The 144179-nt window shown below is 40.0% G+C and overlaps 1 protein-coding gene across 1 annotated transcript; it reads left to right on the top strand.

Annotated features, from left to right (window-relative positions):
- Positions 1–41621: 41621 nt before the first annotated feature.
- FSHR (follicle stimulating hormone receptor) lies at positions 41622–127170 on the top strand. Its single transcript, XM_074926560.1, has 10 exons — positions 41622–41806; positions 73483–73554; positions 100632–100706; positions 101098–101172; positions 108959–109030; positions 111239–111316; positions 114708–114776; positions 114892–114966; positions 119864–120049; positions 125943–127170. The coding sequence occupies exons 1-10, from the start codon at positions 41622–41624 to the stop codon at positions 127168–127170; spliced, it is 2115 nt and encodes a 704-aa protein (XP_074782661.1).
- The last annotated feature ends 17009 nt before the right edge of the window (positions 127171–144179 follow it).

Below are 144179 nucleotides of genomic sequence, written 5' to 3'. Positions count from 1 at the left end.
TGCATTTGTCTTGGGGCATGGAGTGGTGTGGCATAGCCAATATGTCTCAAATAATTCGCTGCCAAAGTCCTAGAGAGTACAAGCCACTATCATTTTTAACGAGGAGACAGCTGGATAAGATGAGCCACAAGTATACTTCACTTCATCTTTTGATCTCCAAGTAAGATCCACAAGATACTCCATTACCATTAGGATTTTATGGATGTAGCTAAGATGCACTTGTGTTGGTGAGAGCAATCTGCCTCTTTTGCAGTGAAGCTCAAAGCATCACTGTCTCTCTGCTAAGGGAGCATTGCATGCAACTTAGTTTTGCCCTTCAGATCTGGTCTCTCACATCCAAGATCAGATGGCTGCTCCTGTTCTTCCAGTAAGATGGTACTGTCTGCTTGGAATGCCATGACAGAGCAGCACAAATCTACAGCTACACTCCCAAAGGGAAGGAGGAGAAGCAGTATGACACTCACACTTCTGCACCAGTTCTGCTAAATGGGGAGACAAAGTCAAAGTCTCAATTTTGTATCTTCCTTATTCTGGGAGACTGACCCCAATCCAGTGAGTACTGCAAGTCTCCTTCTTGGGGGCAGCTGGGGGGTCTTGGGGGATGAAGGGACTCACCAGACCTGGGGAAGGAGAGATGAGAGAGTCTGACCTTCGTTTGCATGCTGAGTCCAGGCTCCCTCTCCCAGTGTTAGCTTACCCAGTGTTTGTCCCCCAGTTCACAAGTTCCTCCCCTTGGGAGGATTTCTATGTCCATCTCTGCACACTGATAGCAAGTTGAAACTCAGCTGACAGACACCCAGGGAAGGCATGTCTTACAGATTACTTGCAATTTAATAAACCACCAAGTGTGTTTGCCTCTCCATAGGAGCAAGATAGAGTCATTTAAATGGGTAAAGACCTTTGCCTGGAGATGTTCTTTCTCTTCAAGAGCATCTGACTCTGAGAACAGACTGAATTTAATTAACAATAGAGAAGGGTTGCCCACGAATGTAGGTTTGTTCATGTTTTTTCTGTTTCTTGGCGACTTCACCAAATATCCATGCAGGGCTTGCACGCTACTTCTGCTCTATGCATGCATGAATGCCTTCTGAAACGCTTACAACAATTGTTTTTCAGTTCCTTAGCCCAACATTTCCTGATGTTTCCTCAGCTCCTTCCTGTGCTGGCATGTTTGGAAAGATCTTCCAACCCTGACTGTGCATTGGTTGATTCAGCCACCATATCTAGCAAGCTTCCTACTTCTAGCTGCTTCCACTTACTGGAGAACCTTCCTGTGAGCCAGAGATCTTGTGGAGATGTAGCAAAGTAACAGGTTTTCTCTTCTCTTGGCTAGCAACCTTCTCTTTCTTTACTTGCTGAAAGTCAGTACTTATAATACCTAATATGGAAGATTGGTTTGTACCTTGAGTGTAGTGATGTGTGCTATGGCTTTAGCAGGGAATTTGGGAGACAATTTCCACCAATGTTGCTATGTTTCATTCACATGTGGACAGAAGCCCATGATACATTGTGTATAAGAGATCTACCCAAAGAGCCAGTTAAGACTGATCAAAAATGCAGATCTGATGCTTCAAAGCAAAGACCAGGAAAGGATGGATCTTTTTGTCTGGTTTTGTGACAAAATTGTGTATGTCCACCAAATGAACTGAATTTTGTCCTACCAACATACATCATACCCTTCTCTGGTGAGAGGTACACACCTTTAACCAATATGAGTGTTAATTCAGGCCTGTGAAAACCAAGGCTCCTTCATTCTATGGACAAAGATTTCTGCCCAGTAATATTATATCAAGCTGGTATTTTTTCAATAGTTTTGCCTTTTCCTACTGAGGTCTCTGTCGAGTGGTACAGGAAGGATATGCATTGTTTCTGCTGCTGCTGCCAAGTAAAGCACTGAATAAATGTCATAATATTTGCATGCTAAACAAGCTGTCCATTCTTATTTTTTTCCTGTAGGGCATAATCATCTTTATTCCAGACAGGTTCTCTCACTCCATCAAGATCAACCTGGCCTACTTTATATGTAAACTTTCATTTGGTGAACTAGATTCTAATATCTTTTTATTTTAAAACCAAATTGGAAAACCTGCGAACATCTAGGCAGAGTGAATATTGCAGAGTCTGATTCCCCTCTTCTCTCTTGTGTAGTCGGCCCTGTACAAAGTAGGCTTGAGTTTTGCCAGTCTGATCCGAGAGCGTTTACAGCCACACAGGTGAATGATCACACAAGTTATGGGCAAAACAAGCTGTCTTTTTAGCTAGAAAATGCCAATGAGCTTTAATCTCCTAAGAATGTTCCCCAGATAAGATCAGTCCACCCTCTGTTAATTGATAAATGCAACCATGGCTGTTATTGTGCTCTATTTTAATTATTTCGTTGTTTGTACTAATGCAGATTAACTGGATCCGGTGGAATTGCTTTTGGTTTCTATGCAAATACCTGTCATCTTTATGTCTCAATCAATCTCACTGGAAGCTCTAGCTTAAAAAAATAAAATAAAACTGTACTTTTTTTGACAAGCAGATGTTATGTTTCAGCTAATGTTCTTTGGTAACTCAATGTTGTTAAAATGATCAAAGAGATGGTGAAATAATAAGTAGTTACTTTCATTGCATCAAGGACAAACCCAAGGAAGCTTTAGTGAGCCACTAGAGTGAGTTATGCTACTTGATCTGCACTTTAGTGTTTACCAGTTACTATTCAATCAAATATCTTTGAGATGTAGCCTGCAAACCTTAAAAGGACTGGGTCAAAATGAATGCTAGCATGACCATCATGCGATAATTTTCACTGGACTCTTTGCCAGAGGAGGAGAAAAACAAAACAAGACCAACCAACGAAATAAACTAAGAGTGGGGATTTAGATTTATAGTAAAGAAAATGAGGTGCAGGTGGGATGTGATGTATTCTGCAATTCTTCAGCATTAAGAGAAGGAATCAGAAGGATCTCCTTTGAGAGGATGTACATGATGTTTATTTGTGCAAAATGACCTTGTGATCTAAAAGCCATTAATTTGATAGCACAGAACGTGATCGCCACCCTGTGGTTGCTAGTAGAATTAGGTTAATATAACACGTTCCCTAATTAAAAAGTAATTAATCCTTCCTACTGTCTGCAGCAAAGGTTTTTGCATGCGCTTTTTGGATGCAGCTGGGAGCAGAGGGGGTGGAACAACGCTGGTTACTGCCTTGGGAATGGGCTTGAGAGCTAAGGTTCTAGCCTAACTGGGGAGAGAGGATTTATTTTGGAGATGTTTAGCTTCCAAATCTTACCTCTCTGTGTGAGCTATATATTTTACAGGTTCATGAGTTGCTGGAATTTGACTCCATTCTCGCAGGATGATGAAAGACACATCCCGAAAAAAGCCATATGGGAAAAGTGTATTTTTCTATAATTCTACATTAGACATTCCCCAAATATTTTTCTTGAAGTTTCCCATAAAAAAAATCAGCATGCAGTAAATGCCTGTAGGGAACTGTCCACAATGTTAGTCATAGTTTAATAAGAAAATAGCCTTACATTTCCTTAGCAGTTTTCTGAGAGAAAGCTCTGCCTCCCAAGGGCAATTTTATGCAGGGGACTATCTGTATGTAGGCTACTTTAGCTAAGACTTTCTCCTTTTGCAGAGGAAGACTGAGAAGATTAAGACCCCTACTCTTAAAACATCTTATATAAGTGTCTTCTTATCTTAAAACCTCAGCTCAGTTTAACAAAATTTTAAGCAACATAAAATAAAAGCCTCAAGTGGTAAGTGTCAGGTGATGTTTTTAATAAGCCTGGCTTCCAATACTATCTGTATTTTTGTGAATGCTTAGTGTTCATGTAAGATGTCCACTGTTATAGGGAATAAAGCCAGGTACAGTGCAGCCAGGTACAGAAGAAACCTTCCACAGAGCAGGGATGCTGTAGCCGTCTGCATGGGTAGCTTGAGCTGCACATGGGATAGTCTGGGGCTGGGAACAGCCTCCAGGTTTTGCAGTCCTAATGTGCAGGAAATTTCTGTAGTGTGGACTGCAGCTTCAATGAAGAAGAATGTTTTGTAGAGCATAAAGCAAGATCTGGTCGATGGTGCTTGGTTGGTTTTCTGCATCTTTTTGTTGGATAATAACTATCTCAGAGGAGCTGGAGTTGGTCTCTTCTCAGAATACCTCTCTAGTGCCATACTATTTCTAAGCTATTCAGAGAGACAATCCAAGGGTGACCAGTGCAAACTTTACTCATCTATAATTTAATTTAATTTAGAACTTAAAGATCTGAAAAGTTAAGTGAATACATTGAAACCTCAGCACACTTAACCTTCAGCACAAATTAGCCAGTGTGGTCTGCCCACCTTGCGGTGGGAGCTTATGCCAACATTTTTCTTCTACCAAATGCTTTTCCATCACACTGAGATCCTGTAAAGGACAGGAATAAATATAACCAGTCACCTCAAAATCAAGATTGGAGGTGAAGAAATATAACAGCAGTGCAGTGTTACCATGGTAACAAAAGCTCTAAAGTGATCTAATCTACTGTTAAATTCCAGCTCAGAGAGGAACAAAATCAACATAACAGAATAAATGTTACACTGAAAAGGGAACGAGGATATTTTGAGAGTGCTATTATGTTTGTGTCCTAAAATACATCATAAAAACCATATTTGAAAAGAGAGGGAATTTGAGGGCATTTGAGTTGCACATTTATCATATTTGTTTCTAATTTGGACTCTAATTAATATCCTGTGAGGTTAACTGCTAGGTGACTTTTTAACATACTGCCTGAGTTTACTCACACAGATGTATTGCTTTTCAGAGTATTCCCCTCCTGTCACTCCGGTTGTGCAGATGGAGAATGGTAGCCCGTACTCTATATGTCCCAGATTTTTCAAGCCATTAAAGCCTCGCACCCCTCGCTGTTGCAGGACCTAAATGAGTTCAAATATTGAATCTCTTCTAAAAATTGGGTTAAACCATGAGGAGTCTCTGGAGGGGCTTGTATTGCTAGGCAGAGCTGTTTTCAGTGATGAATGTTGATATGTCAATAACTATTTTCATTCTGTTTCAAAAAAGCAGCAAATCTTTAAAACTTCCCATGAAGTTCATTCCCCAAAAAATGTTAGTTTTGAGAAAAATTGAAGTCCTGAGATGTGGAAGGTTCTTACATAATTTCATGGCATATCATTCTGAGAATGGACACCATGCATTACCTGAACAGGCAGAAAGCACCAATTTTCTTTCAAGCTTTGTTTTAATATCATTAAAGACTCTGGAGCTTGAGCTATCATTGAAGATTAGCTGTGATTTTGGAAGTTGTGCTTTTTTAGGTTAAGCAGTCTCTGCTTGTGCTGTAAGTTTGAGATTGTAAATAGCTATTTAAGCTTTACTAAAGTAGATAAGATGAGAAAAACATATTAGTAGTCTAGCTGTTTGATATAATTTTGACATATGCCTAATAATGTACAAGCAAAAAGAAAATATCTGAACTAGCACCAACACAGTTGAAATAATTTCCAAAGGAATTTGATAACAGACATTTTAAAATGTTAGATATAAAGAAAACAGATTTTAGTGACAGTTTGACCCAGTCCCTCTGAATCTAAGCATCTGGCATGTATTTCATAACAAGATATGTCTACATGATTAAAGACACCCCAGAATTTCTCTCTGCTTCATACTGAAGAATAAATTAACTTTGTGTGTGTTTTAAAAGTAGGTCTTCAGCTGTATTTCATCAGCAAGAAACAGGTGAAAATAAAATTTGCAGAGCATGTCTTTTGGTTTATGTTAATAGCTTATAAACAGCATGTGAACAGCATGCTTTAGTCAAGTTTTCCTTTTCCAATGCTCTTAGAAAATGACAACTCATTTGCATGCAATTTACACACTGCATTTTTGCAGGAATACATTTGACTTTTTGCACTATTCTCTGGTAGTTGCATTTAATTTTCTCAGTGCAGAATAGAAACATTAAGATCAGATTTTAAAAGGCAGATCCTACATCCTTTGCATACATAGACAAAAGCACTATCTGCAAAGAAGAGAGGCCTCTCTTTCTAGTTCTCTCTTGCACACTGTGTAAAATCTAATCATTTTTTTTCTGGTATCAAATCATGTATGTGTTTCTTTCTCTGTTATACCATGCTGATCACTGTGGTATCTTCCATAAAGTTCTTGCCTCATTATTGAAAGGTAGGGAAAGTAAAGCTATTTCTGAGGCAATAATCCTTGCTTTTATGGTCTATTCTCCTTCACATTGATTGCTTGAATTTGAAACTCTCATGACATTTTGCAGGCAATAAAAAACGGAGGAATAATGTGTTTCTTTTCGCCAGTATATTCTTATTAAGCCAGACAGAACTGCTTACAAACTTGGTGCAGTCACTGTCACCAGATTCAGGTAAATGAGCAAAAAGAGCAATTTCCATGAAGGATGGAGCTGGAGCTTCTTTCAGCTGTTTTACAGGTATCTCTTGCTTTTTGAGCTCAATTTGTCCTCATTCTGTTTGAGCCTTCACTGAACTTTCATGGATAAAGTTCTCTAGGGAGGAAAAAATACCAACATTATCTTCTCAAACTAGGCACTAAACCAGTATTCTAAGTTCAGTGCAGTTTCCAGAGGGAGTGGGATAAATAAAGGCTCTGCCCCTCCATGTATTTGAGGATGTGTTACACGTTTTTGGGGTCCTGCTGGACCTATGTGGGTTCTTCATATTAATGTACTCAAAAATGCAAGACAATGTCTATTGATGAAGAGGAACAAAGTTGAACTAGTGATTCAATTTTCAGGCATATCTCATCAACAGAGTTAAGATCCTTGTGTGTGGAAGACACCAATGGATGCAAAAGAATATTTATTCTGGGGTTGGGGTTTTTTATATTTTATATACATAGCAAGTAAATATAGCAACATGCAGAGAATCTTGTAGGTGAGTACCACTTCAACATCTTCTTTTGGTCAAACCTGAATTATTATTTTAGTTACCTTTAGAGCTTCCAGTGAGGGTTTCAATCCCTACACTTCTTGCACTGTGCGATCATACTTTAAGTAGACTGGGCAGCTTATAATTCAGTCTGATAATTGGGAAAGGGAAGATCTAAGTGAGAGGAAAGTGATTTAGGCTTATTACATGGGGAGCAGGTGGTTTCCAATGCCATGATAGGATGGGAATGTGAGAAATTCTTGATCCCAAGTCTTCACCAAACTCTGAGCAATTTTGAGTAGATTTTTTTTAATCCTGAAAGATGGCCCACTAAAAACTCTGGGTTACTAGGGAACCCTTATCCTCAAGACTGTATTCAGCTGCCTAGAGCATACTCAGCCAAATTCAGACTTAGCATAAGAAGGTGCATCTTCTCGGGAGTATGAGGTCTAAATACAATGGGGAAGCCATCACAACATGGTTGAAAGTGGCAAAGCAGTACAGCTTTATATTTTATAAATCCAAAGTACAAAATGAGTGAGATATAAATGTCTAAATAGGCAGGGAAAAAAAACAAGCAGAATTAGTAAAAAGAAAATAAAGATCCAAAACCCAGGACCTGATTACCCTTTCAATAAGTCAATGTCTATTCTTTTGATGTTTCTCATTGCCAACCACTTTGCAGACAGGGAACAAAATAATGTCTTACTGGGAATGACCAGCGGTCCATGTAGCCCTGTGTCTTGTTTCTGATACTGGCCAGGAGCAGATATTTGTGAAAAGAACATAAGAGCAGAGCAAGTATACGGTTGCACTTCTTCTAGCACTTCCCCAATTTCTGATGGTCTGTGGTTGTTGACTTAGAGATCAGGTCTGCTGTTGTAGTCACATCTTTCTGGCTGTTATGGGTCATTCCTTCCATGAATTTGTCAATTATTTATGTGTCTCGGGTTTGTTTGTTGTTTTTTTTTTTCCTAGACCTGTTTATACAGCTGGCTCCCACAGTGTCCTTGGCAATGAGTTTTGACATTTTAGTTACAGATTGGGTCAAAATGATAAACCTGTTTTCTTTTCCTAGTTTTAAAACTGCTGCCTGATATTACAGAAATTAATAAGCATCAAATCAAACTGGGGAATAATGAAAAACTTGTTCTCTACACTACTTTGCAATGACATTCCCTATTTTTTTATTATTACATCTTATCTTCCCTTGGTCATTGTTTTCCAAGTTTAGAAAGCCTTAGTCTGTATGATCTTTCTTTTTATGGATGATGTATTGTTTCTTGAATCACTTTGTTGTCTTTATCTGTTTTCTTCTGCTGCTCTATCCTTTAGAGGTGGGGTGCCTAGAAAGGCATGCAGTATTCAAGCTGTGGGAACACCATGGGTTTTTAAAGAGGCATAATGATGTTTTTGCTGTTGTTTTTCATTCTTCTTTAATGATTCTTACCATTCTGCTTTCCTTGCTCACTGCCCCTGAGCCGTGAACTGACATTTTCAAAGAACTATCCATAATGACTCCAAGATCTTTCCTGAATGTTGAGAGATAATTTAGAGTACATTAATAAATCTATATATATTTAGACCTTTTTCCCCAAAATGCTATGCTTTAAATTTCATCTGACATTGATTGATTGTCTCGTCACTCAGTATTGTGAGATCATTCTGCTACTTGTCGCAGTCAGTTTTCATTTTTAGTACCCTGAATAATTTTGAAGCATGAAGAAACTTTGTCACCTCACTATTCATTCCTTTCCTGAGCTTTAAATACATTGAAGAGGATTCGTATGGGCCCACAGTTTAACTTCCCTATGTTATGAAAGATGGCTATTTATTCTTATGCTTTACATTCTACCTTTTAATAGGTCATTTATCCTGTAAAGGACATTCCTTGTAGCTTCATAGTTTAATTTTTTCCAGAGCCTTTGGTGAGAAAACTTGTCAAAACCCTATTGGAAATCCAAGTATAGAAGATCAATTGAAACAGCCTCATCCCCATTTATCATCTCTTTCACAGAGCCTGGATCCCATCATGAGACGTGACTTTGTGTCTTGGCTTTTCTATGCTATATTTATTTGGTATAAATAGTCAGATTTGCTGCTCTGAACTTTCCCCGGTTTTTGATTAATCCCTTAAAAAACAACTCAAAAATCTGTGTCTCTACTGAAACTTGTTTAAGTGAGGAGTACTGCATGTGTGATTTCTTTCAGGACTCTTACTGGAATATTAATACTCTTTTCTGATCTTAAACCTTCCTTGTTTACATTTTGGTTTGAGACAGTCACTGACTTTTCTCCTATAAAGAAATTATGTGCTACTCATATTAATTATTTCCTAACAAATACTGAACTAATTGATTTCAATTCTCTAATAAAGCACAATCCTTTTGATCAATTGTTGCTTGTATAAACTCTTTGGCAGACACACTACTATTGATATAATATTTTAAAAAAAAAATCTTTGCTTTCTGTAAATTGATCCTTAAAATCTCTTTTTCCTGCCCATATCATGGTTTTCAGATTTGACTTCCTAACATACCCTTTCCAATATTCTTCAGATCAATCTATCTTCCAGTTCTTGATTTGTTGAGTTTGCTGGAAGCTTGAACATAGCTCCCAATGTGATTTGTTATCCTCCTTCCCTTCCTTCACAAGAAAAAATGAAATGGTTAACAATATTGACGTGTGAATTATCTCCGCAAGGCACTCAAATCAATCCCATGCTGAGGGATTTCATCTCCCCCACAGCTCTCTGGAGACTTGGTGAAATGTGAGGATAAATGAAGACACAGCAACGTGGGCTTCAGTATGTTGCTAATGCATTGCTGGCTGAAGTCAGTGCTGCTGTATCTTCGGTGCCAGCACTACTGGAGATGGGTAGATTGAAGTTCAGTCGCTTTGCTGCCTCCTCTCCTGACTGCAGTGCAGGCATCACTCAAACATTGTCTACAACAGAGCTTTTTGCCACCTCAGGTGTCTGAGGTATGTCACCTTAGATGGACATTAATTTCAAATCCAAATGTAGTATTCATAGTTCACTTTGTGTGCCTGTACATGGTTTCTATCAGATATCCGTGCATGTTCTGAAATCAGTATGCCATAAAAGCAACTCCATGAATGCACTTGTTATTAATGTGCCTCATTTGTTTTGCTATTAATATGCCCAGTGCTGCTACTGACATCAGTAAAACATCTGCTAAGAAAATGCCTCTTTAAAAGGAGACTCCACACAATGCTTCACCATCTTGGAAATAACAAGAAGAAAAGCTGTAGGTACACACTATCTGACTGTACAGCTTGTTCTTCAATTTTGAGAAAGGCAGCCTTTAAGAATATCTTGGTCAGAGTGTATAAGTGTAATGACAGGTGCTTGCAGGAAAGAAAGATAGAGTTTCTATAGCAAAAGGTTTTGTTGGCAGGAAGCAGATTTGAGTTTGGACCTACAGCCAGTTTATGAAAAAAACCTAAAACAAAAGAACCTCCTCACAAAGCCAGGTTTCATCAAGAAAATATTTAAGACAGACCAATATTGAGCTTCTCTGAGTGGAATACTATTTCAGGTTTGCTTCATCTACTGTAAGAGCTAGCAGCTGTTTTTTAGATAGGATATTCTGGTGATGTTATAACATCTTTCTGATGAGGTACCCTGCTGCCTGCCAAGTCAGTCCAAACCTGGACCTCACAGCAGTTAAACTTCAGGTTTAAACATCAGTGTTATATGCTAAATACAGGGACTATATTTGTATAGTTAAATATGCCTCAGGATCAGTAAACACAGGAGTTGTTAAGTTCGTGAAGAAACATATAGGTTGTTATTCATGCAAAATAAACATTGTGAAAAAATTCTTTCCTTAAGACATCTAGTTTCAGAATCTTGCAGTGTTGTAGAAGGTATTTAGGCAACAATTTATAAAACTTTTAAGAACGTGAGGTCTGACTGAGTTAGGACTTTCTGCTAATGAAATCGTACATAACTGCCATGATGCTAATATGTGTAGTATCTCAGATTTCAAGATCTTTTTCTGTGAAAATACCCAATGTTTAATTACTGTGAATTTGGAGTTTTCCAAAGCTTTTTAGGGGTTTAAATTTTATTTTCTGTCTGACATTAGTATAAATTTTTAAATGGTTAAACAATCCATACTAAATAATTATGGTTTCTTTAGTCTTGGTTTTGCATTGGCATTGATACCCTTCCATTTTATAGTAATGACAATTGTTAGGCTATATATCAATCTTTATCAGTTCTTCCTATTCAGTATCACTTTTACATATGAAATACTATTAGAGTGGAAGAAATCTCTAATAGGTTATTTAATCTCCTTTTAACTGTAATAAAAGTAATTTCCCTACTGTAGACCATCTCTAATCCATGGATATCCCAGTCTAGGATATTGCCAGGTTATTACTAATAAGCATGATACCTCATTCCTAATGCTATGTGCTCTGTCATTATTTCACTCTATTTTTTCATGAATTTGATGACAAACTGAGCATGGGTGCTTTACAACTGGTCTTATATTTTCTCCTGAACAAGCAGCGTGTAATTGAATATTTTCTTTGGCATTTTAAACATTTTTTTTTTTTTTCAAATCTGCTACTTCTAGTTCAGTCTTTCTACTGGAACACTGTTTTGTGTTTGCCATTGACCCTGAAGATAACTTTTATTCCTTACAAGCTACTGTATCACACTTGCACCTTCAAAATTTGGTCCATCTATTTGCAAAATGCATTGATTTCTCATAGTTTTTATATTTGTAGGTCAAACATTGAGTATGGAGTAAGGGAGGGGGGATTATTCTTACTTTGAATATTCTTTCCTTTAAACTCCATTTCTGCAGGTCTCTTACATTTTTATATGAAATAATCAGATATATTTTTGAAATGTAAAAGATTCTTCCAAAACTGAAATTATTTCTTTTTACATTAAAGTATCCAGAACAGTCACCACTTGTGTTTTACTCAGCCAGGGTCTTTCTCAGGTCTGAAAGGCAGAACTTTGATACTCTTCTTTCACTACATTTTAAGGAGCTCTCTGTCCGTGCACCAGTAGATCAGAAGAAAAATATCAATGTTGAGATCTGTGGTGCAAATGTCAGAGAAAAATTTGCACTAAAAGCTAGTACAAAAGCTACTGGAGTGGTAGAAAGTTTCCGTCCATTTGTATTAATAATCTACCTTTGTGGGTAATTAAGCTGTTAACCTGTCATCTTAATATGAAACATTTTTAGAAATTTGCATCTTTTCCCTTACTCATAAAAGACATAATACAAGTAATAATTTAAAATCTTGTCTTAAGATGATACCACAATATTTAAAGAACTGTACCCTTTTTGATAAAGTTAATAGGCACTTCTTATGAACCTGGAGTTCTTCACAACTAATTTAATCACAATACAATTAAGTGTAGGAATCACCCCATTTAGGAAGGGAAGATCAGACAGGTTATGCTTACACTTGTTCCTCTATTGGGAATACAGAGCAGATGGGTTGCACTTCTTTTTTAAAAAAAAAGTAAGCCAAAATTTCTGTTTAACGTTAAATTCAAAGGTTCTTCAGAGCTTTCACATACAACAGAAACATTGTGTATTTCAGAAAGCTGTAAATCTTAGTGCTGGACAGAAAGCAGCCCATGGGAATGCAGCCTTGACTGGTAGGGCCTCTTCAGGCTGACAGTACCTCTTCTCAGAGAGAAAGAACAAGCAACTTCCAGTGTTTCTCCTCTGGTTGCAAACTGTGGGGTTAGTTAGTATGCTGCAGCTGTGCAGATTTTCATTTCTGATAGAACTTAGCCTGAGAGGTATTTGTTGATGATTGTCAACAATCAAATGAATTATAGATGATGTTGGTAAACAAAATGCCGCCTTGATGAATGATGAGTTGGCTATACTATGACATGACTGCTAAGTCATTCAAAGCACTGATTAAACCCATTACAGTAAAATAATCACCATCCATTACCTTTAATGTCGTGAACTGACAACCTAGTTAAGGCAGCTGATGGTGTCAGCAAAATGATTTGTTGGTCCTCTTGTCCAATGACAATAAATCACTTCGATAAATCAATGAACAGTAGCAATAAAACAATATATTTTCATTTTTCTTGACATTCAATTACAGAGTGTGTATATGGACTTATTCTTAAACACAGTGATATGGCAAGATTCAGCATCCACCAGCAACTAATACATATAGTTGTTGAGATCTTGTTTTGTCCAATCATGTTTTTTCCTTGGTTTTGTTTTCTGCTGCATCTGCTGTTGTGATACATCACTTGTCTTACAGAGCCATATTCATTCTCAGGTATAAAAGGTAGAATTTTTATATTCTTTCTCACTACACCTGAAGAAGTTTCTTCTTCTAAGTTAGTTTCTATAGTAGTTGTGTTTTTTTCAAAACTTCAAGTATCATGGAAGCATTCCTGGTTTCTCTCCTTGTTAGTAATGCCTCTAGTCTAATAAAGTCTATAATTTAGCTTGTAGGTTAAAAAAAAAAAAAAGTGAACTTAAGCACTTTGTCAGCCAGAACTGAGTTTAGGCTCCTGTGCTGCTCATGAATGAGCAGTTGATGACATTGCTAAAAACCCAACTCAGCTGGCAGTCATTGTCTTTTTTCTGTTCTGCCATCATTGAAGGTGTGCTGAACACCAGTCCTCGCAGGCATACAACAAGTTTTGGGAGCATAGGATTTTATTTTAGAAGTATGTATCTGTATCCACCTATTTTTCTCTCTTGTCATACATACTTCTGTGTGTGTGTTGTTATTAAATTTGGGGCATGCATTGAATTACCAATACCTGGAAGTTAATTATACTCTCCTTGGAAATTATGAAAGGCAAGACAACTCCCAGAGACTTGGAATTAACATGTATTTTTATTAGGTAAATCCATATGTTTTTTGTCAAAAGATGGACAAGGCCAAAATCTTTTTTTTTTTTTTTTTTTTTTTTCCCCTAAAGAATCTAGTACTAAAACATTTCTCTCTTGATTCCTTCCTCTGCCCCACCCATGATCACACACTCCACCAGACTCCTAAAATACCCCAAGGAATTCACAGGGCATAATATTTAAACATAATTCAGGTAACATATTACCCAGGTAGGAAATAAGAAGACAGGTCTGGGAAACCAGATGGCTGCGGAGCCTCTGTACTTTACTGTTCATGTGCCCCAAATCTCTGCTTGGTTGGACTTTGTGTCACACTTGTGTTGTAGTGAGTTTGCTATCAGCAGGAACAGGTCTTTTCCACATATTTGCAAAGAGAAGGAGGAGTATAGTGCAAAGGTTGAAAGGAAGATCTCTGGCTGAGGAAGCAGGTAACACATCTCACATCTACATCAACTAATGTTTAGAGGTACAGCTTAAGTTACTTCAACATACAGGGCCTTCCCTTTAATGGTTCTATTAAACAAAATAGGAAGTTATAAAGATATACATCAACTGTTACATTGATAATCTTTCTTTCACTGATATAAGTATGCAAATCATGGCCAGCTTTTCTGCACCACTAACCTGGAGAGGTCACGTGGCTGGGCACAGAGGGTTGCAGGGGTTCCCAGTTCTACACTCCTGTGTAGTATACGAAGTGTCCTCGGAAAATAAGATTGTTTTGATTTACTTCTGGACTCAGTCTCATCCCAGATAGCAATTTAACATGGGATCCATTTCTTTGAGCACTTGCCTGCTGAAAACAGAAAGATCATTGTGGAGATGAAACTTTTTCAATGTGGCTATATCCCATGTCATTTTTTTCTAAAAATGGATCTGTCAGTAGAAAATGATTGGTCTCACTGGACATATGGGCAGTTAGAACTAGAAAAGCTGAATGTCACTAAAGGATGGTAAAAATGAAATATTTGACTATATATTATTTTTTATGTCATATTTAGATTAGAATATAGAAAATGCAAGTAGTCAATATGAGTTACGTAGCAGACACCAGAACATGTCAAGAATTGCTCCAGTTTTTGATGGAAGTGAACTAAGATGGAGACCCTTCACTGACTTAGTGGGAGGCATTAGTTGTTGATACTTATTCCAAAAGCACTATCTGCAGCAAATGCTTCTAAAATGACAATTTACAGAACATTGTGGGATATTTGCTGTATAAAGGTTATTAAGAGATCATTTGAGATAACCATCTTCAATTTGGTTCTGGAAAACCTCAGCAATTGCTCAGAAAACAGGCGGTAAAGCAGACTACTGTCCTGTATCAAATTGTCTGCCTCTGAAATCTGTACAAGCAGTTAAATGTTGTAAAAAGTAAAATTCACAGAGCTTTTGTGAAAAAGTTGAGTGTTCTCAGAGTTTGTATTAAATGCAAGGGATTATTTGTGTTATCATCAGTGCTCTAACAGCGATTCATTTAGCTGATTATATCCCGCCCTCCAAACGCTGCATGTCTGTATGTTCAAACTCATGGCCTTTTCCAGGAACTTCTTGACACACTGGTGCCTTGCCTTGCAAAGCAGAGTGTGTGCTTTTTATCACCAGGTGTGCTGTCACCTAGAAATTTACATCTTTGGGCCCTATTTTGGCTGGTTTGTACTTCATCTTAGTTTACAGAATCAGCTTCAAAATGGTCAGAATGGGGCTGGGAGCATGGTCTGAAGAGTTTTCTTCCCTGCTGGCAGTGGGGTACTTGAGCATCATGGATGTTGGTTCTCCCTTCCCATGTCACACTGCTGTCACTCCTGCTCTTGAAAGAAGAGGAGGGGAACAGACTCTCCACCAGCCCTCTCTTCTGTTGCCTAAAACTTGAACCAAAACCTGCAGGAGAGCAGGCTCAGGTGTTCCCTCATCCCAGCCTCACCTGAAATGCAATGCCAATGGCCTCTGGCAAGGTAGTTCATTTTTAAGTCAGGACTGAAATCAAACAATTCTGTGAGTTTTGAAGTGAGCACAGTGCGTTAGAGTCCTCACCAGAGACTGACAAATGCAGTTTAGTTTCCTCAGCTCCAGAGCAAAGTTAAGATGGAATTTCATTTTAATCTGAATCAGCTTGGCCATCTCTAAGTTTGACTAGGCTATGTGGTATTTCAGTTGGTAAAGGCACCGACTATTTAATAGGCAGTGTGCCTTTGTGGAACAGGAGCATCTGCAGAGCATTTTTTCAAGACAAACTGTTCCATACCTTGCTAAACCTACGAAGAACAGTAAGAAAATGCGTAATGCAGAGTAGATAAATTTTTAAAATAACATTCAGCTGCTAGTACTTTGTAAGGTCCTAACTCCGTCTGAAGAGTTGTGTAATGCTTTTTTTAAAAGTAAAGCAATCACTTTTTGTACTTTCAACAACTAAATTATGAGTTCATTGTACTATAGTAATACTTACGTAGTGTATCTTTGGAAAGTATTCATCGCTGTGTACTGTCTGTGTCTGAAAACATCTACTTGAAAGGATTGCTTGCATGAGGCAAAGAGTCAAGTTGTTATGAAATTTGTTTTCCTATTCTTCATTTGAAAATTTCTAGAGATCACACTTCAATATTCCTGTTATCATCATCTTAAGGTTAACAAGAATATGACACAATGTATTGATCTAAAATGTGTATTTTTACATAGGTATTAACATTTTAAGTAGTTCTAAAGTTGTCTATCAAAATTACTTTCATTCAACATACACGAGGAGACCCTGTTACGTGATAATCTCTGGTCCTCCTTAAGAAGGATGAATGTATTAAACTTTAAAAAATGTTATCTATAAAATCCATGCAATGAAATAGTTAAGCACATAAGCTCCATCACAATCAATATTTATTTCTTGGTAAAACTGGTTCTGCAGCATATCTTTGCCATCTCTATAAACATTTCTATGGCAACCCTAACAATTGTGTCTGTTTCCTTTCAAAGCTGCTGTAGAATTGTTGAAAGTGTCCTAATTTGTTAATAGCACAAATATTGGAATTTGACCCCGAAGTTTATTTCCCAAATTCCTTCTGGTCTTGCTTATGTCTGCAGAAAATGAAAAATGAAAGAGTGATACCTCACAATTCCTGTCATCCAGGTTTAAAGCTGTAACAAACCCTGGTGATCCCTGCAATGCATCATTCAGTATCACTGCATGTGGCTCAGAGAAGACTGGACAAATATGGCTTATTAAGGCAAGTACTATTTGAAGGCATGCTCTAAAACGGGGAAAAAAAAAGAAAAAAATGCAAGCATCAGCAGCAGATGGACAGAGGATTAAAAAAAGAAAAAAAAAAAAAAGCAGTGGACAGCATCTGAAATTTAGCTAGAATTAGTTTTTTGGTCACTTGTTATCTCCTCACAGGCCACCACCACCACCATCAGAGCAGCAGTGTGTGGAGTGACTTGTGGCACAGCTGGCAGTCAGCAATGCCTCGGGGCTTGGGCCAGCAGGGATGCTGGCTACTGGAGATGAACTTTCAGTACTGCACTGCCCCTCAGAGAAAGTTCATATCCACGGTCTAGGACAAAGATCAGTACAAGGGCAGTGAGGGGAGAGGAAGGTGGGAGAGGAGGAGTACTAGTACATCCAATTTTTATAACTCTCGCAAGTGCTTTTCCTTTGTCTCTGACACCTGCCCTAGACTACATGCAGCACACTGCTAAATAACATCTTGTCATAAAGACCAAAGCAATGATTACACTCTGACTAGGTTATTAAGGCAATTTTATTTCACACTTGTCTATTAAGGTATAGTAAGTAACCGCACAGCAAAGACGATCTTTCAGGAAGAGAATGACAGGTTCTTTAAATTGTCATGGTTTTTTTAAATCTTGCTATTGAAATCACCAGAGTGCTATACTGCAGACATATAATAAAAAAAAACCAAAAAACAAACCAAAACAAACCAACCCACAAACTAAAAAACAAAAATACTTTCTCTTTGTTAGAAATGCATTCTGTGTCACTCCTCACCAGCAGTTTATTAAACAGATTTTCCATTTTGTCAGGTCAGCATATGGTATTCAAAGTCTGATTTTTAAATATTTTTTTTTTTTTGGTTAGGGGTTGGCTAGGGGGACATAAACAGCCATTAAAAGCACGCTTCCCATGACTTGCTGGAAAACAAAAAAAAAAAAAAAAATTGCATTTCATCATTAAGTTTGCTGTTTTGTTAAAAAGGTAAAAGTCCTTCACTTTATTTTCTTGTAAGGCTCCCCCACTTGCCAATAATCTCAATTTATGCCATCATTTCTCCCATGAGAAGAATGTATTCAGGACTGGATATTTGGTAAATATTGAGAATATATTTTTATTCCAATTTTGAATTGGTAAATCAGAAAGATTGACCAAAATATCAGCAAGATTCAGAGCAAATTAATTATCAAGTGAAAATACCAGGATAAGAAAAGTAATACATGTATATATCCATCCTGCAGAATGTTCTCCAGAGTAGCTTTTATATTAGATCTGTATTGGAATATCTCTGTTAATGGAGCTTAAGAGCACATTTACCTTTCTCACAGCTGTAGCCAATTGGTCACCCATACTCTCTGCAAAGTCTATTGCATTCTCGTTATTTGCGCTAGCCCTGGCAGCTAGACACCATTTACTTTAAAGGAAGAAGGAGCAAGGAGAATTGTTTCAGCGTATATGTCAAGTGAGCTCTCTGAAAAAATCCTCCAGCAAATCTATCTGTATCTGTGTAAGATGCTCCTGGCATACTGCTGATTCTCTGTAGTTGTGGTGCTAGGGCAATGTGACTTGGAGATCTCAAACTTGCATTTCTTGCACCACTTGATCTTTGTTGTTGGAAACTTAAATTCATCAGTAAATTAATAAACCAGTGCTGCTGTGGCATGGACATATGTGCCACTGAGTCATCCCTGCTTCTGGTAGATCAGTTCTAGTAGAGGGACACTTGTGTGACATCTTCAGTGAGTGAGGTTCATTTATCAGAGCCTGCAGTTTGTCTTTGCTGTGGCTCAGTCCTCAGAAAAATTATTTCTGTGACAGAACCTGATGAACAACTGTTGCCAGCGTGGGTGCACCACGAGGCTCTGCTTACAAAAAGCATTATGGCTACTTTAAACAAATTGCCAAAAGAAACAGACTGACATCTATTTTGTTGTCCCCAGGAAGGGATCTGACTTCTTTTGTCCAAAGTTGGAAGTGGTAAAAGATTCTCTAATATCAGGATATCAAGAATATCAAGAAATGCATCGGTATATTCTCTGTCTTTATATTAACCAGAAAAAAATAAATATTTGTTTTCTTTTTTTTTCTGACATCTGTGTTTTTTCCTAAATAATCAGCATGAATTACAGTATTTGTTTTATTATGTCATTCCTCACATAGCTTTGTCCAGTTGAAACATTTACAAATCTTATAAAACACAGGGGCTCTCATAACAAAACTTTATTTATGCAGGGAGCCCCATTATCTGTCTCAATTTGCACAGGTTATGTTTTTTTTCTCCTGGTGGCCATTCTGTCATACCACTCCAACAGCAGGGAGTAGCAGTCAAAGCAAAATGTTCACAGATCAAGCACAAGTCCTCTTCTAATGTATTTTCTTCCAAGATACCTGACAAATATTTGCAAACACACTCAAGGAAAATCAGGCTTGATTAGGAAAACTATTTGCATCTGGACTCTGACATGTGGGTGGGAAATCCAGTACAGATGTGGCCCAGATATCCAGCAGGTTTGTTTGATAACCAAAAAATTTTGTGGGTTTTTTTTTTTTTTGGGGGGGGGGGTGTTTAACGATCATTAATTGAATTAGCACAGAGGAATGTTATTGTAACCCCTTCACTCCATTGGAACCTGTTCCTTTTCTATAATAAGAGAAATTTTCAGGTAAGCAATTACATGCATTCATGGAAGGAAAGAAGCATAATGGTTGAGGAAAGTCGAAGAGTTTGATTTTTTTTTTTTGTTTTAATGGATAACATGGATTATTCTTTATCTGCTTTGCTCTGATAGTTAATATTGAGCTCCAAGGAACAGTTCAAGAGCAAATAGATTTGTCAATTGCATCCTCAGTACTGATGACTCAGGAGAAGTCCATAGGTCTCTATGCAGAACACCTCCATGTGTAATAGGGGCTTTTTCATATACGTTTATTTCATATTGTTGTTTCACATATATTTGAATTCTGCACCGTGTTGATGCTCAGTTATTGGGGGTTGCTATGTTTGGCTAGGAAGGATAGCTCTTGGGAACTGAATTTTTAAAATGTTTCTGCTGTAACCACTAGAAACAAGTTACTGCATGGTAATGAGAACCACATGTTATACCATGAGGAGGAGTTCAAAGTTAGTGCAGAGTGAAGCAGATTTCTGAAAGACTCTCAGCGTTACATGTTCTCCGAAGCCTCTCCTGTCACCAAAAGAGATGGCATGATACACATCCAGCATTGCTTTGTTGTGATGATGTAATGATTAAGTACAGGAGTCTGCGATTTGGTAAGATTGTTAAAGAAAATCTGTAGTGTGCAAACATAAAATGTGATGTAAAGCCAAAGTAAAAAGGTTTTTAATTCAAACACATATTCACGAAGAAAACTCATGAGCATTCTGGTTGAAGGTGCTTGTCTGGCTATCTTGAAATATGCCTGCAAGTTTATGAACTATCCCAGTAGTGACACCAGAATGGGCTGAATCCTGCTTCAGAAGTTGAGAAGAGGCTGTAGCAAACTGGTATCATTATTTATGCTTGTACTTACTAGATTATGGTTACACATACTGTCTTTATCATTACTTTTAAGGTCTGCAGCATTTTAACCTAAGTAAATCAGTGGAGTACTTTGACCATCCTCCTTCTATGCCTCCATACTAGGTCCCATATGCATTTGTGATTTAATTAATAGTTCCCTTAATTAATCATTCTGTGGAAGGCCTGAAGTTTATTTGTTTTTAATGTATGCAGTCCCTGTGGTTATTAATCAACTAAGAAATAAATCTGAAAATAAATAAATAAATAAAATGAAAAAGAGCAAAAAAAAAATCTGCAATTATAATGTAAAAGTGAGGTGGTCAAAAAGCCAATGAATGCTAGAAGACACTTTGTGATGAACTGTCAACAAATATCACAATAAAATTTCTAAATCCCTGGAATTCTACTAAGATTACATCCTCTTCCATTATAAAAAGGGTTTAGTACCAGTGAAAGATGAACTGCAAAATGGTGCTGCCTTCATGCAAGATGGATGTACAGTATCTGCAACAAACACTCCCACACTATTTAGGTGTCAAATGGTCTGTAGGCTTGTAAAACTACAGGGGTTGTTTGTGAAGAAATCTGTTTGTAAAGGTGCCACAACTGTAGTAAGTCAGCCTAGGAATGGCTCTGAAGCCTTTCCTGATGCCTCCAGGAAACTGTTCTGTAGAAAACAGTTGTAACACTTTCCTTACTGTGCTACCTCTTTTTTCCCCATAGAAATCTTTGTAAATTCTGACTGAGTTGTTCCATGCCTTTCCCTAATTGTTGTGATGAAGATTATTCATTCCTAGGCTGCACCATGGACACAGCCCTTTTTTGGCACACTACCACATCCCACTATCTCTTAAGCCTGTGATGGCAGTAGGTACTTCTATTCAATAAGGGGTAGGGACACTGCCTAGTCCTTTAGCAGTGTCTTGTTGGTCCTCTGGATTGTTCACATCCTTTTGTAGTAATTCCTATATCCAAGCTAAAATTCTTCCATGTTTTCTTGCCACTGGTGACATTCAAGTAAATATTCAGCTAAGGGATACTAGAGTCCTAAAGCCTCCACTGCTGCCCAGAGTCCATAGCTGCCTCATATGGACTAGTCCCATTGTAGTTTACCTTTTGCCATTGTTTCAAGCAGTTGTTTGGACCAGAGCTGATCTCTGCGCACAGTGTCACCCAGTCACTGACACTTCTGCAGCAAGCTGCTTGCTTTATACAATACTTCTGTAAACTAATGTAAATTCTAAACAAGATCGTATTTTATTTTGTGCAGCTTTTAGCCACAGCGTGTTCCTGCCAGCTGGCCTGAGAAGATTTATTTTCCATCACCTGCAGTTGGTCACACTTGCCCAGTCTAAGATTGCTGCTTATCATTGTTGTTTTAATGATATTGCATCTGGCACCACAATCCAGCTGGAATCAAAACAGTCATTCATTTAATAGTATAGCTGCAAATATGGCAGCTGAATGATAGGTGACTGACTTTGGCTGTGCATACACTTTGAGAGTCCTTGCTTTTACTGAAATTGCACTGTAGACATCATCCTCTGAACTAAAGCCCTCTGCATCCTTGGTCTGTGTATATGCTGCTCACTCCTTTCTTCCTGAAATAGCAGCAGCATTGGGGATTACAGATGGCTCTATTTCCCATCCTCCTTGTGCCTCTCTTGTTCTTCACGGTTGTCTTTAGCTGAAACCTATTCCTTTGTGTGGGGGTTGGTTTTAGTGGGGTGTCCCCCCCCAACTGTGGTTTTGCTGTTTTCTCTAATTTCTTCTGGAGGTCCCTCTCTGGAGAGAAAGCATTGCTCTCTCAGCAAACATTCCTGCAGCTGAGATCCTAGGTTGCTAGGGAGTCATCTCCCAACTACAGGTAAATGAGAAAATTTTCACTTCTGAAGTTTAAAATTCTTGCTACTTATTTTCATGTAAGTACATGGTAGGTGTCTTCTGGCTTAATTTGTTTGGGATCACAATGTTTATTCAACACTTCTATTGGATCTCTCTTGTTTCAGTTATTGTTTTTGGCAATAACGTTAATCTTACTTTTCCTTTTTTTCTTCACAGCGTGATGGCTAGCCCCACCCCACCCCTTCAGTTCTTTATCTTTTAGCAGGCATCACTAGCTCTGTGTACAGACTTTGTTTTCCCCAAATTTATGTTTGTGCCAGATTCTTTGTTAGAAATTCAGCATAGCCAATGGTCTGAGTCACTCTATGCTAATCACCTTCTCTGACTTGTTGTGTATCTCACTAGGCTGCCTCCACCACATTTCACATACCACATGTTGGCTCATAAAACAAGAGGGTTTCATGCTGGTAAATCTAAGTTGCTCTTTATTTAGTGGCTTACTTCAGAGGTGCTGCAAATGCAGCATAGACTCCACCTACGATATATAGGTTGATGTCATAGTTCTTCCCTCAAATTCTTCCTCCTTTTTGCATTTTATGCACTTCAGGTCTTAACAGGGAGAATATCTCTAGGGCAGAGACAGTAGTTTAAGATCTATTTTCCATGAATATTTAGTACTTTTGCAAACAGAATGCTTACTCTTTCTAGGAAATGCTGTTCACTATCCACCCGGACAACAGTCTGAGTCTATGCCAGACAGGCAGTCATCCTGATGAATATCACATCAGTGTAAGTGTGCTCCTAGAATTGTATGACTGTTGTGTATCGTTTTTCTGTTCTGGGAAATTTTCCCATCTCTTTTCCTACCCACTGAAAAAAAATTCCACCTTTTAAAAATTAATAGGATTTTAGAGTCTGTGTGGTGAGGGGGAGTCTGGATGCTGGACTGAGATGTAGGAAGCCTGGGTTCAGTCCCTAGAGCTGCTGCAGAGCTTCAGTGACCTCATCTAAGACATGTATGTATACCCACCACTTACTAGATCTCCTCTGTTAAGGTGATTCCTAGACATTATTGTCTCCCTTACATATTGTAAGTGGCTTGGATTAGGTGGTGGTATTCTTTTTGGCTGCTAGAGTAGCAAGGTCTCAATACTGGCCCCTCCAGTTTTGTATAAAATGTGCCCAGACAGAAAAAAAGTCAGCCCAGACTGAGAACGGAACATGTTTTTCAGATGGCATTGGAGCTTGGTAGAGCTCAGGGGACTGAGCTTGCCCCACAGAGAAATCTTGCTGTATGCACCAGTTGTACAAAAAACGATGACTGCTCATTTGACCTTGTTTCCTTTGTGTGCTGCTCTCCTCAGCTTCAAAGTTGAATGCTGAAAGTCTAAACCAGTGCTTTTTAATAGCACCTTTGATATACCAGATAATATAACAAAGCTTGTGAGATCCACAAGCCCAGAAATATTTGAAGAATTTTTACATATTGAACTTTTAAACCACAAGTTTCGAGGAAGCAGCTAATATCCAACTATAATATTTATCTTATGTATGCAATGCAATATTCACTGATCTCAGGGCATCAGTAAATGAGGGCTACACAGAAAAAAAATGGGGTTTGCACTAATTCTGTAAATGAGAAGCACTTTTCTCCCCATTCTAAGTCATGGAAGTTAAGATGCACATGGGTATGGGGGTTATGCAGAAGGTCTGTGACTGATTTATTATTTTGCATCTTACTCAGAAACGTAAGCCAAACAGGAGGGAAAGGAAGAAGCAAAACCACAGTATGATGGCTTGAGCACTGTTAATAGCAAATAAATAGTTAAGAATTTCAAACATTTTTTTAACTAAATGGTGAATTTGGATATACTGCATGTGTATTTTTTCAATTGCAGTTATAGAGTTTTTGTATATCTTAAAATGAGAACTTTAAAAGAAGATCAACAAAAATGGCAGAGTTCATGTTGACTTTTTGGCTTTACTTATATGTATTTTGTGTTAAGTTGCCTGTGTTTAGTTATTCACAACTTTTCCTTGATTGCCTGAAGAAATTCTCATGTCCTATGCAACCTTTTACTCTGTTGTTTTGATTTTGACTAATAAAAAACTTTTGATACTGCTATCACTGAAATAGATGTAATAGAGCAACCTATAAAAATATAAGTCTTTGTGCCAAAGTAGCACAAATTGTCAGACCTGGGAACAGGTCTGACAAAAAGCAGGGGGCTGGATGTAGCCGTATGTAGACAGCTGCTTGGGATTTATCATCTTCAGCAATTCAAATCATTATTCCTCATTGTGGATAATCAACGGGTGGAAAAATTAAATATGCAGTTTTATTTAACAGAAATGTTTTGAAGATGTATGGAATTCTTTGTGAATAATTCATGCTTTTTAAGATCAGAAGCACTGAAACAAAAAAAAAGGTGGGGAATTCTGCTGGGATGTGCCAGTTTAGAAACAAAGCAACATTCTTGCTACATGTAAATGCAGCTGAAACAGGATGGCTATAACATCAGGGGAAAAAAAATCTTTGCTAAAAAGTCTGTAGCAATATAGATGATCTCTTCTTCAGATAGTAAATTATTCATTTTGTCCTTGATCAATTCCAGTTAACATGTATTTGTGGCTCACAACTGTTTCTCTAAAACATAAAAGTGACTCACGGGGGAAAAAAGTCATGCCTGGGGAAAAGAGCATCAAGAAATCCCTGCCACGATGTAGCTTTCTCCATCTTATGCCCCTACCAGGCATCCCTGATTAAATAACCCTTTCAATGACTTTGGCACTAACAAGTTATTTAAATTTTCCTTGTCTCTCTCAGTACATTGCTCTACTTATTCTTCTACCAGATTAGACACAAAACTGAAATGAAAAAGGAAAAGAAATATTGTGATGTGCTTTCAGTTTGGGGCAGTTGAACAGCAATGGGTATAATGTGGACTGTAGGGTGAAGCCTGTGCGGAATGGGTGACAGCTCTGTCACATTATGCAAACTTCTGTATATGCCCTTCTCTGAGCTTGCACCAGCAGAGTATTGTAAGGGTTTTTTGGGGTTTGGTGTTTTTGGGGTTTTTTTTTGCTATATCTGCAGATAGAGTCCCTACTCTTGCAGTCCAAACTGAAGTCAATGGGAATCTACTGGGGCTTAAAAACTGATTCTTCTGATTTGAAGAACTGACTTTGTGGCACACTCAAATTGTCCCCTGGCTGCTTACTGCAGGGTACGCTGAGCAGCTTGTTACCACTGGGGAGCCCTCAGCAATGGACAGCCTTACAGCTTTCTTCCATTTGTCACATTCTAGCAATACTTTCTATTCTCCCCATTATATGGAACACATGAAGCAAAGTGTTTGTCAGAATTGAGATTTCTGTTCTTCATGGTACTTTGGTGACTTCTGGATCTGCTGATCCCTTTCATCTAACACTTAACTTTTCTGAAAACTGGATGCAAACCGTTTATGTTCAGCATCCAGAAGCTGAAATACTTCCGTAAATGTTCCTATATACAAGCGGAGTCCTTCTCCCCATATGTGTGCTGGCTATTAACATATCTCCTCTTGTTGTCAGGGATGAACAGTTTTGAACACTCAGGACAGGACACCTTTGACTACATAGATGACTCATAGACACAGGGTAGAAGCATGAGGTGTCCAGTTACACCCTAATGCCAGTACATTTTCACTACCTAAGTTATAAAATGACACTTGGCTGAGAAGGCAAATGGAACAGAAATGTGTCAGTCTTTTAAAAATATTGCTCTACCACCTGTTTGTTATTTTTTCCAAAACATGTATAAATAAAACTATAGTTTGGTGGTGAGGTTAATCCAAATCAAACTGTCTGAACACTAAGACATTTTTGGAACTGCCGCAGCGTGCCCTGCACCACTTCTCTTCCATTTTACATGCATGCAGAGAAGGTCAAGCAGTGAATTAGCAGACAGCTTTGATGGTGCCAAAGACAACAACCTGCTTCAATATATTATCAAATAATAGACTATAAATTATGTAAGCACTGAAATGCCAAGCAGCAAACAGCATTTCCACTGCTAAATAGAATCACCGAATTCATTAGAAACTGCTAACCCTGATGATGTATTTATTTTGAGGAGTCTGAACATTAACACTTTGCCACCATCCTTCCTTTTCTTTCTGACTGTTTATCAAATGCAGTAATTCTTCGATCATAGTCCCTTATTATATGATTCTCCATCAAACCCTGCCTCCAACAGGGCTTCAATTCATGTTCAGACCAACTCAATAAGTTGACAGATATCTAAGGCAGTTCTGGACGGGCACCACATAGGAGCAAAATGTTGAGTATGCAAACCTCAGGAGTAAAGTGCCCCAAAGTGGAGCTGACAACTTGGAGCTCTGATCCTTTTTGTGCCGCTTAGCTCCAGACTTTCCATAGGCAGATGACAAGAGAGGTGACAAAGCCAGAGGCTGTGCATGCGTCAGTGTATTATCTCCTGACACAGAGATCTTGCTGCCTCTGGGAGATGAGAACTCCAACTGGCCAGGATTTTGAGTATCTGTGATAGTGAGAAGGTCTCAAAGGAGATTGAAACAACAAAAAAAAATTTTTAATGTAAAAGGCAGATTTTATTAGAAAATAAACTATGTGGTTTTTTTTCTTAAATAGAGAAATATCAAAGTAAATAGAATAGACAGAAAATAATTTTTTTAAGTTTTATACACAGTTCTTCCACATGCTATGCCCTTACAAATTGATCTGTATTTCTAGGCTTGGTTTCTGTCACTTTATAAATGGCAGCAAACTCTGCCCAGCCTCTTCTCTTTCCTGGGGGTCTTTCTGTCCCCTCTGGAGCTGGACTGGTTGCTTCCCATCTCCTGCTGCAGCCCCTGCCTGTGTTGCAGGCCTCTAGCCCTGGGCTGTGCTGTTTCTCTGCTGCTGCTGCCACCATACCCTGCATGGCTGCAGCCTTCTCTCCTGGAGCATACCCAGACCTTCCCCAGGGAAGACATCACCTCCTCTCCCTTCAAAGGTCTCTTCAAGTCCCGTCTCCTTACAAGATCATAAAACATAACCGAAAACAACAAGACAGATTTTGCTGCTATCTCCCACCAGAAGTGTCATTGCTTGTGGCATCTGGCATGCTTTAATGTAAGTTAACCTGGTTGTGGCAGTGGGCATTACAGTCCTAGGAAAAATAAGTGTAATCCTATGAAAAATAATTTAATGCAGTACTCTTAAGAGGATGGACAGCTTCACTCAGCTGAAAATTTTCATTCCCAACGGCAAGTTTTGAACCCCTTGGTTTCAGAGAACAAAACCACCTTATTAGTAAGAGCTTGTGATGTATCCAAGTCAAGGGAGTCTTCTAGAAGTTGAAGCAGCCTTAGAAAGGGTAGGATTTTATATGTAAACTTATTTTTAGTTTCCCAGAGGCTGTGGCCAGGTAGTGTTCTGCTAATATAGTTGTTAGACACACAAGGGCAAGGAGTGCCACATATGCAAAATACCATCATCATTTATTGACAAAATGTCTCATAGACTCAATGGACTAAGTAAAAATTAGGCTAAAACAAAACCAAAAAACACAGGGTAAATATTAATGAACAAAAAATCCATAGTCTAGCACCATAGTTGGTCCCTGTTTAGGCTTGGCAAATAGCATGAACATCAGGTACATAGCAGGGCTCAGAGATAATTGCAGAGCTCTAAATGGAAATGTAGTAGTTCATGTACTGTTTCTATACAAACTGCTAGCAGTGCATTATTTTGTGGAACCACTAAATTCAGTGAATCTTTATCAAAGAATAAAAAACATAAAGTTAAAAGACATCATAAATACTGAATCGAAGCATTTGCCTCTGAACATTTTATTTGCTAAGCCTTTTTCTTTCAGGGAACTCCACAGTTCCTAAAAACATCTCTCTCCCTTTCATGACATAGCTTTTAGGATAAACTAGTCCTGAAAAAAAGGGTGTCTTTTTTGCATTTTATCTTGATATTTCACTGAACGGAGAAATTTTGTTACAGTCTCCAAAGCAAAGACAATTTTCAAATTAATTTCTCTACCAGTCTGAAAAAAAGAAAACATCAAAAGAGCATGTAATGTCCTATGGCACAGTGTTTCTGTAAGAAAACCTAGGGCAGGGGACATACAATGATGTGTTTCATAGCTGAATTTTGCTCTGACAATTTCTATGCTTGTGACAATTTGGTATTAATATTGCTTAAGGCAGGGCTGTGGTTGTTGCACATCTTAGATCAGATGGGCTTACTTCTTCTGCAAACAAACTTGAAGTGAACGATCAGAGAAACATCTTTTTTCCCTTGTTTACTCGGTGCACCAAGAGACCAGAGGTGGTATTTCAGTTATAGGTGCTCAGAAGTAGATTAGCTTAACAAAGGAGAAGGAAAAGGAAAATCCTTTGATCCATTTCTTCAAAACAGGGGAAGCTGTCCCCTGCCAGTGCAAGCCCTAATGAAGGAATATTCTCAAGCAAGTATCCAAGTTTAAGCATGAGTTGTCATTTTGGTATGCATGAAACAGTTAAAATGCATAAAATTAGACATGTACTTGGCAAGCAATGATTTCAACTCTTAGTAATGAACCGCTGTCCTTACATGAATCTGGAGGCAGTAGGGATATATGACTCAAGAGCTAACTACCAGAAAGTTTCTCCCATTTCTAGAATTATCAGTACTTGCATATTTCAGTGCTATAACTTCTATACAGGACAGTGAGTATTTCAGGGAGAACATTTAGGAGATTAAAGTATTCTGATTAACATAGTAGAAGGTCCTCCCCTACTGTAGAAAGCTAATTCTCTTTAAGTCAGGGTTGGCCATTGTAGAGTCTCACGTGCCTAAAACTGGTGACAGTGTTCACACCAGGGATTCACTATTCTGTCTCCAGGAGTGGTCATAAAGGGACACCTAAAAAAGAGGAAGAGCAGACAAACTTAGATACCTTCCCCTAATATTCTCTCAGCCTCCAACTTCATACAGCTCTGGGGATTTCCTAAGTCTCTTGTTCCTTGTTCATTTAGCAATCCTAAATCATCTCTCTTCCAGGTAATCATCCAATCTTTCCTTGAATCAGTGTCCTCTCTTGCACCCACAATATACTTTATGAAGAAATTACACAGGCCTGCTATCCTGTTGTGTTAAAAAACACAAGGGGCTTCATGTGACGCCCCTTAGTTCTTGGAATGCAAGAGATGGTGAAAAAGTTGATTCTCATCCATCACTTCCATGCCACTCTTTATTTTGTAGTCTTGTACCAAATTCTTCTAAACCAGTGCCTTTTTCCAACCTCTTCACTTTGACCTCTGTGTCCTAGTTAGGTTTTTGTCCAGATCAGAATTGTCTCATTTCTCCCAGAGCTATTTTGCTTCCTTAAAAGCCTTTTGGAAATACAAATAGACTATATCAACTAGATCTCCCTTCAAGGATCTGTAAGGCAGGATTTCCCTTTGCAGTTCCTCACAACTCTGGCATTTTTCCGTGCTCTGTAGCTGCATCCTTTATTACAGTTTCTGCTAATTTACCCAAGGTTGCCATCATGATTACAGACCTGTGATTCCCCAGGTCTCCTCTGGACCTTTTCTCAAGGATTGTCACTGCACCCATTCTTTAGATTGGAGGGCATTTTAAGTGGTTAATATGCTTACATAATTGCCATTTGTAACTCAATTACTTGACTCTTGAGTTCTCTTAGGGCTCCTGGGTGACTGCCATTTGGTTTTTGCAATAGGTTACTGCTCATCTGGAGCTGAGGTTAACCAGTGCAATTGTATTATCTGCCCTCACTGCCCCTCTGATCCCTCTCAGCACAGAGCAGTCACTGTCACCAGCCTTGTAGGGCAGTCAATAAAAGATTTCTAAGGGATATCTTTATCACTAGAAGGTCTGTGGATGTGGCCCGGTATGATCATTTCTCCCTCTGCCTGTTCTAATGATGTTTCTGGAGCTAACCATCTTCTACAAGCCTCTACCCATCCTCTTCCTGGGAAGAAGCATTTAAAAATAAATGGAAGAAAAGTTGAATGCTGGACCTTTCTCTGCATCAGGCCTGGTCCTCTCCCATGCTGTGCCATAGTCAGATCCCTTTGCAGGTGGCATCTGACTTCAGAATTAGGTTTTGCTGAGAAGCCAAATACAGCTGGGGCTGTGGGATCTATTGTTTCAGGCTTTTTGCAGTATGGGGTGGATTCAGCATTTTGTATTTGAGAAATGTTTGAATTTTTTTAAAATTAATCTGGCACTCTAATCTCGTCACGGGATCTGAAGACTAAGCAGGAGCAAACAGTATTTACTCTTGTGCCTTGTCCTGATGCCAGAAATGTGCCACATTGCCCTCTGACAGATCAGTCGGAGACAAAGAAGAAGAAAAAGAATGAAACAGGAGCTATTTACAGATGCAAGTCTTAACTTTGGTGCTGTCACCTTCATACATGGCAGAAATGTCACCTTCTCCTACACACATTGGAGAATGCTCCCTACAACAGCTGTGGTCTGTCAGTGACGAAAGCCAGAGTTTGCAGTAGGATGTGAAAGTGTGAACATCGGCCATGATCAGCCTTGGGAACTTTTTGCTGCTGGAGCTGGCATGCTTTCTGCCCAGAAGCTGGATGACTTTCTGGTGCTCTGTCAGCTGATGCTAGCTTTAGATTTGGCCAAGTATCTTATCTGAGGGGTACGTTTGGGCTGGGTTTCTGTTTCCCCAAAAATTTTATAAACCTTTATAGTGGCTCATGCACCTTGACTGTTATTCATCCTGTTTGCTTTAGGCACAGGTGTGCCTTCTGTTACGCTGGGACAGAAGGGTTGCATAACAGCCATGCAGAGGCTAAAGATTTTAATTTCTTAAAGTGTCATTTTTTTCCCCCAGAGAGTCTTTTTTAGTCATTTTCTTCCTCTTTCAAAATTCAATCCTCTTCCCACAGTTCAGTGTCACTGCTAGCATTTGGTAAAATCACTCCTATAATGAATTTGAATTGAGATATATTAGGGTGACCAGTGGCTTAATGGCTCAACTGTAACTACTCCTTGAATCAGCTCCTGGGTAATAAGCGAGGTAAGAATAGCTCCTCATCTTGTGTGCTACACTACCTGAGGTTCCTGCGGGCAATCATTATTACGTGCTACTTCATACACTGTTTGGCCAGATAATGCCTTGCAATTAGGCCTTAAGAGCAAGCAATGGAAAGCTCTCCATAAAACCTGATTATATTAGAGCCTAGCAGTGCATCCGTACCACCATTCTCTGAGATTTGTTGCCTTTTTAATGTCTCACTGTTGCTGCTCTGATCCAGAGGCAAGCTGTTTATCCAGGTTGCTGCAGGCCAAATCTTCAGCAGTGGTGCTCTGGCACAGCTGCGCTGAAGTCAAGGGAAATATGACCTGGCTCCTTCTCATTTATATCCCTTCATATTCCATAATGTTAGTTGCATGCTGTTGGTACTTTTCCATTTCTTTTATTGTCACATTCATCTTCAGCTGGTATAAATAGCGTGTCAACACCAACTCGATGGATCCGTTGTTGGAATCAGGTTTGCTTCATGTTTTTTGCATAGACGATGAAGTGTTTATAGGTGCTGTGGGAGATAGCACAAAAGTAGAAAACCTTGAGAGTTTGGTGAATGTCAATACAGTTTGGTAATAAATCTTCACTAACCCTTATGGTTACACTGCCATGCATGGAAGGGATGGAAAGCTTAAATTGGTCCAAAGAGCAGCCCCATATCCTAAGTAGATAGAAGCTGCTTTGCTCATGCAGAGCAGCAAACAAGCATAACTGGCTCCTGAGGACAGCACTGCAAGCCCAGGTTTAACAGTTTACGCTGGGGTGGGGAATTTATAAGGAAATTTTCAGTCATTCTGTGTGATATGTGGCCAGGAGCCTTCTTTCTACTTCCCAAAGCTGCTGTGGTTTGGGAGGGTGCAAAGCAATTTTCTTTTGTTTTGTACTTAGGCAAGCAACCATCCCCGAGGCTGGCAATGTGGCGCTCTTCCTCCAAGGGCACACCACACGTTATTTTACAAGCAGAGGCAAGGTCACTTTTCCCACATGCCAGGTGAGTCAGGAGCTATATGAGTAAGATTGGTTAGCACTAAGTGTGAACTAATGAGTCCTAATGAGATTTCTGTCCAGCTTGGAGCACATGCAGAAACAGGCTTGTAAAAATGCATGTAGGTACTTTTTTTAAGAGACATGGTACAAAACCTCAACTGTGAGCAATCTGGCCTCCAGGCATTTTGAATTTCTCCTAAAATAGCAATAATTAGCCAGGGTGTGGTCTTCACCACTTGATTTGGCAGTGTTTAACAGATTGTGCTTTGCTTTTGAGGTCCATCTTATAAACGACAAAGGAAGGTGATCATGAAACGTAAAATAGTCTTCCAGCTTTCCACAGGCAGTTTGGATTTGGATTGTTGTGCCTAAATTGTTGTCAGCTTAATCCAAGAGTTACTTGTTTTGTTTCATCTCAGAGAGATGTAACACAACAGGGTGTGTCATTTGTTGATATATTATATCATGCTAAACCATGTCACGTGAGACAAAAGGATAAGGAAAATTGTAGCAAAGGTAAGAAAAATGAAATATCTTGGTGGAGTATGGCTTTTCTTTCTGCTTTGCGTTTACAGTGTTCAATAGATTTAAATCATTTCTGGATATCTAACACTTGTCTCCTCCAACCCATCAGTGACCCATATCCCAGCACTGTCATAAGGGTGGTAGCAGCCAGAAGAGCCTTTCTGAGTGAAGACATGTAATCTGTCAGGGTATACAGGTGGTCTCAAATCTGTTAACACTTTTTTTTCCTACAAAGGTCAGGACCTTCTGGTACACTGGCCAGGTTTCAGTCTGGGTAACTATACATCTGTTGGGACTTCAACAGTGATTTTTATAGACAAGGGGAAGTTGAGGTGTTGACTGGGATGTTTGGGGGTACCTCAGTGCATCTCTATCTTTCCCCAGGATTCCCTCAGTGGATGCCAGGGAGTCCCTAGGGCACAGGCAGCAGCACTGATTCTCACAGCTGGATGTGCAGAGAATCACAGTGCAGATGCCAAAAGTGGCTGTGGGTGGGCCAGGGAGAGGTCAGGAGTCTTCTGTGTGCCCTGAAGTACAGCTTCCTGGCTTGGGCATATCACTGTGGGGATATACTTGTTGTGCACAGACCTGCGCCTCCCTGGGCTCAGCCTCCGGGGACCTCTGCTCTGCACCCTGGGGGAGCCACCCACCACCAAGCTGTGGATGTGCCATTTGTTCCCCTGACATTTAACCAGAATCATTTGTAAAATGATGCTAGAGGTCTTTCTGTGCTACAGAACTGGGGACAAAAATAGGCATTAGAATTGTGAGGCACTTTGATAGCATGGTAATGAGGACTATAAAGTACCTGAGAGAGATGGAGAAGCTTCTCTTTCATCATCTGCAGAATCTCATTAGTCTACCTGCCATTTCTTTCTTTGCCTTAAGAGCAATGGCAGGACCTTATTCTTCGCCTCCTTTTGCAGAGAGCCATGACCTGCTCCCTGCGTGCCGAGAGCACTTACACGCAGATCAAGAATAGGAGGCTCTTCTTTGTCACCTTCCATGCAATAGCCTGCTCCCTGGCAGAAAAAGTGTCAATGGAAAACTATTCCAAGGAGGAATATATCACTGGACAGTCTTATAGCACCAATTCAGGCTTGCTGAAGCAACTGGAACCTGCTTCTTTTCAATTTTGCCAAGGACTCCAGTTGCATAAAGACATAGACATGCCCAGCTTTCCTTTCATTTGTTTACATTTAAGTGCATGTGTCATTTTTCATTATTTTATACACTAAGGGGTAGATTCTGAATTTTTCATGTCATGTTTGGCAGAACCTTATTCCATGAATAATCTTATTAACTTCAGTGAATCTGTTTGTGGAAGATAGTACTGTTCAGCAGCAGCTGAGGAGTCCCAGTGGGAAAAGCAGGGAAGAGTGGAAGAGGAAAATGGCTGCCAAAGATCAGATCAACATTTAGGTTTTAATGTAGTTTCACATCAGTCACCAAATGCAGTAAAATAATTTTTTTAATTTGCCGTAAGAGCTTCAGTAAAAGTAGGAGAAACCTTGGATGCCCTTCCAGGGATTCTTTAAAACAAAGTTTCAATATTCATTCTCACTGTATAGTGTTAAAAAACACTAGGTGACTCTTTGGCTCCTAATTATCACCTCAGGCAGCTTATTTAGCCTACCTGTCATGAAGGTAAGAAGTATACAACACACTGTAACACTTGCAAAGTAATTGAGCCACATTTTTAGCCTTCCTCTATCAATATTAATAACCTATACTAATTGCACAATGCTTTCATTTTTTCTTTTCTTTTTCTTCAATCTGCTACAGGGATCAGTTAGTCATTTGCATCTTCTTTAGAGGCCTTAACAAATGTTAATTTGTCATTCTTACCTCTCCTTTTTCTTTTCTTCTTCTTTTTTTCTATTTTTTTTTTTTCTTTTTGTGTTGTGTCAGAATGGAATTATTTTCCCGGAAGGATATTTAGTGTCTTTCATGTATCAATCAGGGCTGAGCTCTTCCTTTTCTCATGCACAGACAGTTTCTCCTAAGCTGTATGAGGTCAGGAAAAGAAGTTTTACACATTGCAGTGTACCTTGAAAATAAAGACATAAGAAGTGTATAGTTAAGAGACCTATGGTATGCTGTAAAGATATTTCCATTTCAGGCTTCTTTAATGCATTTCAGTGCCTGAAATTCTCATCCATTCTGAATGGATTTCAGCAAACTTCATTGCTCTCTGGTCAAACAACAGGTTAACACTGTCTATGGGCAGGTTATAATACTAGAGGAGTTAAGCAAGTTTTCTCTTTACAGATATCTCTGTACTTCAATTCTTGGAACTCCTCATGTATGCTCTGCCAAGATGCTCTCTTTCTTTAATAGGACATGCTAATTGTGACATGTTGTGGAGGCATCATTAGGGTAAAGTTTCTTTAATTCATTTTATTTCATAATAAAATGTACTTGAAAGTATTAATAGCCTCTTGAATTTCAGTGAGTAAGAAGTTTAGGTTTGATGCTAAACTCCATAGCTTCCTAGATGGCAGCTCATAACTTGGAAATAGTGGTCAGGAAGCATTGCCAGCCTATTTTTATATGCTGACAACATCTTTCCTTTATATATGGATTAAAGGCTAATAGCTGGGTATTGTAACCATGCTCAAAAGCAACTGACAGTGTAGGTTTGAGGAAACGCATGAATAGTCAGTCTCTATTTTAAACACCCTAGGGAGATTTTTTTTTCTGATCCATAAGTAGAATCACAAAAGAATTCAGGTGGAAAAGGGACCCTAGGATGTCTCTGGTCCCACCTCCTGCTCAAAGCGAGGTCAGCTGTGAGGTCAGACTGGGTTGCTCGGGGACTTATTCAGTCTGGTCTTTTAAACCTCCATGGAAGGAGACAGCACAACCTCTCTAGCAACCTGTGCCACTGCTTGACTGTCCTCAAGGTGAAAATAGGCAGGTCTACTTGACACTACAGTTACACAAGGTTTTTCTTGCCTCACATCTCTGGCCTTCAGATATTCTTTGCTGGCTGGGAAAGGTGTCAGGGAAGAATATATGATGCAAAGTGCAATTCTAAGCAGGCTTCGGTGTCTCTAGTGCATTATTTTGGTCTAGTCAAACCCACTCACGGACAGTGCAAAGAAAAAGTACTTCTATAACTGTGCTTCTACAGACATGTGATAGAAACCTAGCAGATGGGCTGCATCTTTTATTATCGACTGGGGATGAACAGACCCGAACCTAGGGAGCAGTACTAGATGGGGTGGCAAAGATTATTCACTGACTTTAGTGTTGTCTCTTGCATATATCTCCCGTGGTCTGAAAATACATGAGGTGGTTATATCCTCAGATTGCCTCTGAAAAAATCACATAGGTAAAGGGCTGGGTGGGAGCTCATCAGCCATCAAAGCCATAAAAGTATGGGGGCAGAATGAAATTAAGTTGTAATTCCCCTCCTCCTCCAGATCATAACACGAGCACATGCTCACCGCTGAGAAGCATCCAAAAAAAACATTAGAAGTGTCCAAGGCCCTTCCGCACTGGGTAGTGTCCTTCTCTAGTCAAAGAGATGGGCAGGGCCTTTTACATCAGATGTTAATTAGGTTTTAGGGAGAGGGGTGGTCAATAACAGTAAGGAAGCAAGAGATACAATGAGGTCGGTTATTGCTGCATTAAGCACGATGCCGTGCAGCGTGCTGCTCTGCAGTCTGCAGAGGTGTTATTTAATAAGGCCAAGTTTTGAAGTCAAAAGCCAGACAGTCACAGGAAATCTGCTTGAGCATAATTCCATACAGTTTTTAATCCTTTCCTCATACTAGTGTGTTTTCTCGAGTGAATGCACTCCCTCTGGTGGCTAATTTACTATCTCAATTTCACTCTGTTTTTAGAGAAGGTTGCATGCAAGCAGCTGGCTAAAAGAACTGAGGAGAGATAAGCTACTGCTTTTATTAGGCTAGTTTAATGTTTCGTGTTCTCAACACGGAGGGCACAGATAAAGTCTGGTCATTCAAATGTGTTTAAAAATAATCCCTATTCATGGAAAAAGACAAAGCTAAAACAAAAAAAAATCTGTTCAGAAATACTATTTCTGGAAAGAAGCCTAAACCACATTTTTGTCAGATAAATGGTCTGTTGGCCACAGTGATCTGCTGTTTTAAAACCCAAGATGGTCATCCACAAGAAGTAAATTAATGATGTGTCAAACTCCTTATTAATTTCCTCTTAGGTGTCTGTTATGTCTCACACTGCAAGCTTTTACGGATAGAAAACACCTTTTTCTGATCATAACACGGTAGTCAGGACAATAGATGCTATTGCTGCCTGTAAACCTATAGGGAGAACCTATGTGCTGGAAATAATAATCAAAAGAGCAAGAAATCTCTATTCTTTCAAGAATAAACTTTTTTTGGATGTGGTTTGTACGTCATCTGCTCATACAGGCAATTTATTTGCCTACACGTTTTTACAGAATGCTCATGGTTAAGTAAAGGCAGTGTTGCAGTGGCATTCAGTAATTAAACACTATTCTGAGGCTGGGAAACATCACCAGAAAGAGTATTTACTTAATTAGCTGTCATGTTGTGTTTCAAAGGAGAGAAACACAAGCAGAAACTGCTGCAAACTTGCTTGCCTGTTGGTTGATACACTCCAACACCCAGTAAGCTTCCTGCCTTATGAAAAAGAATTGTTCCCACACCTCTGACAGCTGGATTTAGATGCTGAGCCAACCACATCTGCACCGTGGTGGAAGGACTTAGAGTCATTTCAGTATATTTGGAACAAGTTTACTGAGAGGAAGAAAGCTGGTGTGGTTCATTTTATTTCCCGCTGTATCCTCATCAGCCCAGACAACAGTGTGACCCAGGACAGGAACCGCTGCTTCATCAGATCTGCAAAATCCCTTGGTCCCTCTGGCTCAGTGCTTGCAGAATTAGAACAACACTAATTTTAGAGGCCAGTGCTGATGTTAGAAGCCAATCCTATCAACCAGTCTCCCTTACTAGTGTCTTAAAAATGATCCCTTGGTGACCATATAACTTTGAATTAACTGTTTATCCCAGAAGCCATCTAATTTCATAATCTATAATATCATCGTTGAGTTGCTGTCATAATTCACTTAATTGCATGTCTGTTGCTACAGTGCTTCAATTTGGGGAAATTTCTGTTTCCTTACTCAGGAAAACAGTTTACACTCTTAAGGCCAATTTGCCAGCTGGAGCATAGTTCTTCTGCAAATGGATGCAAAGATAAGGCTCTTATAAATATCTGAAAGCACCATCATCTCTGCATTTGTACTTTCAACAGTATGTATCTCAATGACAGTGCATCGCAGTCGGCCATCTCCACGAGATAGGTCCTTGCTGCTAGCACATCTGATGATCTGAAGGTGGTAGAGTGCGTAGCTGGGGCAGGTCATACTTTTATGCAGTATGTACTTCAGCATTGCTTTTAACAAGCTACTGAGGAAAAAGTATGAAACTCTGTGGTGGCACAAAGATGCGGGGTGTATTTATGACTAGCTTTAAGTAGCTCTCCTGAATCCCCTGATACAGGTCCTTTGGCATAGTTGTAGCTCTAACCTCGTATTCAAGGAGGACTTGTGAATGCAACCTCCAAGAGACCAGGAGGTATCTTGGCATTTTTTTCCCTTCCTTTACATGTATTTTATTCCTGATAGGAGACAGTTGTACTTCTGAACTGGTAGAGAGAGATTCATCAGCTGATTAATCCATCCAGGGGACTGTAGTCATATGTGGCTGTGTGTCATGTGACAGTCATGAACAGAAATCAGGAGAGAAATTGGCAGTTGAAAAAATTAATAGTCAGCAGAGTCTATTCTTCAAGACCTTGGATCGTATGTATAAAACAACTCAGAAATCCTTCTGAATTTTAGTTTGGTTCTGAATTAATATTTGCTCTAATTATGAATGAAATGTCAGTTCCATTTTGCATACTATTCTGATTTTATTGAATTTAATGATAACTGTTTATTTCCCTCAGTCTCATCTCCATGGTATTTCAAAAGAATCTTGGGGTTTGGGGTTTTTTTAAATTATTTAATAATCTCAGTCTTAACTGTTTTAAATAAAAGTGGAGCAATGTGTATTTTACTGACAAAATGGCCTCACGGAACAAAATCAGGAAGGAGTCAACCTCCCTCCAATTTTTCTTCATTATGCTCATGATGTGCTTCTGGACCTGACCTGATGTTTCAAAAATCTATGTTTTACTAGTTGTGTTAAAATAAAGCACACTTGGTATAGTTTTGAAAATAAGTAATAATTGGAAAGATCTCTTGTAAGCCCTACTGGTTTTTCTTTTAATCTCCTGACTTTTGCATATAGAAGAATCATTACTATAATCTGAAACAAATTTTGTAGTTTGAAATATGAAACCCAAAGTTAATCAAATTGCAATGTCTTCATATTGGTGCAAATTATTTTGACATTCAGAGAATGTTACCACTTTTTAAACTATGTCATAAATATTACTTTCCATTTCATCAGTATAACATGACCATTTATATTGATGTATTTCAGGATGAAAGAATATGGCTTATGTTCATTTGTAACCAAATGTTCTTGTGCTCTATATATTCATCAAGCTTCACCTTTTATTTTGTTGGGTTGTTGTTTTTTTTTTCCAGACTACTTTCAGTCTACAGCTGTAGAAACTAGAGACTTGTTATTGAAAAGACAGGAACAGAAAAGCCTCAAATCAATTGTCTTCCTGCCATCTGCTTAAATCTTGATGTGTCTAGCAAGTCCAACCTGTAGTGGGCTACAGCGAATTTTTACTAAATGGGAGGGGTTTTGACCATAGGGTGGTCTTCTGCAGTTTTGATCCCATGGAGCATGAACGAAACGAAAGGTAGTACTCATTTCATAAGGTCTTGTAGATCTAAGATTTTAAAGGAAAGGAGAGAGAAAGACAGACACATACATGAGGAAAATGGCGCTAATGTTTTTGAATTTTTTTTTCCGGCAGTCACTATCATTCTTGTGAAACTGTTTCAAGTACCTTAGCAAAATGGACTGTTTTACACACGCAGCTAAATGAATACTCTTACAATTCATTACAAGCCTACCATTGTTAGGATGAGTTGGTCATGATTATTTTTACCTTTTTTGTGTAAATATTACTGTTTTCATCTTGAGTAGGCTTAAATGAGTAGGGAAAAATAACAAATTTTTGGTGATATTTGTTAAAATTAGGGTAACTCTTAGGGCAACTTAAAGAATTAGTTGAATTAGTTTTTAAAATTATATTTAGCTCCTCTCAGAAACATCTACATTTTGTGGCTTATTTTAAAGGTGAGAATGGTGGAATATTTCAGCCAGCATGCTTCAGAGAAGAGGTGGTGCTGTTTTATGTCTCATTACATTTGCTTATACTTTTTGATTATGGAAGAAGAAAAACAACAAACAATTAAAAAAAAAAAAAAAACACCAAAAAAAACCCCAAGAAAAGCAACATAACAGCTGCTTTTAACAAGATTAAAATCTTTCCAAGCAATGTGAAGGATTGAACATGAGTCAAGTTCAGCAGAATTACCCATGGCAATCCAGCTCCAGCACTCACTTAAAATGCACGTTATTTAAAAGCTCTGTGTATCTGAAACAGCTATTTACAGTTTAGAAGAAAAACAAACAAACCCAAAACCCACCAAAAAAAAACCCCAAACAAAGTGAAAACAAACCAAAAAAAAAAACCACAAAGCCACCAAAAAACCCCACCTTTCTATCTCACAATTCTCATGTCAGATGTCTTGTAGACAGACCCTGGTTCCAGGTGATAACCTTGGTGCAGCATGATTGAGTGACACAAAAGAGTTTGCAAGAACCCTTCCTCAAAGATTAACATTTGTATCAAGAAAGATATTTCAGCTCAGTCAAAAAGTTAACAAAAGAAACAAGGACTCAAAGACAGGATTCATTATGCAGGCCTTTTGATGATATTCTTGAAGTTGTTTTCCTCTTGCTGTTTTTACAAATAGTCATTCTGTATATTTCTGGAGGTTTTTTTTCCAGATGATGAAATTAGTTTGCCAGTCCACCAGGACTATTAGAATCGTGCATTTTCTCCTGTTTGGGTTCCTATAAAGGTGCCAAGGAAAAGAGGAGATGAATCAGCAAGTGCATGAAGAATAATCACAGTTGAAAATAAAGGCGTGTTATTTAGCTCTGGCTTTAGGACTGTATAGCTTTTAATCTATCAAATAGATTATATAACCTATAAAAAAATAACACATTTCTTTTGCCTAGGAGCAACACAAAAGCAGGAGCTCTTGGATCCATGATGGGGAGCATAAATAGTGCCTCTCCTTCAGGGACAAATGTGCCTGGGCTGTAGAAAGTAAAAATGCTTTGTTGTCCCTTGGTCTTACCAATCAAGACATGCAAAATAGCATAGCTGAGAAGGAAGAACCTCTTCCCAGTGCAGATAGCCAGTGCATCAGAAGCACCCTGCTTAATTCAGCTGGGGCCCATGATTTCAACACCACTTTAAATATAAAATACTTTTGTCATGGAAAATAAGCATTGTTCATCTCCATCCCTACTCTAAGGCCGTAAAGCATCTGGGGCCATGAACCCAAATTTGCTGCGAAGTCATCCCCCAAGAGCCACGTGGTTCGTCCCAGCTTTTGGGGCGGATCTTCCATTCAGGGAGTTGGTCTGGGAGGTCTCTGCATTCCTCCCTTTGAGATGAAGGAGACGGGCACAGATGTGAAGGCAGAGATGTCTCCAGCCCTCATCTGTTTGCTGGTTTTCCTGGTGGGCTGCTCAGGATGTCAGCACCACGCCTGCTGCTGCACGGGCAGGGTCTTCATTTGTCAGGAGAGCAAGGTGGTCCAGGTTCCCCGGGACATCCCTGCCAACACCACCGAACTGTAAGTAGGGAGAGGGAACGTTTGCAAGCCACAGCCTTGTTGCTGGCTCCCAAACCAAACTGCTGCTTGGCAAGCCAAGGGTTGGGTTTGTAGGGAGTCACTCAGGAGACTTAACACCAGCTGTTTGGAAAGCACAGCCCTTCCTCTGACGCTTGCTTAATTACATCTTGAAGGTCCTCTCCGTTACTCTGATCGTGCTCGTTTTAAGATCTCTGTTAAGAAAAGATATGGTACGTTATAATGCAAAGCGCAGACTAAATTTTAAACAAGCTTCCTTGGTGCTGTGACAGTAATTTGAAGCATAAAGTCTTAGATTTCTTTACAGCTTGCTTTAGCATTGTCGAAACGTGTAGTGCAACTTGTCTGCCCCACACAACTTGATGATGAGCATTTGTGTTTGTACTGCGGGAGCTTTCCAAAGGTTTGTGCTTGTTTGCCAAGAAGCAACTTATTGTTTTCTTTTTGAAATCACAAAGGCATTACAGAAAGGACTCTGATAAACATTCAGAGAGTGATCCTCCTCTATCAGAGGAGCAGCATGGCTGCAGTTGGAGAGTGAACAATGTAAAGATACCATACTATGTTACTCGAGGAAGGGTTTTATCTATCTTAAAGCTTCTCTTTCTTTTCCATAAAGTAACATGAGCAACACTGTATGACACTGTATGGCACAGGCGAACAAAAGAGCTTACACAATGGCAAGTATGTAACTGTGCAAGCAATTTTTTTCATTTTAATTTTTTTAAAGCAAATTATATCACCTTTTGCCTACACCCACAGCTGTCTGGCATGGTTACAACCTAAAGCAAAAGTGAAAGGAGTAGTCCTGGAGAAAACCCTCTGATTAATAAGTGAAATGGCAAGTTTGGAGGGAGGATACAGCAAAGAATGATATGCCACTAGGTGGAAAAACATACCCCTATCCCGATTTAACACACCACAGTATATCCATGGTTACTATCACACAGTTTTTCTAGGGCGGAAGTTTTGTTTCATTCAGGAGGAGTTTTTATGCTCACAGAATAAGTAGACTGTGGTGAAAACTTGAGAAAAATGTCCGAATTAACCTCAGAAGGTCAGTAAAAGTTTAAATCATTCTTGCAACTAGAGGGAAAAATAATCCATCTGTGGTTTAGGTCATCTAAATCCTGACTGAACTGTGCTCCGGGCATATACTGCTAATTTTGTTTAATTTTGCTTTGATTGTTTCTTTAGATTAAACAGTTAAGGTCTGCCTTCTAGGGATTAAGCAAAAACATTTTATAATTATTTCTGCAAAGAAGTAGAGTTTTATATTGCCAAAAAGCACCTGTTAGTAAAATGGGATTTGTTCACAGCAGATCCTCGTTAACTTCTCGAGGGTTTGTTGAGGATGCTAATCTGCCAGCTCCTCAGCATGAGTGTATATTCTCTGAAACAGGAAGACTACAGTGTTAGTGTGGCTGAAAACGGTGAACAAATCCTTTCTTCTGGCAGCACTGTGCAAATATTGGAGTTAGAATCTCTCGACTTTACTCCATTCTCACTTACACAGACTTTTATTTCCTTGGGAGGCAATTCTGGTCAGTTCAATTAGTGTAGCCCTGGGATTGATTTCAACATGGCTTAGAAAATTTTCATGGAAACTATGCAGAGCTGCTTTGAATATACTAAATGTTAGTGTTACTAAAGCCAGATACATTAGCTGAAGATCTGTTAAGTGACAGGTAAACCCTAGATTTTTCCTTCAAGGTCAAAGGGGGACTCTAGAAAGGTGCCTTCTTATGCATCTCTCCACTGAATGCTCACTGGGGTGATTCAGGTGACTAAAATAGACTTTACTGCTCCAGGTGCCGTTGCAAATGGACTCTTGGTAACAGAAAAATCTTGCTTTATGTTTCTTCAAAAAGCCTCCGTGAGTCAAAGGGTTTTAAAATCAGTGTAGCAACTTGAGCGTAGATGGCCACAGTGTCTAAGGACCCTGTACGGGACACAACCAGAGACTTCTTGCTAAGTACAGCTCCTGCAAGGTACATTTTTCACTTAAGAGCTCATTCTGGGAGTGCTGGATGCAGTCTATTTTCATTAGATGTAAAGGACGGGGGTATCTTCGGTACACTTCACCTTCCCTTATGTGGTCTTGATAGCTTTCCAAAGCTATCCTAGAGTCCTTTCCTAGTGCCTTTTAGATGTTGAATAACATGCCAGTGAAAGCTCTGGAGAGAGGACAGAAGCCTCATAAGCCTCAAGCACTTCTGTTGCTGTGTGTTTCTGTTCCTCTACAGCTGTTTCATAAGTCGGGACACTGACATGTGGCAGCCAGTTCTGTTATTTCATAAGAAAACTCAGGATTAAAGTAAAACTATTGCCCTTATCATTATCTTTGCTCTTTGCCATGGTTGGTTTTAATTTTTTTTTTTTTTTTTTGAGGGTTGACCACTGACATATGCTGCTGTGATGGGTTTCTTTGCGGTTGGTTTCCTGACAGTGAGAGCTCATGCTCCACAGCAAACATGAGCTCTGTGGCATGGTACAAGAGCTGGGATTTTACTTCTGGTTGGATTGGCATCTGCTTTAGCAAGGGTATTGCAAAGGAGAGGGCTGGCAGCCTCTTACAGTGAGGGATTTCAGTTTGTACTTAGCACGTGGAAACAGCAGGAATCAAAACCCATGGGTTTTCATTACTCTTCTTGCCGTCACATCTACTTTTTCACTTACAGGCCAAAATCTCATGAGAGGGTAGTTACAACTTGGTTTGTATGTTGCTTCTTGCAGATTTGCAGACAACCTGTAGTTGGCATGCTCCAAGTGTTTGCAGGGAAGACTGTGGTTATTAGCTGTTTTGCTTTACAATCTTTGCCTGGAAGAGGAGTTGGATAGAAGAATTCTTGGCATTTTTTTATAGATACTAAAATGCCTGTGAGAAATATAGAAGGCTCTGATTTACAAATCTGGAGGTAATCCATGAGAAACAAGAGGCCAAAAGTTCAGATGGGAAACATAGCTTCATCTGTGTCAAAGTATTAACTATTAACTGCCTTGCAGAGTGAGAGAGAGTGAGCAACTCAGTAGTTGCCTAAGGCATTTTCCTCCTTGAAAATTTAAAACAGATTTAAAATCCAGTGTTGAGCTTTGTAATGCATCCTTAGTATTCATTAAGATTTTGTTTAGTCATTAGAGGTCTTGCTTTGAGAAAGTAATGTAAACAAAAATAAATGTTCTCAGAATAGAAGGGATCCTTCTTAAGATTTAGCAAACTACTTTAAGCAGCAACGTATGAATATCAGCTGGGAATACAACTCGAAATCCCGTGTTAAGCTTACTCATTCTCTTGCAGCACCTTCCCTTTCTTTTGGGTTTCTCATCTCAGCAGTGCTTGAAATCCCTTGTATGGTATCCCGGGGAAATAGAGAGCTCTACCCCGGCAGCTAGGTGCAACCATTTGGGCAGTAGGCTATATCTCTGATTTGACAAAGTAAAGCAACAACACAAGGCAGCTTAAGAAGGGAGGTGAAATAGGCTACTTGGTCCAATTCTGCTTTCAGTCCTGCAGAGTTATGTGAGAGAAATATTACCAGTATTTTACCTGTATCCTGTCATCAATGCTGTGATAAAAAGGTATCAGAAAATCGAATTTGGTCATGTTGTATTTGTTATAAAGAGAAACTACCTCCAACTCAGTTACTTTCCTGATTTTCCCCTGCTCCTAAACTTTACTCCCATGATGTTTAGCCTTCCTTAGTTGGCATACAAGTGTGGCAGCCAGCAGCAGCATGTAGATGTTGGCCAGTTGGTTCCTTCTGCCTATTTCTATACCATGGAGCTGTTATAAGAAGTATCTCTTAAGAATGAAAGCTCCTCAGAAGAAGCTTGCAAACTTGAATATGTGACTCAGATAATTAAAAGTAATTGTTTAATGTGTTAGCATACCAGAGGCTTCAGCAGAAGAGTGGTGCCAGTTTTAGAAAGGAGCAACTGTGGTGATTGAAATAATTGATGACAGAAATGGTCCATCATTTGGCACCCATCTGTCAAAGTGCTATCTAAGAGGAAACTACAGGTAAAGTAAATGAGGTCTGGGCTTGATCATGTGGTGTTTTGTATTTTAAAAACTATTCTCTGGCTTCACTAGCCAGTTTAGCCATTGTCAGAGTGTTTTAGAAGTATGTTATATAGAGTTTTTTCTCCCAGGCATCTGCAAAGTATAAACAGTGGGGTTTTTTACTTGCTCTCTGCATAGGTGTTTTCGTACAATTGCTCAAGGATATTTATTTTAGACTATCAAGTCAAGGCTGAGTAGATGTCTGACCACTAAAACAGTGGCTGCCTTGAAATAGCAAGTTCTGTGTTATGTACTGAGTCAGATGTACTTTCCTGCGACAGAAGCTGCAAATGATGTGAACAGTAGCTGCAGCACTGTTATTGACAGCAGCAGTTAGGATTTTTTTTTTTATGCTTTCACACTTAAAGTGGAAATTACATTGAAACCTGCAAACAATTACAGTTCTTGCTCAGGTGTTTATACTGCCGGACTGACTAATCTAAGTAAGACAGGGTGTAGAGAGGATAAAGTAAACTAACAAAATGAAGACCCACAAAGATTTTAAGTCCCTGTGTTATGGTTGTTAATCATATAGTTAATAAACCCATATATTATCAGAAGGGCATGAAAATATTTACACAGCAGAGTATATTGAGAATGTATTACATGGTATCTAAAGCGCTTTGCTTTTGCTTTTTTGTTGTTGTTGTTGTTAAAGCAGCTTTGCTTCTGTTAGGGTAGAAAAAAGTCTGCAGTTAGTGCTACATTCTTTTCCTGAATTTATGATCAGTTCATACTTTGAAGCAAAAAGCTATAGAGGTTGCTGTACTATCACTGGCTGTATATCGGTGGAGTGGTCCAACACTTACACTGGATTCTGTATTTGACATTTTCATTGGGAGGATAAAAAGAAATAGGCAGAGTATAAGGAAGAAAAAAGAAAAGGAAGAAAGTGACACTAAAGGATAATAAAGTCTGCAAGGCAGATCCTCAGCTAGTATAAATTACCAAGTATATATCTCTATAGAAACATTCTGTTTCAAAAGCTTCAGAAGCTTTTGAACATGAGGAGGTATGCTGCACACAATAGGAGTTGCTTTGCAGTGCAGTACTCTGCTGTCTTACTTGTGATTCTATGGCAATAAATACATACACGTGACTTTCACCTGGCTTGCAATGACTGCAGCTTGATGAATCTGAGAGATGTATTATTGAGTCTGATATGCATAGAAGTGTGCCTATATATCTAATGTATCTTTGAAATGAAAGTGTATTCACTTAAAATATAATGGCAAGTATGTGACTTGTTAAATCGCTAAGGTTTTTGAAGGGAAACACAGCGAAAGCCAAGATTTGATTTTGATTGCATGCAGCACTGAGAGTGTACTAAGGTCTGTGCCAGCTGATGCCCTTTGCTGGGGTCAGCTACAGAGAGATTTTCCTGAGATACCAGTTCTGGCTTTTTCGGCAGCCTCTCTCGCACACACACACAAAAAACAGAGGGCCCATGACACATCCCCGCATATCCGATACCAGGCAAAATGGATTCCTGGGGCTGGTCAGCTCCACATCCTGAAAGAAAGCCTCTCTGTTAGACATGTTAGGTATATTCTGCTTCCATTCCTGCAAAGAATCAAAACGTGCCTATTGAATAAGGTTATCATCAATGTTTTTCTAAAGTGTTGGAAGATTAAACCAGTAATTTGTAGGTGTTACATTTTCTTGTCTTGAATATTGTGTCTTCATCTTGGGTGTCTCCCCATTCCAATCTTTTTTCATATAATTATAACCTAGGAGAGTTTGACAGTAATGTTATTCATGAGATGCAAGCTGGTAAATACCAAGGTTTAGTGCAGAGGCACAGCAAGAGAAAAAAGGCCTAGTAAGATCAGAAATAAGTAATTTTAAACTAAAATGTGGTTTAAATGGAGAAGTTGGTAAGCCTAGGGGACATTGCAAAGTAAGATGGAGGTCTGTCTTTTACTTCTCCAACAAGAACATGAATCACAAAACAGATTTGAGGAATCACGAAGTCACTGGTGTCATGCAGCAGCTAATTTCCTTTGCTCTGAATGGTATGCCACACTAAACTCTTCAACAGTATGGATGATTTCCTAGCTTCATTTACTCCCCTTGTTACAGACTCTGACAACTCAGCAGTTTTCACTGCACAGAATTACACACTGTATTTTAGACTTTGTTGCCTTCCCTTTTCTAATATTAAAATGTTTTAACTTCATCTCTCATCCCACCCAGGGAAGCCAAGACACTTTGGCACCCAGAATCCAAGGTGGTTATCACTAGCATAGTCAGAGCTCTAAGGAGGGTGCTTCTACGAGTTTGAAAGACATTAAAGTGCTTATGTGTTTCTGCATCAGCTTTGCTGAGTTGCCCTCCCATCCCTTACGTAGGGAGCTCAGGATATTTATACAGAAGGGGATGCAGAAAGGTGTATGTCTCTCTCCCTTGTGCTCTAACCCAGCAGGGTAAAAGCTGCTGTATTTTGAGAGTCACCAACCCAGGACAACCCATCCATTATCCCTGTATCTGCACCTATCCATGCAATATGCTTTCAGCCTCTCAGTCATGTTTATGAATGACAGCTTGGGAATTTGAGTTAATCATTGTCTGGATCTGGCTCTCAGCAAAGTGATTTCAGCATTGCAGTCCTGAAGTATAAAGCTTACTATCTCCCTCAAAACTCAGGCCATAAGAAAGAGAGAAAGAGAGAAAGAGAGAAAGAGAGAAAGAGAGAAAGAGAGAAAGAAAGAAAGAAAGAAAGAAAGAAAGAAAGAAAGAAAGAAAGAAAGAGCAAGCTTCTCAAATACTCGATCTTCTCAGCAGCATTTCTGAGGTGTGGTGGAGAAGAGATTTCCAATGAAAGGTGTCTTTAAAAGCTCCAAATTGGGTTCCTCTGGAAGAGTATCACACACTAAATGTGTTGCCTGACACGCCAGCTGGAGAAACTCTGCTGTGCAGCTCAAGGGTTTCCTTTGCAGATGCCAAGGGGGTCTCACCAGGCTGGCATGTCACTGTAAATACTGGATATGTGGAGAGCTTAACAAGGGTGAAAGAAGAGAGTGGATGAGGAATGCCGCAAGAACAGAGAGAAGAGTTGCATAGAAGAGAGATGCCAAGTGAATATACATCCCGAAGGGGAGAGCTGCTCTAACTGCCAGCAGTTTGTAAACAGGAAGGGTTCCCGCAAAGCCAAACCAAATTATCTACCAAAGAAAAATAAACAAACCTGTTAGACACCTAACTGAGGAGTGAAAGAAATCCATGCAAAGTTCAGCACGACTCACTCTCTTCTAACTTGATGGCATTTTAGTTAGTTTTGCTTAACTTTCTTGAGTGTCCTTGTGCAAGCAAGCTAAAAGATAATTGGGGTAGGTTCACAGCTAATTTAAATTGTCATTGCTTCATTAACTTCGGTGGAAAGAACTAAGTTCATTTTCACTATCTGGCAATGGGGACCTCTGTCAACCATGTGTTGTTCATTTTGGCAGCAGCTGATTGGTAATTAATATCTGTTTGGTAAACATGATATTCTGGGCACAAAAGACAGGTATTATTTTTCATAGCACTCTAGCAGTTTTACACAGCAAGGGGCAAGCACTCTGGTAGGAAAAGTCACTTTTCTTTGTTTAAGACCTTGACCTTTTCAGACAAAACCTGTAAATTATTTCACACTCTTTGCCTGTAGTTTGATTGCACTGCTCTTATTAGCAGTGAAATTTAAGTCATTAAAATGAAGCTTATTTCAAATTATAGGTCAGAGTCAAGCCTGGATTTCATATAAGAGGATAGAAAATTATTTCTTCTAATTGTCCTGCATACACTGTAATAAGGAGCCCAATTTCTGCCTGCACTCAGATGCAACTTCCTTGATTTTGAGGGTCTAGGGTCAGGAAAGCTTGTGATTTGTTTAGTTTTGCTTATGTTTTTCTCCAGATATACTTTGGTGTTTCAGGAGCTCGGTCTGGAAGGTATGGATGCTTCTTATCTGCCACTACCTTATGAAGCCACTCAAATACATTTTCTTCTGGTTAGCTAGACAAGAATTTACAGACTGCTACTATATGCAGAAGGAGATATGTTTCTGAGTGAAATTAAAACAGCGTTCAACCCAACTCAGATGAACCAGTCTTTGTTTTTCCTAAGTATATTGAGCTTTCTGAGCCTCTGTCTTTGCCTGGACTAGCTAAAAAAGGATATATCCTTGACTGTAACATATTCAGAACTTGCTATAGACAGGGCAGCCTCAATTTTAAACATATATCCACTGGGTGAACTGTGGGCAGAAGCTTTCCCCTCTGTCAGCTCTCTTATCTACTCAAGAATGTGGTTACTAGTCAGCATTTTAGCATATTCGCCTGGAAATCCTGTTTCTTGAATGCCTATGGAGCACTGCTCTGTTAATGGTCCTGCTGATATAAAGTATCCCCATAGCACACACAAGGATGTACTTCATGAGGTGAATCCTTGTCCAAATACAGTCAGTTAACTGGAATTAATTCGTAAATATTTATTTGCAAAAATCTGTGAATCTTCAGTGGTTTTCCAGAAACACTACATGCATAAACATACAGTGGGGAAAACTTCTAAGTTTTCAATATTTGATTCATCTTTTGTTTGAGAGCGGAGCAAGGAGGGAATATACTTTCAAATGACGGTCAGCAGATTTGTTTTTTTAATTTGAAATAGTAGTGTGCAATGAAGAACTGGATTGACTGTGTGAAGACTGGAAAAGAAAGTGGTGGTTTTTTTCTCAGGAGAGTTTCTGGTGTCCTGTGTTCATGTTTTTAACACAGAATTATGGGGTGCAATGGGATACTCATAAAACAACCTCTCCTCACCCTCACCCCAAAAAAAAGATCCTACCAAAGAAGCGAAGGGAATAAGGTGCATTCACGCATCTGCACATGTACATGAGGTATCTGTGTGTTTAATCTCTTCCTCCACCAGTTTGACTCAGGGCAAAGAAGATGAGAATGGAAAACAGCAGCATATATATATATATATATATCTGTAGCTGTAACTGCTAAAATGGCCAAGGCTTAGGTGGGAGAGAGTAGCAATGTAAGGAGGGACTGTCTGCCTGGCCCTTCTTCTTGAAACCAGGAACATGGGATGAAAAGAAGTGATATGTAGTTATTTGGGGTTGGTTTTTTTCATTGAAAAGGGTTATCACATGTGAAGGCTAAGGATTGTAATGGTTTTCTTTACAAGCCTCCTGAAAGCCTTTTAATGGTTTTATATTCTGTGCTATGCCTCATGCTTAGAAATTATCCTGGTGTAACACTCTCACCTACCCTTGGCTTTGAGAGGTTTAGATTTCAGTGCTAACTTCAGTGTGAGCTTTGATTTCTTTTTTCACTTGTACCATCACATGATATCAATATATTAGGCTGTTGCCTTTAGTAGCCCAATAAGCAATTTTGAGGAAAGAGCCTTTGTCAAAGGGCATCCTATTCATGGGAAGCACTCATGTCTGTGAGAGCAACGAACCGAAGTAAGAAAACAAATCTGTCTCCTGTAGTGGAAGCACTGCCCATCCTGCTTTCTCTGGCATCTCCAGTCTCTCCATAGCTGTAAAAAAGGAGCATAGATCAGACAAATCCATTTTTTCCTTCTTGTTAACTACTTGGAAGCAATTCATTCTGAAGTCTCTTTCCTCAGAGTCCAGTCTCCCAGCAGGAGTATTTATAGATATACAGAAATTTCTGAACAAGCAAGGTATAAGAAGAGGGGCTATAACCTCCACCGCTATGGGAAGACAGTGGGTTGGTGCTAAAAAACCTGCCTTGTCCTTGAAGTTTTCTTTGGCCAACAGAGCTGTTATGGAAATTTTTCTTTTCTTTTTTTGAGAAGTGGAGAGTCATAAAAGAAGTACAGACTGTGTCAGAAAATGACAGCAAAACAAGAAATGCCCTGGCAGAACAACAACTCTCTCTAGGTGGAATTACTGGTTTGGGGAAATACTCACTGTATCTGAATCCCAGGAGCTGTAATTTCCGATCTGCAGTATATTGTTGCCATGGCAGATGAAGCCCAGGCCTCATTCTTCAGTCCTTTGAAATCGGCATTAGTGGCTCCTGTGAGGGAATACCCTACAAGAAAATCTAGGGCTTGATTCCACAGGCATTCGTACACATCCTAATTGCTTGCTCAAGCAGCTCCGCTGCCTTCCAGTGGGACGAATCGCAGGTGTGAACTACCCATCTGTACATATTTGCAGATTCAGGACTTTGTGCTATTGCAGTAGACAGAAAACCACTCCTGGGAAAAATAAAACGGGTGTTGAAAGCACAATTGAAATAGGTAACCAACTGTTTAAATTTCTTTTAAATTATTAGGGGAGATTTTAATTGTTTTAATGGGCCATATGGAAACAGTAAGATTTCTTAGGGCTCACAAACTTTTCTATATATATTAACAGATTTCAAAACATTCTTGGTAAGTAGGTAAACATAATTTTATCCATTACAGAAACAGCAAAGCTATAGGTTGTAAAGGACAAGCAATTTCCCAAGAGTACAGGGTAACAAATCAGTGTTTAGTCTATAGGCCCTTCAAGACCTCATTCACCAGACTGTACTCCTATGGCAATATAGTTCCTTGTTCAAAAAATAAATAAATTACCTCTTGCACATTGATATTCCTTTCTAATAACTATTTCTCATCACAGGAAGGCTTTATGCTCAGTGGCATGAAACGCAGGCCTGCCGCTTTGAGTCTTCTATATAAGGCAGTACAGACTCATAGATCTACTATTTTTTAATGTTCAAGTGATGCGTATACAGTTTCAGGGATTTTTCCCTCAAATATATTTTTACTGACATGGTACCTCTGCATCATTACCTTTTCCACTTCCTTTATTTCTGTACTTTTCTTGTATCAGTTTCTGTCACTGTATTAGAAGAGCAGCATTTCACAGTAATGTTATAGTCAGTAATTTAAAGACAGCTGAGGTGGAGATTTTTGTTGGCATTTCAATTACAGCTAACTGTTGGCTCTGTTATGGTCAGTAGGGCTGCCTATGGAGCACTAATTGGAAGGTTTTCACCCTTCTACGAGTTTAACTACCATCTGTATATGTCTTCTTAGCTAGAGCCCTTCATAAACACATGAATGAGGCATCCACAGGACTTTTTTATATATATACAGTATATTCATGTATCAAACAACATTACTTAGGCTTTCTTCATTTCCGTACATGTTATTGCCATGTTATATTCGTGCGTCTGAACATCATGCATGGGTCCACACCCCAGAAATATGGTTGGGTTTTGAGCACTTTACCCCAGAATTTGGAGCATGTCCATCCAGGGCTTTACAGGAGCACTGCACTTGCTGGACACAGAGGCATGAGTCTCCACAAAGTGCTGCTCAAGGAGTGCTTGCCCTTGAAGATACTGATGCCCCAGTCTGGTGGGGACAGACTTGTAGCTTCAGAGATGTGGACCAGTAGCAGCTATGGCTTTGCTATTTTGTTTGTCTGTGAGAGGCGTCAATGCTGTCTGGAAGAAGCTCTCCAGCAGCACTAGAGAACAGGAGACTGGCTCTTTGTTCAAGGCTTTGAAAGACTTTTTTTTTCACCCTCCACGTCAGGCTGCCAAGAGGTGGCCTTGGTTCTAGGTGTAGATTCATCTGTTTAGTGTCCTCCAGGCTGAACACACGTAGTGCTGGTTATCAGCTAAAATAGGGAATGAGGCAGGGGGTGCTTCAGAAGTTTCTGCTTGCATCTTCTTGAAGATTTTCTGCATTCCACAGAAAGCTTGTTAACCTCTGTTTTGAAGGGATGGCAGGCTGCTATTTTTATTAGCAGTGCCTAACTTGCCAGCTACAACTTTACAATGTTCATCATATAAAGGAGTTTATACATTTCTGTAAAACACCTTATGCTAGTATCCTACTTTTATGAACAGCTTTGGGCTTCCGTCTATGTGGCATAGAAATACCAAGGGTTTTGTTAGTCTGAACTCAAATGTTTCAGGTTGGGTCTCGGTCCTAGAAGCCCACAAGTCCTAGAAGCCTTAATCTTCAATATGATGTCAACTGCTTTTCTTAAAATGCTACAAAGAAGGAAAAAAAGTGGACCTAGACTATATGAAGGTCTAAATTTCACCTTCACCATCAAGTATAGCATCAGTGTAGGAGTTTCTATGGTGTTGAGTTCCCCCAGCTGAGAAGTCCTTTTCCGACATCAGTATCTGTATTTCAGCAGCTGTTCTAGCAGAACCCAATGACCATGCTTCCTCTCCTAGCCTGCCTAACAGGACACTTCCAAGTTATGCTTGGCTTGCATGGTCATCTGAATGCTAGTCCCTCTTGTTGATCTTATTGAAGAGGTGATGATGGAAAATACTTCTTAGAAAAAAAATGTTCAAAACTGATCACTAATCATCCCCTGCTATCTCGATGTTGAAATAGCAATACTCACTGCGTCAGAGGCTACTTCTGCCAGATAAAAGGACAATCAGCTGAAACATCTGTTTGTTTCAGATGATTATCCTTGAGTGAAGGAGGTAGGAAAATCAAAAAGCATACACAAAGGCAGACAGTATGTTGGTTGTGGCTTTCTATACTTTCATCACATGTTATTTGCTCTTTTGTAACTCAATATATGGGCCCTAAATATTGTTTTGGTGAACAATAATAACAGTAGCACTTATAAAAACTGCAGCTTTTGCCAAAAGCAGCATAAAATAATCCTTTAAACACTTATATCTTATAAACAAAGCCCTAGGAAATAAACATCCTTTACAACTGTCAAACTCAGAGCAAACATTCATTTTCTCATTGCCAAAAGCATTTCTTAATCTGAGAAAGTGAGAGAGAATGACCACTATCATGCCTACACTTTGAACAATCTATTTGCAAGAATAGATATGGATGTTACGCTTTTTAAAAGGGGTGGGGGGGTGGGGGTGGGTGGCAGGGGGAAAGTGGTGGGCTGAAATAATAAAAAGGGTTGAAATAATGAGCACTACATCTAACCCAACAGGGTCAAGGTGTACAAATTAGCAGCACTTTTTCTCGACAAAGTAATCAACTACAAAATTCATGCATTCTCTCACTTTTTGCAAGGCCAACTCATCTTTACAATTTAAGAGACCTTTTACCATGTAAAACAGACCAAAAATGGGAGATCCTGCAAGAAAGCTGCAATTAAAGTAATGTAAAGTAAAGTAGTGATGCAGACCTTTGAAGTAAATCTGAGGGAAAACTTAACGATTCTGGAAGGGTATGTGTAAATGAAACTTCGCACTGACATTTCAGGTTCAGTGGTGATGCTGACTGTCATTTTTGCTGGCCCTAAAGCAAAACCAAACAAGGTTAACCAAGCCTCTTACAGCAAATTCTATCAGCTAGATAAGATGTGCAGCACTTAATGTACAGTACATTGGCTGATTGTGAATGTCGCCAGTGAAGAATGTGAGGCCAACTCATTTTTTTGTTACAAACTCTGACTGGGACGATTCCATCTCTGCATAAAGAGATTATCATTGTGTCGCTGATTGGTTAACCTGTGTTCCCATTATTCAGGATTATGCATGCAGTAAAATGTCTATCCAATACATGTTGAAAAATCAGTGGAAGAATTCCTATTGCTTTTCTATAGATTGTGACATAATATTGGACCCAGTCTTTCACTGCGTTACTTTAGCTCTTGGTCATCAGTACTGAAGTGTCAGCTAACAAAAGCCAAGGAGCCATGGCAACATTTTTCTCATGTGACTCATGAATAGATGTATATATAAAATGGGAGCATTAGACAAAGCCAAGTTCTTATACAATTTATACCTCTTTAATTATCTTCTGTCACAGCAAGTTATTATTGTTTTTAATTAAGCAAATGTCCTTAGACTGGCAAGATGTGCTGCTTCATGCTTTATCCCTGCTGGAAATGTGGAAGGAGAGATGAGGTTTCAAGCACCCTGACATCCAGTACTGTATATTATGTTTCCCTAACTCTCTCTTCAAGGTGAGCAGTCAAGATAAGCCAATGATCTGCAGCCCATCTAATTTGTTTTTCCATCATTTTCTTAAGTTGTCTTACATGCAATAATCATTACAGTGTAAGTGACACTGCTGGGAAAATCAATTCTTCCTCACTGAATAGAAAATAACTTACACTACACTTGAATCATAATTGGTATTTTGTTTATTTTGTCTGACTTGTAGTTAACTGCTGACTACTTTGGCCAAGAAAGTTCTGTGTCTTCTGGCAAGGCACTGCTTGCTATAAAACATTATGAAATCTACTTCTGACTGAAATGTAATAAAAACTGCCTATGGATCTCCACTGAATTTTCTGTCAGATGTTCGATATTATGTCCTTGAAGATTAAAAATTCTCTGAATATTTATTAGCAAGATGGAAGGCTATTCCAGATAGGCTTTGAACCATGCTCATCACTGGAGCTTGTGAATGACTTTCAGTAGTACATCTGTCATATATTCTATTATTATAAGATTATTATTCCCCTTTTGCTGTTTATCTATAATTCAACCACAACAATAAAAAAGACTCCTGTGTGCTATATGTGGGCATAAAGCCCACATAACTGATGCCAGCTTTTCAACCTGAGGATGAATGGGAGTTAGCAGAGGTTATCAGCACCGTGCATTGTTCTCACACCTCAAGGTTATCATGTAGTGTGCCAAAAACCTCTTCAGCTATACTGAATTTGATTAAATAAATCCAGGGCTGGTAGTTTGTATTTGGCTTAATTTTAATAAGGAAGTTATATTGGGGGGGAGAGAAGGGTTTTTTTAAGTGCTTTAGTTTCGTGTGCAGCACTTGTGCTCCAGAACTGATGCTCGAAGTTTTTGTCATAAAACGCCTGCGATGAAAGGGGAGCTCGTGGTGATGTCCCAGGGATGAATAGTACAACCCTTCCACTTGTAGACCCAGGGCTGGTGACCTGGGGTCCAACCGAGACTTGGAAAGCTGTTGGAGCTGCAATATGCTTTTCCTGTTTTCACTACTGAGGCCATTATTAATCAAAACAAACTTATCTGAAGTAGAGTCATCCCCCTATTACCCCAAGTAAGGAGGCAGCCAGGATTCTCCATTTTTCCCTACCCTTGTAGGTGGTGTGTCATGTAGCAGGAGCATCACTGTTCTGTACCCTTACATTGCCACAACGGATCTGGAGATCATCTCTTGCTGTGAGCACCCATGTGAGCAGCTGTGTGCCCAGGTGAAGGTGTACCGTGCAGAGCAGCTTCCACACTGCTGCTCAGCTCCTCAGTGACCTGGCCCTTTGCTAGCAGAGCCAGCCCTGGAGCAAAACACTGAAGCTTCTCTGGCACAAAGTCGCTTTGGGGGAAAAAAAAAAGAAACAAAACAACACAAAGAGGAAAACAAGGTGCCTGTGTGCAAATGCCCCCTCCAATTGCCAAAAACCTTATTGTAGTCAGTGACATCCCCCTCCAGTGGATAATCCTCAGCTGACTATTTGGGGGAGAGAGAACTCCTCAACGCTCTCCAACACCACTTCCTAACCTAATATGTGGAAAGACACTTTTCCAGTGATTTGACCAAGAATCTCTTCACTTGGGCATTAAATCCTATATATAATGCAAAATACTTTGTGCTTTTCTACTTAGTTCTGTCCTCCCTTAAATTCCTGCATATTTCTTCAGGACAAAGGATTACTTTCCTGATTTTTTTTTTTTTTTTTTTTCACTTGTGGGGAAAGGAAAAAGAAAGGGAGAGTGTGTTTGTGTCTGGATAACCAGAAGCGTTTTCAGGCTCTGTATCCAACTCTGTGTACAGCTGTTCTGGGAGAGATACTGAAAAGTTGCAAGTGGATTCATGTGCCACCTTATCTCATTCAGACAAGAGAAGACACCCCTTGTCTTATAACGATAAGCTACAGCCTTGATCGATTTGATCTGTGCTTTTGTCCTTCTTCATAATTTGAGCTATTGATTCTATTTATTAAAACTAATTTAAAAAACACAAGCCCTGAGTGCTCTGCTGTTCCAGATCAGGCTGCTTCGGGCAGTCTGATCTGAAGTTAATCCATTCACTGCTGATTTATTTTCACTCTGTTTTCAAGCAGAGTTCTGTTCGGTGTTTCTTTTTTTTTTTTTTTTTTTTTTTTTTTTCCTCTGTCTCTGAGAAAAAAAAGACATTTAATTTCACACCTCCAGTGAGAACAGGGGGGTCTAGATTCCTTTTTCTGATATATGAAGTGAGCTCAGGAAAGTTTACCTGGCTCATATTCATGCAGGTTTTGCTCAGGTGGCAGACCACTCTGTATTGTTCTCTAGTGTCTTAAATCAAAAACCTACCTTTATGCTAGGAAAAAAAAAAAATGAGTACTTTCTTAAATCATTCATCTTGCCATATTGGAGTTAACAGAATTCACCGTTTTCCTGAATTAAGGGCCAGCAGAGGAAATCCTTTCCCTACTTCTTCCTGGGAAGCACAGGTTTGTGTAAGGGCTGGGGGATAGGGGGATAGTTCTCTAAAAATAAATACCTTTATTCAGACTTAAATAATCAAATAAACCCTTACTATTAAAAACAGATACAAAATAAAGCCTTCGGAGCTACGCACCATTTAGCACCAAGCTAGATTTAAGTCCCTGGCCAAGGATCAGCAATTAGTGCTTAGTGGTATTTATTTACTGTCAGTGTGTTTTGCTGGTGATGTTATTGAAGCCTTCTTTCTCTCAGTTTAACGCAATTGTTTAAATCTTTAAACTTCAAATTCTTCAGCTGGTTAAAAGCTCTGTGGGTGTCCTGCTTGCACAGGGCCTGTATATTGTGACCACTGCATCTCTTTATCTTTGCTGCTGTAGCATATTCTTTCCACAGTAAAAAGTCTCATAGTCTCTTCCTAATTTATCCTGAGGTCTGCTTGGTCATCTTCAAAGTCTAAAGCCTGTGATTTTTTCTGCAATATGTCATAACTATCAGCTGGAATCAATCAGACAAAACATACAGTCATGAAGAAAACGGTATAGGGTAATAGACTCTGAAGACTTGCTGTGTTTTTAAAACCATTACAACTTCAGAATCAATATGGACACAGAAAGATGAAGTTAGTATTACTGAATATTTCTTTGTAGGTTAGAAATGCCTTATGCAGTGCAGTAGGAAGATATCTTTGTTTTGACTTGAGTCACAGGTAGGGTATTGATTGGATACCTTCTAAACCCAACATTTAAGCAAAACCACAACTGTTCAGATATGGTAAGAAAACAAAAGCCCTCAACTTGTTTATGATGCAGTCTTGCCCCAAAACTTCACAGAGATGTTGCAAGAGTCTTCTGGGAGTGGTCAGCAGCTCAAATTTGGCCCATCAACACCAACCAAGGGCATGTTAGATCCTGTTTCCACAATCCCCTGCCTTGCCCCTAGGCTCCAGGCAGGAGTACAAACCCACAGAGACATGACGATTAGTTTTTCCACTGTAGGAAGGGAGTGCTTCCTTTGCCTGGTCTCTCCCTGCAATATGGCTATGTTAAAGTGGATCAAATATCCTGCGTACAATAGGGATTCTTAAGAACTGCTAAAGGTAGAGTAAGCTTTTAAGATGTATTACCACAATACTCCTCCAGCCTCCAACTGATTCCAGCCCAAGGGACTGCCTGAAACTCTTGTTTGTTTAGTAACCCTAATTTACCTCTCCTCAAATTACTTGTACATTCTACCTGTGAGCCCACATCAGCTTCTTGTGCCCAGGCAAGCTGCATGAAGGAGTTCTGGCAGCCCATGTGCACTGCATGAAGAGCCAAGCCCTCTTGTTTGCTTTGAATCTAGCTGCCTCTGGACTCACCTCTAAGCTTTTGTAATGGAAGAGCTGATAAAGCATCGGTCCTTGCCTACCCTCTCTGAGACATTTTGTAGAGCTCTAGCATCCCTTTAAGATATTCATGCTGGGAAGTCCAAGCCAAATTCCTCTTAAGGAAGCCATATCATGTCTTTGATCACCCTTATTGCCCTCTCTTTACCTTTCCCAATACTCAGATACCCTTTTTGAGATGAAAGGTATCAGAACTACACCCTCTATTCAAAGGCTACGTGAAACACTTTTTTTTTTTACTGTAGAGAAGGGGGAGGACATTTTAGAACAAGAGTGCAGCAAACAAGTGACACAAAATCCTTAAGCATTTAGACTATTATGAGCCTGAGTCTGCTTTTTAGTCCACCTCCCAAAGTGGGGGTGGAGAGCACAATAAGGGACAACTTGAGATTTTTGCAGTGCCAATGCATTTCCACTGATTTTACAAAGATTATCAAAATGATCTAGCAAAAGAATTTGTGGAGAGCTGAAGCATTCTAATATTTTTTTATTGAAGAATGCTGAAGCATTCTTGTCACATTTATTTTTGGAAATGTCTTATAGAGACGATTCTGTGTGATGAAACGGGAGTCTGAATGTGGGGCTGAAAATATTACCCCTGATTCAGTTTTACCCTTTGATCTTCTGGCAAAGGGAGGTGACTAATCCTTGAATTGTTTCAACCGAAGGAGCAAACCCTTCTGCAATGTATAAAAACTTGCACTAGATGTAAATATGGAAGGATAGTTCAACGTTTTAACCTAGACAGAAATCGCCTTTCAAAGACTGCCAGAATAGGTGGTGTTTGCTTGTGCTGATCTGGGTATGTCTCCTCATTTTGGCAGAGTTGTCTCGGGCTGGCTGCAGTGCAGGTTCTTTGCTGCTGTGGTGTGTATCTCAGCAGAGGGATGTGTATCTCTCCAGCTCTGCCTGGCTCAGGGACATCTTAAGTAGAGTGTTTTGGTAGCCAACCTTCTACACATATTTCTTCTTGAATGTCTACCATCCACAGTGTCCTGTAGCAAGGAGTTGCATCGTTGAACTGCATGTTGTGTGAAGACTGAACTCCTGCTTTTCAAATGTTCTTCACCCAGCTCTTGTCTCACTACCCTGGTCATCCTACATGTTTGTCACCTTGCTCCTCACTCCCCTTCCAGATCATTTACTATTATGGTATGCAGGCCCCGAGCAGGTCTCCATGGGATGCCATTCATGGCCTTCCTCCACTCAGATAACTGTTACATTTATTCTTGTTTCTTCCAGTTAGGTTTTCTCCAATTTTACACAAGATGATGCCTATCACAGTCATTTTGAGAGCTGATGACACAGTCAATTCAAGGGAGCTGATGGAAGAACGTGTAGGAAGGAGGCAGAAGTCTAGTTTTCATCCACTGAGGTTAGATGTTGCAAAGGATATATTTACCCAGGCATAACTGCTGAATTCTTTCTTAGAGGTCTTTTGTAACCTGAAGCTCTGCCATGAGCAGGTCAAGTTTCTCCCATCTCTATTTCACTGTTCTGTCACCCTTTTTAAGAGGTCTATGTCTGTTTATTATTCTTAAGTGCTCCATAGAGGGTTCATGTTTGAGAAGCACTCCGAAAGTGAAAGCACTAAGCACATCTTTATTCTGAACATTAGCTAGTGTTTCAGTTGCAAGTGTGGTCAAGTGGGCATCTTTCTGAAACAATATTACTCACTTTCAAATGCATTAAAGAGCCATGCTTGACTCCAGTGCAAGCTTTGCCCTGTGTGTTACTGAGAAGAGACCTGTCAGTCTTAAAGGGAATAGTACAGTTTGTATTTTTAAGGATACTGGTACACTAGCTGTCGTGCTATATTTACTCAGGAACATCGTTTTAATATGTGAAAATAAATCCATGGCTAGTGGAAGATAGATAGACAGACAGACAAACTCAGCATTTGCAGTGCCAAGATTATTCTTGCTAAAATAATACGAAAACGTCATTTTTTCCCTTTTTTCAGTACAAGACATGATAAGGATTCCTTGCTTTGTCATTCTATCTGGTGATGTCTCTGGGGAGGAGATCTCAAGAACAGAGAAAGACTGTGAGGAGAAGAAATGCTCTCAGGAGAGTGCAGGATGAAATTGAAAGAGTCCATCTACCTGCAAATTATATCCCTGTGAATGTTTCCCTCAGCAATCACTAATAGATGAGCTGAGAAAAGTTCTTGAAATGGAATCTGTGAGGCTAGGAAGAGCACCAATGACATGGAAACGAGTGGTGGCAGTAAATGGGAAAGTTTACAGGACTTGAAGAAAATGTGCAAACTGCATTACAGTGTGAGGACTATGAGCTCTCTTGCACACACAGGAGCTTGTTGCTCACGTTAATCTCGTGAGTGCTCCCATTCTCAATGTGCTGAGTGGTTCATCTTGCACAGGCAGCAGCAATTCCAGGAGCCAGCTTCTGTCCCCCAGGAAATAGTCAGCAGAGACATTCAGCTTAGAGGAAGGCAAGACCAGAAGGGATGAACATCAGGTTTTGCTTCTTTGCATGGTGCTAGAATAACAAAAGGTGGACATTTTTCACCTTTGTCACTTTTCATGTTATTTCAAAACATAAGTATTCAAAATCTAAATTTGTATTTCAGTATGTAAAAAGAAGGAAATGCTGCACTCATCATACTGGTAGAGAAGTGGGAACATATGGCATAAACCCAGCATATTTCTGTATTTCAGTATAGTTTTGTCTAGCTGGTGCCCTGAGAACAGCAGAGTATATGCCATTTGCACCCAGGACCTCTCCTTTGGGAGATGCTGTTTTCCTGAGAATTCCAGTTGAGTTAGCTGTGTTTGGCACTCACACTGCTCTTTGGAAAATACAGCACGTATTAGATAGCAGAGAGAATATTTACTTTTATTAAGCTCATAATCAGATCTAGAGGAAAAAGAAGTGTGATCAAGTCTCCAAGTGCTATTGATTAAATTGTTTCTGACTGCTCTGGCATCAAGGAGTATCAGATATCTCATTACAACTTCAAACAAGCCTTTGGATGTATCCAAATTAATCCAAACATTTGGTGGGGACCCTGGTACTTGTTAGACGGTGTGTGCAAATTAGGGAATGTAACAGTGAGCATCTTTCTTTTCATTTTATTAATATTCTGTGTTATTGTGCCTGTGTCCCATTAAGCAACGTAGGTATAGTGCCTATGAGTTTATGGATGAGAAAGTAGGTAAAAAGCATGCTATCTCTTTCTAATGAATTTGTCAAGCAAGATAAAGTGACAGAGGTAAGTTTTGCTAAACCACGATGCTTCAGCAAGACATTTTGCATAAAAGCTTTTTTTTTTTTTTTTTTTTTCACCTTCACTAAGGCATCCAACCCAGAACCTAAGAAATTTTGTTGCTGGACAATTTGTGTTAGTCAATAAAAATAGCATCATGTATGGAGGGCCTGCCAACCTAGAAAGTCCTGAGGTATTAGAGTTAGAAACACTACACACAAAGAATACTTGTCACCTTTCTGCTGTGACCTCAGCCGATGAACCACACCCTTCTGCTGTGACCTCAGCCGATGAACCAACCACTGTTCTCTTCCTGCTGTAGAATAAGATCTTTTTTAACACATTCTTGGGACAGGAAAAGAGTTGAAGTTACTGGCTATGTGTGAGCAGGATGGCTATTCTTGCTCTGAATCAAAAGAGGGTAAGAAAGTTTTGAAGATAACACCTAAAAAGTCCTCTATCTGGTTGGACTGTGGACATTTTCCATAACCCTATTTGCCTTGACAAGTTGCCCATGGCAAAGAACACAAAATAAAACACTCTTTGTGCAAGAACAAAATAACCAGTACTTGTACAATGCTCCCTTTGTTAGGAAAGTATGCAGAGATATTAATATAAATAGATACAAAACGAAGAGTGTTCTCAGAGTGAATGAATTTTTAATGGCTCCTCACCATAAAAATGGTTGCAGATATCAAGGTCAGATTTTAAGGAAGTTGCACATTTATCTCATGCTGTACATTTCTCAAAGGCCCGTGTGAGTAAGCTGTGAGGAACAAGGATGTGCTCTTCTAAAAGTAGTGTGGTGTCTTACAGGATAATCGATACTAATAAAAGTATAGCTATTTGTAAAAATAAAGCAATCACTATTTTCTGGCTCTCTGTAACCAAGACAGGATAACTTCATTCACTTGTGTTATCTTACACAAAACACTTTTCACAGCATGCCTTTGACATTAATAGAAGCAATTTTAACTGTGCTTTCAAGCTCACTGCTGGCCTTTTTTGTGGATAACTCATTTCTAGCAGTTAAATTCTTCCTGGATGCGAACATGATAACTGTGATTCTGCTCATAGGCCTAAAGAGGACTTGTTTATTATTGCGATTTGTGCCTGGTGGCAAAACTTTTTTCTCTGTGTGTACGTGCTGCAGAGGAATCCAGAGCTCTAGCTTTGCTTTGCTTTGCTCCAGCTTTGGGCGAGCTTAAACCATGGAGGAGATCCTTCCTGCCAAGAGGGCATTGCTTTGCTCTCTGCTTTACCTGCCTCAAGAGTGCAGGACGAAAACTTTGCGCTTTGACTTGCAGCCATCCAGATCCACGGAAGGGACCAACGTTCTAGAGTATCAGAGGGTGCTCTGTGGTGAGTCTGCTCAGGGCAGATGTCATCTGTGTTCCTTACATATCTTGTGTGTTACTGTTACTTGCACCTAAATCTTCAATGAAATTATTTGTCAGACGCTTTGCAAAATGGGTTAATATACACAGGCAACTGGTGTGAACAGTCACAACCCTGTTCGTTTCCAGCTTTATCTCAGTGTAAAGCAAACCAGCCTAAGTACAGTGAAATAATTGCACTAAGTGTAGGCCATTAAACATCTCAGATCAAGTAAAAGTCCTGGTGTTGTAATGTTGTATTTCTTTTTCTGACTAGGAATTTTGCAATCTTCTCTTTTCTTTTTCTCTATCTTGTTTTTTGTTTTTTTTTTTTTACTCCCCCATCTCCAGATTCATCCCACCATATTGAAGCAGAGGTATTTAAAATCATCTTGGAGCTTTATTTTTAACTACCTGCACGTGTGACCTCGGAAAGAAGCTCTCTGCAGCATTGTGGGGGGATGTAGAACTTCACCGAGGATAGTGTATGCTTTGTCCAGAAACGAAAAGGGTATCAGTGCTGAGACAAAACATACCACGGTTTTGGAAAACTAAGACAAGGGGAGGGAAAGTAAGCTTTACAAGAATGTTGCTTGGACACTTTTGCAGTCTCTTAGCTGCTTTTTTTTTTTTTCCCTCACAATTTTCTGTCCTTCCTTATCACTCCTTATCAGCTGTTAGCTGCTGAGGGGCACTCTGTGCAACATATTAGCTGGCTTAAGCAAGGTCCTGGGGGAGAAACAAATCCCACAGTGACCTTGCTGTGTGCCTGTATGTGCAGCATCACAGCTCTGCTGGGGAAACAGGCATTTTGTTATCCATGTTTTGGTATTGTGGGCACTCTACAAGTGAAATGCCAACAGGACATCAGCTGTGTGATTTTAAAATGCTTCCCTTCAGCTTTTTGTGGCTGGGCGGCATTATTACACTGAGCAAGTATTCACTAAATTTAGAATAGGAATGCCATCAGTACTATTCATTATCCTTTTAATCTAATTCAAAACAGGAAAGGAAATTGATTTTTAAGGGAGGCCACTAGTAAAGATTAAGGAGTGATTTTTCACGAGCTACTGCACATATTGCCTTTTAGATTCAGACCTGCAAAGCAGATGGACATCGCTAATAACTTTATCATCACAGTTCTACTTGTATTTACTCTGTCTGTACATTTCTTTGTTTAATGGCACACAAACCAAAATATTTTCTTTCTCAAAGATGCCCCTTACACCTCTCCCAGACCTGAAGAGATTCCCAAGTAGCATACCTGAAAGGAGGGCATGTGCCCTTCCAGATTTATCCTGCGCTTTTCAGTCAGATAAAAGAATGGTTTTCCCTTGCGTTGCTGAGCATGATGTTATAGGACATGAAATATCTCCCTGGTTAGTTCAGGTGACCTGCCCAGTTGTGTGTGTGTCCCCACCCCCCAGGCTATTCACTGCAATGGGGCAATGTGAGAACAGAGGCGGCCTTGATGCTGTGCAAACACTGTTCAGCGAAAACTAGAGATTAGTGTGTTATCAGTGTGGTTTTGGTAAAAAAATCTAAACCACAGCACCATATGAGCTTCTGTGAAGTAAATTAACTCTCTCAGAGCCAGGCCCAGTACAGCCTGAAACTGTCTTGTCTATAAAATGTATATCACCTAATGTTTCCTTGGAATACTCACGTTTACCTGCTTCTATTATCCCACAAAAGGAACAAACCAGCTGCACAGTCTAGATAACTTGTCCTTTCACAAAAACTTGAATGGGATGAGCATCTCATTTAAGCACATTAGGTGAATGCAGTGATTAGATGTCTCAAATCAGATTGTGCATATTAGCAAGGGATTACGGTCTCTCTCCCAAAGTCGATTTACATGTGGGTAAAGTGAGGGCTCTCAGACTCTCAAATGTGTAGGTCATGTTTTGGTTGAAAAAATGAATTGCAAAGCTCTTCCTCCATTATTCAAGCATGTCTGTGCCATCAGGGTACCCTTTTTGAAATGAATCTGTAGTTACATTAATAGTCATCATTAGAAAAATATTCTGTTTGGCTTTGGTTTTCCCTTAAGATGATGTCATAGCTCTCTGAAAAGGTGAGCCAGTAGGATGGTGGGAGTGGTGTTTTGTTACTGTCAGTGCCATTTCTCATGATCCTGTCAACCTTATGAAGTCACAACCTTGGCACCTCCTGGAATTGAGGCAACTAATATAAATCTTCCTCTGTTTTTAAATTAAAGCCTCATGAGTGTTGAAAATAGCTTTCTGACATGGTATGAATGCACTCTAAAGACTTTAAAACCAGAAAGCAAATAAACACCATCTTTTTATGTTTAGCTTGATGGTTTTTGAAACCTGATGTTTTAACATCAGATTTACGAGTTTTGGACTCCTCTCTGTTTGTTATTAGGAAGGGGAAACAATAGCTATATCTGAAATCAGCTACAAATTGCTTAATAGATTATAGAGATCTTCCACTTAGACAGCTGGTTAGGATAAATACTTTCATGTTCATGTGTATCTGCATATTCCCCTTTTTAGCGAGATGTTTATTAGAACCAGAACCTAGTCTTAGCGAAGTCATATGGTAATGTGAACCCATTTCAATGAGCTGGGGGCTTACAAATGTTCTTCATAAATTTAAACTAAATCTCATTTAGCTCAAAGGAATCTCATGATTCATTAAAGTGAGAATTAGGACAAAAGTTTAGGGCCAAAATGACAAAATTCAATTGATTTACACCATCTGGGGTACAGTCTGCAGTATCTATTTGTTTTCTACTACATCATGAAAAGCAAAATAGTCCTTCACTACTGTGTTGACTAATCAAGCGAGAACAGAAAATAAACAGGGGGCAGGATTTTGTTGATCTTTACATTTAATCAAGAGCACGCTAAATAGGTCATGGCATCTTTTTGTTTTCTCATGATGTAAAGCAAAGACTCCTCTGTTGCTTGTGCTGGAACCTCCAGCACATGTCCAAAGCAAGAAGCCAAAACAAAGAGACAACCAAAAAAAATACAAAGAGCAAATTAAATTTTACTGTAAATCTTTGTTTGACAAAATACACATTGCTGCACAGGATTAGAAGGTGATAGCATCAGTCTATTAGCTCAGAGATTAAAGTAAAATGTTCTTCAAAATCCTATCGTGTTTATTTCTTTGGAACTGCATTTGGTGATTTAGCATTATGGTCACCAAAACTTTTTGACTTTTTATTTTATTTTCCTTTGGTCCTTAAGTTGTAAAGTTTATCATATCTGCTTGATATAGTTCATTTTAACATCATGAATTTGCAATTTACATGAGCCAGGGAAGATAATTCTACAATGTACAGACTTTCTGATTAACTGTGTGTGACTTAAGTAGATCAGAGAAATGAGTTTTAAAGAGTGTTTTGAAGGACCTAAATTCAGCCATACTTTATGAAGCAGAAATTATTTATTTTTATAACTAGTCTAATTTCTGATAATCAGTACAGCCCTTTGTTGTGCAAGGTTATTGGCAGTGGTGGGGGACGTTTGCCAAGGAAGCTGGCTTGTATCAGGATTAGTGTGGCCAGCAGGGACAGGGAAGTGATCTCGCCCCTGTACTTGGCACTGGTGAGGCCGCATCTTGAATGCTGTGCTCAGTTTTGGGCCCCTCACTACAAAAAGGACATTGAATGACTCGAGCGTGTCCAGAGAAGGGCAACGAAGCCGGTGCAGGGTCTGGAGCACAGGTCGTACGGGGAGCGGCTGAGGGAACTGGGGGTGTTTAGTCTGGAGAAGAGGAGGCTGAGGGGAGACCTCATCGCCCTCTACAGCTCCCTGAAAGGAGGTTGCAGAGAGCTGGGGATGAGCCTCTTTAGCCTAGTAGAAAGCAACATGACAAGAGGTAATGGCCTCCAGTTACGCCAAGGAAAGTTCAGACTGGATATTAGGAAGCATTTCTTTCCAGAAGGGGTTGTTAGGTGTTGGAATGGGCTGCCCAGGGAGGTGGTGGAGTCCCCATCCCTGGAGGTGTTCAAGAGCAGGGTTGATTTAGAGCTTAAGGATATGCTGTAGGTGGGAACTGTGCTAGGCGAACGGTTGGACTAGATGATCTCCAGGGTCCTTTCCAACCTAGATGATTCTATGATTCTAAGGGCACTAGGAGGAGGGGGCAACAGTGCACTGCAGAAGTAAGTTCTGGTGGAGAATTTACACCAACAAGCATCTTCAAAATTGCTCAAGAAAAATCTTGTGGGACAGAGGTCTGAGAACTCATTTGATGAATATGCAAAATGTATCATTTTGCACATAAATGGCTAACCTCACAAACACGGTGTATTTACATTGATTTGCTTAATGTGCACACTTCTCATGTTTCTTATGCGCCTTTTTTGAGATGTGTAGCAGAAATTACCTGCATGGGTTTACTTTTTTAGTCTGGTAATTTACCAATTCTTTTTAATCACCCATACCTTGGGCAGCAGATACTTGAATAATGACATACAGTCCTCCATCCCTTTGTGATGAGGTCGGTTTGATTTTTGTCACTGAATTCATGTGGGGCTAGATGGAAGAATATTAAATTTGCTGGATTTTTTTTTTTTTTTCCCTTCATGTCTTACTTCTCTCTGTCTGAACTACTTCAGCTGAAGAAGACTCTATTTTAGGAAAAGTTCAATAAATTTTTTCATAACTGGAAATATTAGAGGGTTATTTAGGACCATTTTATCAGTACCTGCTAATTTCTGCTGTTTGCATCATGTCCTCTATAGGCTTTGAGATTAAGTTGGCACTATGATATATCTCTTACACTAGACACATCCATACAGAAACAAGATGCCCTTGTGTTTTTTGCTCTTCATGGTGAATATGGAGTAACTCAATCACCTGTGTCAGTGGCTTCATCATAACTGAGGCCCCATTCTTTTAAATAACCAGGCTTAGATGTCTCTGTATAAATAAACAAATCAGTAGGAGATAGTTCTGCCCTAGTCCTGACAGGTCTAGTCTTAATTATCAAGTTTTTCAGTAGTTTCTTAGCAGAAGAATTTACTCACACCCATTCTTGAAACAAAATAAAGTCATATAATAAAGAGGCATATAAAACACCTAAAAATGAAAAATAGAAAAACCCGTGGGAACTGTACATGTTCAGTCCAAAGAAATATAGTCTGATTGTAAGCTTACCTGCAAAAGGATATTACTGCTCAACAGAAAACAGTTATTCTCACTGATCATAAAAACAGAAGCAGGTAAAAATCAGTTAACTATTAAGCAATATTATATATTTAAGTAAATATTTATATTATAATTCATAATACATATATAAAAATATATAATGTGTAAGTGTGATTATACAATTGCAGTAGACACCTTCAGTTTCTATCAATAAACTCCCCAAGAATCACTTTCAACAGATGTAATTAAATCAGGATTTAGAAACTTCTTCCAGATGTCAGGTCATGTATAGGAGCAATGGGCCAGATTTAAATCTAGTTTATACTCTGTATGTAGGGTATAACAGTAGTTAGTATTTCCATTCTTCTATTTCCAGCCATGTATATTGCCTTCTCATGATGCTGGGTAACCATGTCACCATTTGGGTCTTGTTTCTTTTCCTGTGCTTGTTTCTGTTCTCTCATATATTAAGTTTTTGGTGGCTCCAACACTGGAGTTCTTGCTAGGACTTCTGGGACCTACTGTAACCCAAATAACATCAGCATCACTGACTTTAGACTTTTAAGAGTGTAAATTTTTTTTTAATTAGTCGTGGGGCATCAGCTCTAACTGTAGTGCCTCCAAGAGAGGAAGGTAGGGTTAAGTTCCCCTTTGTTCTCCTTGATGGCACAGGGAGTCTAGCCCTGGCTGCAAGATCCTTGAGCTTAGACTGGGAGAGGTCCCTTGGCTGCTGAGCATCCTCCTGGGGCATGAAATATGGGAGTTTGCTCCACACAGGGTGAGGAGGGACCCGAAGCCAGGACTCCCACTGCCTGTGTCTGTGCTTCTGCTGCCAGGGCTGTGTCGAGAGACCACGATGCCTTCCTACCTCCTGCCAAAGCCTGCTGCGAATTGGGGCTTCCTGTGTGAGGCTGGTGCTACACCTGCAGCTCTGAGGCAGAGCTGAAAGCTCTGGGAGGTGAGATTTAGTGTTTCCCAAGGGCTAGCTCTGTGTAGAGATTTTTGGATCACTTAACCTTCAGTCTAATCTTTCTCATGCCTTATGTGGGGCACCTGGCTCTGGATTTTCAATTCCACACCATACACTGAGTGTTTAGGCTTTTCAGTGCTTTCCTTGCTGGTGTCTAAGTGCTAACATAATTGTTTAGGACCAAATACTGCATCTCTTCATTGAGTACATGTTTTTTAAAGGATGCTTTTGGTTATTTGTTTGTCTTGATGTGAAACATGTTTGAACAAAGATGGGCTGGATTAATTTCTTTGACCCTAAAATCATGCCAGCAACAAAACCAAGGAAACGCTTTCCTCTATGTGTCTCAGAAAGAATTAGTACTGAACAGCCAGTATGTCAAGTTAAGTACAGATTGATTCTGGAGCCTAATTGGTGAGATTTATTGACAATACAGCATTTGGCTAGTTATAATAGACTCCTATTCATTATACAGTTGATAATTCAACAAGTAGATTCTAATTTTCAGTGTTCGTATACCATTAAGGCTGACTTTATTAGCCTACTCAGGGATGTTTAAAAACAATTAACCTTAATTTTTTAAAGTGGAATGTGAGACTTAGCTATTAAGCTTCAATTCTGCTTTAACTGCTCTGGGGCATTAGACACATGGCTCCTGAATTCTGGCACCTTATTAACACAGGATAGCAGGCTATTCAACAAAGAAACCTAAAGTTTGATTTTTACTTCTATGCACTTGTGGCTTTCCTCATATAGATAACCTCACATATGAATGAGGTTCCCTTCTTTTAACTAGTTTCAGGGCCAAGGTGTAAATTCTTGTTGTGGTGAAGCATGGTGTAGACCAGTGTTTAACTGAAAAATTGCAAATATCCTGATGATCTGCACCTGCAGAGAGAGGATCCATTTTAGAACATTGTCAGACAAAAATTATAGGTGGCTTTTCAGACAGAGCATTCTTTCTAGGGCTCCAAAATTCGGCATGCGTTTCTACAAAGGAGAATTTAGGAAAGATTTCAAAGCAGATCAAAGTTATAGAGTTTCCTGATGGTTTGGCTTTGTAGCACTAAGCCTGCTGGGTGTTTTGCAAGGATCCATTGTACATAGCTGTACTCTGAAAGCACAGCCACAGCTTTGCATGCATTACACCAGCCATGTTTTCCGTAAAGCTTTACAAATTGCCTAATCCAGGTTAGGCCTTTTCTGGAAGCTCTTTAATCCTTCTAACATTTACATAATGATCTCAATACTGTAATTCTTGTGTGATAGTGAATTGAAATTCTATATGACTTACATTAATGATATACAAGAATAATGGAATACCAAATTGACTTCATCATCTTCCAGGACTGAGAATACCATAAATTTCAATGTTTAAAAAAGCGTGCGATCAAGTTCAGTCCTGGAGCAATGACAGTGACAACTCTAGAGTTAGATGAGGCATGCATTGACTTTGTCCCGCTTAAGTAAATATTAACTCATATGTGGGAATCTAAATGAGGGGGTAGATTCTACTAAAGACCTCCAATTAAATAAAAAAAGGAACCTTTCACAGTGGTATCCTACCAGAATAATACCTTTTTCCCTAGGACTTTGATTAAAACATTATAATCCCCCATGATAATTCTAAACTAATCAGCTGAAATAAAAAATAGATGAGGATTGCATGAATACTTTATATGAACGGTAAGAAAGTCTCTAGTTCTGCGATATTGTGTTAAAATTTGCAGGACTACACAGCAGGTAATACAGGGCTGTGTTCCCATTTCTGCCCTTCTGCAGATGCTACAATAAGGCAGCACAGACACAAGCTGAAAGGCGATCCCAAGCAGCCATGCAAAACCAGTGTTAAGGTGATAAAAATGAAGGATGGTCTGGCAGGCATGCTCACAGAAAAAAAGGACTTCCAGTAATTCAGAACATAATTCTTTTCCATTTTCATGAGCAAATAGACTAAGAAACTGAATTATAGGGTGATATTCATGTATGTAACACAGGTGATAGGTTTTTCTAGAAAAAAATGCCATTTTTTAACAACTATCACTCAATGCAACCAATATCCAATGTCTTGCTTATTTATCTGCTTGGTCCTTAATACCTGGGAGTGTGCATATGACTTTTATTCTCAGAAGAAAATATAAAAATACGGTATTTCTCCCTACAAAAACAAAATCTCTATGGACTTTTTCATGTCTCAGCTATGCTTTCTTGGCCTGGCATCTAGTCATAAGCATATCATGTGAAGCATGTATCTTGATGAGCAGATTGTGTTAATATATGCAGTTGTTTGTGCTCAGTACCTATGAATGATTAAATGTGTGAAAGAAAACAATTACCCGGATAACACCTTATTTCTCCAAGGATTAGTAGAAACCCTACCGTTCATTTGCTGAGTGTCATCAGAAGTTTTGTAGTCCTCTTTGTTTATTGTGATAAAAGGAGATGACTCTAGGTTAACAAAAAGGTTTATATGATATTTTCAAATTTTTTTTCCTTCATAAAGCATATTCTGTAACCTTTAAAAAACTATTAAAAAGTTGTCTTGGTGCATGTGTGATTGAGTTGTGTATTCCAAAGTCCCATTTTTGTGGCACATTATGAACTAAATGGAAGAGAGACTGTGAGAAGCAATAAAGGGTATTATCTGTGCCACAGGTTAAGTCTTATCTTGCATGAGCATGCCTGTGCCACCTTACAATCTTGTGTGAGCAACTCACCCCAGTCTGGCTTCACAGGGCTACTTCATCCTGTGCTTGAGCATCTCTCAAAAGAGATATTGAGATGAGAAAGACACTGTCCCCTCCCAGCACATAGTAAAACTGCAGTGACCAGGTCTGCGTTTCCTACTGAAGTAAACAGGGATATTGCAACTACTGATGGATGCTTTTTCCCCTGACGAGCTCCAGAGGTAGCCCAATGCTGTGCTGAAATTTTTGTCCAGGCAGCTAGTTGGAGTCCCATGAAGCCTTCGAACATTATGACTGTATTTAGACATCAAAACCTTCAGACTGGAGACTATCCTTGTACCTGTGATAAAGGCCTCTCCTGTGCTGACAAGGCTACTGTGCAGTCCTGTGTTGTGAATAGTGAATGATCACCCCATTTTCTCTATTTTCAGGAGATTTGTCCTCACCAAGATGAGAGTCATTCCAAAAGGAGCTTTCGCAGGACTTGGTGACCTAGAGAAAATGTATGTATTATGTCAATATTTACTAGGAAACAACTATTTTACTCCAGACAGCAGTTTCTTGTTGCAGTTCCTTTTACAGCCTGTGAGCAAGACCCTATCTCTGAGCTTCAGCCCGTTTAATCTTTCTGTTTAAAATAAAAAGAAACATTTTTTTTAACCCCATGTTCCAAAACCATTGTTGTCATAATTACATTTTTATATCAGTAAGCAGGTAGTCCTCGGTCAAAGAGCTGGATCAGCATGAAGTGTCATTACATTCAGTAAAGACAGTGCCATAGCAGAATATCATGTGAAACTGATTATTTCAAGAATTTTAGAATGAAACAGTGGAAAGATTAGGGATGAAAGCTCTCTTGTTCATAACAGGTCAGCCAATTCTCTTTTTACTAATTAATAAATAAGATTGTTTTGTGCGTGTTCACAGTCAGAATGTGTGAGAGAAGTTTCTTATGGGTGACAGATCCGAAAATCTTAGCACATAAAGTGTGTAAGCACCTAAATTCTGAGAATTTTAGTGATAAGCCTGAAGATAAAGTTATGATCACCTTTAATGAAGAGATATATCATACACTGCTTAGTATACTATTGGGGATGTATTGCAGCCCTCCATCACTAGAAGGAAAAATCCCTAGTAATATATTTCCTACTGTTCTTTAGCAACAGAAAATCTATGGGTTAACTGGTGCTAACAGAAGTGATAACTGTCACAGTCCAACCTAAACTATTCTGGGGCATTTACAATTTTTCTGAATTATTGAATTTTGAATATATGAGCAAGTCACAACATTTTGTTTAGAAACAAAACCGGCACTTGCACCCTGACAAGAGAGGGTCACAAACAGACTGTTCACCCAAGAGGAATCTGAGTGGGAGTGGGAAATGTACTTTAAAGTCAGTGCCTTTTTCAGTGCTGTGTGTGTAACAGCGAAACTAAAAAGGAATAGATTGCCAACATTTCTCTGCATCATTTCTACCCTTTTCCCTCATATTCTTCCATAAGTAAGGGATTTAGCAAGAAGGTGAACACACCAGAAGGTATGGCGAGGAAAAGGGAGGAATTTTGAACCTAGAGAAGGAAGGAAGGAAGGAAGGAAGGAAGGAAGGAAGGAAGGAAGGAAGGAAGGAAGGAAGGAAGGAAGGAAGGAAGGAAGGAAGGAAGGAAGGAAGGAAGGAAGGAAGGAAGGAAGGAAGGAAGGAGAACAAGCAGTGAACATGCAAGAAGGATTGAAGAGCTGCTGGTCAGTAGAAAATGGTAAAGCTCACATGGCATCGGGCTTTTTCTGAAGTGTGAGATCCATTTCAGGGCATCACTGTAGGTTCAGTGGCACATGGCACTTCTATTGGCACATGGCACCCACTAAAAAACCTTCAGTTGCTGCGTCTCACTCTCAGATCCAGACCCTCACAAGCCCATCAAGCACAGCTGTAAATGGCCCTGTGAGCAGCAGTAAGGGACTCTGGAGCACAGGTAGTTTTTTCATCAATCCTCCCAGTCAAAGAGAAGGGGTTTGAAAGGGCCAATTGAACCTGGCAAATCAACAATTGGTTATGGCACTGGTGCAACAGCCAGGGGTTCAGCTACTTAGACCATGAAATTCACTTTGAGAAACATGGCCTACTTGGGGCTGATGGGATCCATCTGTTAGAGAAGGAGAAAAACATCTTTGGTCATAGGCTTGCCAAGCTGGTGAGGAGGTCTTTAAACTAAAGTTGCTGGTGGAGGGAAACCTCAATCCATCCCACTCCTACCAGTTTGATGTCAGCACCAGCAATAGATATCCAGAGCCTGGAGAGGGGTCACAGAGCACGAGAGCACCTGAAGAGTGAGGAGTTCCAGACAGTAACTCAGCTTCATCAGGGGTCACACTTAAATGACTCTATGCAAATACACATAACATGGGGAATAAACAAGAGGAGCTGGACACATGTGCACACCTGCAGGGCTGTGATCTTACTGGCATCACAGAGATATGGTGGGATGGATCCTGTGGCTAGAGTGTTGGAATGGAAGAATACAGACTCTTTGGAAAGGACAGGCAGGGGAGATGAGGAGGCAGGGGTCATCCTCTATGTCAACAACCAGCTGGAGTGAATGGAGCTCTGCCTGGGGGTGGATGTGGAGCCAGATGAGTTTATGGGTCAGGATTAAAGGGAAGGCAGGGACAAGTGATGTTATAGTGGGGGTCTGCTACAGGCCACCTCACCAGGAAGACTGAGTAGATGAGGTCCTCTACAGACAGATAGGATCAGCCTCACATTCACAAGCCCTGGTCCTCATGGTGGACTTCAACCACCCCAGTATCTCTTGTGGAAGGACAACACAGCAGTGCATAAGCAGTCCAGGAGGTTCCTGGAATGCATTGATGATAACTTTCTTCTCCGAGTGCTAAAGGAGACAACAAGGAGAGGTGCTGTGCTGGACATTGTTCTCATCAACATCTCCCTCTGGTAGGGAGTGTGAAGGTCAAGAACAGTAGTGGCTGCAGTGACCATTAAATGGTGGAATTCAAGATCCTTAAGGTAGTGAATAGGGCACACAGCAAACTCACTACCCTGGACTTCATGAGAGCAGATTTTGGCCTCTTCAGAAATACATTTGGCAGGGTAATATGGGATAAAGCCCCGGAGGGAAGAGGGGCCCAAGAAAGCTGGTTAATATTCAAGGATCACCTCCTCCGAGCTCAGGAGTGATGCATCCCGATGAAGAGGAAGTAAGATAAGAACATCAGGAGGCCTGCATGGATGAACAAGGAGCTCCTGGACAAGATCAAACATAAAAAGAAAGCTTGCAGAGGGTGGAAGCAAGGACAGGCGGCCTGGAAGTTGTACAGAAAAACTGTACAGGTAGCCAGGGATCAGGTTAGGAAGGCCAAAGCCCTGCTAGAATTAAATCTGGCCAGAGACATCAGTGGCAACAAAAAAACCTTTTACAGGTACATTGGAAGGAAGACTAGGGAAGATGTGGGCCCTTTCCAGAAGGAAAAGATGATCTTTAAGGTCCCCTTCCAATCCAAACCATTCTATGATTCCTGAGAAAATAAAAATATAGTTTTATTTTGTGGCCAAGAATTATCAATTAGGAATAAGATCAGCTCTGCACTAACAATTTTGTTGACAGTTGTTTCTCCATAGTCCTGCAAGGTTCCTTTTAGCCTTGTCCTTATGGAAAATCATCGAACTCTCTGGACTGTGAAGTGGCTTGCAAAGTGCATTGTAAACTGCTTCCGTTATCTTTAATTTCTCAGAAACCATATGTCAGATATTTATGAAGACAGCAATCACATTGAATAGGATGTCTGTAAGTGGTGATTTATTGTTAACCAAAAAAATTATATATGGAAATGAGCTGAATTTGAAAATATATCTATGTAATGGTAGTACATGGAGGAGAAATGGGGACAGATAGTTTATAGCAAAACATCCTTGAAAATAAAAGTGTGATAAATATGCAAATGACACCAATCAGCATCAACAAAGATGCGGTATTTGCAGATGATATGACAAACAGATAAAATTTGAAATAGCTCACAAATCCTAAACCTAACCCATAAAACATTCATCAGAAATATTCATGATAATGTAGGGACAAAAAAGTGTGTAATCAAATGATAAATTTGCATATAAAAACATAACCTTTGTATGAAAGCCTTTTTACTCTTGCAAGATCATATACAGAAAGGCAGATTAAAGCAAACTATAGTCTATTTAAGGAAAACAGCTATTAATAATGTGATACCTCCATATGGTAAAATGTGGATAGCCTGATGTATACAAATGAGATACTTCAATGTAGTATACATATGTGTGCACCTAGGACTAAACAGACTATAAATTAAGAGAGTAACAATATTTCCTGAGTGTATTACTGAAGAAAACGGGCCAACATATCTGTACACATGATTTTTATCATTACCAGATTATTTCTAACTCTGTTTCTGAGAACAGGGTAGGTTTTAAATCCTGGAAATTGCAAGGAATTGTGGTCTTCGGAATCATACTTTGGGGATGAGCCAGTTGAATACAAGTTAAATCAGAGATAAATCCTCCATGAGAATCTTAACTCTGTTGTATTTATGTTCAAAGTGAATGCTTTTGAATACAATGACCAAAAAAATCTGGTTTTCAAAGAAAAATCATTTAATAACGTTTTTCAGTGTTCCTGCTTTCTATACGCATTTTAGATTCTTCTTAAACACCTGAACAGATGAGACTTTTGAACAGATGTATGTTGCCACAAAATGTCAAATACTTCCAGATACTTCAAGTCATCCTCCAGTCAAAGCACCCAGGAAAGATCTTGTTTGTTTTCCATTTGGGCTGTCCAAGGACTTTCCAGAATGGACAATAATGACCATGACTAATGACCATGACTCATAACTGAAAAAAGTAGTGAGACCTGGAAATTTTGTCATGGAACACCTGATACACCCTCCTTTGTGAAGCTTCAGTTTTAGTTACAAAGTCAAAATCTTTTGGCTTTCATCTGATTTTTTTTTTTTTTAATTTGGTAAAATATAAACAGGACTTTTATTTGGTAACATTGTCACTGGAATACTTTTGCCATTTTTAAGGGTTTTGAAAGAATCAGAGTCCATTAGAACTATCTCTAACTTGTCATTTGCTTCTCACCCATCTAAATTCCTTCAGTTACTGAAAAAAACATGAAATGTCCATTCTGCAGACTGTCATATAGAGAAATAACTTTTCCCAAGTATGTTCTAAGAGAAAGATCTTCTTTTCTTCTTAGATCAGATGTTTAAACTTATGAAATAAACTGACAGGTTCTAATTCTCTGAGATTTCTCTTACTAAAAGTGCAACTTATAGAAAAGCAGAAAGCTACAAATCTGAGGAACAGCCTAAGCAGCTTATAGCTAGCAGCTCTCCAACTTCTGCACAGCTCTGGCTTCATGATAATTTAGCAAATAGATGCTCAGGGAAAGAGATTAGTTATTCTTGGTACATGTTTAGTCTGCTCCTAAGTCTTAGCCAACAGAAACGTGGCAGCTTGTCTGGACTCATGCTTAACCAACCTGTTTACACTCCCAGAACTAATTAACCCTCTAGTTACTAAATTAAAAAACACCACCGTGCAGGCACATACCTGGCAAAATCAATTCAACATGCTCTGTAGCTACTATGTCTTCTTCACTGAAAGTGCTTAATTTGGAGGAGAGAATGTCTGAAGCAATACTGAAGTCTCCTTTTTTCTCTTGCTAAGTTTCTTCCTGTTACTATAAGGTAGCAAAGTAGATTTGTGCGCGTTGATCTAACAAGGCCTGATTCAGGCATCATATTTATAGGAAGTTTTGTTTAACTGCCTTACCCCATGCAAGGCCAATAGGCTTCACACATTTGTATCCTGAGGCACAATCCCTTTGAAAATTCATCATCACTTATTTATTCTTTTGAAGAGTTTAGGCTAAAACATAATGCTTTGTTTCATCATTCTCTCTCAAATCTAACCTGTGTGCAGCCCAAGGAAATTCAGTCATGTGGCTAAGTACTTTTTGAACTAGGAGATTTCACAGAGAAAAAACATCTTTATTGGCCCTGCTTTGTAGCTGGGAGTAATGGGGGAAGGGGATTTCTTTAACAGATTTTGACAAAGGGACATTTTAAGGACATGAACTATGGTTAACAGAGCTCAAAGATCGAGATCCTTGATGAGCTCTGAAAACCCTGGAATGTGAGTTGATAGAATATGCCAGAGCTGTCACTCCTGGAAACTAATGTCTTCTGCTTATGGAAGACAGCAGGAATATATTCATCAGCTATCTACAGCTTTCTTATTAATTTGTTGAGAAAATAGCTTGAATCATATATTTATTTAATCACTTGGTGCATTCAAGATTTTGTGGTGGGTTTTTGCTGGGACTGTTTATCCAGTGATGGTTCATATGAACAAACGTTTCTGGTCTGTGACCTATATACATGGGCACCAGCTTATTTCACGTACAACAACTAACCTGATGTATGATGCTAAAATCTCCTGTTTGCCCCTGTAGGTTAAAAGGCAGGTCACACCTTCCTTTGACTTAATTACATCAGACCAATTTACCTTTAATATTTTATTTAAACTGTAGTGAGATACTTGAGGGCAGTAGAGACCGCTCAATACAGTGTTTTGAGGCATATGCTGAAGTATGTTACTGCATCAAGGCATATCTCTCTTCCTGTGAGTGGGGAAGGAGCAAAGTTCTTGGCTTGATTGTAAAAGTCTCATCAGGAGAGCATGGCATAGTGGGAAGTCTTCGCTTTACTTGGCAAAGTTTTAAAAACTTGGCAAATTGGTCGATTTACCATCCAGACCTTCAGCAGTAACCACCAAAGCTTCCAGGACTAGCAAATGACTAAGGAATGTCCATCATCCCATTTGTTCCTGAAACAAGTTTTGTTCAGCCCCAGGATGTGATTCTCTTGCACCTAGCAGCATACAGCCCAAGAAGATGGGAAAGAAAGAGGCAAGGCAGCAATTGCATGATCACGTAAGGATGAGCAGTGTGTGTCTTCTGCTACCAAGAAAGCTGGTCAGTGTTCTGCAGCTTCTCCAGTTTTTCTTGCACATTGTATTGTGTTCTGCCTCATTTGGTATGCAAAAGGCTGTGATTAAATAAGATCATTAAAGTTATTTTGAAAAAATGGTTAGGATTCAGCATAACCAAGACATTTGGAAATTGGTTCTAGGCAGGAGTTCCTTTCTATCTTTTGTTGCATCATTTGGATAGATGTGCTATTTATGTTTTTGCAAGAAGCAACATATGGATTTGCAGCATCTGCTGTGATATATAAGTAAAATACTATATGTTTACAAAAATATTTATTTACATCCCTATGGTGAAAAGGGGACACGATGCATTTTATGTACCAAAATATGTACTGAACCAGGTAACGATCATACTTTCGTAATAAATACTCCAGGGTATATTCTCATGATGCAACTCCATGGATATTAAATTCTAACTTACATTATAGGAAGTTATATGTAACATTCTGCATCTTAAGGGCAGGGCATGAAAATAAGTATGCTACTTAATGCATTTAAATGAGTCTAAATATGCATTTTCTCTCAGGGAACACAAGCTCAAAAATGTTAAGGTGAGTAACCAGCACAAGCAAAGAAATTCAAAGTTCAGGCTGACATCCCAAAGACTAAATATTTTAATGGGACCACTGTTAGGATACAGGGCTTTCCTCTCCATCGGCCTACTCTAATCCAGCGTGAGTCAGCAAGCACTAAAGGCTTCCCAGCCACCCCAGGCTGGTCATCAGGCAGTGAGCAATCACAGGAGGTTTCCTGGTTCTTACGGGGAAATTGCAAGTCCCAGATGCCCCCATCCCAGCTGACTGTCCATGTTTGATGTTGATCAGTATTTTTGAACCAGCTTTTTTCTGCACTGGAGGGGTTGCTTGCACTTCAGGCTTCTGGTTCAGAAGCAAAAATCTGCTATACACGCCGTACACGTTCTGTAGCCCAACATCATCTAGGCTGTCAGTCTTCATTTGCCCATTGCTACACTCTGCCCTTTGAAATGGGTTCCTACAAATGGGATTTGAAAGGAGAATAGCTATGTAAGCTTCTCCCAGGGGTCCCATAACACATCATTGATGGAGAAGTCAGGCAAAGCAGTGTCTTGTGTCTCTTAGTACGGCCATGAGCGGCTTGGGTACTCTTCTCAGAGGAGTCCCATTACTTCAGATGACCCTTCCTCAGCCTTTGCTTGGGTAGCAAACTGAAATGTTTGGTATGAAATACATAGGAAGCCTGGTATGCTCTTAATTCCATTTATCTCCTGAAAGTAGAAGCTGTGCCTAGTGTTCTAAACATAATAAGTAATGAATGAAGACTAGGTAGTTTTATTATAAATTATAAATATTTTGCTGCTTCATCACCTGGCATTTTGTTTTTCCTTGCCAAAGCCTATCTGTGAAAAAGATCTTATACTTCCAATTATTGCTGTCATCCCTTGCACAATTACAAAAAAGTGAAGTAGAAATCTATTATCCATGTCAGTAACTCACTGCTAATGTCAAAGAGTGGAGATCTTAATTACATTCTTGCTATATTTCAGGAAATGCATATCCTGATCTCAATTTTTATTAATGCTTGGGTGGAACAAAATTACAAACGAAGTAAAAATCCTTAAAAGAAGAAGCTAGAAAATGTAAAACCAATTCATAGTGTTCATATCAACATTTCCTAACTTTTCTGTTTAAAAAGTCCCCGAATCATAAAATCATTATAATTATGGAATGGTTTGGGTTGGAAGGGACTCTAAAGATCATCTAGTTCCAACCCCCCTGCCACAGGCAGGGAGACCTTCCACTAGACCCGGTTGCTCAAAGCCCCGTCCAACCTGGCCTTGAACACTGACAGGGAGGGGGCAGCCACAGCTTCTCTGGGCAACCAGTGCCAGTGCCTCACTGCCATCACAGGAAAGAATTTCTTCCTTATATCTCATCTAAATCTACCCTCTTTCAGTTTAAAACGGGTACCCCTCATCCTATCACTTTATTGCCTGATACAGAGTCCCTCCCCATCTTTCCTGTAGCCCCCTTTAAGTACTGGAAGGCCACTCTAAGGTCTCCCCGGAACCTTCTCTTCTCCAGGCTGAACAACACCAACTCTCTCAGCCTGTCCTCGGAAGGGAGGTGCTCCAGCCCCTTGATCATCTTCGTGGCCTCCTCTGGACTCACTCCAACAGGTCCATTTCCTTCTTACGCTGGGAGCCCCAGAGCTGGATGCAGTACAGGAGGTGGGGTCTCATGAGATTGGAGTAGAGTGGGAGACTCCCCTCCCTCAACCTGCTGGCCACACTTCTCTTGCTGCAGGATACAGTCGACTTTCTGGGCTGTAAACGCACCTTGCTGCCTCATAGTCAGTTTTCCATCCAAACTTGCCGAGGGTGCACTCAATCCCACTGTCCATGTCATCAACAAAGATGTTAAACAACACCAGTCCCAACGCCAGCCTCTGAAGAACACTCATCATCACTGCTCTCTGCTTGGATATCAAGCTGTTGACAGCAACTCTTTGAGTGTGATCATCCAATTCCTTATGCACTGAGATGTCCCTCCATCAAATCCACATCCCCCATTTAGGAACAAGGATGTTGTGCAGGACAGATGCTTTGTCAGTGTCAGATGCTTTGCACAAGTCCAGGTAAATGACGTCAGTTGCTCTTCCCTTACCCACCAACACTGTAACCCTATCATAGGTGGCCACCAAATTTGTCAGGCATGATTTGTCCTTAGTGAAGCCCTGTTGGCTGTCATAAATCACCTCCTTATTTTCCATGTACCCTAGCATAGTTTTCAGAAGCATCCACTCCATGATCTTGCTGGGTGCAGAGGTGAGACTGACCAGCCTATAGTTCCCAGGGTCTTTTTTTTTTTCCTTTTTTAAAAGTAGAGGTTATGTTTCTTCTTTTTGAGTCAGCAGGTACTTCACCAGACTGCTATGACTTCTTAAATATGATGGATTAAGAAAATAATGATAATTGCCTATTTTAATGGAAACAGAGAACAGGAAAGGAAGTATTTCATAATTCTTTCTTTGTGGTTTGGTATCTTGATCCTTGCTTTCTTTAATAAAATAGATTTAGAAAGGAAAAAAGGATAATACATTTTGTCATTACTTCCTTTTGTTAGCAGAATCTTTACTTGTTAACTGCATTAGTATGAATCCAGCATTAGAGATTGAAGTATTTAATGTAGGAACCGTCTTGGACATCATTTCCTGTCCCTGCTTTACAGCGGTCTAGATGCAGAAACGTGTAAAGCAAAAAAGAAAAGGGAAATCCACTTCCCTGACTGTATGCTGAATGTTTTAATGCCTCTTCCCAGTGACATACTGTTCAGATTATCTGAACTCATAGAAGACAAAATGTGGGCAAATGTATGTGTGTGTTCCCACTCTTCTTTAGGACAAAACTTCAATGCAGTGTTCTTCTGCCTTCCTCTACACAAACAGATCAGTTAAGTACAGGCTTAGATAGCTCTTTTACATAACTAATTGTGGGCTCTGAAGTAACCTCATTCATTCAAAATAAGATTTGAGGGTGAAATGTACAGTTCTTAAAAAAAAGTCTCAGCCCAGTAGTCAAAAAAACCTCTCCAAATGAAAATGTTAGAGATTACTAAGAGTTTTTCTCAGTTATTAAGATTGGTTCTCAATAGGTTTTCCCTGCTCTTACACTTTTCTGCGCCTCCCCTACCACCGCTAGATCAAAATACTGGGCCAGATGGACTGCAGTTTTGGCATGCTGTGATTGTTCACGCAGAGATATTTGCCTTCTCTGAATCAGTTTTGCAAGGCAGCCTCATTCTAGGTCCTGCATCAAAGGCATGAAGCTGATTATTTGCAACTGATAAACATAGCAAGGAGCCTCAGAATTGAGAGCTATCCTGTAGTGCAGAATTAGTACTAAAAATCTTTCTTCTTTTCTCCTGATGGATATGCTTTATGCATACTGAAGAAGCTGGTATGTCCGCTTACTGGCCAAATTTCTGAGATTCATCTCAGGCGGTTTTGGGTGGAATTTTTATTTCAAAAGGAGCCTGAACCAGTGTTGTAAAATGTGAGATGGATGCTGGTGGAGTCAAAATTTTTTCACAAAAACCTGTCACTTCTTCAGTTTCCATCTCTTCCTTCCAGGACCTTTACTCTATTTTGAAGGAATGGAAGCTTCAAGATCCATTTTATTATGAGATTTTTCTCCTTGACAGTAGAATCAGTGAACATCTAAGTGACTCTGTAAATATAGAAATACATATTTGCTAAGAAACGTAAAGTAATTCTTAAACTGGCTGAGTGATATATTTATTAAACTCATATATGTGTATCAGAAAATGAAATGAGAACTCAGAATTGTTCGTTCTAATTACATTTTACATTTTCAAGTGTAATTCATAGTTCATACATGGCAAAAGGTGGTTCTTCTCATGTGATGTTTCAGAATATTGCTCTGATTTAGGTAAATACCTTTTCTTGATAAAATAAGTCTATTCAGCTCTAATATCACAGAATCATCTAGGTTGGAAAAGACCTTGAAGATCATCCAGTCCAACCATTAACCTAACATTGACAGTTCCCAACTACACCAGATCCCTCAGCGCTATGTCAACCCAACTCTTAAACCCCTCCAGGGATGGGGACTCCACCACCTCCCTGGGCAGCCCATTCCAACACCTAATAACCCCTTCTAGAAAGAAATGTTTCCTAATATCCAGTCTGAACTTTCCTTGGCATAACTTGAGACCATCACCTCTTGTTCTATTGCTTGTTACTTGGTTAAAGAGACTCATCCCCAGCTCTCTGCAACCTCCTTTCAGGGAGCTGTAGAGGGCGATGAGGTCTCCCCTCAGCCTCCTCTTCTCCAGACTAAACACCCCCACTTCCCTCACCTGCTCCCCATACGACCTGTGCTCCAGACCCTGCACCAGCTTTGTTGCCCTTCTCTGGACACGCTCGAGTCATTCAATGTCCTTTTTGGAGTGAGGGGCCCAAAACTGAACACAGGAATCGAGGTGCGGCCTCACCAGTGACGAGTACAGGGGTAAGATCCCTTCCCTGTCCCTGCTGGCCACGCTATTTTGCTGACACAAGCCAGGATGCCATTGGCCTTCTTGGCCCCCTGGGCACACTGCTGGCTCCTGTCCAGCCGGCTGTCAATCAACCCCCCCAGGTCCCTCTCTGACTGGCAGCTCTCCAGCCACTCCTCCCCAAGCCTGTAGCGCTGCTGGGGGTTGTTGTGGCCCAAGGGCAGCCCCCGGCATTTGGCCTCATTGAAACTCCTCCAGTTGGCCTCAGCCCATGGCTCCAGCCTGTCCAGGTCTCTCTGCAGAGCCTCCCTACCCTCGAGCAGATCAGCACTCCCACCCAACTGGGTGTCATCTGCAAACTGACTGATGGTGCACTCGATCCCCTCGTCTAGATCACCGATAAACATGTTAAACAGGAGTGGCCCCAAAACCCAGCCCTGGGAGACACCACTCGTGACCAGCCGCCAGCTGGATTTAACTCTGTTCACCACAACTCTTTGGGACCGGCCTAATATATATTTTTTTTTTTTAAATATATATTTATATATAAAATATCCTTAGTTTATAATAAAGACAATTCTTTTTTTGTGTATTAATTGCATATTAACTCCAAAATTTCTGGGTAGAATTAAAAATAAAATGTATTTACTTGAAAAAGAAGAGAACTGTAAATACAAAATTAAAACTAAATTAATACAAATATGCAGTATTAAATGCAAAAAAAATATTTTAAAGAATGTAAGAAGTTTATTATAAAAGGACTTCTTTCTAGAAAAAAAAAATAAGGATCTACATTCTTGTGTGAAATAGAATAATAAAGCACATTTGAGAGAAAACACATGTCTTCAGAATTACAGTGGTTGCACCTCACTTGGTTGGTCAGCTTAAACACAGAACATCTCTATCTCTTCCACCTGACAGACAGGCTGCTGAGGGTCCATGGCTCATGATACACCATTGTGCTGTGCTGGTGGGAGTCTGTGGGACCCTGGGTGACAGCATATCCCAAGAGGCATCGTAGGGCCATCTCTTTCCAGATATACCCTTTAAAAAGTGCTGCTATGAAAACCATGTATGAATCAGAAAGGAAGTTCTTCTTTCATGTGAAAACAGGGGTTTCTATGATTTTTTTTTATTAATCTTGTGTGTGTATGTAACTGTACCAGTGAGTTACTGCAAAAGGTGTGACCTACTTGGAATTGTGCCTGATTTGCTCTAAATGGGATTTTCTTCAATATTTATTGTTGCTGCTACTAAATATTGTTTGCTAGAAAGAGGAAGGCTGGCCCCAGATCGGAAATGGTAATTCAATTTCAGAAGGATTTCAGAAACACCTTCCCATATTAATTTTATCTAGCTTTTCTGTTTAGTTTAGAAATAATGTTAGTGAAATTGGCATGTTGCAATGAAGGATTGTTTCCCATTGGTATACAAATGCTGATACAAACCTCAGCGTTTATGGAAAACAAATGTTGAGATGAAGTCAAGACATTTATTTTCTAAGCAGGAGATGTTGATTCTCTGACAACATTATATTGCATGGCCTTTATTTCTATTATGCCAAATGATTGATGTGGATTTAATCATTAGTTTGATGGCTGCTTTGCTCAGTGGAGAGGCAGCTGAGCATTTTATCGTTATTAGTGAGCTGCATTTTGATTTTTCTATCAAAGACACTGCTGGCCCCAATTCATCCCAGGTGTAAAACCAGAGATTCATTGTGCCCATTGTTTTGTGACCAAGCCAAGAACAATTTGCTCGCAAAATATTGTGAATATTTGTTTTGATTTCTCAAGCAGGAACCTGTTTTTGATTAAGACTTCCATATATATGCTTGATTCTTTAAAAATAAGAGTGGTGTACCTTTTATGAGTAACTTACCGCATGGTAGCATATATATATATGTACATACATACTTGCATACATGCATATGTGTATATATATAGAGAGAGAGAGAGAGTAGTCTGGAAAAGATTTAAATTGCTTAGGATTTAGAATGGTAGACAGATAGTAAGAAAATATTTTGAATCCTTGGAGAACCAACACCACAGATGGAAATTACAAATGATTATGAGAAAAATGTAGAATGTTGAAAAACTATTGGTGTCTGTGCATTTTTCCAGTGCAGTCAGCAGAGTATTAGGAGCTGGGGACAGGGCCAGGCTGGTGGCTTTCCCTGTTCAGAACCTTGTCCCTGAGAGCTGCTGATGTTAATTGCTGAAGGAGGACATTCAACAGAATGTTTCTGGAACAGTTATGGAATAACTTGTCCAGATAAAGAAGATATTTTGTCCACTTCATAGGGTGCTTTCTCCTCCTCTGAGGAGAAATGCACCTAATAAATAATGGGCTCCTCGGCGCAAACATCTGGAATGGTCTCTCTGTGTTGTCTTCGTGCTGGGAAGTTTCTCCACTAAAACAAGAATTAATGTGAAATTTCACATGGGGACTGAATTAAACTAGTCTTTGTTATTTTGCAAAAATCATTTACTACTGTCTGTCTTGTCTGCTCAAGAGCATGAAGATTTACGTCTTTATCTGGAAACATTTATCCTTTTTAGTGTAATTATGAAGTGAAGGTGCTCATTAGACATCTCTAATCATTTTGTCAATTTTATCTTTTATTTTTAACGAGATTTTATGATGATATTTTTTCAGCTTTATTTTCCCACATTTTTAAGTCTTCTTGTGCTGGATTTTTAAGATTTTGACTTCTCCCATCTGTGTTCCGTGAAGGGGCAATCACAGTACAGTAAAAAGGGTTGCTTATTTATTACTTCTGTTCCCAATTAGATAATGCTCTTTAGGAAAACTGGCAGTGGCAGAGCTCCCTGGATGAAGAAGGGCTGGGTATTCCCCTTGCAGGCTAATGGGCATGTTCAAAGGGAAGCAGCTTTGAGGTACTGCAAGTGGCAGGAGGTTTACAGGCCAGAGATGATACGTGTCACTCAAAGGCTGCACTGGGAAGCAGGGAGCAGCCCCAGGGGTGACTAAAAGGGTTTTGCAGGAAGTCTGAACAAAGAACTTAATGCTACTTGGAATAAGCCACTGAGAAACAGCAAACCTTCTTCAAAGGCACTGCATGTCAGAGTAGAGGGGGATATAAACTCAGTTCTCTTCCAACATTCTTTAAGGTTTTTCTGCTTTAATTATCCCAGTTTATATTCTAATAAAAACTGCCTTTTTTGAGTTTAAAACCCTTTTGTTCTTCTTTGGGGCATTTTGTGCAGAGGAAGGTCAAGACATATTTCCTCAAAGCTCATGGCTTGAAGTGCCAACGTACAGCACTATCCAGACTGTCTTGTCATTACATTTTCACCATGTGCTATGTCTTGGCTCCTCTGTTCCCCGAGCCCGACCCTCTGTTTGGAGACCTGGTGCTGTGACTCAGGATGAGTTGATGCTGAAGGCACAGCTGCAGTGGAGAGGTTACCTCTGGAGGGGGAGAAGAGAACAAAGTGGCAGCATATTTTTACAGAGACAAGTAAATGGATCACAGTTCATCTGTGACAGCCATGTGCCTAGGCATAATTGACAACACATGCTGTGTATTTAAAAATAAGCTTGGTTGTGCCTGTGTTTCTTGGTAGCAGACTTAAACATGGTAACAAGTTAAGTGGCTTTTCACAAGCCTTCATCTGTCAGTTCCAGGGAGCCTGTTTTGTGTTCCCAGGACCCAGAGTACCTCTGAATAGCACATTATGTTTTCATCCTACTGTGCTGCCAGGCACTGTGCTTTCAGGGTAAGAGATAACATGTTAACGACTGAAACAGGCTGTAAAAATGAGGGAATTGTGTCAGCAATGGGCAATCGCTCAGGTCACTAGAGGGAGGGCTTCTTAATGGGATCTCCGCTAAACACTGCACAGCTTAAATCCCAGGGAGCATCTTCCTGTGAACTGGCCAGTCTTACCTTATTCCAGGTTTCAGGGATCTTTCCCATCACAGGGAGATTGATTTCAGATGTAGCTACATTGATAAAAATCCATGACATAATTATTCTTGATTTTGGTGGTGTGCAGTTAACATCAGTCCCAGCGATGTGACAGTAAGGTGTCTTTTTATCTGCAGATCTAAGGATGCTCCTAATTCTCATTATGTTGTGAATTTGGTGGCAGATTAAAAGCTTGTTGCAATCACGGTAAGTGGCAAAGCTCATTTGCCACAGCTCTGTTTGTTCATAGGAGAGCGAGTAGTAGCAGAACACCGACCATCCTTTGGGAAGATCGTCCAGCAGCCCGCTCCTCCTCTTCTTGCCATTACTGACTCTCAGTAGCCTTTTTAAAAATCTATAGAGCTTACTCTAGCACTGACCTTGTCTAATTGTATTGATTGTTAGTAACTGAAGGCTAATTAGGAAGAAAGTTGCTATGGTAATTCTTGAGTCATACATATAAAGAGAAAATACTGCTAAAACCACTAGTGCGTAGTGACTATTAGCATAGTTTAGCAAATTAAAAAATATAATTCATTCAGATTTATTCTGGTTTTCAAATTAATATACACTGTGCAATAAGGAAGTTCTTCTCTTGAGACCACAGTTTCCTCTTTCGTAGCCATTTTATTTCTTTTATTTGCTGTTGAATGAATTATGCATAATTTTAGGAGTAAATGACAAAGTAGACTTTGGATTGTTCTTGCCCCCCTACCCCACAGCCCACACAAAATTCATCACAACAAACTTCATGTGCTAGCAGAATGACTCAGGCAAAGGGTAATAGGACTTGGAAGCCCCCAGATTTCTAGGTCACTTGTTCATATCCAGTCCACATGTGTGTGATGAATGGTTTATTTTCGCATGGGTAGGTTGATGGCTTGCATATCATGAGATGGCGATCTCAGCCTGTGCCCTCAGGAGACGGTGATTCATTGCAAGCTAGGGCTGCTGCCTCTGGCCTGCAGCAGCAGTCTCTTTTGGCCAGACTTTGAAATGGTTCTGAAGCAGAGGGTGACCACACTTCATTGTGGGGGATGGTGGGAAGGTTGGGTTGCTTTGGCTGTGCTGTGCCTCATCTGTGGATAAATGGAAGATTTTGCCAGTCACATCTAATAGCGTCTTTTCATCTTATTTTTAAGTAAATGTGACCCAAAGGAAAATCAAAGGTCTTCTTCCCTGTTTAATGGGGGTCTTCCTTCTCCTCCTTTGGTACCTTACTAACTAGTCATGTCACACACAAATCCTAACTCTCCTAACAAGTCCCCATCTGCACATCTTTAAGGAGGAGGAGGATGTAAGAGCATGCATCCTGTTTCTGCCCTTCTCAACAGTTTGAATGAGGAGGCAAAATGTATCTAGGAGAGTCACGGGACTGGATGGAAGATAGAAGTGTACTGAGTTCAGGTTATATCCAAGTGAACATGAGTTTCTCTGCCCCTCTCAGTCTTTAGTGGATGAATATCCTTAAACTTACTTTAGCAGTACATAAAGAAAAAAGTGAGCAGAAATACAGCCACTGTGTAGCATGAATCTCTTTTAACAAGTCTCGCAAATAAATGGAGTATTCTCTCTATGGCTTCTTGGGACTTGTATGCTCTCATAGTGGCATTCATCTAACTGAAAATAAGATATAAAATTGATTACTAAGAAGTGTGTGTCACTTAAAAAAAAATAAAAACACGAAAAGATAGAAGTATGTTTGAATTTATTAGGATCAACTAAATCAGAGTAAAATTACTCTAACAATGAAACTGAAACATCTGGTTTGGGGCTTTGCATGGTTCTCAAGTTAAATAGGTGTCACTGTAGAGACAAGTCCAGAGCCTGCCATTTTGAAGTATCCACTTCATGTTATCAGTAATCTAGCCCCCAGGGGAAAAAAAACAAATTACAAACCCTTGTGTTTTGCTGCTGCCTAATCTGTTCTCACCGAAGACTCCCAGCTGGGCATGGGGCACAAGCGATTCATCTGGTGAATCTCTTAACTAGATCCATCTTCAAACTAATGCAAAGAATAAAATTAATTACCTTTGTGTAGAAGAATGAGGTGTGTGCTGGTATTGCTGGTTGTTATCTGTTTGTTGTACCTTTATGTATGTAAGAAAAATGCACTCTTATGCAGGGATCCAGCCCAATTACTTAGGGATTTGAATAACTTCAGGATAGCACATCTTTCACAGGGAACTCTGATCATGTTCCATAATATGTGTTATATGTGCTTCTTCATTTTAGTGTTAAAATAATCCAAAAATGCATGTTTTGTTTTTAGTCTGATGGAAGAAACAATATAGCAGTTGTCTTTTGTTTTTTAATTCAGTACTTAACATACACAAAACATTCCTTTAAATCTGAAAATTAAATTGCTCTCGCAGTACTGCCTTCAAGTTTGTGTACTTCTGTATTTTTTTGTGTATTGAACTGTGTGCTTCCTAGAGACAATACTTATTTAAAATTACAGGAAAATATGCACTCCTCTGAAATGTAGAATGTTAATGTAAATCAGATCCAATATATTAAAACCAATGGATTTCCATGCCTTCTTCTGTAGAGTCTGAAATCTCCTTCAGTGTCAACTAAAGCAGTAATACTAATCAGAAATGATGAATTTAATTTTATTTTTATTTTTTAAGTGTATTTCAACAACATGACTTTTCCAAATGGTAGTTTTTGTCGTTTAATATGTCTTCAAGAGATATTAATCCCCCCCCCCCATCAGTAGTATATTTTCAAAGTGTTTAACTGGAAACAAAAAATGTTTTGCCAGGCATGTGAGCTGTGAAAACACTGTAAGTTCCAGTTTGTTTACATCAATACAGGAAGCCAGACAGAAAAATATCATAACTATATGCAGTGCAGTACAGCAAAGGAATAGACACAGCAACTTCTAAGGAAAACATCTTTTTTTTATTCAAACCACATTCCTTGTTCAGCCTTCTTCTTTAAGCACTGTGGCTGGGGAGGAAGATTCCTCTTACTTTTCCCTTGATGAAGAAGGAAGTACTACTTCAGATAAGGTTTTTTGCATCATCTCTAGCTCCAACTTCTTTCTATGTCCCCAGTTAGATGTGACTCAGAACAGTGTGGAGGAGAAGGGCTCCCAGGGAGATCAAAGTGCTCTTATATAGGAGAAACAGGTCATTCCCAAGAGGCCAGAAATTGCCTCTGGGTTCTCAAGGATTTTGCCTCATTCCTACGGAGTCTCCTTTGGGGAATTCAGTAATGAAGGCTCCCCATCAGAGGGTTGAGTCCAGTTTGAGGACTTTCTTGCTAAAGCAGACAATAGCAGAAAATCTTTATTTGTCTGGTGTTTATACAAACCTGAGTTTTGCAGCATAGTTGTGGGAGAGACCCTTCATGGTGTACATGAGCAACATCCTTGTAAATGAGATTAGTTGCACCAAAAGGCTGCTGCTGGTTGACTTGAGTGAGTAAGCACCATTGTGTGGCCACAGGTCTGTTATTTTTATTGCTTTTATTGGAATATTGTGTGTATATACATATGAACATAGAAACATAATAATATATTGAATTTTGGCCCAAGTTTTACTACAGGTTTCCCCTATTAAGACTTTCTTATCTGTATGCAGTCTTACACTGTTTGCTGATGAAGAGGGTTATTTGTGTCAGGGAAGCTCAGATAGAAGCATGTGATTTTCCAAGGGTTCATAGTGGAGAGCTGTTATTTGTCAAATAAGACTCTAGATGTATTGAATGAGGTTCCTCTTTGCTGCCATCAGCCACTTGGCAAAAGGGTTAGGGACTGTATGTACTTCCCATGTTTGCATAGTATGTCATCTTTGTATCCTCTAATACAGAACCTGCAGATTTGGGCTTAATGGTAATTTTTTCTGCTTATGATAGCACAGTACCACAATCAGATAAATAACCGTTGTTGCACACTTGTTTTGTAAAGCTTTTGACTTAGTAGTTTCTTGCTGGTCCCTGTGTTTTCTCTGGCAGCCTGTTAAAAGGCAGAGGTTTGGATTTAACTTTGGAAGCATAAAATGCCATTTTCCCAGGTAGGTTATATCTGAGTGCCCAAATCATGCAAATATTTATGCACGAGGGTCTTGACTGAAACTGGAGTCAAAACTCAGGGATAAGAGATTGTAGGGTCAAGGCCTCAGTTAGACACAAACCACAGAAATACTAAGTAGTTTTTTTGGAAGGGAAGAATGAATGCAAATAAAAAAGAAGAAAGAACGAAATCTCTGTGCTAGAAAAGTTATTTCACAGGGAGACTGTAACATTGAATAAGAGAAACATAAATCCCTTCAGAAGGACATTTGAAAGATGTCATAGATGTTATTAGCAACTGTAAGATAATGTCATAATTGTGTTTAACATTGGACAATGCTAATATTTTTTTCATGATGGGTCAAGGCATGAAGATTTATTTTCTCTGTAGTGGGTATAACATACTGCATCATTTGCTCTGGTGAATACTCAGAGACTTCTCATAAACCTGGGAAGATTTTTAATGCCAGAACTGAGGAGTAAGAAACACTTTTTTATAGTTTCCCCTCTTAGCTAAAAAGTTTAATTGTGCATATCTGAGACACTTGCTATTCTAGATCTTTCCATTTCTGTAATGCATTGGAGTTCGTAATGAACTGTCCTCCAGAGGCTCCTAGTGTATGTGTGCTTCCTCAAAGCATTTCAAAACTGTCTGTTGAAGTGTCTGGGAACATCTGCTTCAAGATGGTCTGTTTGGAAAGGCTGTCACTAGACTTAGGATCCTGGTAGCCACATGTTCTTCCAATCAAAGACAGTCTGCCTATTGGTTTTATCCAGGAATTATTTTCCCCATTTCCTTGTTCAGCCGCTCTCCCGAGTGATTATCTCAAATGTAATCTCCTCATCTGCCCAGGTCATCTTAGTAAAACTATTCATCATTAGCTGGCTATCAAAGCCAAGAGAGAAGTAATAAAAGATAAGTGGCAATAAATGCTGCTAGTCCATTTCTGAGGAAGGAGTTACGATGTAGGCATGAAGCTTGTGTCAGCATCTCTGAACAAGGAGGTCCCTTCCTCAGCTGAACACCCATTTTTGTCTGCCAACGTGGTCTCAAGATCCTCTGGAGCCCATTGTGTCTGAGAAAAAATTGCCATTGCCAGGGTGGGTGTTTTTATTTTGGAGATATTTTTCTGCCTTCTCTACAAAGCTTTCACAGTCAAAGGTAAATTTTAGTGATGCCCAAATGCAGGGGGCAGCAGGTACATCTGCCTCAGTGGCTGGAGGACACCGAGTTACAAACCCCATCTCACTTGGCTGCCTGCATGGGACCAGCATTTCTGCAGAAAAATGCTATTTCCTCCACAGACCCAGTCCTTACTTGTTTGATGCTACAAAGCTTCACGTATTTCCAGCTTTGCTGGCAATAAACTAAAACTAGTATAATACATCCCCTTAGTGCTAGAGTATGAAGAGATATCTATCCCCTCAAACTGTACTGATTATAAAATCAATTCTTATAATGATGTGGCTTCTGCTGCTGAATCCAGTCATTATCAGCTCCAATTCTGCAGACTAATCGTGTGCTTTTTCAGATTAGAGAGACTAGTGTAAAACTGTTACATGGGCAATTAATTTGATGCAACCAAACTCTCAACAGACTTTCATCTGGATTGCTGGCATGGTGCTAAAGCACCGATAGAAATAAAATCCCCTTTGCTTCCGTCTGCTGTGTGGAAATTTGCATTTATTTTTCCCATGGCCTCATTGATTTATTTGATAATACCGTGCCATGCCCTTTGGAGAAGGCAGGAAGACACAGTATTGGTGCTTCCTGAAAATTTTCAAAGACTTACATATACACCTTTTTGCTCTAAATGTGAAAACACCACTAAATGGGTATACCACTTATTTCATCAAGTCAGTACAACATGTGTGTATATCTTCAGCAAAGTAAAGAGATGATGAGAAGAGTCAGTGCTTGAATTCATTTTTGAAATGTCAATAACTGCTAAGATATATTAGCCTGTAACTCTCTGGTGTTCAATAAATCATGGTAGGGAGACAAGTTTTTCATGTTTGCAAGGAAAGTGGCAGGAAAAAGTGTCAACTATCTATTTTTAAAAGGTCAAAAGTCTCTAATACTTTTAAGAAAAATAGCTTTCCTTTTGTAACCTGTTTAAATCAATGTAGTAGCATTTTGCTGTCACTTTAGAGGGAAGTTTTCAAAAGGAGATTTCAGACTGGCTTGTTTCTGATCACACTGAAAGAAATAAGAGCTCCTTCATCTACGACATGGAGACAGAGGTAGCCAGGTGTTTAATTTTTCAGTTCAGACATATTGCAGGCTCTTCCCACAGGTGCTCACCCAGAGAATGCTGGGCAGGATTGCCTGTGTGACACCACACTACTGTTAGTTCCTTCTTAAGCTTGACATAAATTGTGTTATCAGTCAAACTAACGAGTAAAACTAACATGGTGAATTGCTCTAAAAGGTATTTACATGTAAAGAAGGGGGAGGAAGATAAAAATTGCTGGCCTTTTTTTTTTCTTCCCTTTTCCCTTAAATCAATGCAAAGCTATTGATTTTTTGCAGTTCAGAGAGCCCAGTAAGGCTACCTGCTCTGAGAATCAGTAACTGATACCTCCAGTATTTCTGGTAATTGCAAGTGCCTATAGAGCGAAAAAAATTTTCACAGGAATCCACAGGATATTTATGCCACAAAAAAAATGCTCAAAGTCTGAAGATAAAAGGCCAAAAGGCCATATTATAATGTATCACAGTAAAAATAAGGTGAACAGATCAAGTGTATAGCCCATGTATGGACCTGCCCTGGAAGAAAATTTAAGGAAAGCTGCAGGAGTTTGCAGGGAGTGGGTTGCACCCAGCACTACGGAGGAGTGCAGGGTGGCTGGAGAGGGGGGAAATATCCCCTTCACACCATGTCCATGTCTCTGGACTAGGTACACACACCAAACAAGTGCCTGAGAAACCTCAACACACAGGGCAGCCCGCTCTGCTAGTCTGCCACAGGGAGATGAAAAGCAGAAATCCATAAATCCCACATATACTATGGCCATCATACAGCTAAGCTCAACAGTTGGGCACGTTACTCTATGTCATTCCTGCTGCTGGTATTACAAGGTCTTTGTGCTTGAGAGTGTAAGTCCCTGGGCACCATGTAAGGGACTGATGCTGTGATCTGCCTTTAAGCTGGTCTTCTGCCATGCATATGCTAAGCTTTCCTTTTGACACAAATTTCTACTTACTCTTCTGTACTACACATCTGGATCTGTATATATGCACACATACATACACATGTTTTAAATAGGCACATTTCCCAGCAGGGGAAAAATAACCCTATCCCTGCCTGTGTGCCCCACTCTGATCCCAAAAGGAGTTCTTATCATAAAAGACACATAAATGTCCAGTCTTTTATTCTTTCATTATTTTGAAATGTGAGACCACTTGGCTACAAGACCATTAGTTTGTGAGTTTAATACAGTCTTGGTTTTGCTGTAAGACTTTTGATTAGTTTAAGAGACTTTTTATTTAGAGGACTACAAAGAAACCACCACGAACTATAAATTGCTTGCTAATAGTATTGTTTAAAAGGCTGTTTCAATGTATCTTGATTTTTATGCATCGCACTTTGAGTGCAGCTCGTTTGAAGAGGAATGCTTCCTATGCTTCATGCTGGGCTCCGTCACGGATGCCATGAAGATGTATCACCAGCCCTGCCAAAGGGCAGCTTTGCAGACAACCTAAACTGAGCTAAGACTGTACTGCCACTAGGCAGCACTTTCCTGCTCCTCTTCATTTTCTGTCACTCTCCCTGCTGTCACTGGCTCTGGCTATTGCACATGGAATGCTACCCTGTAGTCAGATTCTTGTGAATAGGTAATAACAATTACAGTTTGATACCTTAGTGGCAAATTAGAGGAAATTCCTTAGACATGTGATGGTGTCACACCTTCAAATCTTACATTCTCTTTGAAGAAAAATAAAAACAACTATCCTATATGCCTTTGTAAAACATTTTTACCAAATAGTTTTTCCTCTTTTAGGCTGTGTTTGAAATAAACACTTTACGCTTTTGAAGATCACTGCTGATTTCAATAGAGCTGTGCATGCAGTGGAAACTAAGCTTAGCAAATGCCTAAGCACTTTACAACCACTGGGTGGTTTGGGGTTTTGAAGGTTTGGGGTTTTTTAAGAAATTGCCCCAACTGTTTTGCATGGCATCTATTCAAAGGTTTGCATGCTTCAGAAATGATACTTAAATTGCTATCTGGATTTGCTGTGACAGCTAACAGTAGAGTGAATAATATCATTCATTACAATCAAAACAATGTAATAACAGTCCCATCTTCTCTCGTGATGGCATATAATAAGATATGCATTATGAGCAATCATCTATTTGTGTGTATTTATACTGTAAGACAAATCACTTGCACAAATACTAGCCAGCAAACTAGTTTGTAGTTGCTGCTGCAGGTATTATTTGCTCTCCTCTATACAGGATCTGAGTCTGTTGAGTTGATTGTATGATGTGAGCAGCAATGGTTTGTACTTTTAATGCCAGGGATACCTGTATCCAAGATAGTGTTCCTTTGATTTTCCACAAGCAGGGTGTGCATTTTTTGCCAGGTGGGAATAAATTGTTCACACAAATCATGCAACCAAAACCCAAACTAGAGTTGTCTGTTGTTCACAGTGTGTGACGGTTCTTCTAAACTGAATGTTTTTTTTAATTTAACCTTCTTAACTGAATGACAGCCTGTAACAGGTATATGGACACCCCAAAGGACAAGAATAGCAATGGCCTTCTGTCAGAAAACAGCACTTTAGTGCTGTAAACTGGTATTCATCTGCAAAGAACAATGATGAGTATCATCACCAACAGGATTTCCTAGAGAGAGTGTAGCAGAGGATATAAAATTCATTGTGGGGGACACAAGGTCTTGTCCTTTTCCCTCACACCCTGCAATCCCCTTAACACAGAGGATGAAGGCCAACACCAGAAGGGTTACTGCCTGCTGCCATTAACGTTTCCCTTTTGTTTCCTTTACTTGTCTTGAGAGTCTCATAACGACAATGGCTGCAATAGTTTTTTGTTTGAGCTGGAAGACAGCAAAAATAATTTTAAATGGATATATTTTCATTAACTATTTAAAAAAGGTTACTGTCACCTTTGTACCTGTGAATGGGAATATTAGAATGAAAGCCAAGTCATTCCCCAAATCTCTGAAACACCCACCTCATACGAATGTTATTTAATTCTTTTAAAACCTTAATCCTGTAAAAACAGATTAGGCATTCCTATCTTCCTACCTCTCTTCCATTCCTTCCTTAACCATGTATTCTTCAAACCTTCCAAAGTGTCATGGCCTTCTCGTGCCCTACTTTAATGAGATCTGCATCTTCCATTTCTTGAATCGAAACAAAGCCCATAACCCATCCCACTCCTACGAAGCCAAAACACTCTCCTGATGCAGAAACATTCAATTTTAAGCATTCCATTTAAAAAAAGCATATCGTCCAAGTTATTCCAAAGTTAGATAGCAGATTGGATCATAAAAAATTATTACCCTCAGCAGCCCTATCTGGCGTGTGAGGTCACTACTGTATTTTGGTTTCTTAATAAACTTTTTTTGCCTGTATAAGGCCACCAAGTCTGCGACATTTTTCCCTGAGCTGTTTAGTGGCATGAAATCTTTTCTGGCTAAATGGATTTGTTGGTATTAAATGTTCTGCTTTTTCTGTGAATTTTTTTTCTAGACAACTGATTTTTTTCGATTGTGGAGAATGGCAAATATACTGCTGACTGCCCAAAAGGAGCATGAGCAAAACCAAACTAAATCTTAAAAGTCTGAGACACCTTCCATGTTGTTAAATCTTCTAGGCTGTAGTTAAGCAAGTTAATTGTACTGTCATGTAAATGCAGTATACGAGGTGGTTGTTTCTACCATATATCTTATAATGCATAATTTTTAAAGAAAACAGGAAGATAAAAAGTCTTTGAAACATCCCTTGGAATGACTGTGCACATTGCATGATGGGAAGGAATCCTAGTCTCAGTGGAAGCGTTTTGTTGCTGCTGAATTCTAAATAATAAAGAGGAACATGTTCACATGTGAGCTGGTGGTTCAGCACTGTTAAACAAATGCAGTTCTCATCACACCCTACCGAGCATCTATTGTCAGTCCTCAGGTACTTTTCTTTTCATATTCTCCAGTCAGTATAGAGCTCCCAGAGCAGATGAGAGCTGGGTTTCTTCTGTAAAATCCTTGAGGAAACAGCAGGGCAAGCTTCTTATTAAAATAAAAAATATCAAACTACTGAAGCATTTTTTAAAGAAGAAAAGGTCAGATGAGCAACTTATCTTCTTTTACAAGGCTTTTGTTTGTCTTAAATGGGCAGGTAATTTGTCAGGTACAGTTCAGTTGTTAGTCAGAAGGAAGTGGAATATTTTTTATATTACTTGTAATAATTTTTGTGACTATGCAGCTGTTGTTACGATCTATTGTTTTACCTCAGGCCTGTTCAAATATATTTGCAACCAATATACTTTCAAAAGAACCAGATATCTAGGAACAAATGCCAGACGATTTTAAATCTGTCTAATTATCCAAAGGTTCATTCCAAACACGTGTACAGTTACCTTGGCATTAAAATCCAATAGACTGTCACTCTATCACCAAGTTATATCCATATTACAAATTTTACTTCCTACAGCTGACCTCAGCTTGGGAAATAGCACTTTTGCACCATTTCCAAAAATGGCAATGGAAAATCTTTGGCATAGCTGTCTTTGCTTCAACTTTCCTGGTCACTGCCATCACAAGGGATGTAATCAGGACAGGTTGCACTGCAGTAATTGCCTGTTGATTCACCAGTAGAATTCCTGAGTTCTGAATTACCCTGAGCCAATCTTTGCCATTCCACAGATTAAGGGAGAAAAAAAAATATGTATTCTGGACCAGCAGGAGATGCATTCTGGTGTGTTGACAACAGAAAACTGTCCATTTTTATTCTGCAGTTTTGTGGCTGGAAGTGGACATTAATTGTATACAGAAGACGTCGTATAGGGTTTTCTCCAAGGCTTGGAAGAATTTTCATGTCTGTGGTCTCCAGCTAATAAGGATGTGTCTTCTGGTGGCTTAATTTTAATTTCTGTAATTTACATCAGGTCAAGACAGCATCATCTCCTACTGCTGAAGTTGTATCATATTTCTTGGGAACTTTTTAGTTGTCTTCTCTATTTCAGTCACCTTTCACCCCCTCTTCACCATGTTAAAAGCTCTCATTAAATCTCTATTACTAATTAGTGATGTCAGAGATCCAACATCCAAAGATGGTTGGGTCCTGCCTTCTAATACACAGGGAATGGTGACAGCAGGAGGTGCAGGAGTGACATTACAAATACAAACTCCAGCCTCAGAAGATGTCTGTTCCTGTCTGCTGTTGCTTGCTTGGTGGCAGGTCATTGGTGGTTTGGGGGCCTGTTTTCTTATCTAGTATCCACCTTATTTTTAAAATTCATCGGTAATCTAGGAAGAAGTTCATTCTGAATTTTTTACTTGTTCAATTTCTGCTTCACCATGGCTTGAAATATCTTGACTTCTAAATTATTTTTCAGAGAGATCTCACAGAATGATGCCTTGGAGGTCATAGAAGCAAATGTGTTTTCCAACCTCCCCAAACTACATGAAATGTAAGTAATGAGCAATCTAAATTCAAAGGACACAATTATAAAGATTCATTATAGGCAAGTATTAAAGGTTTTGCAGTTTGGTTCAGATAAGCTCTGAAGAATTCAAAGCGATAAAGGAACATTTGAAACCTCCCTTTGTCTTTTCCATCTTCTTATCTAACTGTCCCTTTCTTTCTCTGGTCAGCCTGAAACTTATTCTCAAACCACTGTTGATATTGACAGGTGAGGGGGTCTGCCGGTCCCTGGTAGGCTGCTCTTTGAAAATGTGCAGATTTTCTGCTGTCAAAAAGAAAATCTCAGTGTATAGTATCACTACATCATGGGGCAACCACAGGTATTTTTAAATCAATATATTACTATATTTCCTCTAATGTTTTATTTTCTCTTGCAGACGAATTGAGAAGGCCAACAACCTCGTGTACATTGATCAAGATGCCTTCCAACACCTTCCAAGCCTCAGATATTTGTAAGAACTTTTGCACTTTGGAAGTACCATAATAATTTTGAATGATACAGATGTGTTTCTGCCCAACCTGTGCTGAGCATTTTTGGTAATAAAACAGAGTAACGCCCTCTCTCCCCCTGCTAGTTGCACATTGTCAATCTACATTTTCATACCCAAGCCTGCACACAGTCCTCAGAAAAGGTGACGATAATACCCCCCATAGAATATTCACACACATAGGCTCCTTGAGCCTGTCTAAGCATCAGGTTGAAACTGCATGATGAAAAAAGGACCTGAGCCTTTTTTCTGTCTGTGAAAACAACTTTAGGGTGAAATTCCACCCAAGAGCTCTGGGACAAAATCTCTGCCATCTGTCTTTGCTATGACTCTGCTCTCTGTTATACTTCATACACATGGTATTAAGCACTCAAATCCTCTTTTCTTTAGCGATGGTGGTCCTATAGCAATGGTTTTCATTAGTGCATGATGTGATATGATCAAAGCCTTAGAATACAAACATATTGCTATATGTTATAACTTTATTTCATCAGCCAGTCTCATCGGAAATGCTGCTTGCACAACTATGGTTGCCACATTCACTCCCAGGCGCTTGCCATCACAATTCAGTGACAATTGAATCTATCCTTAAAATAAACTGTTACTCAAAAATATTTTCACAGCTTTTAGCATGTGATCTAAACATGGCTGACAATCTCTCCTCTGCATAAAGCCCCAGCAAAATCCAATGAACAGTAATTGGTTTTAATGGCCATAGCTTAAATAAGCTTACACAGTGTTTTTTGCTGAACAATGGCATATACGCCCAGCTGGATATAAGCTTAACTTTTGTATGTCCATCCACCTGAGCACATATACCTAACCTTGTTTTCCTGACTTACACAAGAAGCCTGATCATGATTTCTACATTTGAGCACATAAGAGAAAGGGCTTAATTGTCTGGTTAGATGTTCTTGAAGATGGGATGCAACCAGGTCAGTGGTCTAATAACCATAGCTCCCAGTAAGCTAATGAGTGTTTAAGGTCTCAAAATCACTAACATCTGACAGGTTCTGAGCTCAAAAATGCCAAGAGGCATTGGTTGGAATTTGAACTTTAAGATTTGAGATTTAAGGTTTGGACTTTAAGAGATAAGGTGTATTTAGTGCTAATAAACCATTATAGTTTAAACCCTCATTGAAATGGAATATGTGGTTAGAGTTGTGGTAGGATTGTTGTTCTCCTCAGCATTTTTACCAATATCTGCTTTATCAAATTCACCAGGCACTTTTTTATGTTCTTAACTGAAACACAGATTTTCTCCTTTTGACAGCAGGGAAATAAAGCTTTAAATTTGCATTGTCATGAGGAGAAATCATATGCCTTTTTCCTTTGGTTTCAAGCCTGAGTCATTCAGTGGTGACTGCTGTCTTTGAGTAATTCTGGCTACCCATGAACAAAAACACAGCATTTGTTTATCCCATGTGAAATCCCAGAACAAGCTGGTATGAGTAGTACAGTTGTCAGGTGTACAGATGGTTAGAAACAATGGGAGCACATTTATCTCATGTAGAACTGAAGAACAAGAAGAAATGTGAACACAGTAATGAACACACTCATTTCAGTGATTTTTGAAATGTGGGACACACAAACTATAGGTCGTGAGGAAAAGGTAAATCCCCCCTTTAAACATCTGACTCAGTGGAAGTTTTTCTCTTGATTTTAGTGGATGCTCCCTCTTTTGAACATTTGTCATTCTATGCTCCCATACATGTTGGCTCAAACATTCAGACAAAAATTCAGCTGCAGCAGCTCTGCTATGACCTATAGAAGCAACAGATTAAAAATATAGAGGTTTGCTTGGCTAACTAACCATTCCTCATTCCTCTTCAGCTAGTTCTATTCAGTGGCTGAAATCAGAGGAAAATATATACTGGGTGCATTTTAAGGTATTCTCCCTTGTGGGCACACAGGACTGGAAGAGACTCCCCAGACTACTCTATCCCATTTCTTACTGGCTCCACTCCATGTAACCCTTTAATTAAAGTCCTTTATTGACTTTTTTGATGCCTCCAATGTTCTCTGCTTTCTCTCTTTTTTCCAGGGGATGCTTTTCCAGAAACTCAGTGATTTGGTGACTAGATAATTTTCTCTCATTTTCTTCGCAGCCACTTCATTTACATTCATTCTTGTGCCAAACCTTTTCTCTAATTTAAATTGATAAAATCCATCTTCCATGTTTACTCCACTAATGGATTAATGCCGCATCCTCTCTGTGCCTTCATTTTAGGAGGCAAACCCCCCCACACCTTGTATGACTATAAATGTACTAAAGGTGCAGGCTTCATGGCTCTGAGAGTCTGAACAGATGAATGTGTGTTTCGTGCTAATGGCAAGGTTTGAAGTAACTGCACTGGGGGTATAAATCAGCACACCACCTTTGGCTTCATTGGAGCTACACCAATTCACACCATAGGGATCAGGAGCAGGGCCCGAAGTACCCATAAAAGCCTTCCACATAGCAGTGAGCTGGGTGTGATGCTGAGTTACATCAAACTTGGGTCACTCTCTCTACACGCAGTCATACCTTCATGCTCTTTCTTGGCATATTTCTGTAGGAAAGACAGCCATTTTCTCCATCCCCTTGTTTCACTCACTGGTGCTGGCCCTTTTAGAATAACCTCCCCTTGAAAAGGCAGAGTTTTACTGTTTGGAAGAATAGGACTGTTAATTTAAGGAGAAAGCAGAAACCTTGATGGAAGGCTGCAAAATGGCAGTTGGTAAAGTTAACCTAGTCCTAGTATTCACCCTCCAGTGACATATGAGGAAGGGTCAATTAATGAAAATATTAGGCAAGATGCTGAGGGGAGCTCATATGGGACTAAGAGTTTAAGATAACTGAGAAAAGGGTTAAGCATCTGCTATCAGCAGCTATTTGAGAAATGATAAAAATTAGGCCAAAAATTTATGGCCCTTCATGGCCATAAAAAGGCCATGAAGGGAAACTAACAAACCTTGTACATCACAGCCTAACTCTCCCACTAACTGCTGGAAGTTAGGAAGAAATAGCAAGTGATTTCATAAATATCTTGTCACAAAATAGATTAGGAGATTCTGTCTGATCATATACAGGGTTGCGTGTGAGTGGAAAAGCAAACCTGATGCTGGTCTCACTGGGACATGCTCCTGTTGCCCATGTGATGTACCTTCTTCCTAGCTGGGATCCATGCCAGCTTCCCAAATAGTCCACATCTAGGCAGCAGAACGGGAGATGGAGGCCTGTACTCAGAGAGGTCCTTGGACAGCCTTCTACTGCAGACCCTGATGTAGACCTCTGTAGCCCTTCCTGGTCTGACCCACCAGTCAGAACAGCTGGCACAGGCACCCCTGTATCTCGGTGTAAAGAGGTATAGTAAGATCTGGCTGCTACCAGCATGCCACAGCAGGGGGGCTCACGTATCTGCCCATTACTGGGCATCTTGTGGTTCTTCTGAAATTTCTAGCTGCAGTCTGACATGGTACAAGATGTGTGGTCTGATTGCTGACAACAGTGTTGTGGTTGTGAAAAAACTGTTAAAACACAATTCAGAAAATCTCACAGAAAAATATATATTAACTGGAAGTTTTCATAAAAAAAAAAAAAAAAAAAAAAAAAGGAGGAAAATTAAGCAGTGTTAGTGTTTGAAACTGAGCCTAAGCACCATAGCCCACCGGTTTAGTGACCTTTACAACACATTGCTTGCAAGGCTTTCTCTGTGCTGCTTCAAAAATAGTTGTATCACCACTTAAGTCTTATTTTGGGGCAGGTAAGAAACTCTGGCTAGCCTTGTTAGTCCTCTCATCATCTTCCTGGGTTCATTACAGCCACTAACATATGTTTTTACCTCTGTCCCCTTGGCTACAAGTAAATTTCCTGCTCACCCAGCTGCCTTTGTCTCCTGCATCATCATTACTAGTATGGCAAAAACACTGAGGAGAGAAAAATGCTAAAAAAATGCAATGCTAAAGAAGTGCAATGCTGAAATACTCTAAGCCTTCTAGAAAAAGGTAACCTTAACTTTCCCACCCGCCTTTTAGAATCAGTGAAGGGAATTGTTAATTGGTCTTCTTGGATATATGCCAAAGAGACAGACTGCTTCAGAATGGTAACATATTGACCTTTTCATGGGTACAAGATTATTTATCTGGCTCTCATTAGGGAGAGCTGTGGCATTGTCTGTTTAATAATGTAGTAATGGCTTTTCAAACCTATTTTATTTCCAAAATTAGTTCTCATGTGTAATCTGTGTCCTTTGGTTCTTTTTTTACAGTGGATGTGTCAACGTCCTGTATTAAGCAATCTCAGTTTAAAATAGAAAGATTTAAGTGTAACACTCCTTTCAGATCAATTTTGAGGGCATACAGCTGGATGGTTGGAGGGGAGGGGAAATTTAGGTCACAAAAGTATGCGTTTTACCTGCAAAAATAGTTTGCATTGTGCAGAGTAGAGCCCAGCTCCAAAGTCTTGCAGCTGCTTGTACCTGCCTGGTCTTACTTCGTGGAGGACCTGACGCACACGCAGCTGGCATGCTTCCTAAACCCAAACCTGTATCTGCTGCAGGTGCAGCAAAGGCCACAGGATCACTGACCCCTTGCATGGAACTGGCTCTTCAATAAAAAGAAGTTATGTTCCATTCCTTCCTTTTTCGTGGCAGCCTCATAGAAGTGAGGTGTTGTGGATTGTAGGCTTATGTTAGTCTGTAAGGCTGGGACACATGAGTCAGAGGAATCTCTTGCTGGAGTCAGGCTCACTTGCAGTATAAAGTAGCCAGCGTGATTAAGGGACACAAAAACAACACTACCTGGGTAATGTTGTATTTATCTATGCCTGCCTTGGGTTTGCAATTTAGCAAATACCCACAATAAGTTGATGAGGTAAACTCCGTTCCCAGTTTTGTCAGACTTGCTCCTACCAATTTGGTATAAAAAAAAAACCAGGCATGTTACTATATCTGGAGATAAGCAGCCAGAATCTTCCAGGAATTAGTTTCTGAAAGATTTTATTTTTTTTGTTTGCTGATCATGGTGCTATGTTTTCTTAAGTGCTGACTCCAGTAAGCCTTTTCAGAAAGACAATTAATGCTTTGGAAAGCAGCCATCAGCCAACTGAAAAACAGGTTCTTACCATGCTGTTTATGCATGGCAAGGGGGGACTCAGTTATAACACAGATTAAAGAGGACACTTGTTTAAAGTGAGGCTACTAAGACTGTATACGTTGTATGGTAAATATATTGACAAAAGTGTCCTGCAGGAAAGATATTCAGTAAATTGGATTATCTGCATTCTAACAAGATTATCCACTTAAAGGCCTCTGGAGATTTGGTGGTTGAATAAAAAGAGAGGGAAGATCTAGGCTGCAGTCTAGCTAAATAATTTTTTAGTTCTTTTTCTGCAATTAATTAAAAGAACGTCTTCTCCTACTCCTAATCACCATTCTGTGCCTCTGTGCAACCAGTGCTTTGTGCCACCTGTAGATTTACTTCAATATATTATGATTGCTTAGATGCTTAGATTGTAAAATGCTTTCCTCTTCATCTCATGCTGTTCAGTTGACACCAGTACAAATTGAGGCCTGAACACTTTGGGATTATGGGAAAGATCAAGACTATGGCATCACCCAAGGCTTTGAACGTGGTTTTTTACACATGCCTGGTGAAAGCCCTGCTAACCACTTCTGCATTTTGGTATGTTGGGAGTAAGCTGCCATTGGGAGCTGTTTGAATAGCATACGTTAGAGTACCATCATCTTTCATTACTGCAACATGAGGATGGAGATTTCCTCAGGAAAATATCGTAGAAAGGAAAGTTTCTCATGTCTTCTCCTCTGTCCTGCAATAGCTACACACTACTTTGCAGCAGTGTGCTTCTTCATTTACCTACTAAAGGAAACACATGCCATAATTCATATTTAACAAGTGGCTTGTAGAAAGAATTGCATGAGTTGTTAGCATATGACTCATTTAAAATTAAAGGCAGCTTTCAACTAAAACCCTGTACATCTCCAGTAATTTAGAGAATGTACTTTAAAATACCATAAGGAGGTAGTTACAGGTTCTTCTTCTATTACTTCTAATTTTTTTGGCTAACTCCTTTTACAGAGAATAAGTGCAGAGTACTTTAAATAATAACGGATTTGTGAAATCCAACTGCTTCATAAATCATGCTTTCTTTTTAACTTAAGTACATAAGTTTTTCAAAGGCATTTTTGTAAAAATCTCTCGGTCACATGTGACAGCTGGTATTTTTAAGCTAATGCAATGTCAGACCACTCTGACTTCTGAGACAAAACAGTCATGACATTTCAGCAGCTTTCCCAAATTTTCTCCTTGAATATTCACTATACTTCTTTATTATTTTTTTTCCTGCATATAACGCATTTCTTTTTAGTATAAGGTGAGACAGACAACAAGTTGGCTTTTCAACACCTGAGGATATCTGGATACCACCTCAGGGTCCTCAGAGCAGTACTTATGCAAGTGAATGTCTATTTTATGGACCTATGTGTCACCCTGAGTGCCCAAATGTAGGATTTGTTTGTCACATGGAGGTGTTCAGTTTCAGTTCATATTATGAAACCTGAAAGGTTGCAACTCTCCTGAAATAATCTAGGTTCGTAACAAACATAAAACGAATGCTGTTACTTTTTTCCAGTTTCAACCAGTGCTTTTCATCACCATTCAACTATTCAGGAAAGAATCTGCAGAAAAAAAGAATATTGTTCTGTTTAAGATAAAAAAATACTTTCCATATACTACTAATATATTCCTTAAGGAATCAATATTCTCAGTGAAATGTTACCTTCTCTGCCACCTCACTTATTAAAAATACAAATATATAACTAATCTTTCAAGAACCCAAATTTTCTCTTTGTTTAGTGGAGTCAAAATGAGACATTTTGGTGGCTGGGAAAAAACTCACAGCCAGGCAAAGCCCAGCCTTGCCCAGCTCCTCCTCCCTGCGCTCAGCCCTCCTTCCAGCCATCAGCCATCTCCTGCTGGATGGCAATATCACATTTGTCCTGCCCTTGCTGCTGCTCTGGGTAACAAAATTTGCTTAAATTAGACATGGTACAGCTCTGTGGATACCTGTGACCATGTTTCCTCGCTGGCTGTGGGCACATGCTTGTCCTTCAGAGTCAGCATTTCTGGAATGGTGTTTCATGGACAGAAATTGCACCACAGAGGCCAGTGATGCTCGATGTGGTGGGAGACTTGATATAGTTAACTATGGAGAGTCAGGCCCGTCTGCAGTCACACAAACTACTGAAAAATATCCATGTGTTCAGTTCCTTGCTATTGGATGTATTGGGGAATAAAGCATCCTAATTCTCTCTTACTTTCATGAAATAATGTTATTTCCAGTGAAATCAATGTATCCTCTATTGAGCAGAAGGTTAAAATTGTGGTGAGTTGATACTTTTGTCTTAAAAGAGCTACTATGAAAATAATTACCCTGTGACAGTGCAGCTGATTTCTTAGAATATGGTTGCAAAATTAATATCGACAGTTTCCTGAAATTATCAGGAGGTACCATGTAATTATCCAAGGCAGGGTTTCTCCTCTGGCTTCAGCGGGGCAGAATTCAGATTGTGCTTTGGAGAAAAAACATTTTACATTACAATGTCAAGTTTCCTATGAGCAAACCCCCTATGTGTGGCTAAACTGTGCCTTTTGTTGCTGCCATTTTAAGTCCAATGTTTTTTCTTCTTTACTAATTATTGCTGCGTCCTGGGACAGAGTCAACAATCTTCATCTGCTCTCTCCTCCTTAGGTTAATATCAAACACTGGCCTTCGGTTTTTACCTGCCGTCCATAAGGTGCACTCCTTCCAGAAAGTTTTACTGTAAGTTTTAATGTCTGCTTTTCACATTTTAAAAGTTCCCTTTGAATGTTATCCTGCTCCAACAAAACCTTTCAAGACATAATTCCTCTTGTGTTTGCTTATTAGCTTCCTGGTAGCGTTTTGGGTTGTAATTTTGTAGGCATTGATGATAATGTAGCCTCAAAGGTCTCAGTTCTCTCTAGGTCTCCTTTCTACAAAGCATTATAACTTGCACTTTACAGACCACTCTCTCTTTAACTATGCTATGGGTGTGTGGATGGATGGCCCAGAGGATGGATAGCAGCCTTTTACTCCACTTACATCAGCCGAAATACAAACCAGGATGGTGGCAGTGGAAATTTGTTGCCACCTGGTGACAATTCTCTGGCCTGCATGGGAAGAGTTTCTGATCTTGGAGCTGTTTTCTGTGAAGAGGTGTACACATCACAAAAGAAAAAAAAAAAAAAAAAAGGAAAAAATCCATAGGATGCTCATTTTTTCACTGGCATTAAAACATTCCAGAGGATTAAAAATTTTTTTCTATGGAACATTCCAGTGCTAACTGGGAAAAAATATTTGTGTAAAATTTTGTGTGAAAGCAGGTGTTTTTTCTGTAAAAGCACCTTTATTTGTGTAAAAAAAAAAAAAAAAAAAAAAAAAAAAAAGCACGTATCAGAAAAAAGTTTGATTTTTTTTCACTGAAAAATTCTTGACATACATTTTTCAATCAGTTCTTTGTATAATTGAAAGCAGAAAACCCAGGAAATAAGCAATTATTTCTTCTCTTCCCTTGGACAAGATATATTGCTAATGAACAGGCAAAGTTCTACATGTGCAAATCTTTGATGAGAAGATTTCAAGATGCAGAAATACTAATCTTGCAATTGTCTTAGTAATGTCCATGAATATAAATAAAAATGCATAGAAAACATGGAAGGGGATATCTGAATATACACATATATAAGAAATAAATTTCTGTAATGCACTTGACATATGTAATTGAGAGAACTACACTTCAGGGCTCCCTGAAACTATCAAGCAAATGCAACAGATACAGAGCTGAAGAGACTTCTTCCTGTATACCTTTATGTTTATCATCAGTCTTAACTAGACTTGAATTATTCTGTCCTGCTGAGCAAGAGTTAATTTTATTCAGGTGAAACTCCTCACTTTCCTGTAAGAATAAGTAGGACTTGATCATTCTTGAGTCCCAAACTGGACCTTGGTTCAAACCCTGCCCCCGTGAGGTCAGTAGGAAAATTCCCATTGGCTTCAGTTGTGCCAATATTAAATCCCAAAGATAGGTCTTGGGGGGTTATTAATGTTTATAAAGGGCTCATGCAGATCCTTAGCAGAGGGATACACTTCACTTGCATGGGTGTTACACTCCCTCCCTGTTCCTATCTCTGCTCACCTCCGATTGCAGAATGAGGCCTCTGTATATCATTTTAATGCAGAATTGTGGCCAGATTCAACTATCAGCATGGGATAATTCTGGAACCCCACTTAATTTCAAGCTTTGCAGATAATTAATTTCATTCCATGCTTTCCAACAGAAACAGCATGAAAACAACCATATCCGCAGTCTAAATTATGAGTAATGCTATTTAACTTCTTTGAGGTCTATTTTGAGCAAGCAACAGAACATATATCCTTTTTTCATAGCAGTCAAAACTGCTGAAAGACTGAAATGCCTACTTGTCAGTTCAACAAACTGCATTCACAGGAGTCCCGCATCTTAAGTTCTTAAGTACACACAAAGCTTATAAGCAACCCTGTTGACATCTGCAGGGGAATAATTCTTAGGCTGGTAGGTACCCTGCTGAATCAGGCCAAAAAGGCTAATGGCTTTTCCTTCTTCTGGTTGGAGGCTGAGAGAAGGGGTGGCCTCGCAGCCCCTCAGCTTGCATTTTCTGGGTAGTATGTTTGCTGGAGTAACTATTTCATCCAACTCAGGGTTATGAGACCCGAGCTTTTATGCATTTTAATGACTTCAGACTATTTGTGAGGAAAGTATAGGGGTGTTGGAAATGTTTTGCTCCGGCCTCTTTTACCAGGAAGGTTTGTGCACTGCAGAAAAAATATCTTAAAAAATTAAGTTGTTACCTTCTGCCTATAATACTGCCTCAGATTGAATATAAGGAAAAACTTTGTGTTGGAAATAGCATATCATATTGAAAGGCTCAGAGAGGTAAAAAGGTGTAGTTTCTGTTGCATTTTATTTTTCAGAGATATTCAAGACAATATCAACATACGCACAATTGAAAGAAACTCATTTATGGGCCTGAGTTCTGAAAGCGTGATTCTGTGAGTAAGACATAGTACATTTATTATTCTCCTTGTTAGTTCATTTCTTTTCCAGAATAGGGCCAGTGAAATCAGGGGATCGACACTATTTCATATGCTTTCAAATTCCTGTATTCTGTTTCTGCCATGAAAAATGAATGCTTCTGTGGCTTTCTGTTGTATTCTACTCCTGTTCTTTACTTTAGAAGCACAATGTAAAGTAAATTTAGTAATTACTGATGCCAAGGTTAAACATATTCCACCTACAACAACTGTTCCATGTGATATAAATTGTGTTCAGAAAGGATGGCATGTCTCATAAATATTTACATTCAGACACATCATTCAAAGACATTTATTACTTGGGCAAAATATATGTAGATGTTGTGGAAATGTGGCATATTTCTACACAATGTTAATGCATTGATACAGGCCAGTTCAAAATGCAGTTTCAAGCTGCATGGTTAGATGAATCTACATTTGACTTGAACAGTCATGTATTATAATGCACTATCTGACTTCTTTGATCCTTTCTGTTGGTATATCAAAATATACTGTTCGCTTGCTAACAAGCTGCCTTCATTTCACCTAGCCAGTGGCCAGACTGGAAAAATGGGTGTGTGCAATTTACCTCGCATACTGAAATAGGCAAGTGAGTTCTGACTGACTGATTTGGCTCACACTGATTTGGGTGGGAGCAAGGTTGAAAGAGAGGCCAGTAAACAAGTCTCATAGCTGTTATGTCTCATCTTCCACATCAGTTATGCACAACCTCTGTCTGGTCAAATTCCCTGAAGTTTTAAAGGCACGCACAGTTTTCTCAGATATATATTTGAGTAATGGTACCCCAAACGCACCGGATTATCTTTTCTTCTGTGATGCTAATATTTGCCACACAGGTGGGACTTTGTCTTTTCAGAGCACTGCACAAGTACTGTATTTGTTGCCATAATACCACTATGGGGTGAGGTAAATATCCCAGATTTTTACTGTGTTTTGACCTCTCTGTGCCACTAAAGCTGCATGAAATTGGCTTCCTCTCTCTCCCCAGGACGTCTCATCACTTACAATATTACTGTCTGCGTACTGAAGAACAGTCCTCTCCGAGGACTTAAGGCTGCTGGTTAGCTAGCAAAATTGGTGGGGGGGGGATCATGTCCTCTTCCAGCCGCTTTGCCCTGCCTCCTGCAACAGGCCCCTTGCCATGGGCTCCCCATGCCCACCAGTGTGTGCAGGAGCAGCAAGAGCTGTGCAAGCAGACCTGGTCACCACCTGCCCGGTCAGACAATGTCCTGACTCTTCTCCCTCGGGGCAGAAGCTCTGTGTGTGCTCTTTGAGTCCCTGATTAGGCTTTCCTTGTGCTGTGATGAATTTACCTCATTTTAGGCCCAAATTTGCTGGTTTTCTATACAAAACTGAAGTCACACATGCAATAGAAAGTTACTTTTCCAGCAACATAATTTGTGAAACCAGGCATGTCAAGATGACATTAAAGAAAAACAGGACCCATTGAACTCCCACACTCTAAAGAGACACAATTTTAGTCAAACCAGTAACTTGAATTGCAGCTGATCTTACACATGGGATCAGCACAGACTGGAACTGTGGATACATTTGTTTAAAAAATGCTAGAAATCTGTGGAAGAAATTCACCTTGCTTCCAGGTCTGCATGCCACTTAGAGTCTAAGATACAGTTTTCCTGCCCTGAAATAGGGTGTAAATAGCACCTCAGGGGCAGTGGCCTCTTTCACTGCTTGAATTTCAAAGTGTGTTTTAAAAATACTGATATAGCTATGAAATGGTGAGTAAAAGCCCATATGTTCAAGCTCTAGGTCTCTGCCTCCCTTGTCACTTGGGGCTAACGTAAGAGTTAGTAGAGTCAGTAAGGATCCTGGTTGAAGTGAGGGGAGAATTTGTCTCAACAGAAAGTTGTCTATATGTAGGGTAATGAGGTCTTGAGCTTTAGGTAATTTTTTTTTTCTCTTTTTACTAATCAAATGCAATCAGCCAGGTGACAGGAGTGTATAGTCCACACTGTACAGCAACAGTGAATCTGGTATTACGACCTTAGTATCTCATTGAGCTAGCATCATGTTCAGTGAGACAATGCTGTTAAGTGCTAATGCTGTGATTAAAAGCATATATATCAGCCTGGCAGCTACGAATGGGTAAGATCAATGTAATATAATAAATGTTTTAAATGCTGTAAGCAGGGACATGTTTCTTCTCTGTGCCTGCTCACTCATGTCTAATAGTGCTTGCAAGTGAAGGGGACGGTGACGGTTCTCCTGATCTGACCTGACAGACATTATAGACGCAGAGCTATGTACATCTGCCTGCCGGTGGTCAAAAGGGTAATCCTTTCAGCCAGACCCAGGACTGATTTTCATGCTGACCTTAACTCACCACCTCAGACCTTAGATAAGTGGGTCACTCACACGCTCAGCTTTCAGTGTGAATTAGAAACAAAATGTCCAGGTTTGCTGACAGTTTAATTAAATCAGGCCATTTTTGCCATCAATCAAACCTGTCATTGCCTGTTAGAGAGGGCGTGAATTGCAGAGTGACGTTTAAAGCAAGATGAAAGATTGCACCGTAAAGATGATAAATATAACTGACCCAAATGTAAATTTTTAAGAGCATGAAGGGAAGAGAGAGAAGGACGTTAAATGTTAATTAGTTAATGCACTGCAGTAAAAACTTGGCAGAAGCCCCAGGAGGATTCCCAGGTTCACTACCTGTGTCTCCACTGGGGGGAAGGAGCCCGGGAAGGTGGGACTGCACCAGCAGAGCAGATAGGGAGAGTAATTTGTCAAGGCAGCAGATGTAGGAGGAATCAGCTGTTTCCTGGCCAGTTTAGCACCACCACCATCCCCCTGCTGCCCTCCTGCCAGCCCAGTGATGATCAGCCTCCCTCCTCCACCTGCTCAGCTGAGCATACGAGATCACCACAGGCAGTGGTCTTTTTTTTCTAATTACTGGCAAAGGTTAAGCTGTGCCCCAGTGTTTCAAAAGCATCTTCAAAAAAACAAAACTAAGTGGCACCAATAGCACCAGCAGAAATGATCCTGGTCTCACACTTCCAGGGATTAACCTGGAACAGCATCCCTGACTCCGCTGCAGCCTTCCCAGGGGAGCCATGAGCAGTGCCAACATCTGCATCAGCCCTGCCCTTGCTTCAAAAAATTCCTCTAGCTATCAGCTCTGACAGTAGCATTTATCTGTCCTATTCATGTCTCCAAAGCCTTCCTGCAACTACTGGGATCTTACCAGCTAGTATTCATAGAAATTTCACCATATGAATATCCATTTAATAATTTTATTTGTTTGAGATCCCTTTCACTGATTTGAATTACAAACATTTTAGTTATGAAGCGTAAGAACACAACTCTTCTTTTTTCTCTGTTGCAGATGGCTGAATAAAAATGGGATTCGGGAAATTGAGAATCATGCATTTAATGGAACCTACCTGGACGAGCTGTAACTATTTCTGTTGTTTACTCTTCTGAAAAGCAAACATTAGGAGCTAGTAACTGCTGCAAGCTATTTTTTTAATTTCAGATTGTTTTAGCATAAATATTGTTGTGTTTTTCAGAAATCTAAGTGATAATCACAACCTAGAAAAATTACCAAATGAGGTCTTCCAAGGAGCCAATGGGCCTGTTGTTTTGTAAGTAATATTCAGACATAATTTTTCACATTATTAACTCCTTGGAAAAGAACAGAGAACATACAAATGCCAGCCTGGATTTCAACATCTTACAAAATCTTGGATATCAAAACTGGAGGTGTAGTTCTGAATATTAAAAAAACCTGGAAGCCACAACAGAAATTTCAGTCTAAATCCATGTTTTCACTTTGTCCTCAAGTTTTGGGGAATATCTGGATCCACGGTTTTAGATCCAGATCCCTTTCCACAGTTGATTATGCTCTGTAAGAAAGTAGTTCTACTTTGTTTTTTTTTTCCAGAGAAAAATGCTGTTACTGAAAGTTTGAGCAAAATCAAGAACAAGTGAGGGGGTCCTTGGTGCTTAAATCTGAATTGCTTCCCACTGAAGATCTGCCCCTGCATCTCTGAAGTTTAATTCTGACGATAAAATCCCTACCCTACAGGGATAGGGATTGGGGTGTCCCAATCCCTTTAGAGATAGGCACAAGATATATCTCACTCAGTTACAGCAGGACGTCTTTGGTGGGTGATAAGCTGGAAAGTGAGATCTCAGCAGTAGAGAATTCAGCAGCGGGATGCTCATGGGTCTCAGTCACCATTACCTCAAGCCACAGTTTGCCATAAGGTCTGAAAATGCCTGTGAGTGTGCACAACTGCTTGTGTTTCTGAGCACAAGCCACAACTCATAAGAGCTGCAGCAAAGACATGGGAGTCTTTTTTTCTCACCAATTCGTCAGAACCTTTCTCTATTCCTATCTACCGTGGATGTCCAGAGAGGGCTAGGAGTCTCCCAGAAAGGGTGAAAAGGGGTCATTGGAGCTGTTGAAAGATTTTACGTAGAGGTTAGAGTGATTAGAAGTCTAAAAAAGAGGGAGAAAAATGTCTGGTTAACCTTGAGCTCAGATCAGAGCTCTTCTGGAGGCCTTTTTTCTACGTTGTGATGGGCAGTGCACTTATGATATAAAGAGCCATGGTATGGGTTACTGCCTTCTGCTCCACTTCCATCACTCCCTCAAAGTGTCTTCCTTCTTTGGGAAAGACTGACAGTGGAGCATCTTTTTAGCAATAATATCATAGATGTTTCTTTGGAAAAACATTGTTTCCCGTAGCAAAAAGTAAATGCATTTTCTTTGCAATCTGTAGCTGATACAATCATATTCTGGAGGTTTAACAAATTGTTTTGGCTGTAGTTCAGATTCATTTGATAGTTCAATTTCTAACACAGAGTTATTTGTGTAAGAAGTTTTCTGTTCCAATACATCCACTATTCTATGGATGGGAAATTACCTTTTTATCCGGATTGAGATCATGAAAGAAAAGCCTTCCTATTCATTCATCACTGTAGTGTACACCAGGAATGTGCTTTCACTTGTGGAAATGATTGACCCATAATCATATCTTTACTGGGACAAATAGTGTTGTTGAAATCAAATCTGTGTTGTGGACTGCAATGTTTTATTAGAATGATCATGGTGTTTTAACTCTTTGTCTTCCTGAACCAGTGTTCTGCAGTCAATTAACACCAACTTCTGTTTTATAATCCAGCATATTAAAATAATGGGAAAGAAACACAAACAAATAGTTATGTCAGAAAGCACCAATCTTAGCCCTTGTACAGGCTACAGTTTCAAGAATCAGTTCCTCTCTCAGGCTTACAGCTGTGGCTGAATTAGAATATCTCTTTTGAAAGACATCAAGTTTTAAGTTAAAGGATTTCAGCATGAGAGTAGGCAAATAAATGAAATGGCTAATTAATCCCACACCTATATATATTCCTTCTATACAGAAATACACTGTGTTTCCAACTTGGAGTTTCATAGCTTCAATTCTCAGCCATATTGTCTCATTCAATCATCTTCTGGTGCTCCCAGAGCTGTAGAGCCTTGCACCACCTTTTACTGAAGTCCTTAGGAGTTCTCTGACTGTGTACTGACTCGAATGCAGGGTAAGGTATGGCTGTGAGCCATCCTATCCTTGCAATTTGTCTTCAATGGTAAACCCACATATGGGGTCCACAGGATAGCTCCAGTAGATCCCCAGCTCAACTGCTGATTCCCTGAAGAACAGCCAGAGATTAGTTGAGATATAAGCACAGAGAAAGTTGTTCTCACTGATCAGTCTCTAATTTCTCCTTTGTCAGCCATTTCTTGCTATATCTGTATGGGCCTTTCAAAGCTCATCAGTTGGTCAGTATTTTTGCTAATCCAACAGAGACTCCCAGTGGGAAAGAGAAGTGATTGGAAGAGAAGTCAAATTCATTTTGCTGTTCTTGGACTGACTGCTGTCAAGGCTGATGCCTGGCAGCCAGGCAATAATAATATAAGAACATCTACTCCAGTCACTAATGCTTTCTGGTTTTCTGACTGCCACTTTATCATCTTGTTCATCCTGCTTATTTAATTTATCAAGCCTCTATCTAGAGAGCAATGTCCCAAAGAACTACTGCACTGAGGTCTGTGCTTGTTGACTCAGTGGAGTAAGTTACTAAACCACCTGCACAATGTCTGTGTTTGCTGTTCAGGGTCTTGTCAGTGGTGTATTGATAACTATCCCTAACGGACATAGCAACAAACCTCGCAGGAGTATGCAAAGCAATTTCCCTAACTCACTTTGTTTATGTGCAATAATGAGCATTAAAAAAAATAATAAATACAATAAGAAGAAAATCTTTTCATGGTAAAAAACTTAATGTTTATCAAATTATTTAGAGATGTCCAGAGATCCAGTAACATTTTATCTATTTTTAAGTCCACGTCATATTTCTATTCATATTTACTTGTTATTTCCACCCAGTGTTATAACAGTTTGGTCTCAATAAAGATTTTTAGCTAACAAGACAAAGAAAACACTTTCCATGCTCTTGTTCTGAATTATGATCTTTTGTGAAGTTTCACAGGCTCTCAATGATGCCATGAGTGATACTGTCTGTGGGTTTAGGCAGAAAACTGTGGATTAGTTGTTGAGTCACGAGCATATACTCTAGGTGACAGTTTTCATTAGGCAGTATACTAAGGGCAATAGTCAGTCCATGAAACAATCAAGGTTGCTCGTTGCAACTTAATTAACTCTTCAAGTGTCTAAGTCAGAAACCGATAGCCTAAAATTTCCCATCAGCTGCTGCTTTTAGTTCCTGTGAGAAACAGGTCAGGCCCAGAACTACCTCAGGATCACAGCATGGCTTCTCTCAGCCTGATCTGAAGTTCAAAGCATATCTGACTCCACTGGTCTGTCTTGCCCTCCCAGTAGAAGTCATGGTCACAGGTCAGGGTAGCGGAGTGGGGTCTGTGTTTGCTCTTCTGCTGCCACAGTTCAGTTGTTGAAGGTGGTGCATTCCTTCAGAGCCTGGATGCAAAGCCTCAGCTGTGGGCACAGCACGGACACAAAGCATCTTTATCCTCCACCAATTTTACTAACTGCTTTATTAGCTGCCTGTGATTTCTTAGACTTCGCCAACCTAAGCTAAAGACCATGAGTTCAAACACAGCCATTTCCTAGTATTAATTTTATTTCTTAGAACGGAGAACAGAGGTGCAAATGTGCATAAGGTACATAGGAACTGTCTACACTTTATTACAGGCTGCTAAAACCTGGTCTCCCCCTCACACGGCATCACTCTACTGCATTAATACGATAATAAAAACAATTTGTGCATGTTGGGTAATAGAGATCAAATAACATGTTGTCCTGACATCCTACTGTTACAGATGAATTGGAAACTGTACCTTGGAGGGGGCACAGAGAAAAACTACAAATATTGTCAGTCCCATTCCTTGATTAGGGAGGTTGATTGTCGGAGAATAAAGAGCAGAGTGGCCTCAGCAAACACTGCATCTTGGACCAGTCTCAGGCCCTAAGAGCACAGGGGCTAAGGGAGGACAGGGTGATCTTGCGCAGTTCATTTTTACTGTTGCTCTTAAGAGAAAGGAGTATACTCTCCTGCTGTCATGAGCTAAGAGACACAGTTTATGCCCTAGTGAAGGAAATGTGGGAAAGTTTTGCCTCAGCTGTTACACCCTGGAGCCATGGGGATGGGTTCCCAAGTATGTCTTAGCCTGGAGATGGAGCACCCTTGGTACTTTTCTCCTTTCACCACCTGCATGGCACAAGTCAAGATTTAGTGTTTGCACAGTGTGATTCCTTTTAAAAGCTCTCCTAATGCTCCCTTTAATCCATTTGTATCTGCTGCTTCCATTGCTGCTGTTGATAGCCTGTCCCACACATTAATTGCCTTCCACATAAATACATCTCTCCTAACTCCTGCAGTCTTCCCCCTTTCTTTGCTTCAGTCTGTTCTCTCTTTTTTTTTTAAACCTCTGGAAATGTTTTGTTATTTTTGTTCCTCACAGTTTGAACCATGTCACCCCTGTCTCTCTTTAATCTCTTTTTCCTCCCAATGAGTACAAAAATTGGTATCCTCAACCTCTCACATCTGTACCCCCATGTGAGCTTCTCTCTTTGCGTTTATTGCCTTTTCCACAGCAGCCTTTCCACGAGGTGATGTTCATGTAGCAAACTTCTGTTGTGATTTCATCAGCCTTTTTTATCCTGTAACAATATTCTGGGATGACTGTTGCATTTACTGGGTATTTGCTAAACCCAGTATCATATAGCACTAATGGTTTATGTCCCTGCTAATTCTTACACAGAGGGTTATGGATTTTTGTCTTCTTTCTCAGACCAGACTAACATCACTTGATTGTTGTTTACAATGGATATTAGTTCTTGTTTCTTAGAGAAACACATAATTTATCCCTGGTTTCTCTTTTCAGTGTAGATTTTCAGCTGATACCTTTTCAGTCACTACTCTGAAAATTAGTAGGACAGTCTAAAACACATACCCACGGTCAAGTAGACATGAATTTTTTCTTTACTGAGATTTTCATATGTTTTCTTAAAGGGATATTTCAAGGACGAGAATCAGTTACCTGCCAAATCATGGATTAGAACTCATTAAGAAGCTAAGAGCAAGGTCTACATACAATTTAAAAAAACTTCCTGATTTAAGCAAATTTAGGTCTTTGATTGAGGCAAACTTCACCTATCCTAGCCATTGCTGTGCATTTACAAACTGGAAAAGACAAAAGTAAGTGATTTCCTTTGTTTTTCTTTTTGATGCTTCTCAGCGGTTGATAGTGAATTAAATAAACTTCCTCAAATTCTGGATTGAAAAGGTCTCTTCAGTGCAGGTAAGTAAATGTATAGAAATAAATAAATATACAATGCATACAACTTTATGCATGCTATACAGTGCACTGCCTCTCCATCACAGGGGAGTAATAAATTTTGAGAGATGTATTAGCGTCAGCATTTTCCCCAGCTGCAGCTCTAGCCCCCACCTGTCATAGGTCCATCTTTTGCGGGGACCTCCTGTCCTGGATCAGCCTGGAGCCACACTGAAGACATTCAACAGGAAAAGTTTGATAACTTTTCAGGGGGCAGCTGGAGGGAAAGCTGTGTTTGTAGAGAAGCTGGTCAATACTTGGCCATCAATTCAGGAGGGTAACAGGACCACAATGATCTTAAACTCCTCTCAGAAAGCTACACTGATGTTAGAACACTGTCCAATGAAGCACCACAGATATGCTGCCAAGTCTATATACAGGTTTTTGGACATGATTTCTGAAATGGTTAACTTGGAGCGACCCCTTTTACCCAAATCAACACAGGGGGGTGGGAGGCTGTGGTGTCTTTAGCAAGGACAAAGTCATTATCTATGCTTGTGTTCATTTTCTATTAGTAAGTTGCAGTGAGACTTCAGTGAATCTCACTGAGTATTTTTGGCTGCTCAGATAGACTTTAAATGTACACATTAACTAGCTAACGAGCCTCCTGAATTTTTGCCACTGCGAAACGTAAGAAACTGGTACCTACAGAAGCCCCTGTTGTTGTTCAAAGTTCTTCCTTTGCTGGATGTCCACAAAGACTTGGAATTTGCCATGACAGAAAACAAATTGTGGATCATTGTTATAATTCAAGACATTGTCTTCAGAAGTTGCCTAAAACTTCAAAGAAAAGTAAAACCATGCAGAGAAAGCAATAAACTGTTTGTGGATTCTATTTTAATACGTACTCATTTATTTTACTTTTAGCATTGTATTGTCACCAGGCAATGAAAGATAACTGATCTTGCTTGTGCTGATAGCTAATAAGTATCACCTACATGTGTTTGCAAAACTGTCTGTGTAAAGAGTTCAAGTCTGATGGTAGAGACTGCAGTGATAAGGGATGTATCTAACAGAATCCATTCCCCATTGTCCATTTTTGATCCAAAATGCTAAACTTTTTGATAGGACAGTTTATCAACAGAGAACAGACATTTTCACGTACTTATACAGGCTCATGCAGACACAATGTTTGATAGCTTGCTAAGTAGAAATGGGATGGGTGCAGTCCTTCCAGTACAGGTGGCAAAGTGGTATTTGCCAATGTGTCCAATGGAAGTATGTTTAGTCCTAAATCTGTAAAGGGACTTTGATATCACTATGACTAATATTTTTTAAGGTACTCAGCTTCCAGGCTGCTTGGGCCAAATCAGCACCCAAATCCTAGAATCCACCCCTTAAATTAGGCAACCAGACTTCTTAAAAACAGAGAGTTTCCTTTTGTTGAAGGAAATGGCCCTGACCTTGTGGTAAGCTCTCAGTACCTAGTCCCCTCTCTTGGGCTTTAAATAACTTCCGTGTCATGCTAACCCCAGGGAACTGAAACCCACAGGACTCACTTCCCCCTTAGTATAGCCCCACTTTTGGAAGCCTCTGCTCTGACATGTAAGAAGCTGAGAATATAGGCAGCCCTTCCTGACAGCCTGGGCAAGTGTAATTTTGGAAAGAAATGCCGATGAACTGTGCAGATCTCATGTAACCCAAGTGAAGATGGCCAGTGAGCTGGGCTAGAGCACCACACAGCAGTGGGACTATTTCTGGAGCAAGTCTGGTCCCAACTTCACAGTCCCCTGTAGTATCAGGTGTAATGCAACAGTAAGAAATAGTATGCAAGTTGGAAATGCGCTCCTTTACAATATATGATGCACGATTACTTGAATGTTTATGCGAACTGTATCACCCTGATCAACAGAACAAAGTTGAATGTATTTATATATGCCTTTAATAGTTACCAGATGTAACTTTTATAAAATATTAAGCATAAATGCAAACATATTAGAACTAACTATTTAGATCAACCCTTCTTGTTAACTGCTTTAAAACAAAATTAAAAACAGTAATTTGATACAGTCATGTCTCATACTGAAACTGGTGGGAGACCGATATCCTCTCTCCAGCTTAAAGAGAGAAAATGGATGTTTTTTAGTTCAGTTTGAATACCAAAGGTATTACCATACACTTCGGTAGAGATTGGTCACACGTACAATAGCTACACCCACTTTCATTTCAAAGCAGTTTTCTTATCTGTCACAAGCTTCACTGTGCATTGAAGACTGCTCAGGTTGTTTAAGAGTTATTAATACTTTGCAGTGCTTGATCACACAATGTATTATTTCTTTGGTGAGAGCTGTGCTTGGTTCAGTGCAGAGGGCATTACTTGTGGTGGTGAGAATTGTGATGTAACCTGACTTGCCATGCACCTTCACAGGAGACGGTCGTTCTCCCATGGCTGTTTAGGTCTCGGGATACTTCCAGGTAGTCCAGGAAGGATAAAAAGGATGCCTCGTCACCCCCAGAAGGATCACAGCAGCAGGTGGTGTTCATGTGGGAAATCTGGGAAGGCATTAAGACAGGGATGTGTGGCCCCTTTCTAACTGCCCTATTTATGTTAGATTTCCCCTCTTTGAGACTTTTTCAGCACTAAAGAACCTTAGATAAAATAAGTTGCCATAGTGGATCGTGCTCAATCACCTCTCTCAAATCAAGCTGCACAGGCAAACAGACCTGTTGTGATAATGGAAACCTGTTACAGAGATAGTGCTTTCTAAATATTGGAGGATGTTGCATAAAGCACAACTTCACCAGGCTGAAACACAAATTAAAACATAGACAATTTTTATGTGCTTTTTTTCCCTCTCCACTAAGGATTATAAGATAAATATTGCTCTGTGAAATATTGTGATGCTGGTCTAACAGAAGGTAAACTGCTTCCTTGAACAAGCCCAGTTCAGTCTGTTGAACTCCCCTCACATTTTTCTGTGACTGGAAAATAATATCCTTGAAAAAGGATAGGGCAGAGGCTGAATGTTCAAACCCTCAACTTGACATAGACCATTATGAACTTCAGCAAGCTTTCGGCTGTCTTTGCCATAAAGATCACCTTCTGCCTAAAAGAATGACATTGATATGACTCTGTCCTTACACTTCATCATTATTCTTTGGAGAAGCTGTCACTTGAAATCCTACTTTTTTAAAAAATGTGGCAGAATCAGGAGTCGTGTTTGGGCTTCATCTCATGAGAACATAATATCAGTTGCTCACAACTCACCTGATGTCACTTTTCAGTGAGGATGGTTGGTTTGAGATAGGGCTTAATACAGAACCTAGGTGGGGACTATTTATTCTGCTGAGCATGTTTCTCAGCACACAAGATCCTGCTGTCACCAGTTCCAGACAAAATGCATAAAATAACCACTTGTACAAACGTAGTCATTTTTGTTTATTTTTGTCAGAGCACTCTGCCAGTTTTAATGTTATTCTTTAACTTGTCCTTTCTCTAGTTTATTTTTCAGGGGGTTTACTTGAGAAAAGCAACGTTAAACAGTAACAGAAGGTTACAAAGACTCTGAATAAATGAACTGTGTTAGATACCTACCATTTCAAAAGGAAGCAAGGGCACATCCCTTCCCAAAAAATGTTTTAACTTGTTGCTCTGAATGAACTGCACAGCCCAAAGGGAAAACATCCCAGGGAAAAAAAACAAACAAACAAAACAAACAAACAAACAAACAAAACACAAAACAGTCAGCAGTCAGTACAACAGGTTGGCTCTTCTTCCCTTGGGAGTCTGCAACTGCCCATCTTATCTGGTCACTGTACAGGTAGCAACCAGTCAGAAGACTCCTTGCCATCCATCCTTGGAGCAAACACAGCAGCTAACTCCGTGGGACACTGGTTTTATTTGGGGCCACTGGCTGTAAAATAATTCAAGAATTAATAAATGGTACATGTTCAAATGTTTAATTGGCCTTACATAGCAGTCTTATCAGGGGATAGATTTAGCTCCAGGCAGTACATCCATAACTTGGGAAAAGGTTTATTTTTAACTCATGGCTGAGAAATTATTGGATAAAAACATTTCCTTCATTTCATTTATGAAGAACCACCAATTGCAGTAGCTTTCAGTGCCCCCAAGTGCCTGGTGCACTCAGAACTGAGGGACTTTCTCTCCTGTTATTGCTCCTTGGAAGCACATATTCCCTTTCAGCTAGAGAACTGTTGATATATTGATCAATATGCTGGACCCCTCACTCATCCTTATGCGAGCAGAACACAGGGGAGCAAAATGTAATGCCTTGTTATTGCTATTGTGGCCTTCACAGTGCATATTTGACCTCACCGAAAATCAGTTTTCTTTCTCAGTTGACAAGCAAGATAAAAAATATTGATAATAGTAGAGGATGTTCAGAACCTCATAGGAAATGTCCCTCACCTTCTGGTGCTGGGCCTTCATTAGTTTTCCTTTCTTGCAGACCTTTTAAACTCAATTTTTGGAAAATGTAGTGAGTGCACAAAGTCAAAGGGCAAAATTAGGTTACAAAAAAGAATTCTTCCTTTTAAGCTGCTAGTAATTGTTTAAAAATTTCAACCCTACTTGCCTAGAAAACTGTTCTCTCAACTGTACTGCAGGTCAGGGTAGAAGATAAGCTGGGGTCCTGTCCTAGTAATTATACACCCAAATTTCTATCTGGGCTGTAGGTGAAAGTAGGCAGAGCTGAACTGTGTTGGATTTGCAACACATTGTCAGCTGGTTTATTCCCTCTCAGATTAGGTCTGGATCCATTTTATGCAAAGCTATGGATGCAAGTTTCTGGGACAGCAAACTTCAAAGGTGGCCTAGGAGAAGCAGTTGTGAAAGTCTGAGCCTTTATTTCCTGTTCTTTAAAGACACTTTTTCTTGACTCTTTTCCCTCATTTACCTTTGTTACTGAAAATTCTCAAAATGTTTAAAAAAGACTTTTTGACAGAAACAAAAGCAACTATTGTTTCCGTAGAAATGTTGGTTTGGCTTGGTGTGGTGTGGTAAAGTTTAGTTTGATATGGTATGGTATGGTTTGGTTCAGCATGGCTTGGCTTGAATTCACTTGGTTTCTAATCCATTTTCTTTGAAACACATGTTTTAAGCAAAACGTTCTACCATGCCTTATGTTTGTATCTGTGTTGGCATCTGGCTTCTGAAGATTGTCTGGAAGCCTATATGATTTATGCTATTTATCTGGGGTATTGGCCAGTTACCAATATGATATGTGATACTTAAAATATATGGCACAAACTGGAGCTTTTCTGTGCCCTGACAGAGTTACAAGATTGAATATGGCACACTGACTGTCAAAAACTTTAGGAAAAAAAGGAGTTTGATAGCAAAACTAAATAGTAGCATTATTGTGATTATACAGACTTGTTATTGGCACAGCTGAATTGACTCATTCTTAAAAGTTCAGTCTTACATCAGAATTCATCAACATGTATTTCCCCCATGCAAGACTCAGCTTATCAATGACAGGTTATGTGAGAAATTCAGTTGAAATAAGGGGGGCTTCTCTCAGAATGCGTTATCCAGGTGGATATTTAGTAAGGCAAGCATTAACCTTTCTTTTCCCTTATATGTTATGATGTTTCCAAATAATTTACACTTTCATCTAATATTTCACAAATAGGGATCAGACAAACTATTAATTTCAAGCTCCAGGGTAGTCTATATAGTCAGCTAACCAGAAAAACTGAGCTGTTAGTGGAAACTGGATGATTACATGTTTGTTGCATGCCTTGTGCTGCGTCTCTTAGTTTCCAACTCTACTCTTTTTACAATTTCAGCACTGAATTACACCCAATATGTAGCATATCTCAGGTCAAGCAAGACCTTGATGAGCAGCCTGGCGATAAGATACAGAGACGATCTGCAGCTGACGACTATATTTCTAACTACGGCATAGGATTTGACCCAGCAGAGAATGAATTTGACTATGGTTTATGCAATGAAGTACTTAATGTAGCTTGCTCACCTAAACCTGATGCTTTCAATCCATGTGAAGATATCATGGGATACAACATTCTGAGAGTCCTGATATGGTTTATCAACATTTTGGCTATCACTGGGAACATTGTTGTCCTCGTTATTTTGATAAGCAGTCAGTACAAACTCACCGTACCTCGCTTTCTAATGTGCAATCTTGCATTTGCAGACCTCTGCATAGGTATCTATTTGTTGTTTATTGCTTCTGTAGATATCCAGACCAAAAGCCAGTACTACAACTATGCAATAGACTGGCAAACTGGGGCAGGATGCAATGCTGCGGGATTTTTTACAGTGTTTGCAAGTGAACTCTCAGTCTACACACTGACTGTGATAACTCTGGAAAGGTGGCACACCATCACCTATGCCATGCAACTGGACCGCAAGGTTCGATTACGTCACGCTGTGATTATAATGATTTTTGGCTGGATGTTTGCTTTCACGGTGGCACTTCTTCCCATATTTGGAGTCAGCAGCTACATGAAGGTTAGCATCTGTTTGCCCATGGATATCGAAACACCATTTTCTCAGGCTTACGTTATATTTCTTTTAGTGTTGAATGTACTTGCATTTATGATTATATGTGCCTGCTACATCTGCATCTACTTTACTGTGAGAAACCCTAATGTCATCTCTTCAAACAGTGACACCAAGATTGCCAAGCGCATGGCCATACTGATCTTCACAGACTTCCTCTGCATGGCACCAATATCTTTTTTTGCAATATCAGCCTCTCTCAAGGTTCCCCTCATCACAGTGTCCAAATCCAAGATCCTTCTGGTTTTGTTTTATCCCATCAATTCCTGTGCTAACCCTTTCCTCTATGCCATTTTCACAAAGACTTTCCGTAGGGATTTCTTCATTCTGTTGAGTAAGTTTGGTTGTTGTGAAATACAAGCCCAGATTTACAGAACAGAGACCTCCTCATCTGCTCATAATTTCCACACAAGAAATGGCCATTGCCCTCCCACATCAAAAAACAGTGATGGGACTATTTATTCACTGGTTCCTCTGAATCATTTGAACTGAAATGCTTGCATGAATTTGTGTCTGAGGCAGTGTGATAATCACTTCAACTGTGAATTTGAAAAATTACTTCAGCATAGCATGTAAACTTATTTTTTGCAAGAAAAAAATTTATATCCACTTTGCTACTTTTGTTCAATGAACAGCCAACAGAGATGACACATCATCTTCATCAGTTCTTGAAGAACAAAGAAAAAAACTTCAATATGTGCCAAAGTGTTCGTGTAGAATTGTCTGAAGAAATAAATGAGATGATAAACTGGTATCTCCAACCATACAGGCAGAGATTCTCTTCGTTCTAAGAAGATGTTAGCTGCTCATTGCGAACTAAATAGTGGTTATATATGGGTAAAAAAAAAAAAAATCTACGTAGAATTAATTTTTTTGCCTCTGAAGCGTGTTATAACAATGACAGATAATTAGCTCTTTTCATTAATCATATTTCCTGGGGTTACAGGAGACAGAAGGCCAATTTAAAGCCCTCCTTGAGCACAGACTAGGAATGAGAATATCTTGTGTTGTTTCCATTTCTGCTGACTGCAGCAGACAGGCAGGATGCATCTCTAGCTATGCTGATGCTTGCCGTTCCATACTTCATGGACCTGCCTTACTCTGCACAAAAGTGTCACTATGGGTAGGATTTGTGTTGATCTAGATTGGCAGGTTCAGAGAAACAGATTTCATCTGAGTTTGGATGAAGGAGCTTAGTTTGGTTTGGGGTTTGTTTTTAAGGTAAGAAAGAGCAAGAATGAGAGCGGGAGAAACCCTTCATAAGGGGATGTTTTCTCAACTTGGTCTCACAAATTTGGGTTGAAATAACTTTTGTGCAGTTGAGCCCTTTGGGTATGGCAAGATGGGCCAATGGGCTGCCCTAACACCATACCTGACAGTGTATTATACTGTCTGGGCTATGTAAAGGATGATGGATACAGATAATGGCTTTTGAAAACCTGAACAAAAGTTTTTGTGAAATCCTAAAAGCTCTTTTTCCCCTTCCCTTCTAAAAAAAAGTCCTTCATGTGCACATTATCAGATGATGGTCCAGAGTGAAAGACCTGAAAGAAACCATACGCTGCATATGTTGAAAGAACCAAAAACTCTTCAAGATTTCCTGGTTTTGCAGGGTTTTTGAATAACATCTCAATGAACATACAGATTTTTTGTATTATTTAAATATCAAACTTTTTGAGGGTTAATCATTCCAAATCACACTAAAGACTTAGGATTGGGTAGGTTTTCTCATGTTGATAGTGTGTATATATGGGGGTATGTGGGCATAAAGAAAACACCAGGACAGGAGTCTGGGATTTGTTCCCACTTCACAAAGAATTTACAGCTTTGCCCTAGGAGATTATAAATCTTTGGAGTCTTCATGGTTAAATGTGATGTGCTTTGAATGTTTCCTGCCTACAACTCCTAAAATTTCCGAAGCAGTTCTTGATACTTCTACCCATAATTTCCCTTGTCATCAGCTTCACATCTCAGCATCCGAACCTGATGTGAATAACTACAGGAGATGATTGTTCATTCAGTCCTAGCCAGGAAAGGAACTATCAGCTCCCCAGTGCATAAAACGGGGGAGATCAAAGATACTATGTTTTGGAGGGGAAATTTCATTACTCGATACGCTTAACACTCCCTCCAAGATCCAGGAGAAAGAAGAATGAAAGAGCAAAACAGGAAAGACAGTTCATCTCTGGGAAGCTCTTCTGACTACTCAGAGGAATAGTTTCTTTACAAACGCTTTGTGTCATGTAGAGTGTACTGGTGTACAGTCATTAAAACCCATCTCAATGGAAGTGTCTGAATGATGATGCTCCAAAATGACAAATATTCTAGTCTGAAAAAAAGTCTTCTGACTATTTTGGGGCCAAAATTCAGGGGTGTTCTTTGGCAATTACTAGGCCGTTTTTGTTGATAAATAGGGCAAGTTCTTGTAGTGCGTCACTTTTTTTTTTTTTTTTTTTTCCCAGGCCCTGACCATTTGCAAAGGCAATAGGATGAGACCTGGAAGTTCAGGAAAGCACAAGCATAGTCTAGAAGCCAGTCTTATAAATCCTCTCACAGCTACATCAGGCACATGAGTTTGGTACAGCTCCTCTACTTCATGCAAAACTGGTGCCCAGACATTTGCAGAATCAGAACACAGTTAAATATGCCTTACAAATAAACACCCCTGAAAAGAGACCTTGCAGGGTTGTGTCTTGTAGCCAGAGTCAGACCAGGGCCCAAGGGATGAAGACATCTAGCCCATGGATCTTTCTCCAGAGAAGACAAGGAATGATACTTGAAGAGCAAGTAGAGCCTGCCGAACTGGACATCTTGTCTGGTCCCTAGCAGGAGAACAGCACAGAAATGCTCAAGGCACATGTCATCCTGCTCACATGTGCTGCACAGGAGGTCTGGTGACAACTCAGGGTTTGGAGCAGCAGCAGCTCCAAAGCTGTGTGGTTGCCAAGACAAAAACCTCCTTTTTGTAGTCCTCAGATCTCCCTGGCTTGCATTATGCTTTGGATTTTAATTTTAAGCATCTTCCAAACTGTGAGTGGCATTGCAGGACCTGTATCTTTCCCTATGTTGGACATTGGTCTGTTTATAGTAATATTTTAAAGCAGTGTTTTTTCTTTGAAGAAAGCAGTATAAGAAAAAAAAAGCAAGATACATTTTATTCAAGCTTGTAATGTAAAAAAATCCTGCTGGTGTCTGCTGTGGTTTTTCTTAGTACTGAACAACATGTTTATGCGTGTAATCTTCAAACTATTTTACATTTCCCTTTCTGAAATCTATTTTAATAAAACCAATATCAAAACAAAGTGCCTTAAGAACAAGTGTACAGCCAGAGATATGCTGACGAAGTATGCAATAAATGTTACCGCTTATCTGGAAAGCTCCGTTTATGCAGCACAGCCTCCACAGTAGGGTCACTGTGACCTACGGATGAAACTTGGCTGATGAGAGACTCTGCCAAGAGAACCCTCCTGCAGCATCCTGGAGAGATAACAAAGCACAGAAAGGTATGTTTGAAACCTCTTAAACAGATAACTTAGTAGCACTGGCCTGCCTTTGTTTTAACCAACCTCTACTATTAATTCACATGTCTTATGAAATAAGATATAAACCATTGACAGAACTTTGACAGGTGTTTTTTCTCCTTTTTAATATATAAAAATGGCTCTTACGTGATGCACTCTAATTTTCTTTCCCTCTTTTTTATAGCCAGGGCTTGGAGCTCTGTTTTGTTGAATCTTCTGTTCAGACAAATAAGTGTGTGTCTGTGTGCACACATGTGTGTAAGAGAGACAGGCCACAGGTCCCAAGGAAACTGAGTTAAAGCCTAGCTCAGACTCACAGGAAAAGCTTTGGAGTTCTTCTAACTTCGAGCCTATTCCTAGCTTGCTCCAAAGACCATCTGACAGTCGACAATATTGTAATACCTTCTGGTTTTCCTCCATAACCTTACGTGTCCCTTGCATTTCAGCCTCCACCAAGCCCCAGAAAATGCCCAAAGAGTTAGACTGTCTTTGCCCTCATCAGAGTGACATAAAGAGACTGTGCTGATAGTGAGGACACAATAAACAAATTCTTCATCTGCTTGATAGAAGCATCATTCCTTCAGGCGTGTACCTTGTGGGGAACACATACCTGACCTCCCTGTCAAATGCATATCTGGTGTTGTGATGGGAAGTGAGAAATGCAGCCACTTCAGCCTGGCAGACAAAAGGCTGCATCACAAAAATTGCCACCACAGGTAAAGGTAATGGTAGCAGCTGGTCAAAAGCATCAATAAAAGTAAAAACCTGACTCGGTAGAGAAAATGAAACATAAGCCATTTTCTTTATAACGTTGCTCTGGGGGTTGCATAGATATGCCAAGCAGGGTTTGCTCATTAGAAGGCAGGTCTAGGTCTGAGCTTGTTAAGAATGCGAGATGAGGCTTTGCCTCCCATTTAGCAAGTCTTCAAATCATTTGACCACATTTCTTTCCTGTAGATTCCCTCCTAATCATTCCACTGAGGACACAGCAGATAATCTTACGTTTAATTTATGCAGCTTTGTTGTTAAGAAGAGTTAATAATGTGAAATGATTTATCCTCGAGGAATAATTTAACCATCCCTCCCCCCTCCCTGAATGAAAGATTGGAAAAGAAAGATGGGTCTGGTTCAAATGGTCAAGTGAGCACGTACAAACCTCCCCACAGATTTGCATCTTTAATCTGGGCATGTGTAATCTCCCACTGTGTATGCAAATACGAATTGCATGTACACACTCTTCTTCAGAGTGAGTTTTTGGTCTAAGTACTTGGTTAAAAGCACATATTTGAAAATCTGGGCCTTGTTGCTTTAAAATATTCAAGCACAGGAGTAGAATTTTATAGCTGTCATCTGGATAATTAAACTCTTCATTAACAGTTGTTCTCGAACCAGTAGGTGACCTTTAATTAGGGATGAAAGTACTCAGAAATGGATTTCAAGCATTAAGAAATTGCAGAGGACCCTTTGCTCCCCACCTCAACCCCCCACCCCCAAGTCCATTGAAAACCTTTTGTAAAGCATTGGTTTTCTAAGAGAAATTATGCTGGGTAAGACAAAAATATGTTTCCAGGTCCAACACATCAGATGACTGCTTCACTTAACCTTGTTGTAACTAAAATACTGTCTTTTCTTCTTTCTGCTTCATGAAGACTTTGGCATGTGTTACCCAAATCTTTATTATCCCAACCTGGATACCTGCATCAAGTGGTACCCACACCAAAAAGGAACACGAAAAATTAGCAAGATCACAATAATGAGAGCAGTGCACAGATGGGAACGTGCTGTATTTATGAGTGGGTGGAAGATTGCAGGGCAGGATTGAGCAATATGGGCTTTTCTGTTGAGTCATCTGATTACCAAGTGCTAAAATTCTGCATTAAAGGGACTATTTTGGCTGAAGGATAGTTCCCAGGGAACAAGCAATAGAAATTTGCATGGGAAAATCCTATGGAGAGATAAACTTAAAAGGAAGTTCAAGTCACAGATTTTTATTTCATTGTAAAGAACTGTGGTAAAGAAAAAAAGCAAAAGCTTGATGTAAGTAGAGTGGATATGCAGAAAAAGGGATAGCAGCTCCTTTAGGGGCCATCCAGGTTCCACACTGCGCCATCACGTGTCACCTTTGCATTGCAATTCTGTGTATTGCTTGCGGGCTACAAATGCCTAATTAGCTTTAAATGCTCCAAGCTTCTTCCTCTTTTCTTGCCTACGCTGTATGGACAGGCATGTGCCCCTTGGACACCTTTACTCCTGACTCTTCATTGCCTCAGCTTTACCCCATGTTGGTCCTTTCCATAATGATGGTTCATTCTTCCTATGCTTAGAAGTGCTCTGCTTTTACCTGCAGTCATATATGAACAGAATCCATGTCCCTTATAAATATTTCTTCAGAAATCAGAAGCTGGAAAATCAGAAGTCTGCTCATTGCTCTCTGAGTACTGGGGTGCATGTGTCTTCTTACGCTGCCTTCCAGTTTCTATCTCCCATTTTGGTTATTAGTTTGAGCAGCTGTTGTGAGGATAACTGGTCCTTTCCCAAGCCCAAAACATTCTTTTTTGAAACAGTCACTGTTTGAGCCAGCCAACTTCAATAAATCAGGGTGAAATGCACTGATCCCTGCCTCTGCAAATTCTCTGGACTTTGTTGGGGAGAAAAAAAAAAAAAATCCATAGGTGGGTCAGAGTTTTCCTTCCCCACATTGCCACCTGCATCTTTGTCTTGTCCCACAGATGTCATGGTGGCATAAGGCATCCCTAACTGCCTTGGGGGAAGGAGGAGGGAGGAAAGAGTCTGGATAAAGAGGAGCCATCCAAAGTTACAAAAGCACAGCCAAATTAGGGCAGCTTTTAAATGATCCCCACATGCTCCAAAGACTGCTTGAACCCATATCAAGGAAAAGCCCAAAGCCTTCCTCATTTTTTTGTTCCTGCACCAAGGTCTGCAGTAAGACAGGATTCACTTTACCACAGGGTTTCTGCGTACGTCTGTATGTAATGAGGCCTCGCCAAAACACCAAGCTAGCAAGGGCACCGGGAACAGTGTATTTGCTCAGTGCTGTACCTGTGCCAATATACTTTGTTTCTCAGCAGAGCTAACTTGCCTGGACTAGGCAAAAATTGAGTTGAACTGGACTTTTTTTCTAGAGGTGGCATATCCGTGGCAGTGCATTTTTGACCATGTTAAATTAACAAAGGTTTGGGGGGGTTTCTGCAACTTCAGCTTCTCCTGCTACCCAACATTACCTTTCTCCTGGACTACTTGTTCTCTCTTCTTTCAACAACCGCTACTGCCCACATCATCACTTCTGGTATCAGTTTTCCTTCCTCCCATGGACGGTGGCATCTTTTTGTGTGATTCCACCAGAGTTACCACTAAAACACTCATTAGTCACCAAAAAAGCTTTCAAGGCGTTGGTATTCTATTTTTTCACATAAAGGTGTTGTTTACCTCATGGTAACACTGCCTACAGAATATTCTTCCACACACTTAACACCATCGTAACTAGTGCTCAGCTTCAGCGCCTATCCTACAGCATACTGTTAATGAAGACAACTGCTCAGTAGTGCCTTTAGACTTGGTTTCACTGTCCCTCATGTGCCTGTGTAACCAGATGTCATCATCCTCAAATCCTCAAAGAGACTTCCCATTTTGACTGCCCTGTTTGTAGGGGCTAGTCCTGTTTTGATGTTCATCAGTGCCAGCAGAAGGGATCTGCTTTTGTCCGTAAGGAAGGCCATCTGTGAAGTCATGTGAAATTGGGGAGGAAACAGGCAACCTGCGTTCAGAACAGCCTCCTCATTGCTCAAAGACCTCGAAGTGCACTTGAAGGGCAGCCAGATCACACCATATGTAATTACAATTTGGCATCTCTCCTTGTTGCTTTAGGTAAACCTTTATGTATCACATAGCCTTGCAGGGCAGCATCACCATGGCTAAACTGTGTCCCAAAACCAACAATGTTGGAGCTGCAGTCTGTAAGTAACCATGGGGCTTCTCCTGTGAAACACGCTTGCATGCATTTGTGACCACAAGTAAAAAAAGGTCACTAACAGTTAACTAGTTAGGTAATCAGGCAACTAATTATGCCATTAATTAGTCTGACCTAATTTCTGGAAAATAACTGTCCAGGAATTCTTTAGTTTGTTTCCTCTTCAGGCATAATTCATTAACAAATACATATATTTTCTTTCTGCAAAGGGTCCCATGTGAGTCATAGCCCAAGTGGCTTCTGGTTACTTCTTTCATAATTAAAGATCCTGTGTCACTTTTTCAAAAGGTGAGAGACAATGCCAGTGCTCTGTCTGGCGTTCTCTTGCCTAGCAGACACAGATGGCGATGCCTAAGGCTGTGAGCAAGCTGAGGCTGTTTGCATAATGCACGCTTCCTTTGCTCATTGAGTTATTGCAATATCCACACTTTCCTCACTTGCAGAGCTTGCAAAGCGGTTAACAGTTGCATATAGGCAGTAGTGAAGAATGTAGGCAGAGATCTTCAGAGGCACCTAAGCAATTAGGTAGCCAGGATTCATGAATATTCATAGAGACACTTTCTTTGAAGACCTGAGTTTTATCAACCCTAGTCTCAGAATATTGTTTGGGGGAAGGGGTTATAGTTTTGCATGAGACAAGATGACCGTCTGCCCTATTTTAATGAATACTTACGAAAAGGCTAGTGCCCAGCAGTGCCCATCTTATCCTCATGGTTCTCTCACCCTCCTAAAAGACCACAAGAATAAAAAGGCTTTTGAGGGGTAAGCCTGGAGAAGCATTCACTGCTAGCAGAATGAGGAAAATCACAAAGGAGGGAGGGAGGGAGGGAGGGAGGGAGGGAGGGAGGGAGGAATAGTGTCCAGGAAAACAAGATGCACTTAACAGGAGCTTTTGCCATATGTCAGAAGTAGAACGATTTTCTTAAAGCTGCACCCAGAAATTAGATGGTACTGCGGCAAAATCTTCTATGCCCTGTGCTCTTCAGTCAGCAAAAAGAAGATGGCTGTCTGAGGAGAGAGTCCTAGTGAGGTTTTCAAAGGCTTTATTCCTTTTTTAATGTTGGCAAACTCTGAAGAAACAGTGTTGAGGAAGAATGGGGAAGACAGGAAAAATGAAATTTCTTTTACTTAAAATAAGACTATACAAATAATTCTTATGAGGGGAGTGAAAAGATTTGCACTGAGGAGGCTTATAAAAAAATAATGTTTAATTATTCTAAGCCAGGCCTCCTGTGAGCAATGCTCTGCACTGAGACTAATATTCATCCCTGCTCAGAGAACCAGCACAAGGACTATTTCCACAACAAATGACCTTTAAAGTGGGGTTGACATGATGTGTAAGTTTTGTGCTGGCCCTCTGTACTGCAGTGAATTGCATGTTGAGGCGGGAATGCTTGTCTTTCACCTATGAAAAATTGCCCACGCCTGCTCCATTGCTCCCAGCCACTCCTAACATTCATTTGTTTACGTGCCCCTTTGGCTCCAAGATCTGCGTCATGAAATAGCACCAGAGCAACATGCTACTTTACTGTGGTAAAAATCTTCCCCGAAAGACAGGCGTCTCCTGCCTATACCCTGGGATCAGGGCATGCTTTTTTTAGCTGAAAGTCCCAGAAAGAGGCAAACAGGCTACAGAAGCACCTGAACTCTGGTCTGCTCTAGCTGCATAGAAAAAAACAGAGGGAAGAAAGCCTGGGCAAAGGGGACGTGCATTGGAGTTGGGCATCTCAACTTCCAGACTCTCCAGACAAACACCCTCCCCTCTGCAGAGGGTGGTTGAAAGTCTAGAAGGTGTTGAGAGGACAGGAGAGAGAGACCACAAAATTTTCTGTCCTCCCAACAGCCAAGCAGCTGGTCTGGCCATTGTTTCTAGCAGGGTTTAATATGTATCCTTACCTAGAAACTAAATAAACTCCTCTGCTGAATTACAGAGAGTTTATATACAAAAAACTTGTTTCATCACCAAGCACCACTTTACCACTGCTGAATGCAAGCCTCTCGCTGCCTCATCACCTCCAGGCTTTATCTCCACCTTTTCCTTCTGTTTTCATGAAACCAACCCATTTCTAACCAAGTCCTTCCTACCACCAGAAAGCCTGTCCAGAATGAGCATCCCATTTGCCCCTCTCACAGTTTTCCCATGCTTGAGCAGGGTACTGGTGCCTTTGCTAGCGACAGATTAAATTCTTCCCACCTCATGTCTGCATGGTGACAGGCATGCTGGGACCCCAGCTCTTGCTGCTCCCCGGGCAATAATGTCAAAATCAACAATCATGGCAGTGTCTGCAGACTGACTCGGAGGTCGTCGGAGCTGCACAGCCTGACAAATTTACACATGTACATGCAAGGCGTGCTTTCCCCAGGCAGCACATTAAGCGCTGAAAGACGAGACCAAGCCCTCAGTGCTTTTGCAGAATTGTTTTTGATCACGCGCCACATCAGAGTAGCTTGCAGAGAAAAGCGTGTGAAATAATTGAGCATATATTGTCCCACCTACCGTGCGGGCATAAAAGCAAAACAGATAGTGGGGGCTGCATGGAGGAGAGCAGACAGCAGGCTGGGGAGTCCCTGCCCTCCCCTCCATCTCACAGAGGTCCTTCATTCCAGTGCAAAATTTTTTTATGCAAATGTGTACGATGGGCAAGGGAGCAAGAACGGAGCTGGGGAAATAAACATGTTGTGCTTTGCTACTGCTTTGTTCTTGCTACTTGTTAAGACCCAGGACACAAAAATGAGATAGTGCTTGAACATTAACTACTCAACGGCATGATTTGCAGGCTCTGCAGGAGCAAGTTGAGCCTGACAGCTACTCAAGGGCTGGCCCTGGCTTTTTTGGGTTGGGAGAGCTAGACCCTTTCCTTCACCCTGAAAAACTACATATTGTCTATGTGTAGCATTTCAAAAGCTAAAGCATCCGCTTGTTCAGAGCACCCAGTCCAGCCCGTTATGAGGATCAGGCAGCACTTGCAGTCCCTACGGCTCTGTCATCGTTACAGCTCCTTCTTGTAGTGCCTCCTTCCTTATTCACCAAGCTGCACCACATTTCTCTTCTGTAATCCACTCCTGTGTTTCCCTCCACCTCTCAAGGCATATGTGTTCCCTTTCTCTCTTTTTGATTAAATGTGTCTTTGACTCTGCCCTTTCCCTACTCATTACATTTCTTTGAACCAACCTAGATGTTTCACTTCTGATGGGAATATTCTGTACCCCTCAAGCACACCAACAGCTTAGAGGGGAGATTTGAGGGGCTCAAGGCAGGAGGCCTGAGCTTGGTCAAGAGGCTGATGAGTGGGACAATTTTTCTGAGAGATTTAGAAGAAATGGAAGGAGAAGCCTTGGCCAAGCCCAAAGGATCCCTGAGAGCATTTGTGTCCTAATTTGGGGTGGAATTTTGCCACCAAAACCTAAACTTTTCAGAAGACCTATGTTTAGATAGACTGAGATGGAGAGATAGAAATGATAGTAATTATAAAAACTGATTGTCACGTTATTTACAGGACATTAGCTGGCATTTGCCAGCTAATAAGAGCAATAGTAGAGTAAAGCTGTGTTTCAAAAACTCTGCCAGAAAAAAAAAGAAAAAAAAAATAAAAATAAAGCACTACTAAGCAGTCTTCAGCCACCAAATCAGGCTGTCTAGGCTGTCTGGATGCTTGTGCCCCGCATCCACAGGCAGCCCAGCCAAGCTTCTAGCACCGAGCAGTCACTCTGGAAAGCAGAAATGCCAGTTGCTGGGCAATTGCTGTGAACATGCATTTTTTCCTCTCTTCACCAACCCTAGCCCTTTGCACATTTTGCCTCCGCCTGGTAAGCTCTGCAAGCAGAGAGGAAGGGTGCAGCATCTGCAGATGGGGACCTCGCAGTGGGCTGTACCCTCTGCTTGCCAGCTCTTCCCAGCTGGGTTTAGTGTGGCCAGAGGACAGGGCAAGCTTGCGCAATGCACTCGCGCTCTCCCAGAACCAGGGTTTTGTGGCCTCCTGCTATTTTTGTACTCATAATGCTTCGTCAGGGTTTCCTAGCCATTCCCTTTAACTCGCAGTTGCATAGAATATCCAGTCTCAATAATTCAGAAGCTTCCCATTCCTCTTAAAGTAGAAAGCAGCTGTGCTGGATTTTTACAGCATCCAGTGCTTAGCATATGAATGGGATGGCATTAACTACTACTGCTGCTCAATAACTGTTTCTGTCATATCATTCAGCATTATTTATAACCTGATTGCTCTGCTTTCTAGACTCAACCCATGCATCTGCCAGCAATGGACTTCAGGCTTTCTTCTCAGAGCAGTGAGTATTGCTTTCTCCTTTCTCACACCTGCAGCCTCACCAAGTTTTTCTGGACAGCTCAGTTAACCCTTCCTCTTGCCATGACTGAGGGTGAAGAAACTGTTATCCTCTTCTGCCCAACTTCTTCCCTTAGACCAAAATGATTCCTCCCATAGCTTTTTCTCGTTTATCTAGTAGAGGTATGTGAGATTTTAGTGTAGCATAATGAAAATGTGCACAGTATAAATTTTTCTGCAGAGGCTTGAGGTCCTGGGACATTAGAGATTGTTGTGAAGTAAAACATATGCGGCTGCTCAGACCAGAGATCCTTTTTGACTTCTGATTTATTTTACCTTCTTGGAAAGTAAGGTAACATGGACCTACAGGGAGGTTTTTGTTCAATTTGAAAAAATACTATGGATTAGAAAATCCCATGATTTCACACCTCAGGGAAATGTGCTTATTATGCCGCAGAACTTTTGACCTTGCAAGGCTTTTAGGTACGGGATTTGAAAAAAAAAAAAAAAAAACCAAACCAACACAATCCCCATAGTAACACCCATGCCTGTGCTGTGAGGACACTGCAGGGAGTCTCTAGTTCTTCACATCAGTCCTCATGGACGCTGGCTCTCCTGGCACATGTGCACCACCTGGAAGCGCCTGCTCACCACTCTGCCTCCCTTTCATCAGGTTCAGGCCATTGCATCCTGCAGGAGTTTATCATGCTTTCACAGCAGTCACTTTGTGCTAGTGAAATAATAAAAATACTAATAAATTCTGGTCTTGCTTTCTGACAATACAATAGGCTTTTATGTTGAAGGCTCAGGCTTGGACAATGACGTGAAAACCAGCGCTGAGCAGCAGGAGCTGACAGAAGTTTCTGAGCAACTGAAAACTTCTGAAGGGTCTCAAGATCAGACGTTTTGCCCATGGGAATACAGCAGATCTTGTGGACAGGAAAGCTGGCATAGAAATGACAGGCATGCCCTGCAGCAACATTAGGCTCTTGGGGCAATCCATGCATAAAGAGCAGAGGTGCACAGTCCCAAAGAGGTGGATGACCATCACCCCGAAAGGCATGTCCAATGTGTTTGGAAACATCAGGGTGCATGGGCAGCTCACCCATGCCCTGGTCTACAGAAACTGTGCCACGGTGTGCCAATAAGAGTGCTTCAAACAGCTGAACGTCAAGGGAAATTTTGCCTTGTTAGTGATCCCCATTGCCCAGAGAGATGCTTCCAGACCATGTCTTGTGCACCTCAGGCTTGCAAGGTGATGGAAAGGGGTACACCCTCACCATGATGCAACCCCCTTCATCTTTGGGAAATGTCCGAAGTCCCCCCCCAGAGGGCACAAGCTGCAGGGGACAGCAGAGTGCTCCTGCTGCAGCTTCTGGCTCAGGAGACAGCCATGGAGCCAAAGGTGAGAGGAAGGAGCCACAAGACAGGGCCATCGCATGGAGCCAGAGCCACAACTCTCAGCTCTGCCTCAGTTCACAGTACACTTTGGGGGAAGGCTTTGCCTGGATCGGCCATCTGTCCCAGATGGCAAACAGCAGGCAAAGCAGCCTCTGGCACGACACTGTCTCTTGGCTGCTTCCCCCACCCAAGGTCAGCCCTGTGCCAGGGAGTCTCCTCAGTGCTGCTGTGTCTTAAAAATGAGTTACTCTGAGACTGACATTGCAACATGCTCCCACACACAGCTGCAGAGTGGGTTATTTAACTGCATAGATATTATTGAAGCACAAACTGTAATGTCTGTTTTCTTTCCAAAGTGAAAAAAGAAGCATTACATCATGCCTATATTGAGAAATACTCCTTCCCTAAGGACAACAGCAGAAAGCTTATCTGCAAGGGTCCTGGCAGGTAAGGGTAGGAGAGGTCGGCTCCTTCCACCCCAGCACCTATGACCTTTTCCATGTTGTTCCTCTGCTCTCTGCCCATGGGACATAATTCGTTAGAGAGGGTGGAATTTTTTGTGGTGGCTCCATCTCCTCTGCTGCCAGTGCAGCAATCACCAGTTGTACCACAGAAATTTGCAGAATTGCCAGAAGGAGTTCAGCATGATGGAGCCACCTGCATAAAAGGACCAAAGTGCCCAGCATCTCCTGGTGTCTAAGGAGAGCAAAGGACTATGAGGCTTTTCACAGTTCACATTCAAGTTTGGCATGGGAGGGTGAGAGGACACCTCAGTGGATGCTTACATGGCTGGGTCTAACCCACAGCCAGCCCTGCTCGCCCACTGGATGGACCTCAGCACAGGCAGGTGATACTGAATTTATCCCATCTACAAGCACAGTGATCAACATTTGCTGTTTTCTGCATGTCAAAAGTATCTGATAGGTGCATAGGGACAAAAGAAGCTATAACCAGGCTGCATCAGATTACTGACCGTGACTGGGTTTGTAGTTTCTCCTGTGCTATGTAAAAGATCCCCAGATTTCATTTCTACTGTCCACGCTGTTCAAGCTGACAGGAGTTAGCACGCCTTTAATACCAGGTGAGAAGTTGGAGACAGCGCTGCATACATGAGTGAACCCTTATAGGAGTCTGACAGAAGATATTCGCTCACAGCAAAAAGGTAGACATTTGTCTTGATATATCTTCTGTCACCTACTGCTGCAGATATGTCATTTTGTTGCTCTTTCTCCTCCCTCTCAAATAAGCATTTCACCTAGAAGGAAATTCAGAAAAATGGATTAGTTTATTTCCAGCCCTATAACAGATGCACATTCACTTCTCTCTATCTGCATTAGTAAAGATTTACAGTATGCTTTCAAGGGGTTTTTTAACACTTTTCCAGGTTTTTCAATTTACGAGACAAAGGACTAATTATATCAATAAAAAGACAATGATGTGCACTGGGGAGTCAAGTCTGATATACTGGGGCAATGACTCCTGTATAGGGGCCGACTCTCTGAGATTCTCAGGGTCTCTTACAAAATGCCCCACAGCTTAACTTCCTCCTCAGGAGGAAGAAGATCTCAGAGTTGCCTTGGGAGGACCAGGGAAATAAGTACTTTTCGTATGTCCTTGGACAAAAGTTGATGCCCAGGTTACAAGTTTTGCACACAGACAGTTTAAAAGACCTGCAGTGGTAGTGTTCATTGAAGATTTACCCTTGACTGATTTAATGATATCAGATACCGTACAGTGATTACACTGAAAACAAGGTATTAAATCTTTTTAATAAGAAAACAAGTTTATATTTTTAAAAAGTAATAATCAAAAGACTAACATTTCTGAATTGCTAGCTGTACCACTTTTATCTAGTAAAAATACCAAGAATTTAAGTGTTATATATTGGCCTAGCATGTTCACACTTTATTTATGAATGATAATGATAAAAAGAGATGCTTTCTTTGAAAAATTTGAGAACAGTCTGAAAATTAAAACAGCAGCAGCAAAACCCCCACAAAATGAAACTTTAAACACCACCGTGTTCCCAGAGCTATTCTTGGAAAGGTTGTCATACTTGTGTGAAATCTCAGGGAGAGAGTGTATGCAAGCATTCTGCTCAGCATGAACCCCAAACACCCACCACACCGCTAGATTAAATGTAATAATATGTTCCAAAAGGGAGATACAGTGCAAAGCAAATTACACAACCCTTCGGTGCGTTTTGGCACCCAGAAATGAAAGGTGCCAGAGGAATCGCTTTTTTCCATCAAACACGCCAGATCCACAACAATGAACCACGAGGCTCCAAGAAAAATGTTCAGCCGGGTTGCCAGCAGCAGCAAAATATGACCACAGAAGGGGAAGTCAGGCTCTCCATAGGCTGGTTGCTCCCATCAGAGCTGTTGCTGTCGTCTCCAGGACTGTGAGCAGAGGCTCTGCCCTGTGATATATTTATTTCTTCTTAAAAGCAGTGTTAGTGAGCATACATGTTTGCTGAGGAATGAACTTATTTTTCTGTGTAGTAGGGAAATCCAAATGCAAAATGAAATTACTGCAGTTTGCTGCCTTTCCTACAGTAGACTGGAGGCTCATTCCAATGGGAGTGCCTGAATTTTGTTAAATAATGAGAAGAGGAATATCTGCAACATAAACTATGCTTTGTTCCTGTTCTCTTAGCATATATGGTTTTATTCCTTAATATTTTTTTCCTGTCATTAATCTTGCAAGAGTAATAAAGTCTTGAAAATAAAGGTTCTCACATCCTCTGTCATTGAAGCTTTCATGATACATATGGTTTATCATATGAACATACAGAGTAATCTTAACCTGCAAAGAAACAAAACTATGCAACTCATTGCCTAAATCACAGTGTAAATCGGGAAAAAACAATACAATTCTCCATTCGGTATGCACACAGTGCTTTCCAGGTTGCTAGAAGACTATATTCTTCTCAGGGATACCTCAAGGCTCCTCAGTTGTTTTGTTGCCTCAAGGATAAGGACAAAAATAACTAATTCAGGCACAAAGCAGGATCGCAGTGAGAGCCATCCAGCTCCACCCAGCACTGTTCCCCCTGGGTAAACTGAGCCCAACCAATTTTGAAAAAACTCTTCTTTATCATGTGCTTGATTGGAGGGTCACAGGAAAAATTAGTCTTTTTTTAAACGTTGCTATACATTACATATTGCATTTCTTCCAGAATCCGAAGTGACTGGCCTGTGTTTATTGGAATAGATGCTCTATGGCACTGAACCTTGTATTAATTGTCTCCCTACAATTAACCGGTGTATCCATTCCTGTAAGTAGTTTGGGGAGCTGTGGTTTACAGACCTGGGCAGCCTTCTACATTCAGCTCACCGGGAGTCTAAAAAACACAAGGAAATAAAGAATCTGATACATAACAAATATCTAACAGGGACTGGCATCGAGACTATTTCTAACTCCCACATGTGAGCTCAGACAAATGAATGCCCAGAATACTTGTCATGTGGCTTTTATTAATGATCTTGAAACAAATCAATGAGATTCTGACACCAGAAATTTGTGCTGCTCTGGAGGCAGCTAAATTATTCCATTTGCAATTTCTGCTGAAGATTTGCAGTCTCTAATAGATCTCAAAGAAAATCCTGTTGGAGCTGGTCAGGAACCAGAAACCAGTTGAGTTTCACATGGCTTTTGAGTTTGATGGAAAGTCTTGCTCACCACTGGGTAGAAGGGAGTTACTGAATTTAATTATTTCAAGCCACAATCATAAAAAGGAAAAAAAAAAAAAATCAGATATATTTGTCTTTTCTTCACAACACGGGGAGAAATAAATTAAAAAAAAAAAAAAGGCAAGAAAACTGCTTAATTTGGAACTATTGTCAAACTGTGCTGAAAGGGTTCATTAATGTTGTTAACTGAGTCTAAGTCAGTGTAAAGACGAATGTTTTAAATGTGTGAATATATTCAGCACATCTGCATATGAGACCCGTTGTTTATGGTGACTGCCCTGTAAGGGCAGATACTTGCAGGAGCCAGGGCTGCATTAAGCTGCAAACCCTTGGTTCCCAGCGAGTGCACACCTCGTGGTCTCAATCAGAGATGCTCTGCAGAGGTGCTCTGCCAGCTCAGAGGCACAGGCAGACACATTAATGATGTATCAGTGCACCAAAGACTGTTGTTCTAGGATTCAAAGCTGCACTCTAGTGATATAGTGTAACCACAGGAGGCTTGCGCTGAATACTGAGGTTATGAGAGGATTTTTCTTTTAAAAGTAATCTCATTCTCAGTTTCTTTTGCTTGTTTGCAGTGTTTTGTTGGACAGCTTGGCAAGTAACAGGTTCCTTT

The sequence above is a fragment of the Athene noctua genome, chromosome 1 (assembly GCF_965140245.1).
Source record: "Athene noctua chromosome 1, bAthNoc1.hap1.1, whole genome shotgun sequence".
NCBI classification, from domain to species: Eukaryota; Metazoa; Chordata; class Aves; order Strigiformes; family Strigidae; genus Athene; species Athene noctua.
Note: the sequence above shows the minus strand (reverse complement) of the source record. Positions and strands in the feature narration are given on the sequence as shown.

Coding starts and splice junctions, on each gene's coding strand:
- FSHR (XM_074926560.1), top strand. CDS start 41,622: ATGAAGGAGACGGGCACAGATGTGAAGGCAGAGATGTCTCCAGCCCTC. Junction 73,555..100,631: donor CTTGGTGACCTAGAGAAAAT/GTATGTATTATG, acceptor ATTATTTTTCAG/AGAGATCTCACAGAATGATG. Junction 114,967..119,863: donor GCCAATGGGCCTGTTGTTTT/GTAAGTAATATT, acceptor GTTTTCTTAAAG/GGATATTTCAAGGACGAGAA.